Source organism: Mercurialis annua, linkage group LG6, assembly GCF_937616625.2.
Source record: "Mercurialis annua linkage group LG6, ddMerAnnu1.2, whole genome shotgun sequence".
Lineage (NCBI taxonomy): Eukaryota > Viridiplantae > Streptophyta > Magnoliopsida > Malpighiales > Euphorbiaceae > Mercurialis > Mercurialis annua.
Window position 1 is genome coordinate 38,914,645 of NC_065575.1, and position 131,555 is coordinate 39,046,199.

Here is a 131,555-nt window from a genome sequence, read left to right on the forward strand (position 1 = left end):
TGGTTAGTTTTTAAAAATAAAAGACTTCTTTGTACTTTTTTGAATAAAAAATAATTTAATTTCATCTTTAGACTTAGTTAATTGAATGATTTCATCATTTAAGTAAAACAATTAACTAAAATTAAATTATTGGGGTACAATTGAAAACGGAAAATTTAAAAGTGGGTAAAATTGACAACTTTTCAACATCGGGGTGGAATTGAAAAAAAAAACGTGAGGGTTTTTGAGTGATTACGACTTTTTTAAATGAAATTGTATACAAGATTTTAATAAATTGAAAAATCGTAAAAATATTTCATTAGTAATAATTTTATAATAAAAATTAACATAATTGGAAATTCTCAATTTATATAAATCAGAAACTAATGAGAATTTTTATAATAGAAAAATATATTATCAATATTTTATTGACTTTAAATATTCGTGAGGATGATAAATGAAAATAAAAAATATTCATTAATAATTATTTTTATACTAAATTTTTACAAAAAATAGATAAATTACATAACTTATATAAATTAAAATTAAAAAAAAACATCTAGTAATAATTAAAGGATGCAAACCAGCTGAAAAATCGAACATAATCGAATTTCTGACATTCGTTCGGGTTTTTTTTTGTTAATACGAAATGGTCCGATTTCTATGAGCATAGAAATTTGATATTCAGTTTATAATTCGGTTTTAGCATTTTAAAAACAAATTTTACCGAAAAATCGAATAACAAATTTAAAGAATTATTTTTAAATAAAATAAAAATATATTAATTTATATTGTTTTAGTCGTTCTTTTTTAATTATACCTAATATATAGATTAATTAGTTTTTTATAATAGAAAATATACCATAAACATATATAAAAAAATAATTAATTAATCAGTAAATTTTTAATTGTCTAAAATAATAAAAAGTAGGTTTTTAATCAATAGTAAAAAAATTCGTTCTGACAATGGGGGTGAGTATATGTCTCATTAATTTTAAAAATATTTACAAACTAATGGTGTAATATCTCAACGGTTTTGGCCTTCAACCCCCTCTCGTTTTTTGTTTGAATCTTTTTTAACCGATGTCCACCTTATAAATAGATTGCCCTCTCCCTCATTAAATTATGTATCTCCTTTTACTTGATTATCTGGTCATTCTCCAAAATATTCTAACCTCCGTACCTTTGGTTGTGTATGCGTTGAAACGATCAAAATTCACAGTTCAATCAGTTCAATGTGTTTTTTTTTGTATTTAGCACATCATAAATGTTTTTATTTGCTATGATTCTAATCTACGTGATATTCGGATTTCTAGAAATGTGATTTTTTTTAAAAACCAATATTTTTTTGGGTTAATTCCTAAAAAAATCACGAACTTTACACGAAGTTTCATTTTAATCATGAACTTTAAAAGTTGTCATTTAAAGGCACGAACTTTCATTTTGTTTCAAATCTATCGCCAAAGTAAAATCCGGTGTATTTTATCGAACCAAAAATTCCTAATCCTATATACTATAACTAAAAGATAATAAGATTTAATGTCGATTTATAATTTGGGTCTTTCATTAATAGTTTATTGAAGAATTTAGTCAACAAAAATACATTGAAATGATAGATTTGAAACAAAATGAAAGTTCGTGCCTTTAAATGACAACTTTTAAAGGTCATGATTAAAATGAAATTTCGTGTAAAGTTCGTGATTTTTTTAGGAATTAACCCTATTTTTTTTCTACTCACCTTTACTCCTTCATTTTCTGTTTTTCGATCATTTATTAACCCTTCTACAGATATTGTATCTTCTAAATCGCTCTTGGTTTATCAACGAGATGCATCCAGAACATTATAGTAGAATTTTGCACCTCTCGAGCCCTCACAAACTCATTCCTTGGCTGCTGAACATGTTTGAGCTGCACATGTTCCTCTTAAACGCAATACACGCATTAGTAAACCACCATATAGGTATGGTTTCACTCCTCCTTTATCATTAGCAGACACATTTTCTTTTATTCCTATTCCTAAATTTTATAAACAAGCCATGGAGTATGAATGTTGGCGGAAAGCTAGTGACGCATAGTTTTTAGCGCTTGCGCAAAATCAGACTTGGGATGTTGTTTGTGTTCGTCATGCATGACGTGTGTTATTCGCGAAAAATTATTTATGTTTTTAGGCTTACTACGGGTTTCGGAACTACCACTCTCATTCTCTAGCGCCGGTCTCGACCCATGAAATTGGGTCGTGACAAAAGCCTATGACCACCAAATTATCACCCTCCTACATATCTCTACGACACTTCAAATTGCGGATATTTTCCCAAAATCAATGACACGTTAGTGCCATAATTTTCTTGCAGGCAAATTGATGCTTGTAGATTTACCAGCATCAATTTGAGGGGGGGGGGGGGGAATTAGCTGGTCATTTAATGCCTTAAAGAATTATCTTACAATTTAAACCAATGGATTTTATACCTTGTAGAGCTATCTTTCATCTTTGTAAATCTTTTATTTTTTTCTAAATAGGTTATGCTAGCTATTGAATATATTTTGTACATGATTATTTAACTAATTTAGCGCTGAAAATCATATTGTATTATTGATATAAATAACAAGAATTATCCTACTTCTGAGGATACTTTTTACTCAAAACTTTCTAAGTTGACACAAGAACCCACAATAATGGTGAAACAGTAAATACTCACTCTATCCCATTTATGAAGTCCCATATTGATAGGAGTATTTTACTCCTATAATTAGGGTCGACTTTATTCGGTTTGTATCACATTTAGTGTTAATTTTATACATTATTTGGCATTTTTATGTTTGATAGTGTTTGTTAGTGTTTCAGTGGAAATTAGGTAAAAATTGAGTATTTGGAGCTAATTAATGGTGGATTGAGCGTTGGAGTAAAAGCGTAGCTTGCGGACGAAGGAATTAACGTCGTAAAAAAGATCAAGAAGTTTCGAACGAAACTTGTGCAGTAAAGAGCTGTTCCCGTTCGAAAAACACAATTCTCGAACGGGAACTATGAGGAAAAAGCTTGAGTCTCGAACGAGAAAGCCATTCTCGAACGAGACTCAAGAGAAAATGTGAAGGTTGCGTTCGAAACCAAGGATGGGCAAACGAGAATTTTCTCTCGGTCAAAACTTTTTCGAACGGGAAAGTGAGGTACGAACGAGAACCATGAAGAATTTGGGCATGTCTCGAACGAGAATGAAGGGTACGAACGAGAAAGAGGTGAAATTTGCCTAATCGGAATTGGACTTGGACTTAATCTCCTTTTACGACTACAACTGAAACTCCTATTTCAAATTCGATTCGTAAATCGACTTAGAAGATTCCAGAGCCTCCTCCACTATATAAAGACCTTGTAATAGACTAGTTTTAATAATTAGAATACATTAGTTTTATTTTCGTTCTCTTAAAATAGCGTTTTAGCTTATGTTTCTCAGCAGTTTATAAGTAGTTTATTATTAGTTTCTGCAAAGAACGATTGTGAAGATTTCAAGTTTAATCTAGACGATTCTTCCGAAATTGACAACTCCGGTATTTATTGTTCTAATTATATTTAATTCTTCATCTTCTTCTTTGTTTAATTTAAACTTAAACATGCGTAACTAAATCCTTTGTTCGGGGATTGATATGAACACTTAGATTAGTTTTCGAATTGGATTAGGATTTATTAAGTGAGTAAAATTGTGTTTTAATTACTAAGATTAATGCTTGAATTAATTTGATCACTTAGTTCATGATTTTGTGTTTAATTAACTAATTGAGAGATTGTTAATTAAATAGACATAGGTAATTAAAAACTTAGAGGAAAACGCCGTGAGAGCGGGTTGGAATTTAGGTAGTCGTTGAGTTTGCTTCATAATTTCATTTGGAATGTTCTATTTTTAAAATCTCATTTCCATTTATTTTTACATTGAACTTCTCTTTTTACCCTTCTTTTAGTTATCTTAAAAGAATTTTATGAAAAAATTCACTATCGTTAATGAGTAAAAAATATTAAAAACATGAAAATACAAAGATAATAAATATTTTTTTAATTTGTGTATAAAAACAAATGGAAATTCTAAAATACGACGGAGGGAGTAATTACCAATATTAAAATAAAGCAATCAGTGTAATAATTAATGCATAATTAATTAAAAAAATAAAAATTGAATGCTTAAAAGTTGTAAGGTGAATGATTTTTGAACCTGACATAATGGTAGTTGAGGTCAATTTAACCTCCCTACCCACAACTCTTCTCTAAGTCATCTTTTTGATGATAATTTTTTTACTGGCAGGATGCATGTCACACCTCCGACATATATATTTTACGGTCTTTTGACGTATGGAAGTCGTCCATTAAAGTATGCAAATAGATCCTTTAGACCTTCAACGTCATGTGTGTCGCCCCGTAAAAAAAAATTAGGTAGCCTCTACGATATCCAAGCTAAAAATAAGAATACTGAAAAATTTTAGGTCGTACCCGTAAACAGTTTTGTCGCGCCCATAAAATATGTATCGCGCCCACTGACGAATGTAAAGCCTGGGCCGTACCTCACATAAAAAAGAGAAAACCACAAAATATTACTATTTAAATAAGAGTTTACAAAAATACACACAAAATCAAAAAATTACATTCATGACAAAATAAGGAAAAACTTTACCTTTTCTACCCAACCACTAAATAAGAGACACTTGGCACACTCAAAACCAAAAAAAAGTCAAAACGTGTTAAAAATAGTCAGAAACGCGTCTGACGTGCGTCAGCCATGCGTCAGTCACACGTCAGCGCGTGTCAGCATGTAAAAAATAAAAAATGTATCATATATGTATCTGATATGTATCTGAAATGTGTTACTGATTCATTTTTTCATATTTTTAAAGGCTTAAACAAATATATAAATAAATACATGTGTGTGTATATATACACACACATATTATTTTATGTACTATTTATGTGTATCTGAGGTGTATGTAAAATATATTTTAAATTCAAAGATATATGTATCACATGCTTAAAAATGCATAAATTACGTTACAAAAAAGTATATATATTATATATTATGTATTAAAAATATATGTATTATCATGTATAAATTATTTTTAATATGTATTCGATATATGCATTTGAAAAATGTGTCGTCCTATTAAATATTTGATGCTTGCTTTGTCCTTTAATTTTTTAATGTTACACGAGGTTTTGCTTTTTAGCTCAATTTATTGTTTATATTTATAATGTATTTATGATGTATCGGCCATGTATTTACAGCGTATGGTAAGATATAGATGATACATCGGTAATGTATTAAAATTTGATTATTAATTTTTCACTTCTATATTTATGATGTATCGATGGTGTATTTATAATGTATCAATGATGTATTGGTCATTTCAAAATTTATTTTGTTAAAATAATCCAAAAAAATTAAACATGTATGATCTATGCATCTGCTATGTACTGAAAATATATCACTTATGTATCACTAATACACACATGTATCGGTCATTTTGAAATTTATTTTGTTGAAAATAAACCTTTTGAGTTGGAGATAGATTCTAAAAATTGTAATCAATGCTATATCAAAGAAATTCATTTCGTTGAAATAATAATAAAAAAGAACTTGTATCTACAATGTACTAGTGGTGTGTTTTTGTCACGACCCAAATTATTGAGCCGAGACCGGCGCTAGGGAATGGGAGTGGTAGCTCCGAAACCCGTAGCAAGCCTAAAACCACTCTAACTTTTTTCGCGGAAACGCAAACACAACTATCCTATAGACATATAATAAGAAAGACACGTTTACAATCATAACATAACATCATATATAAACACATCGTCGATACAATCATAGTGGGCATTTCACTTCCGTAACTGGTACGTACTAGCCCATCTATCGATCAATACAAAAACTGACAACCAAAAGATGTCACATCAAACAAACATTAAACACGTACACAACCTATAAGACCTAACTATACTAGGCTAAGACTCGTCACACGTATACTACTGCAGCACCAAGGGGTCTTGTACCCAGCATACCAAAGACGGTTTGTCTGATCCGACTCTATACACCTGGAAAACATCAATGTGAGGGGTCAGTATTTGGGGAAATACTGAGTGAGAAAACACATTACTAGGGTATTATAGAAAATAACATCGCATTTAAAACAAAACACATATATACAAACATATTATACTTCAAGCATTTGATCCGATCGAAACCCTAATATCTTAGTATGCATATTGAACATTATCACAACATCTAACGATCGATCGATATGAGTCCAGGATAATTCAACCAGCCGACTCGCAGATACAGGCCCCGGGATAGTTCAACCAGATAGGCTCTGTATCGCATGCACAAACAAGTATGATAGACGACCCATGAAATCTCTATCTATGACTTACCCGGACGCTGATGATCACACAGCCTATTGACACCCAATAGGTAGCTTGTTTCCCACGGATCATATACTAGTTTTAAAAACTATAGTAATTCGATAAACTATTTAACGATCGATAAAAACAATGCGATAAGCGATATTTCAAACTATATATTAAACGATGCGTTTTAAGTAATAATACACAAAAGTAAAGTGCCACTCACAACGATCGCTATTCCTTATATCCAAACGTAAGCTTCACACGTCATTCACTCTTTTAACTATTCCAGCTCGTCGATCTCGTACCTCGTCGATGTATCCACTTCCTATTCAAATCATGCGTACGTTTAATTCATAAACGTAGGCTTAATATCAAAACTCTAAGTTATAAACTTAGGTTAATACTATCGTATTCCAAATACGATTCTTAGCTTTGGTCGTGTTCTGACACTTAGTCGAGATACTTGTTATATCTCTTTTTAATTAATCGGAGTCCTTAATCGTTTTTAGGATCTAATATTGAAAATATCAAAATCCCATTTCTTTATGGCTAAAAGTCCATTTTAGCCCCTCGGGGACTCATTGCACTCCCGCACAGGGTGGTGTGCGTCCGCACACCATGGGTGTGCGTTCGCACACCAACACAGGTGTGAGTCCGCACACCGCTGGTGTGCGATCGCACACCACGTGCGACCTGAACGCAGCTCCCGGAAACGTCGTTTCCGGGCTTCCCGTCATGCTATCTTCCGCCATACACGTATAAAACCTCATTTCCTTCAAAACCCGTAACTTCGTTTTTCCAAAAACGTTAAAAACGATCCAAAATCATTAAATTCCTAATTATAATCAAAACGGATATATACTCGAATTTTCCACCAAATTCTTAGATTATTACCTTAAAACGATGCTTGATATCGATAGAGAATTCGATTCTGAAGAAATTGCCGCTTGAATCACTTGAATCGGACGTCGAACGTCGAACGGCGAAACGGCGGCGAAACGACGGTGATCGTTATTTTCTCTCTTCTCTGGATCATTCCTTCTGATCCTTTCCTCATTTCCTTATGCTTAAGGAATTCTTATATATATCTTGGTTAATGTACTCTTTTAATCCTTCATTTCTTTAACTTAAACCAATTCTCTTTTAAACTTTCTAATTTAACCAAACGGTTAAATTATCCTTTTAACTCGATTATCTACGTATTATTTATATCCCAATAAATAATACTACTCCAAAAATAATTATTTCCGTCGATAATCTTCCAATTTCTATTCTCGAGGCTAAATTGGCTAATTTGCACTTTGGTCCTTGAACTCTTCAAAATTGACAATTTAGCCCAAAATGAATCCGCGTCCAAATTTTAAAAGGTCTCCGATTGACCTGAAACTTTTACCACCAATACTATAAAACATTTCGCGGACCTTGGCGAAATAATTCTATTTTCGGACTTAACTGGTTAAATTACCACTTTAGTCCCTGATCTAAAGTTTGTGACTTTTCTTGATATTTTTCCTTATTTTCTTATTCCAATCCATAAACAATTACGTCCTACTCCATGTTATCCTTTTCTTTAATATCCAATATATTTATTTCTGTAACTCCGGTCCTTCTCTACCGGACACGTTGTACTAAACGGCACCTGAACTTACGGGGTATTACAGTTTTATAATGTGTCGACAATTTATCTACAATGTATCATTGATGTATATATATGATGTATACATCATGAATATATCTAATATGTATAATAATATATACATAATAAATTAAACCAATAACTATATAATGATTTCACTAAATTTATCACCAGTTTAAGTTAATCTCAAAAACAGTCTGGATACGTCTCAAAACAACAGTAGCCGACATGAAATGTATTAAAAATTCAAAATATATAAGCAAAATTACAATTTTTATTTTGCATAAAATCAGATTTTAAAAATTGTTTCTCAAAAACATATCACATACATCTCTGATACATTTCAGATACATCTCTGATAACAGTTAAAGATAAATTTCTAAAACAACCTAGATACAGAACTAAGCAGTCTCACTCATCGATTCCGAATTCCAATCTTAACTACTCAACAATAGCATATCACATTACTAAAATTGACAAAACACGAGCTAAAACTAACTATTTGAAGGAACAATTAGATGTCTATTAATTGTCTATTGTCTAAAATGAGAGAATTACGATGTATCAGATATGTATTTACAATGTATCGATCATTTTAAAACAATTTAGATACATCTTCCAAAAAAAATTATAATGTATCCAATAAGTATATACGTGATATATACACGAAAAAAATGAAAACAATAGCAATATAATACATTCATAAAAAATAAAAATAAAAACAATAGCAATATGATACATAGATGATACATCAGTAATATATTAAAATTTTAGTATTGATTTTTCTCCTCTATATGTATGTTTTATAAGTGATGTATTTATAATATATCGGTAATGTATCGACGATGTATTAGTCGTTTTTTTTAAAAGAATCATGAGTGATTCTATAAATTTTAATCAATGGTGTATCTACAAAATTTATTTCGTTAAATTAATAAAAAGAACTAAAAATATGTATCTACGATTTATCAGTGACGTAACTATAATATATCTGATATGTATATACGTGATATATACACGAACAAACTGAAACAATAATATATTTTTTTACATAAAAATAAAATTTTAGAAATAAATTAGTTATATTTCAAAAACATGTCAGATACATCTTAAATATATTTCAATACATCTCATAAATAGCTAAGATACATCTCAAAAACAATTCATATACATCTCAAAACCATCTTAAAAACATATCAGATACATCTTTAAAAATTTCAGGCAGATCTCAAATAGCCCATATACTTAATTATTCAAGAACTACATATTATTACAGGTTACATATATAACATAATCCATCAATAATAATTCTACCTAAAAAACATGCAAAATTCATCAATACCCACCAAAAAAAATTGGAGTTGGTCTTTAGCCACTAACAAATCCTAGTTCATCATCGTTTTCACCACCAATTTATTCACTATTTTATGTATTTTTGAACAAAGTTGAGCTCTTGTTTCTTCAAGTAATGGATAAAAAATGAACTAAAAAAGTCACCCACTTCTTGGAAGGTTTTAAGAATCTTCTCAACCTATGAACATGCATGCAAAAAAGGGCTAGCAAGAAAAACTTAAAATTTCCCATTTTTACACAGAAATTAAACATATTGAATAACAGTAGTAGAACATGTTGCTTTCAATATGTGTTCTTAGAAAAAATGAAAACTAGAATTAAAGTTGGTAAAAGTAAAAGTCAATTAATGGTAAAATTTTCTAAATTTACATTATAGATCTCAAAATTCAGTATATGTATATGATAGGCTTACCTTCGCACAATAAAGGAGAAATTCAAAAACCCATTAACACATATCAACCAAATTACAAACTCAAAACACATAATTATAAATCAATGACCAAAATTTAAAATTTCACAATAAAATCCCAAATAAAAATTTCAAGCTTTGAAATCTTCTCGACCAATCCAATCTCACATCCACCATCTTATACAGTTACCGCATGAAATAGGAAAATTCAAAATTAATGGCATGAATTGAGTGGGTGACTGATCTCCGGTTTTTAGGGTTTGGGGAGGTTATTTAATTGCTTAATTTTTCTAATATGGAGTGTAGAAGAGAAATGATATGGTTCGTTAATGGCGGACATAGTTTCTTCAAATGGCAATAGCTAGGAGTAAACGAGAGAAAAGAAATAATTTAGTAAATGGGTATAAAATGTAAAAATTTCATGAATTCAACTATATTATGTAAAAGCCAATTGGTACAAGAGAAAAGATAGAAAAGGGTTGACATTTGAGAAAAATTTTACCATTTATGTGATTATTGTGTAATTTTCTCCATAAAAAATGAAATTATCTAGATATCCAAGTTATTGGATTACCTTAAAAATTTGCAACACATATTAACATATTATAGCAATGTCCAATTTAATCTCATAAAAACAATTCATGACGTAAAGCATAACGTACAATTTTTGATAGTCTTGATAGTATTAAGATTAGGAGTGTACAACAAAACCTAATTATTTTAAAGAGAAATTTACAGAAATATTTCAAAATATCTCCTAAATTTCGCGCGGTATTTTTTCCTCAAGAAAATTGCTTTTATTACCAGAAAATGAAAAAAATTTGCGTGGACCACGTGCATGTGCATGAGCACGCGTCAGGCCTACACGTTGACGCGGGAAACATGTGCATCTGTTTCACTAATTGACATATTTTTTTATTTTTTTGACACATTTTTGATTAAAAACAATATATAGCACACAATGATAAAAAAAATAGTATATAATTGCATGTTTACTTTTTTTCAATTAATATTACTTCTCATTTACCATATTTAAGTAAATATAATTCACATTTACTTTTTTGTTTTATTTTTTTAAAGCACAAATAACTTATTATATACATTATTAAAAATATATTAAAATTTTTTATCTATGATATATAAATTTAAAAATATAAAATTACATAAATGATATAATTCTAATAAATATAATTTTATGAATTACTTATCGGATACATTGTTGATACATATCGAACACGGGACTAATGCATAAATAATATATCTATAATGTATCATAAATATATCTATTAAGTACATTATTAAAGTGTATATATCATTGTATAAATTATATATCAATGATTTATATTAAGTACAGTTATGTATCCATCATGTATAAATTATGTATATGTGATGTATTATTAAGTATATATTTTTAAAATTTATCTATCATGTATAAATTATGTAATACAAATGTATTTATCAACTATAAATTATGTATCAGAGATGTATTAAATATGTATCAAAAATGTAACAAATGTGTAAAAAATAATATGTATTAAAACTAAAGTAGGACTAATAAAAAACAAGAAAAAAGATTTGAACGATCGAATATGTATCAAATATGTATCAGAGATGTATCCATTATTTAGCTACGCGATTTGAATTACATTTAAAAAATCGGAGATAATTATTAGCTACAAATTATGTATTAAATATGTATTTGAAATGTATTAAATATGTACAAAACAAATATAAAAATATATAAAATATTCCTAAAAATATGGAGACGTACAAAACACAAGAAAAATGTTCGAACAATCGAATATGTATAAAAGATGTATCAAATATGTATTGAATATGTATCTAATATGTATCGGAAATATATCAAGTCAAACGCGTTGTTCTTTTAAAAAAAATGCGTCGGAGATATCAAATATGTATCATTAATGTATAAAATATGTATCGAAGATTATCAAATATGTATCGGTTAATTTTCTCTCCAATTTACCACGTCAAATTCATTTTCTCAGTCCATGATTTTGGAAAAAAATAAAATTAATCCACATAAGCATCGTTTAACTATTTTTTTTTAAATAATAAATCTACAATTATCTAATATATCAATGTATCCAAAATGTATTAGAAAATATCAAATATATATCTCGAAAATGTATCAAATATGTATCGAAATTATTTTTAAAATGCTTTTTGTATGTTTTAATTATTTCTTAATCAAATGGTTTAACCGTATTTGAACCTAGTCTTTTTTACTTCTACAAATATAAAATGCATTGCCAGTATAATACAATAACTAGGTCACGTTATCCTAATTATATCACATTCAACAAAGTCGGATCAAAGTTTTCATGGCCAATCAATAAGACTAACAATTCAAAAAGATTGTTTAATGAACAATATGAAGCATTCCACCCCATTTTTGACTTGAAACTTATATAAGACGATGGATTTCAGCAAACTACATCAACAACTTTATTAGCAATTATAATAATATAGCTCATATGAATGTGCCTTTGTGATTGCTATCGAGTGTCAACTAGTAACCATAATGAAAATTTGCTCACCTCTTCATTAACAAATTTGCGCAAGGTATTATAGTACAAAAAGCGTCCTTGCCTTGAAAACTAGAACCGAACACACAAGATCTTAGGCTTACAATTTAAAAGTTCTATCACAATAGACAATTAATTTGTGGAACATACTTTTAAACAGCACAAATCCAAAACCATTAGCAACGCCAATCACACAAGATATTTTCATGACAATTAATTGTTTATTGAACAACCTTTTTAATGGTTAGTCTTGGATATTGTTGGAGATAATTTTAAAATTTTCATGGCCGATCAATAACAATAAATATGAAAATAGAACGTTATCGCTAATTTGGAGTGACGACTCCTCGGCCGCCGCAGCGAAGGAAACGTCGCCTACATCGGCACTGACATAGTTTTGAAGGAAAGTCATGAGCTGCGATTTTGTTTGCACAGTAGCTCTTCATCCTAAGAGGTTGACAACAACTTGTAGGTTGTGGCGAGCACCTGCGCTGAGTGTGAGAGTGGAGAAAGCGTGGTGGCGGCGGTGAGAACAGTGGTGGAGGATTGGCGGTGGAGAGAAGGCTTTCATGTTGTTTTTTTGTCAAAGCTTTCATGCGTCCTCTGAGGAGAATTTCGGAGATGGTGATGATGTTCGTGCTGGAAGATAAGTACGTGCTGGTGAAATAAATATAAAAAAAACGGTAAAAAGGAAATAATTGCTTTATAAATGTAAACAATTTGATTTAAAAACCAGCGCATGAAATTTGGGCTCAATATTGGCATTTTCTTGTAATTTTCTCTATTTTAAATAGAGAAAATTAGGAAAAATATTCTATTTTTGAAAATAATATGATTTCATACTTCAATAAGAAAAAGATAAAGAAAATACCTCATCCTTTTAATATAATTATTTTTTTATTTTAATACATGTTTATATTATAAATATACCTATTTTTTATTATTATTTTACTCTAATTATATTTCTTTTACTCTAATCATATTCTACTATATCACCTGTCACTTTCTTTTCTCTATTTCTCTTTCTTCTTTCTCTTCTCTGCTTTCTTTTTTATTTCATCATTTTTCTTTTTCTTCTTCTTCTTTATTCTTCTTCTTTTCTTCTTTAGTTTTAGTATTTTTTTTCGTCGTTGTTCCTTCATCGCATCGCCGTCGCTCCGCCATCGTTTCGCTGTCGCTCCGCCATAATTTCGCTTTCGCTCCGACGTTCTTTTATATTTGATTTTAGCGATTTTTTCTTAAATTCGTGGTGATAAATACGATTTATTTTAACTTTCAGATCTAAATAAATTACTCTTGATTTTTTGAACTTTAGATCTAAAAATATGCATAAAAAACGATGTTATGATTAAAAAATATTTGTCTACACAAAAAACAATTTTCTGCAAAAAAACAGCATCTGATTATCATATTATTATCACCGCATTATCATATCATTATCATAAAACTGAAGAGAAAAATAATTTTTTATAAAAAAAATCTGATTATCATATGATTATCACTGCATTATCATGTAGTTATCACAACACTGCAGAAAAAAATTATGCAGAAAATAATGTTTGATTATCATATCGTTATCATAACATTACCATGTCGTTATCATAACATTATTATATGATATCGAGATGATAATATTTACGGTACCTATATGATAATGTAATGATAATATCTATGATATTGTATAATAAAATAGTGTCCGATTATCATATTAATATCACTACATTATCATGTCGTTATCATAACACTGTAATATGATAACTAGATGATAATGAAGTATGATAAGATTTTGATAATTGGATGATAACGTATGTGAAAATATAATTGTAAAAAAATTCATGATACCAGTGATAACTAGATGATAATAAAAATATGATAATAGTATGATAATTTGATATCTATATGGAAAAAATTACATGAAAATTATGATAACGAGATGATAATGTGGAGATAATAGTATGATAAGGTTTTATGATAATAAAATGATAATAATATGATAATATGATACCTGCATGAACAAAAAATTACAGAAAAATTATGACAACGAGATGATAATGTGAAGATAATATTATGATAAAGTTTCATGATAATAAAATGATAATAGTATGATAATATGATAGCTGTAGGAAAAAAAATTATGAAAAAAAATTACGATAACGAGTTGATAATGTGAAGATAATAGTATGATAAGATTTTATAATAATAAAAGTGGATTACTATTTACCGCCTTAAATTACTACCTACCGCCCAACTTTTTACCAAAATACCCCTATGCCATTTTCAATTTTTTTAAAAAAAAATCAATTCTCTCAATTCAATTAAAACCCCAACGAATACCCGAGCGAATTTATAATAAAAATATCAAAATCGACTAAAAATAAAAGACGGAACATCCGGTAAATAATCGGTTTTTATTTATTTAATATTTTATTTTTTTTATTTTTTTTTTATTTTTTTTAATGGACCATCACCCTCAGATGGCGATGGCCCATAGGGGTCATCGCCTCAATTTGGCGATGGACCCATAGGTCCATCGCCAAATGATGGCAATGGCCCCATAGGGCCATCGCCATCTCAGGCAGATGGCCCAAAGGGCCATCTTCTTGAGATGGCAATGGCCCTATGGGGCCATCGCCAAATCAAGGCGATGACCCCTATGGGCCATCGCCATTTGAGGGCGATAGCCCATTAAAAAAATTTTAAAAAAAATTAAAAATTTAAAAAACGAAAAAATTAAAAATCGATTAATTATTAGAGGTTACCGTCCTCTAATTTTAGGTGATTTTGATATTTTTATTATAAATTTGCTCGGTTATTTGTAGGGTTTTTAGTTGAGTTGAGAGGATTGAGTTTTTTTTTTAGCTGAAAATGGCTTAGGGATTTTTTGGTAAAAAGTTGGGCGGTAGGTAGTAATTTGGGGCGGCGAATAGTAATACCCTAATAAAATGATAATAGTATGATAATATGATACACGCATGAAAAACAAATTACAGATATAGTTATCAAATAAAAAATTTAAATATTTTTATACTAAATATATTCAAATATTTTATAAAAAATTATTTTTTATTATTAACATCCCTTTTAAGTAACTTAATTTTTTTAAAATAAACTATGTTAATGTTTATAAAAATATTATGATAATATTATTATAAAAATAAAATATTATTTTGAAAAGTTAAAAACATAAAGGAAAAAAAGACATCAGATAATTGAAAAAATATTTATAATTAATTTAAAGAATGAATATAAAATAAAAGAAATAAAAAAATTGTAGATAAAAAAAATATCAACAAATAATTTAAAGAAGAAAAGAAATGCCAACAGGTAACTAATTTAAAGAAGAGCAAAAGAATTGGTAATTAAGACGAACAAAAAAATATGGTCTGCATGTGTAAAACTGCTGCACAGAGAGAGAGAGAGAGAGAAGAGAGATATAACCTACATATATTAAAGAGTATAATTACAAATATTTGAAACACGGATAGTAAAATTAAAATAAAGTTAAAATTGTGATGTATTTGTCATGACTTTTCCGCATTGAGGTATTTTTTTCTATTTTTTTAAGGTAAATTTTTAAATCTCTCTTTTAAATATCACTTTAAAAATATTCTTAGTTTTGCATAATTTCTATTTAAATTACTTCGAACTCTGAAGTTGTCAGCATTTTTCTATTTAATAAAATACTCTAATTTCCTAGTATTTTATGAATACCGTGAATTTAATTTATATAAATACACAAAATGTACATTAACAGATCAATAATTTAATTAATTCTCTCATTAGTTAGTTTTTTTAAATCCTCTTTTGTTAGTCTAAAAAGTTCAACGCCGCTCACCGGGGCTCACCAGATTTTTATTTAAAGGTAAGCTTTTGAATATAAATTTATAATTTTAATTTGAAATTAATTTAAGTTGATTTATATAATGATTTAATAAGTAACAAACTATTATTAAAAAATCGGTCAATATTTTAAAAGAAAAATTAAACATAATTTTAAAATAAATAAAAAGTTTTATAGTAAACTCTATTTTATAATGCATTTTTTAACATTTCATTTTATTTTAGGGTTTATATCGTAAAAATTCACCAATTTTACATGTTTTCTCATTTTAATCACGCAGTTTAAATTTTCTCATTTTTATGCACGAACTACCACTTTTTCTCAAATTCATGCACGGTGCTGAGGTGTCACGACTCTATTGGTGTAATTTGCTGAGGTGGAGATCATTTTACACCAATAAATGAGTGCCACCTCAGCACCGTGCATGAATTTGAGAAAAAATGGTAGTTCGTGCATGAAAATGAGAAAATTTAAACTACGTGATTAAAATGAGAACGTGTAAAGTTCGTGAATTTTTTTGACATTAATCATTTATCTTATATAATTTTTTTAATAATTATACATTTAAAATATATTTTTTATGGTATGGTATTTTGACTTTTTTAATGTTAAATCTATGCCAGGTCTCAATTTTACGGCTGGCTTCGTAACTGATCGCGCCCGCAACTATTCTTGCCGCTAGCGCGAGAAACCAACTGTCCTGCTAAACAGTAGACTACCTTCGACTGCGCTAGGTGTCTTTCTGCCAAATCAACTCAACAACCAAAGTGTATTTGTAAGCGCTAAAAGTCCACCCACGACGCAAGCATAGTTATTTACAAAGCACTGATGATTTCGATAAAAAAAAAAACCAAGCACTGATGATTCGAGATTAAAAGTGGATTAATCTTCTAGTACACTTACCAAAAACTTGAAAATCGTACAAGTACAACCTTTTTATGGAACAAATTAAAAGTTCGTACAAAACTCTTATCCTTTAAAGGTTATGGTTCGTACAAAAATGCCCCACGTCTGTCACCTCAAATCAGCACTAACTAACAGGTAACAACTATTATAAAGCTGAAGTTGGTCAAAATAGGAGGCACCTTGTAACTATTCCTCATTCAATTTTCTTCTACACACTTCAATTTACATTGTGTTGTTTGAAACTTTCATTTTATGCTTTTGTAGTGAGTTTTCATTATTAGACGACATCTTTACACTATACACATTTAAATTAATCTTCACTCCAATCAACTAAATTTCTTGTAGAAAACAAAGTTTTGGTTTCAAATTTTAAAATTTAAACGGCTGCATTATATAAATATAATCTAAACTCACGATCACATTGAAATTTGAAGAGTGTTTTATCGACTCATCTACATCTTGTGATTAATCTGCATTTTATTTAAAAGTAAATCATACCATATATTTTAAAAGTTCATTTTTTTTATTAATAAAACTAATAGAAGGGTGTTATGTTACCGATTGCGAGTAATGGATTTATAGTTTATTGCCAGTAAAAAAGAAAAAAAAATAGAGGCAAAGAATCTATTCTTCTACACAAATATATATAGAGAGTACAAATCTGAAAAATAATTAAAATTTACTTTGTCTTTATTTTAAATTAATCAAAAGTCAAGCACGAATTTATTCCACAAGCTAGCAGATTCAGCCAAGTAATGCAGACCAAAATCGACACCAAATAACAGCTACAGCAAGGAAACTTCTCCTCCTCCTTCACAATGGTTCCCGGCAGACTCCACCTGGTAATACTGGTTTTGGGCTCCGTTTTAATCGGGTGGGCCAGCTCACACCAGGAGTCGGGTGAGTGGAGCTGCGAGTCGGACTCAACGATCCAACTACAAGCCGAGTTCAGACCGGGACTCATCACCGTCGACGGTCGCGCCGATGATTGGAAGGACATTGATGGCTCTGCGTTTTCTCTCCTTCCCGCCCTTGACCCCGATGAGGATAAAGAATACCCAGGTGGAAAAATGACAGTTAAGGTTAGTTAATCATTTTCATGTGATTATACAACTGTTTTCTTTTTTATAATTGAGGATAAGAGCGCTAGTGGGAGGAATAGAATCCACGAGTTTGGCAGAATGCTGGCTAGCGTTTATACGATTTGAGCTATAAGTCGATCCCCATTCCCCAGAATTAAGTTTTTCTTTAATTTCTTTTATTTTTCTTGTAAATAGACTTTGCATGATGGGAGAGATGTGTTTTTCTTGTTGCAAGTTGATGGAGCCTATGCTTACACAAAAGGGTAAGTTCCTTTTCCTTAAAATAAGCAAAATTTGAATATTGTCTTGTTTAGGATTTATTGTGCTTGCTTTAATTTGTTACTTTTGATCCATTATTTACCATTTTCAAATTTCTGTAGCTAGTGGTGGAGCATAATTCTGTCTGAAATGAAATTGCTATCTTATCATGTCTTTAATAAATAAAGCTGATTTGTTATCAATAGTATGCCTATTTGCTTTATCATATGTTGTTTATGTCTGTTTGCTTCCCACTATATCACTCAGCATTTGATTTACCATGGCTAGCACCGAGGAGGTAAATCCTGAGTGCACATATTGAGCCGGGGCTTCCTTCTTGAACTCGTCAGCATAGGCGTGTTAGTTTAGAATGCGTAAAGCTAGATAGATGGCCTTTTTAAAAGAAAGTATAATAAGAATAGTGGTTAAGATGATATCTGGCTCTTGCCTGAAACTGAATGAATTCGTTAAGACTAATTGAGGAATTGCGGAATCGGAAAGATGAATATCAAATTGCTTTTGATTTGACTTATTTCTTGAGAGTAAATAATTGGGTTCAACTTCTTTTTACACTGCAGCACTAATAATAAATGCCCGTCTGTAGCCCTCATGTTCCAAATAGGCGAGCTTGCGACCTATCACAATGTAAGAAGCTCCTCTGTTTTCCATGCTATTTTGTTGTTGCAACTGTAGGTTTAAAGTTACTATGTTTTAATATATCCAAGAAATGTGTTCATGGTTAGATGGGTGGTTGTCCGGAAGAACCTGATGCTTGCACAAGAAAAACTTGCAAAGGCCATGAAGTCGACATTATGCACTTCTCAATTGGAAATGCTATACCTGGACGGCTTTATGGTGGAAACCCGCTAGACAATAGAGATGGAAATGGTGGTGACAGGTAGTACAAGTTTTAACTCCTTGACCATTTATTAGTACAATGGAGTACAAATAGAGTGGAATGTTTATGATGGTGGATGCTTTCATATTTGGTCACTTTTTTGTTTTTTTTTTCTCTTTATGGACAGGTTTGGCCATTTGGTTGATCTTTATGCATGGAATCCACACTGTAGATACCTTGATGGAATTGCTCCTTTAGGTATTTTTAGCATTAAGTTATTCTAGTGCACCTTTTTTTGTTAATTTGAAATAAACGCGTTATATGCCATGAAAGGGATGTTACTGCATTTAAAGGACAAAAATAAAAATGGGATAATGCACTAAATAAAGTGTTAAAGGGCATCATGAAGGTGGCATAAGATCTACTTGAAAGTCAAACCTTTCTTTCTCTGATATTGTCTAGTTTTTTTTTTTTTTTGCCGGAAGATGTTGTCTAGTTCATGCTTTACAAATATTGACAAAAAAATCTAAGCACTTCTGAAAGATATTGACTTCATCATTTCATCCTTAATATTAAATATTCTCTAATGTTACCTGGAATGCTTAAACTGTTTCGGAAAGTTCACTGTTAATTTAAGATTTTTTTAGAATATCATTCTTCTCTTTGATTATTAGGAATAGGTCTTACTCAAACCTTTAGTTTGTACTCAAACCTTTAGTTTGTACTAAACCTTTTTTAATTCTTCTTGCTGCTTTTGCTCGTTTTCCAGCATTTGTAGTTTCCTCTTAGTTCTTTAGGGTGTTTAATAACTATTCGCATCCTCCGATAAAAGTCCACTTTCATTGTGGTTATATTATCAGTATTAATTACTTTACCGCTCCTTAATAATACTTTTTTCTCTTCCTAATGGTAGCAAGGATGTAATCAAGTCAGGTCAAGTCAACATCGTGCAGTGCTCAAACTTGACCTACTTAATTTGAATACTTGAAACTTGACATTGGGCTTGAACTCAGTGCAGCATCATGGCACTATAAATGCTTAATAATCGTTAAAATTTGTGGTTGGATTTCTAACTGGTCTTGCATTAAAGCTCAAATTGGTATTTTATTGTTTATATGTTTAGGATAAAAAGTAAATACCGTAATAATAAAAAACGTGATTGAATTTATATCAAAACTTATATATAACTGGGTGGTTATCTTTCTGAGTTGCATATCATAATAATGCTTCTGTCTCTTTACTTGAACTACCGAAATTTGAGCTTGAATGCACTTTAGTCTAGTCAAATTCCAACTTTTGCGAGTCAAAAATCCAAGCGGCTAGATGCAGGCAAGAAAGACTTAAATTATAAAAACAAATCCTTTTCCCTGTCAGGAAATGATTCTAGTGCACAAAATAACTGGAAAGGAGCATGGTGGCACTCTACCTTTAAAGTTCCGTCAGGTAACTCACTCTCTTTCTCTATGTTTGTGTGTGTCGATGCATACACCTCTCACCTATCAAAATTGGAAAATGCTTGTTTTATTTAATGATGAATAGCTGATATGAGCAAGTGCTCTCCAAATAGACACTTGTATAAATTATAAAAAATGCTGTTCGTTAGTTATTTTTCACTAATAACATCCTTTCACTATATGCTCTTAACAATACTGATGTTTCTATTCTCAAAAAAAAATATATATAAAAAAAATACTGATGTTTCCATGTGTTAGAAGTGTAATGGTTTATGGTAGGGCATTTAAAGCACAAGAAGCATGGATTTAAGTTGGCTTCATTGCTTTAAAAATCACGGACTTTAGCATATTTATCAAATTTAACACGAACTTTTAGTTTTTGCATTGTTAGACACCAACTTTTGAATTTTTATAACGGAAATTGCTTAGTATTTCGAATTACAAAAAAAATAATGATAGTTCCATATTTGAAATTGCCAAAACTGAAAGTTCGTGTTAAAATTGCTGAAGACGCTAAAGTTCGTGATTTTTAAAGTAATTAAGTCATTGAAGTTTTATGAATTTTCATGAACAACAATTTTGACCTTGGGAAATGGAAGTTCACTTTGATATCTATATCACCATTTCATATTCAGTATGTTTTCAGATATTTGTATGTTATTTTATTGGTGGACTACTGTATGCCTTTATTTACATTTCTTGTTATTATCTCCATCATTGTGTATAAAATCTGTATTTACTTTGTTGATAAGCTATTTTATATATTTCATTGATAGGTTTTATAGAGGAAGACAGTCCTTATGCTTCAGATGGTGAAAAGGGAACATATTCTTTTGAGTTCTCCCGGCCTCTAAGAACTACGGATCGTATCCAACAGGTTAGTAACTTATCAGTTGTATTAGTAAATTCTGCTTACTTTGTCTATATGCAGCCGATACGTGAATTTATCTTTAGAAATTGCCTGCACCATTTGTAGCCTGTATGGTTGCTCATTGAGGAGAATTTATGATGGCCTTGTACTTAACCATCCGTTCTTCTAGCAAGGAGAAGTCTGCTTTGTAATTTGTGGTTGTAACTTCTAAATACATATATTTTTTTGGTAGCTAAGAGAATTTCTCTGCAATTTTTTTTTTTTTTTCATGCAGTCATTATCAAGCTTTCTAGTTCCATTATGTTTATTACTGGAATCTCATACGAACGCATATAACATTAGAACTCATACTCCATGATGTTGTTATTGGATTATTTAGGCAACTCTGTAGTTGAAAATATTACCTTGTAGCAGCTGCATAGCTTGAATCCGTTGTTTTCTCGAACTTGTGCAGGATATTCAGTTTACAATCGGCGAAGCAAGCAAGATGTCCGTCGCATTCTGGTATCCAGTCGACAAGACTCCATGGCACGGTTCAGGTCATTATTCTGTAAACTGTGATTGGATACCTTTAGATATCTCTGCTGGCAGTTCAACCTCGAGCTCATCATTAAGCGGCGGCTCAGGAGACATTGCCAGTGCGTTTTCCCTTTTGTTTTCAGTAGTTGCTATATGCCTCTCCGTATTTGTGGTATACAGACTTGGTAGACTTAAAAATATCCATTTTACACCAGTGGGAGATAATCTGTAGAATATTAGTAGTATATTGGTGTGAAGAGTGTACTGTTGAGAGTTGTACTGCTTAGTTTTGTACTTCCATCACTACCACAGCATTACATTTTTTTATTAGAATTTCATTGATAGTTTAATGCCAATTCTGTAATGAGTTTCTTATACTTTTAACGTAGTTGATCCAGTGTCACGTGCTTTTGCCCTCGGGGCATTTGTAATAAACATGCCTATTTATTTGTGAAGATCGATTGAAGTATAATATTGCAAGAGAATGTATTAATCATTATGCTAATATTTTTGGATAATTTTAAATTTTCTACAATTGTTTTAAATTAAATTTTAAATAAAACATATAAATACTGTTACATTATTAATATAAGAATGCTATACTCAAAATATTAATTTAATAATTATACAAAATATTTACCGACATTAATATATAAATTATGAACTTTACGTTTTGAATTAAAAAAAATTCAGCAACAATATTAATTTATACAGCCTAAAAAATTACTAGCAAAATTTAGACCAACTAAAACCCATTTATTATTAAAAATTCAAATAAATTTTAAAACTAAAAAATAATTTCTTTTTTAACTTATTTATCGAATCGGTCTGGTTGAATCGATCCCACCGGTTAAATCATAAACCAATAATCCATATAGTTTGGTGTTTAAAACGATGAATGACTGGATCATAGGTTTTCCTTAACATTTATTCTCTCAAACGACATATCGATTTGACCAGTATATTGTCGTCGTCGTCATCATTATATTCAATATTCTAATATTTTGTCTTTCTAGACCTAGTACTGGTCAAATAGAAAACAAATCAGCAAATCTCAGAAACCAGAATTGACATTTCAAGAACCGGCCTATTGAACCTAGAAAATTGGACTCTAACCCGGCCCAATAAATTACAAAATCAACCGCTAAATTCTTTGAAAATTAAGAACAGCCAGATTAAGAAATCGAAAATAAAATAAAAGAGCAAAACCCGAATTTTAAACCCGAAAACTCACCACCAAACAAATATAAATTAAAAAATATCAAATCAAATCGTCAATTTACAGTAATTTCTCTACTGAATCAAGATCAAAGCACTGCTTGGTAACCGTTCAGGTACCTTCGATTCACTAACTTTTTTTTGATAAAATCAGTTGTTTATGAATTTATTATTAATAATTAGATCTTGAATCTCAATTCCAAATCGGAGAGTGTGGAATTTGCGTTTAATTGTATTGGTGTTGTCGTTTTAGCAGATGGCGAGGATCAAACCGCAAGCGCTTTTGTTACAGAGCAAAAAGAAGAAAGCACCGAGTCGATTGAGTCCTGTTACTGTTATTTTATGCTCCTTAATTATTTTATTGTCTGTTTTTTTCTTGTATTCTACCTACAGACACTGGTCTATAAGGTTTGTTCATTTTTTAATTTTTAAAATTTTGCTGTAATTTTACTTGATTTAAGTAATAAAATGTCGTTTGAACTTGTTTTCAGGTCGAAAATGCAGTCTGAAAGTGGCAATTCAAGCTTTGAGGTCACTTCAACTTTTTAATTTTTTTTTATATTTTCAAGGATTAATATTTTACTTTGTTTTATTTCTACTTGTGCGTACATTTTTCATCTGGCTCATTTTTTTAAAATATTTTTGGTGATGTAGGGGTATAATACTATTGCGAATTCAAAGAAATCTGATCTCCCTGGATATGCAGTATGTTTCTCTTTTATATGTTACTTTATATTCTGTTGAAAGGGTTATACTACTATGAGCATTATTATTATTGTGTTATTGTGGTGTTTGCATAAAGAAATTAGGAAGATGTTAATGTGAATTATTGAATTACATATCTGTAATGTTTTAGTAGGAAATGTGATTGGAATATTTTGTAAAGTCTGCAATGCATTTTATCTAGTTTTAGATAGGGATAGTGAATGACACGTCGACATGAATTGTTTGTTTACTAACTAGATTGGATTAGGTTGACAATTTAGCATGCTTCTCAAACATTTTTTGATTTTTATCAAAAGATTTGGAGAGAAGAAAGTCTTGCAAGTACACATTTCTCTTAGCCGATTACCCCTGTTAGCTCCTGATTTTTATAGAAAGAAATTGTATTGGTAAGGGTTTTTCTAGCTGGAGGTTGGTTATAGAACTGTTCCCACATTTTCATTGTTAAAAAATTCTATTTCATAATGATCCATTAGTTGGAAGTTGTTAGCTTTAGAATCATTGCATTGGTATGAAAATTCAGTTGAGATCACCATTTCTATTTTTTGGCATTGTTACATGTCTATCTCTATATTTCATTTGAGATTGTGTTCTACGTGTGATTTTAACATGGCTTTGCTGTACTTGTTTTTTCTAGGTTTTAAAAACATCAAAAGGCTCTATAATAGTGGAACTGTTCAAGGATGGCTCTTTTGATGTAGTTGACAAGTTCATCGACTTATGGTGAGTAATAAATATCCATTTGTTCTCAGCTTCAGGAAACATGTTCATAGACAAAATACCCTATGTGGTTAAACATTGTCATATTTTCTATAGACCATCTATTTTAGGGTCCGCAAGGTATAAATGTATAGTGTGAATTGGCGTAATCATGAGCATTTACTTTTGATAGATTTATTGCAGGGCTATTTTTTTCTACGCATGCATGTTTCTCATTATCATACATGCCTAATTTATGCTAAACCCATGGAAGCTCAGACTTCATAGGTTTATGAATTGACTTCTTTGTTTGAGTGCTTATCTTATGCATATTATGGTTATTTTGTTTCTTTTATCCCCGTCCCTTTATCGGCATGTAAATTTGGATCAATTCTCTTGCTGCCATTATTGACGGGAGATGGGATGTTGTCCTGACAATGCATACTGTTCTTACCAAAACTAATTGTTCAGGGGTCTTTTTGAACTTTCCCTTTCTTTAACTGCTAAGAGGGTTGTTTTTAAGCTCATTTAGCAAGCCTGCAGCATTAGATTACTCCTTGTTTGGTTTGCTTATACTTTCTACTTGGTGTAGCTGTAATTGATACACTATTGAAAGGCTTTCCTTTTGAGTTTTGATATTTATTAGTACGCTAGAATCTATCCATTTGGTGTATACCTCTATGTAAAAGATCAATCATCTAACAATTACAGAAAGGGAGAACATTATGAAAAATGTTTAGAACGTTATGGAAAATGTTAATGTTGCCCATCTTCCTAGATTAACATTGCAATTGGTTTTGCAGCAAAAGAGGACACTTCAAAGGCATGCGTTTTCGTCATGTAATAAAGAATTATGTTATTCAAGCAGGGGATGCTGATGATCACGGTGCTGCAGAAGATTGGACGTTGAGGGGGAAGCGTTACAGTCAACTTGATACGAGGTTTGTAGCGTTTTTTTGTATTACTATTATTATACTTATACACATTCTATATTTTATTCATGATTCATTTTATGAGTTTCTAGTGATGAATGAATTTTAATGTTACTCAACCAGTTTGAAACATGAAGCATTTATGCTTGGAACTTCTAAGGCAAAGCATGATGAGAAAGGATTTGAGCTCTTCATTACAACTGCACCTATTCCAGATCTGACTGAAAAGTTGATTGTTTTTGGACGGGTCATTAAGGGAGAAGATGTTGTTCAGGTGAGACTACTTTTTTTTTCTTTCTTGTTGTTGTTACAATGTGGAATTCAAGTTAAACCATTTTCATGTATCATGTCATATTGTTGCTGATTATGTTCTCGAATAATGTGATACCCAGGAAATTGAAGAGGTGGATACAGATGAATACTTTCAGCCTAAATCTCATATAGGGATCATCAGTGTGACTTTAAAAGAAGAAATTTGAAGGCTATCCTGATGAGTAGAAGATTTTTTTTCTCGCATTCCACTTTCTACAAGCGATATGTCCTGCCAAAGTTGTAATATTGAAAGTGTTAATTGCGGGGACCCTTGCAGTGAAGGGCATTTATCCCAGGATGGAGATTAATGCGAGCTGAAGCGACTTTTAAGTTAGCCTTGCGTGAACTGATACCAGTCATCTTTGGCATTCTTTTTTCCTCTTTCAGGCTGGGTTATACACTAAAATTTATACTGTATAACAAGTTGATGCAAATTTACTAGGAATTATCTACAAAAAGGGAAAGAAAAGGGTACATGATTTTGTTAATTATTATTGTGATTGGAGCTTTTCCCATTTTTTCAATTTGTAAGCTGTTTGTTTTTTACCTCCATTTTCCCTTTTCTTCAAACATGGTTTTTTTTGGCTTCTTTGGTGAATCTGCTGAAGTGAAAAAACTACATTTGAACTTAACATTTTAATCGCGAAACAATCGTTGTATATGTGGTAGGGTCAATTCTTAGAATCAATAACTTGTAACAAAAGCAAGACAGTGCAAAATGTTGCTCAAGATCTGAAAATTTATAACCTATTTGTCAGAGACTCTTTCAAGCAAGTTCTCAAGCTCATTGCTAACATCAATATTATCTTCTTTGAGCCTGGCGCGCATATCAGGAGCCGGTTTACCAGCAGCTGTGTAAGTCTTAAGGAGCAAACTATACGCATTAGCGTCAAGACGATTAATATGCTTCAAGATATTGCAGAACTTCTCAGCACCATTAACATCTTTCTCTTTGCAAAAATAATCAAAAAATGCATTCACTGTGCTTTCAAGTGGTGCCCACTCATACTCTTTAGATTCCGCAAAAGCTGCTTTCATATGCTTCAAAGCCAAATCCAGCTGATGAATCTTCAAGAAGAAAACCATGAACCTCTCCCGCGACTTAAAGAACGGTCCTCTATTTCTCGCAAGTGCCTCCTCAAAGATCACTTCAGCTTCTTCATACATGTCATGCTCTAAATACACTCGTATAGCGACATTTGCCAACCTCGTATCATAACTCGTACAGCCAGCTTTCCATTCCGCAAACAGTTTAGCAACTGCGTCAACATCATTCAGTTTCGCATACGCCTGAAGAATGACAAGGTAACTCAAATTCGGAACCGAATAGAAACTCAACTTCAACGACTCCCATATCCGATTCACCTCACTAGCATTACCTGTACCAGCATACAAGCTGATCAAAAAATGATACGCTTCCCGATTACGAAATCCCATCCTCTTCTCCAACATTTTAAGAGCCGATTCAGCTTTCTCTAAATCTCCCGCTTTCAAATAAACAGCGGCGAGATTACTATAAGCCGTCCACCCCATATTATCTTCCCCTAAATCTTTAACCATCTCATTAAGAACCCTCTCCGCTCCCTCGACATCATCCAAACAACTATAACTCTGCATCCAAATGTTATAAGTAAAAGAACATGGAGAAATCTTCCTCTTCTTCATATCATCAACTAAACCAGGCACTTTCTCAGGTTGACCTAATCTCATATACAATGACATGAGATTATTGAAAGGTAAAGAGGAAGTAATAAATTTCCTCTTATCCATTTCTTCAAAATGAGCTAATGCCTTATCAGTCATTAGCTCCTTACAGTATGAATTCAACAGAGAACCATATGAGCCGTGGTGATTTTGCGCCAATGGCGGCAGTCCGGTGAAGTAATCCTCCGCGGCCGGTACGCCTTTAGCTTTCGCTATAAGATCTATTCGTATCGCATAGTCCGCATTCGAAAAATTCATTTTTCGCTTCTCCATCCATTCCATTATCTGCGAAATTAATAAATTACAATCAACATCAATAAATAAACTATAAATTACGAACAAATTTCAACAAATTTTTATGGTTTGGTTTAGATTAATGACCTCAAGAGCGTGATCAAATCTTCGATATTTGCGAAGCTCTTTGATGCAACGAGTGAGTTCTACTTTTGCTACATTTTTGCCTTCCATTATATACTCATTTAATGTCTTTGACACGCTGCCTCCGGTCGCTCCTAGAGCCGATAACTTCCGGTACAGCCTTTCCGGATTTTTCGAGGAAGTCGCAGCTCGAGGAGCCGCCTCTGCTGTGGCCTCCGCCGCCTCAGCTGTGGCATCTGCCGCCGTGAAAAGCTGCCTTGTTAACCATGATATTAGTCGGCGTGGGTTCTTCGCCATGACCTGTGGGATTTTCCGATGAACGAAGAATTAGGGGTTTTGCTAGGGTTTTATTTCAGGTTTTGGCTACATTTTTCGCTATATTAAACGTTGTCGTTTGGATGAAATTATACGCGCTGTTTCGGCTCGGCGTTACCGTTACTTGTCGTTACTTTACCAGTTTTCCAGTTATTATTAAACTTCGACCAAAGAGTCAATCTGACCCTTAAACTTATATTTATCGGTTAAATAAGCCACTTTCAACTTTATTTAATCAACTAAATCCTTAAAGTTATGTTTTTGAATTAAGCAAGTCATTTTTAACTTTTTTTTTAATCAATTAGATCCCAAATTTTCTTAATTTAGATCAAGTTATCAATTTGTATTGCTCATAGATTATTTGACCCTTAGATATAAGTTTAGAGATACAGTTGACTATATATTTGAATCCAAAATACAAGTTTGAGGATTTAATTGACAAAAACCATTAAAAATGACTTATCTAATCCCGCTCATATAAGTACAAGGGCCAATTTATTCCTTTGTTTTTGTTCATTAAACTTTTTCAGAAAAAATCTAAAGATTGTTCTGAAATGAGATAGAGGTGAAAATGAAGTCAATGGCTACTCTCCGACCAGTCTTCATCTCCTCTGTTTCGTCACCAGCAAAACCTCTACTCCACAATCGGAGCTTTCGCGTCGTCTCGTGTTCTTCTTCTTCTCAATCCAAGCCGGTTAGTTTTTTTTTTTCATTTTCTGATAATTATGAACTTCAATTTAGAAATCTAATTTTACTTAAATCAATTGAAAAACAAAAAAATTGCAGTCAATAAGAGAAGAAGGAAGCACAAGATCAGTTTACAAGGCAGGACTCTTCGATGACTTGTTCCTCACTCTATTCCGGAACAAAATGGTCAAGGTGAGTACTATTATTATTGTTTCTATTGCTATAAATTTGGAAATACTGATTGCATTATTATTAGTAAATAGAAAATGAATTGGATTGATTTTTTTTGCGGTTATTTGTTTCGTTCAAGGATGATAACAGGAGGTTGGATGGGATTCAGAGAAGCCTGGATTTGATGGATTAATTGAAGTAGCAAATCGCCTCATGTCGACCGGGACAAGTAATACTGATACTAGAGATGCAGCAGTAAGTTTAAACATTCAGCTTTTATTTTAAATATAATCAAATCCGTTTAATTGAATTTGATTTTTTTTTTAAAAAAAACAGGTTCGAATTCTAAGGTCACTGTTTCCTCCTCTTCTATTGCATCTTTTTAAATTGCTTGTATCTCCTTTAGCACAAGGAAAAGTAGCTGCAGTGATGAATGGTGAGTGAAGTTCTCTTCAGTTATTTCTGTTCTAAATAAACTTTGGTTTAATATCGGGTCATTGAGTGAGCCTCGTAAAATTGTATGTTGTACAGCGAGAGTGACTGCTATTACTTGTCAATGGCTAATGGGCACATGTATGGTTAATTCCATAGACCTTCCTGATGGAAGCTCGTTGGAAAGTGGGGTAATTTGTCTAAGATTGTAATTTTTCGGGTGTAATTCGCAATGTTACAACTTGGTATTCGATTGATTGGTGTTTTTTCCTTTTTCGGAACGAAGGTTTTTGTAGAAAGATGCAAGTATTTAGAAGAGAGCAAATGTGTAGGGATTTGTGTCAATACATGTAAACTTCCAACACAGGTAACAAATCCCTTCAAGTTTCTCTTGAATTTAGTGTTCTGCTAAATAGTTATAGTTAACATGCAAATTTGTTTTCGTAGACTTTCTTCAAGGATTATATGGGAGTTGCGTTGCTGATGGAGCCAAACTTAGCCGATTATAGTTGCCAGGTATCATACCGAAAATCCTTTCTGTCAATAGAAGAGAGTTTTTGATGAACGACCGAGAGATGTTAAGATGTCATACTATATGGCAACCCACTACATGGATGCGTAGTCTAACAAATGAAGGCTATTGTTTGATTCATGAAATAAAATAGTATGAAATGGACAGCGATTCCATAAGGAGGTACTATTTTCCACAAAATCATGAAGTAGTAATTATATAGAATTGTTGTTCCTTGAACCAAAATGAGGAATAACTATTTTATACGGAATATCTATTCTATTCCGGACCTATCTCAAGCAAATATAGCTTTCATCCTTCTTTTAGTGTTGCACCAAATGTGGCGTGATACGGTAGCAATTCACATTTTAGCATGACAAAATAGTGTTATGTAGGAGAAACCAGTAACGCTAAAATGATAATTGATGACAGCATAAGTCAGCAAGTCATACGCAAGTAATGCTAAAAAAGTAAATTGTATTAGGTATAGATTGTAACTTGAGCAGTATTTGTAGCAAACAAAGTAAATCTAACTGCTATATGTCTGCTCTGATCTGGATGTTATTGTGGCAGTTTAAATTTGGGGTGCTTCCTCCACTACCTGAAGATGATAGCATGCTCAAGGAACCTTGCCTTGAAGCATGTCCCATTGCAAGTCGAAGAAGACGAGGATTTCAGAACATAGGCCAGTGTCCAAAAGCATAATATTTCATTGTTTGATTTTGAACTGATTGAGAGTTACCCTGCTCATGATTAGGGATGTACAAAAACCGATTATAACTGATTATACAGACCGAACTGAACCGATTTAGCCAATTCAGTCCAGTTTGTATATTGGTTTCAATTTTTAAACACTAAAAATCAATATTTTCGGTTTAGTTCGATTTGAAAGGAAAACCGGCCAAATTAACCTAATCTCCTACTTTCCTGAATACACATCTCTGGAAATGCGGCCTCTCTACTACTAAATCCTACATCTGCATTTTTGATATCAGTAATTTTGATCCAACGTAGACTAGACAATAATATACAGCCTCAATCAAGTGAATTCAAGATAGTCTGCTAATATCATCTCTGAATATGATGCCAACTGTAGCACAATCCAAGTGACCCCTAGAACGAAAAATAAGCTCCGCCAGTTTTAAGGATTCTAGAGAAAAAATAAATGAAACAATGATTTTTTAATAATTTACAAACTGATTGTATGACTATCTACCAAAGGAATTCTAACAAAGCATCTAAATTTCACATAATAATATATATAACTTTTCTAAGAACTGATAAAAATCAGAAATTATACACAATTACAGTTACAGAAGAAGCAAGTGATCAAACTCATAAAGCATTAATAATCATACACCTCATGCTAGGAATAGCTCTCATCCATGGTGTAGGGAAATCACTGATCCCAACCAGATCGCCTCCGTCTTTCTCTACCCTTCTCGCTAGAACTGCAAAAAGAAAAACAGCAATTATAAATAAACTACTCCGTATTGAATGAGCAATTGATCGTAAATATTAATAGAAGTATAGAATATGCCAATCGAAATGGAAAACTCAACCTTTCTGTGTTCTGATTAGGATTTACTCTAGAGTTCTGATTGGTTTGAGTATTGTTCGCAAATCCACCAATTGAACCACCGGAGACAAAACCAGAAAGCGAGCTGGTTGTCCGTGTTCTATTTGCATCTCCACCGACTGAACCACCGGAAACAAAACCAGGTAGTGAGCTGGTTGTCTGAGTTCTATTTGCATCCCCACCGATTGAACCACCAGAGACGAAACCAGATAGGGAGCTGGTTATCTGAGTTCCCCTCATGTCTCCACCAATAGAGCCACCTGAGACAAATCCGGATAATGCTGGTCTCTTATTGGCATAAGCAGTCGAACCTTGAGTGTTTGATGTTGCAGCAACAAAACTATTCTTAAATTGCGCCATCATCCCTTTCTTTGCCGAGTTAACTGGAGTAGCTCGACTTGGAACAGCCTGAGATGGAGTACTATTCGATTCTGGGTTATAGCCAATACCAAGACCAAAATCCACTCCACGGACACCTCGCCCATTTCCAGCCCTTCCTTTACCCTTTTTCCCACCTGCACATCCAACGGAGTGGAAGGTTCAATAATCCATAAAAGGTTAGCTTGAAAAGTTTCCGTGCAACTGTATGTATGCTCGACCACTTGGCACTTTCTTTCCAGTAATGGAAGCTCAGTATGAAATTGCAAGACAGAGTTTAGGTCACACATTTATTCAAGGCAAAAACGATAAGAACCCCTTAATACATTTATGTTAAATAAGATAAAAACAATTTAATTAGAAACCCATTATAAACAAAACAATTGCAAGAACATCAGATATTCATTCTCTCGCGTGTAAAATACAAAATAGAAAAAGGCTTACCTCCTTTTCTTGCATCACGTTTAGACCTGAACCTCCCATCCTAAAGATTATAAATGGTAAACGTCACTCGATAATATTAAGCATGTTACAAATATGATAGACACAGATGACAATAAGCATGAACTGTTGCCACTCTAAACATTGTATATATTTAATAAAGTGCCAATTAAAAAGAACTGAAAATCCACACCAAGAAATAAGAGCAGAAAACCACAATCTTCATGAATGTGAGAACACTTGTAACGAAAACTTAGAAGTTAATACTAGTGCTAGAAGCTCTACAAATCAATCCATCCAGAATTTTACTACTGCTATTGAGCCTCTCACTGCTACTAAAGTTCTTTGCCCTAATGTGTGCACACAATTGACAAATGACGTGTAGGGATCTACTGGCTTGTATATTTTTATGATATGAAGCTTAAGAAAAAGCCTTGTCAATAGGAAACCAGCAAGCTACATCAAGAAGATCAATAGATTGATGGAATTTTGCATAGATCATAAAGCCCTTATAAATTGTTGTTGTCAACTTATTTGTCATTTTTGTTTGTTGGATTAAAGAAATATAGTGAGGGGAAGATGTCTATCCTATTCAATTTTTACTTTTCAGAAATAATGCAAGCACTTTTCTTTTACTTCATATATAGAGTAAAAAGTAAATATAGAGCAGAAAATTAAATATAGAGCAACCCAGTTGTCTGATACATGGCTATGCATACAGTCATCAGTTCAACAATATTATGCATGTAATCAACTAATTATGCAACAGTAATCCTATTTCTAACAAGCTGGACTACGATTAGAACTACCTCTACTGGGTTCAATAAGATGAAAAGGACTACAGAGACATCAGTAATGCATCTAACCATGAATGTAAAAATACTCAAAAAGTGTCATTAGGCAAAAAGATATTAAAAAATACCTTCATAGCAAGATCCATAAGTTCCGCGGAGACATTCTGACCTGCAGCAATCAGGTTGTTAACCAGTTCAGCAGCAAACCGGGCTTCTTTCTGAGTAATAAGAGTGTATGCAGTCCCATCTTTGTCACCAGCACGACCAGTTCGACCAATACGATGCACATGCATGTCCATGTCTTTAGCAATATCATAATTCACAACTGACTTCAGTGACTTGATGTCAAGTCCCCGAGCAGCAACATCAGTTGCAATAAGAACATGATATACGCCAGATTTAAATTTTTGCAAAATCTCCATTCGTGAAGACTGATCTTTATCACCATGAAGAGCTGCAACTTTGAATCCCTTCTGAGCTAGTTGCGATTCAACTTCGTCAACTGTAGCTTTTTTAGAAGCAAAAACAAGAACGTCGCCGTTATCAATCATACCAGGAAGCTTCTCAAGAAGCCAGGGCAATTTCTCTGCATCAGAAGGAATCACTTCAACAACTTGAGTTATATCTTCATTGGCCATTCCCACCTCCCCTACTGTAACTCTTATGGGCTCAGTAAGGATCTCCCTAGCTAACTTTTCAACCTTTCGGGGCATTGTAGCTGAAAAGAGTAAGGTCTGGCGATCAGGCCTGATCTGACCAACAATGGATTTTATTTGTGGCTCAAATCCTAAGTCAAACATTCGATCAGCCTCGTCCAGTACCAAATAAGTTGCCTTCGACATATTTAGGGCCTTCATCTTTAACATGTCTATTAATCTCCCAGGAGTAGCAACAACAATATCGCAACCTGCCTTGAGTTCTTTAACCTGTTCCAGCTTAGACATGCCACCATACACAGCAGAAACACGTATCCCTTGTGATTTAGAAAACTTCTTTGCTTCCAAATATATTTGATGGGCTAACTCCCTAGTGGGTGCACAAATTACCCCAATTGGACCCTCTTCTTTCTGAAGTTCAGGCTGATCCATAATATGCACAATCATAGGAAGAACAAACGCAGCAGTCTTACCAGAACCAGTTTTTGCTATACCAATAATATCTCTCCCAGAAAGCACGATAGGCAACGCTTGACACTGTATTGAAGTAGGTTTTTCATAGCCTTGTTTCGCAATAGCATTCGTCAGTTGTGTTGAAAAACTACAGTCTTCAAACGTCTTAATTGGCCGAGGTACATCAAAACCTGAAACACGGATAGCTAAACTCTTGCGGTATTCAGCAACATCCTCCTCACTCATCCCTGAATCAATTCAAACAGTAAGTTCACGCTCAGAATTACACAAGCATTAATTAAGTTCCGGACTGTATAACAGTTACCCCCTTCTTCGGAAAGACTTAGGTAGCACAGACACTTCATTCAATCACCGTGTCCTGTTTCGGACACTTTACGCTTCGGACGCGAAAGTTCATTTTTTACATAGAAAAGATAAACTGTTTCGCCGAGTCCATGTTCAAGTGTCCTGTGTCCGTGACCGTGCCTGTGCTACCTAACTTAAACGCAAATATATATTCATTTGAATTATATGTAGTCAATTCCTCATGTTCGGAATTCAATTAAAACATTCCAAACAAATCCTAAACAAAGACTTCTCCTATGGAACAGATTATTAAACATATAACCATAAATGACAAAATAGTAAGTTTTAATACCTGAAATTGAGGGTTTCTCCTCATAAAAATCCTTATTAAACGGTTCATAATCAATCAAACTATGATCAAGAGCCGGAATCGGCTCAATCTTCTTCCTATCAATAACAATAGGATTATCATCTGAATCATACTCCAGCATTCCAGCATCCACAGCTTTCGCGGCCGCATAAACCTCCTCATCAGAATCATAACCAGCACGCAACGCATCCGCCGCCAACGTTAACCCTACATCCTTCTTCGACCTTAAAAAACTCACCATCGGATCATCATCATCCTCAACATCGTCTCTATACTTATCCGCCTTCTCCTTCGCCTTAGGAGGCGGCGCCGCCTTCATCTCCTCCTGTATACTCTCCATAAACGCATCGAGAGGGTCAACTTCGTCAATTTCTTCCGCTCCGTTGGTTTCCTTAGCGTTCTCATTCTCGTCGTAATCTATATTGTCGAGGTCTGTGTCTTCGTAGTTGTCGTGGCCATGGCGCGTTGACGGAGGTACGTAGAGGCGCTGTGGCGGCTGAGATTGCTCGAAGTTGTAGGTTTTTTGCCGGTTTATTCCGAATCCTTCGAATCCGAACTTCCGCTTTGACATTGCTGATCGGTCCGGTATGAGAATTTACGTGAAAATTGAATTCAATTATTAAATTGATAAATATTTAAAACCCTAATTAGAGTTTTTTCAGTGAGTGGTTTTAGCTTGGATTTTTGTTGATAGAGCTGGCCGAGTTCTTATTCATTACAGAGACGGAGAAGGTAAATGATGCGATAGGGTACTGTCTGTAATTCTTTGTTTCGGTTTGCCCCGACCCATTCGATATTTGGGTGCTGGACTCGGACGGGTCTGTTTTCAGCTAAAACTAAGGAGGAAATAACACTCCTTACCCTGTTTTATTTATTTTTTGCAAACTTACTCTCTTGAAACCTATGTATGCAAGCGTGCGCCATTTAACTTTTTGTTTTTCAATATTACGCTTTTTTTTTTCTGAACATACAATACAGCTCCACTTTTTTGTTTGTTTATTAATTGTGAAATGTTATTTCTTATTGTATCATACACACATCCACTTAAATTTATTTTGTCTCACTACTTTATATTTTGTCTTATTCATGTTAAATTATATCAAACCAATGTTTTTGTTTTGTTTTTCTTTTCTGTGCTATTTTTATATTTATTACAAATATTTATAATTCTTACTTATTATATTTGTCAATTAATATTGTTATTTATTATATTCATTTTCTCTTTATATGCACTTTTGTTTGTTAATAATTTTTTTATATTTATTACAAATATTTATAATTCTTACTTATTATATTTATCAATTAATATTGTTATTTATTATATTCATTTTCTCTTTATATGCATTTTTGTTTGTTAATAATTCTTTTCCAATCTCCTTTATTTTGATCTTTATTTTGATTTCCTTTATTTTGATCTCTAGTAGTGGAAGTTGATAACAGAACAATTGTTGATAAGCTGAATAGTAACAATTTTCATGGCTTTCATGCTAATATCGCAGATGCTATCCGAGCTTTAATGAGCAATGAAGTTTTAATCACTCACGTTGACAGAGAAGCTAACTTTACAGCGAACCACCTCGCATCTCTGAGTAATGATCATATAGCTGGAGTTATTTTTCATGATAACACTCGAAGAAATCTTTCGCAATGGTTGATGCATGATGAACATGGAGTAGCCTACTGTAGAAGGATTATTATAGATTAGTTTCAGGCTTATGCTTCTCATTTTTGTAATAAAAAGAAAGTGTTTGGTTTATAAAAATTGCATGCACAAAATTATTACAAATTAAACTACGTAAACTATTTGTATATATTTATTAATTGCTATTTAACTGGTTGAACTTCTCCTGCATCCCAAAAATTTAAATAAGATGGACGTCATTTAAAAAAAGGATAAAAGAAATCAAATACATAAGACATATGTCTATATTTAGACGATAAATTCCTATATGGGAAGAATAAATAATGAATAACTAATAATCAACTAACGAGCAAACAAAAATCAACCAACGAGCAACCAAAAAGCAAACAAAAGAGCAACTAACGAGCAATAAAAAAAATCAACGAATAAAAAAATAACCAATGAATAATTAAAATTGAAATCAAATAAAAATATATGTCTAAGTTTAGATGATAAATTTCTATATGTGAAGAATAAATAATGAGTAACCAACAATCAACTAACGAGCAGCCAACGAGCAATCAAAAAGCAACCAACGAGCAATAAAAAAAAGGGCCAAATGACAAAAAAAAGCCAAACATTTGAAGAAAATTTCACAAAAATTTAACCTTTCAATTTTATCCAATTTGTCCTGAAACGCATGATTTCGTTTCAATTATATCTGAACTATATAGCCAAGAGAAAGCATGAACCAGAATAAAAGAGCTTGCCCTACCCATGATTAAATATTTCATACTCTAAATTGGCATTTTTTTTTATGTTGCACCTAAGTGGCGCTGACATGACATAACACACATATATCACTATGGCAAACATTAGGTAAAAAGCGCAAATTAGTTCTTAAAAAGTGCAAAAAGTGTCAAACCTCTAAGGGTGTAATATTCTTTTAAAAAAATTTAAAAAATTTATTTGCAATTTGTACCTAAAATTTGCCATAGTGGCATATGTGCGGCATGCCACGTCAGTTCCACATAAGTAAAATCACGTGCCATTTTTATTTGGACATTATTAAAACGAAAATCATGTGTTTCATGACAAATTGGATAAAATTGAAATATTTAGATTTTTTGTAGAACTTTCATAAAAGGTTTAGTTTTTTTATTATTTGGCCTAAAAAAATCAACGAGCAATAAAACCAATAAATAATTAAAATTAAAATTAAAACAAATTTAATATTCACACATATCTTCCTTTTTTATTTTATTTTTAATTTACAAATATATTTATAATTTTTATTTATTAATTTGCTTAATTTTTTTTATTTAAATCATTATGGTAAAAGAAATATTAAATGAGAAAATTTTGTTCTAAGATGAAAAACATAATATATTTGGTTGATGCTAACCCTCCTAATACTAATAAAAAATTAAGTAACCAATTAAAATAGATTAATGTCAGAGTTTGATTTATAAAGTTTTTGCAAGAGAGTAATATAATATGCATGATAGAATATGAGTGGGTTTCTTACACAATTAATGAATAAGAGAGCACGTGTTAAGATGAGTTAAAAAACAAATAAAAAAAGAATGTACATGTGCAAACTAAAAGAAAGAAAAAGCGTATAAGTGCAAATGTTTTATGTCTAGCGTATAATTGCTATATAAACTATTTATTCAAGCATTTTTGTACAAAGCCCAAAACTAAGTTTTGGGGCCGCGTCTATGAAAATGGGCTTGCAGCTTGGATGTTGATGGCTTGTCCAAAGACAAAAAGAAGCGGGCTTTTGTCGAAAATACTCGAATTAGGGGTTCATATAGCAAAGATACGCCTGCTATAAAAAGATAGCACTTATACGCTTTTTTTCTCTTTTAGTTTACAAAGGTACTCTTTATTTTTGTTTGTCTTTTGTGCCCTACCAAACACGTGCTCTTTTATTTATGTAACAAACCTATCCTATTTTATTATACATCCTATATTACTCTTTAGAAAAATTATCAATCACACTCTGACAGTGACCTACTTTGGTTGGTCACTTTTTGAATTTTTTTAATAAAAAAATTTCGTTTTTATCTCAGATAAAATGTTTTCTCTATAAAAAATTTAAACAAATTGAAAAATAAAATTTATAAATATATTTTAAAGTTAACAATTTATAAAATATAAACAAAATGAATAAAAAGAGATATGTATAAAAATTAAATTTTATTTGATTTTAGTTTAAATTGTTTGTTAGTTGTTTTTTATTGCTCGTTGATTGTTTTTTTTATTGCTCGTCAGTTGCTGATTGGTTGCTCTTTTGGTGCTTATTGGTTGTTCTTGGTTGCTCGTTAGTTGATCATTGGTTGTTCGATATTTATTTTTCACATATAAAAATTTCTCATCTAATTTTAGACATATATCTTATGTATTTGATCTCTTTTTAAAAAAAAATGATATCTATATTATTTAAATTTTAAAAACTGAGACAAGTTGATCACTGTATCTTCAGAGTTGTTTTTCATACTTGAACATAATAACTAGCGTCGCTGCATTTATAAAAAGAAAAAGATAATGCACTTTTTTTCTAGCGATTGCTTTTAGAATAAATTTGTACTATTATAGAACAAGAAGGTTGACAGAATTAATGACCACAAGTAGCTGAGATAAATTAAAATTTCCAAAATAAAAAAATCAAACCAGATTTTTCAAGCTAACTCTTTGCCTTCAGAAGAAGAAAAAGACCCAAAAATATTTACTTCTTTATCTTCTTTGTTTGACATTTCTTTATCACCATACTACTCATTTCTGGATATTGAAAGAGAGAAAAAAAATTGTAATCTCATCTTTCTAACATTTTTAAGATCTATTTTAAAATCTCATAGATCTTCTTTTCACTTTTGCTCTCTACTTTTAACTCCCATTTGCACCGGCGGTTCATCGTCCTTCTCATCATCATCATCTTCATCGTTGGTGGCATCTTCGTCGGCGCGGCATTTTCGTCGGCGGCGGCATCTTAATCGTTTTTCACGTCCTCCACAGCTCGTTCATCTTCGTTTTTAAAGTGTTTATGGGTCCTTGCTTCTCCGAGAGAATGGATCTGCTCAATTATTTATGGGTTAAAGAGGAAGCACCAAACAATATATTAAAAAGGCTATCATTTGGAGAAGAAGATAGAAAATGAAAAATAGCGTATAAATGAAAGAAAAAAAACTAAAAAGGAGCACGCTTGAAATTAGAGTTTTGGAGTGAGTATTTATGCAAACTTTTGAAAAAAGAGAGTATATTGTGTCATTTCCTCAAAAGAAGCATGGACTCAATACTATATTTTCATATATATATATATATACTAGTACGACACCCTCGCGATGCTTCGGGAAAAAATTATTTAACTAAAGAATAACCAACAGAAAAACACAGACATAAAATAAAATTAATTTAATTATACATAAAAATACTCCAAACGGTAAATATTTTATTTCAGCCCTTGCATTCGCTTCGAAATTAAACATATTTAATTTAAAGTAGAATTTATATTAAATTTCAGAATACGATTAATTGTTCATTGTAATGTCATAACTTCCAAAACATAAAAAAGATCAAATCATTTTAAATATTTTTGGAAGGACGCATAATTAATCATACATTAATTATATAGCAGATTAAAAATTACATTTAATTCAAAACTAAAGTACTCGTATGAAGAAGTTTTGAGTATTCTATAAACAAATCATAGTTTAACAATAAAAATATTTAAAATTAATCTCATTTATGAAACCAAACATGTCTAGCTGTTTCAGTTAAAAATGATCGGCTACAAACATATTTGTTGCATTTAGTTACTGTAAAAATACACAAATGAGTTCAGATTAATTGATGTTGCTGCTTTTTCGAAGAGTCTAGATGCTACATCTCCTTTATAGGTGATACCATAATTCAGTAACCCAAGTAGCGCCAGGGAAATTTGAAGACAATACAAAGCATGCAACATGGACCCTATTGGATTATTTCAAGGATTTATTTTTGTGTAGAATGGATATATAAGTACCTTTTCACCAAGAAACTATAATCTCATCTTAATTATGATGCTACACCATGGCTCAAAGTCTAATTACAATGCAATTCCTGCTATATCTTGATTTAAATTTATCTCTTTCTAAACCATTGTTCTTTTATATTCTCGAGCTACAGTACATAAACAAAGTAAGAAAGAAATAGGAACATAAAATTACAGAGAATACATTTTTCTGAAAATAAACATGTTAAGGCAATCTGTAATAGGAATTAAGTTTGAAATTATTTTCAAGAAACTTTCATGAGTTTCCACTACCTACATTGAAAAATAGCACAAGTATGCATTATGCATGGTGATTAAGCTTACTTATTTATGTGAACTATGACAGATACTTAATTGTGTGGTGCCTGGATCACCTTCATGTCCAAGGATTGCAGCATTAATCAAAGCATCCATCTACATGATTCTCGCTATTAGACAGACCTATGTGTACTCACCATTTATTTCTCGAAATCTGAATGAAAAGGCCAAAAAAATCTTGCATAATAACTTTTGAAAGCTCATTTTACGATTCTTAGGTCACATTTCATTGATTTATTATTAATTATTATGCGAACTCTAGCAATGCAATATCGCAACACAAATACATCAAGTGGAATAGCACGGACCAGCCAGAATGAAAATCATAATGGGAATAGCAGGAAAGGAAAGTAATATCAAATTCACATCGCTAAAGTGTCTATTTCTTATACTCCTGCATTTTATTTCACAAAGCTTCAGTTCCTTCTGCCCACAAATTAAAAACTGATAGTCCTATAAATGAAATGAAATACTGTAATTAGTAAGTATTGAACATAAATTGTCTATATTTCAAATTATGATATAATGATAACTGAAACATTTCAAATTCTAATATCATCAAACTGTAGCCTACACATTCAAAATCGATTATCAATCAATAAAATAAAAGTACACCTTCATATGAAAAATTAATACAGTTATTCGAAAACAAAAAATTAATAAACATAGAAACTAAAAATATTAGGGTTTACAGCAAAACACCTCAAGGGGGTCGATTGACATTTATGATCAGCTGGCAAGTCACTAAAAAAACAAAAGAAAAAAAAGAAAATAGTAAGACAGATTTTTAAACTTGTAAAAATTATAACAATCAGGCAAAAGAAATCAATTGAAATGTTGCACTGAAATTGACCCAAGTAAGTAGTAAATAACTAAAACCTCTAAACATCGTCATATTCACGAAATCGAGCAAAATAGGGTTAAGACGTGAATATCAGGTGCAGGAAACAGTGATAAAAAGAAGAAGTAGCGAGAAAAAATAGAGGCGATGAGAGAGTCGGTGATAAACCAGGGAAAACAAAGAAGATCAAGCCAAAGATTGAAAATATGGGAGGAATTAAATCTTACAATAAAACAGAGGCAAAGCACACAGTAACAAAGTATGGAGGAGAAAGGAAAAAAAAACAGATAAGAACCAAGGATATAGACGGAATTTTTGAATTATTCAAGGGTAATTCATAGAGATAATGGCATGATTGTAATAAAGCTTAAGAAAGTAAAATAAGTTGGAACCCAAAAACACTGTTCAATGTACAGTGTTTTTGGGTTCTACTTTATACTATACGAGGTCGTCGTCGGGGTAGAGCCAGACCTCAGAAGGAGACACGCGAGATGGCAGAGAACCCTATGCCACCCCCGGTACGTTTTAATCTAAATTTTCTTTTATTTAATATTAAATTAATAATTCTAATAAACAATTTGTTTTTTTAGGTCGACTTTCACGGGGATACCGAAGATTTCGTCCGACAGTATTACGGGTCTACGACGTATTATGGGAGTACCTCAGCGCAGACACAGTGCCCACCAGCTGCATCCTTTTCGGTACCACCTACGGACCCTCTCCCGGCACAGGTACGTTTCAATCTCAATTTAAATATTTTCCATTACAATATCAATTATAATAAATACTACTTTCTTTTCTTTCAGGATGATTTCTTTGGGGATATCGAGGACTTCATTCGCCGGTATCCAGCTTCGTCTTTTACGGTATCGCCTTCGTCTGTACCCTATGTAGGCCCGTCATTTGGGCAGGCAGATTACATTACGCCGCTGGCCACTCCTCTTCCACAGTTCTCACAGCATCCGGCTTCTGCTTTTACCCCGTTCCAGGCGACTCAGACGGCGCAAACACCTCCTCCTCAGACACCTACATATTTGCCGACTGTTCCTGTATTTGACGATTCTTGGAACTTTAGCTCCCTGACCACTCCTCCCTCACAGCGGTCCCGACTTATGGAGGGCTACATTCCGATGCCGCCAGGTCAAGATCCGGGCTCCTCTTCTCGCCCGATTTAGAGTCCCTCCCAGATGCATTTTTCTCTTGATGACCCTTGGATCTACAATTTGGTTCAGGACCCACAGCCGTTTAGTGACTTTCAAGGAATGCAGGCTCCTTCTTTTTCTCTGGGATTAAGGTTAGACCCCTCCTCACAGGCTCCTGCTCCTGATGTGCATGATGATGACGAGATTGAGGATGTGGCCAGTCCAGTCGCCGATAGTGGAGAGAGAAGCTCCGGACCCGATGGAAGACGTTACCGCCGATTAACTGATAGTCAGATGAGTCGACGTGTCAACAAGGGTTACGACATGAGGACACGCTTACGGAGTCCTGATAGAGACTTTACTGAGTAGTTTTATTATTTTTGTACAATTTTTTATTTTTGCATTATTAATTTATTTACGGTTACTTTTAATTGTGTATAATTTCATTATTAATTTATCTTTATCGCTTGCATATTAGTCGGAAAGACGCTCGATTCTTTTTAAATATCGAAATTGTAGATAATTTTTATTTATAATATTTTAATTTTTATTTGTTAAGTTTTTTTAAAAAATTAATAACAAAATAATTTATATTTTTTTTAAATAATTATTATATCTGCTGCCAATGATTGGGGAGAGAATCTCCCCAATCATTGGCTTCTTAAGCAGCCCGCAAAGAGCCATTGCGGGCTGTTTAAGAATTAATCCAGCTGTTAATCAGCTGGATTAACTGGTCCGCAATGGCTCTTTGCGGGCTAGATTTCTGCCTGTAAAGAGCCATTGCGGGCAGCGTGGGCCCCAGGTACAAAAACGTAAATTCTGTATTTTGGGGCACAAATTCATAATTTTTATATTGGGGAGGCACTTTTTTGTCAAAAACCTATTTTATATTCATCCCCATAACTTACTAAAGTAATTAAAATTATTACCAAAATGAAATTGTTGGAAACCTAGGGACCAATATATTAAGCCACGTGGAATTTGAAATAGCATGACATGTGGGACTCATACAATTATGGTTAATTTTCAGAGAGTAATCATATACTGACAAAAAATTTCAAATCGATATTATAAAAGCAGTGGCAACATTGTAATAAGAGATGAAATAACATAATAAATTGGAACCAAAAACACTGTTCCTGCTACAGTGATTTGGGTCCAATTTTAATGTTATGTAATAGATAATATTGATTGGTGCTTTTTTTTTTAAAATATCAAAAAATATATATAAAAAAGTGTGTATTGTTTTTTATATTTTGTGAAATACTCTCCGGCAAAAGCATGCAATTTTTTTTAAAAGGTAAAACTAATTGTAAAAATATCTCACCATAAAGAACCTTCAACCAAAATTACCAATCCAAACCAATTGTTGAGTGTCTTGAAGGGATTCTTCTAAGATTCAACAATATATACTTGTTGATCAATAAATTATTGAATAATGTAGGTTGTTTGTTCTAAAAAAAATTCAACATTTAATCCTTTGTTATCAAATTTAGCTTCAGCTAGCTATTATTGTATCACTTGTAACTACAACTGTGCAATCGGTTGGTTCAGTTGCGAAATCGAATAAATCGAAAATTAAAATTTAAAATCGAAGCAGATCACATTTTAAATTCAGATTGCACCAAACCGAACCAAAAACTTTGGAGGAAATTACATAGAGTACCCTCTTTTCTTTAAACTTTGTGAAAATACTCCCCCACAAATTTTGATATCAAGCGTACGCTTTTTTTAATTTTCTCTTTCCACTTATACGCTCTTTTCTTATACGCTCTTTTCTAAGCCTTCAAATCATTATCTCCTTTAACTATCTTCTTCTCCGAATAATTGTCTTTCTAACATCATTTTACTATATTTCCTTTTTAACCTAGAAGTAATTGGGCAGATCTTTCTCTTGAAGAAGTAATAATCCAAAACACCATAAGAGGATGAACCTGTTGTGGAGGACGTGAAAGACGATGAATATGCCGACAAGGAGGATGATACCTTCGGTGTAAATGGGAGTCGAAAACAGAGAAGAATTGAAAAGAAAATCTATGTGATTCTGAAGTAGTTGATCTTAAAAAAACATAAAGAAGATGAGATTGCAAAAGTTAGCAATAATTTAGATCTCTCCCTCTTCTATAAAAGAACAGGTATATCACTATTTTTTTCATTTTTAATTTATGGATCTGATGGTTCAGCTTTGCTGATTTGTACGACTTATTGATGTTTTTCATATTTGGTTATTAATTAGCAAAATTAGTACGATTTATTGGTGCACATGGCTACTAATTATAAATAATCTCCATTTATTTATTTATTTTTGCTCCTGTACCAAATAGTTTTTATGATTTTTTTGGTCCCTTTTGTTATTGATATTGTTCCATTATTTAGCAAAAGGAGGTTGCTTGATTGCTACTATACTATGTATTAATTAATCTTTTTTGTTTCAGTTTGATCAGTATTATATCCATTGGCTAATATTCATCAAAATTAAATGTTTAATTATGTTTAGCTAAAATGTTTGGTTGTGTTTAATTAAAGTGTTTGGTTTATGGCTTTGGTGTAATTGCTTTGTTTTTGAAAGTCGATGGATCAAATTATTTGAGGTATTAAGAGGCAAGTTGATTATATTAATAGAGCCTTAAATGATCAGGCCTTAAACAACTTAATTAGACGAGCTGATCATGAAGTGCAGATTGGTTGGAAGCGGCCTCGACAAAACTGGATGAAAGTGAATACTAATGGAGCTTTCAATCTAATTTCAGGGGTTGCCAAGGTTGGTGGAATTGCTAGACACGATAATGGTTGCTTGCTGGTTAGGTAGTTTTGCTGCTAATCTTGGAAAGGGTTCGGTCCATGGTGCTGAATTGCAGGGAGTTTATTTCAGTTTGCAAATGGCTTGGAAGTTGTGGAATTTGATAACAGAATAGTTGTTGATAAGCTGAATGGTAACAGTTTTCATGGCTTTCATGCTAATATCGCAGCTGCTATCTGAGCTTTAATGAATAGAAATTGGGAAATTTTAATCACTCACGTTAACAGAGAAGCTAACTTTACAGCGGCATCTTCGAGTGATGATGATATAGCTGGTTTTATTTTTCATGATAACCCTCCAAGAAGTCTTTTGCAATGGTTGATGCATGATGAACATGGAGTAGCTTACTGCAGAAGGATTGCTATAGATTAGTTTTCAGGCTTATGCTTCTAATTCTTGTAACAAAAAAAAGTGTTTGGTTTATAAAAATTGCATGCACAAAATTATTAAAAATCAAACTATGTAAAATATCTGTATATTATTATTAATTTGTATTTAATTGGTTGAACTTTTTCTGTATCCCTAAAATTTAAATAATATAGACGTCATTTTTTTTAAAAGAGTTTAAATACATAAGATATTTGTCTAAATTTAGATATAAATTCTTATATGTGAAGAATAAATAATGAGTAACCAATAATCAACTAACGAGCAACCAACGATCAACTAATGATCAACCACGAGCAACCAAAAGAGCAACTAACGAGCAATAAAATAATAATTAATATATAATAAAAAAATAACCATGAGTAATTAAAATTGAAATAAAATTAAGATATATGTCTAAATTTGGATGATAACCAATGAATAATTAAAATATAATTTAAATTGAGATATATGTCTAAATTTAGATGATAAAAGAATAAAAAATGAGTAACCAACAATCAACTAAGGAGCAACCAACGAGCAGCCAAAAGAGCAACTAACGAGCAATAAAAAAAGTTCAAATGATGAAAAAAGGCCAAACATTTGAAGAAAATTTTACAAAAGTCTAACCTTTCAATTTTATCCAATTTGTCATGAAACGCAGGATTTCGTTTCAATTATATCCAACTTTATTATATTATTGATAAGTGTAAACTTAGATAAGAGGTATCAATAGATAACGATTTTAAAATAATAATAATAAAATATTAAATAAACAAAAATAAAAAAATTAGACAAGAAAGAGTTTTAATACAAAAAAACAAGTGTTCACATATCAAAATAAATAAATATTTAAAGATAGATAAATGTCTTACCATGTAAGTAAATTTATTCAATATTTGACTTAAAATTTAATATTTTCACTCTAATAACAACAATAAAAATAATAAAAATTTAAATGTTTTTAATGATTATTTTTAAATTATTCATTTGTTTTTGATTTTTATATAGTTATTGTTCAAATTGAAAAATTAATTTGGAGTAGTTAGATTTTTAAAAATGGAGAGAAAATATGAGAAATTAGAAAAAAAAATGATTGAATCACAAATTTTTCACATATAAAGTTTAAAGACGGAGAATATAAAATTTAAAATAAATCAAATTTGCAGTTAATCGAAAAAGAAAATTAACATAATATAAACATATATATTTTCAATGATAGTAAAACAATGACAGTTGTTTATTTCTTTTATGGATGTAACATGTGAAGTATTGGCTCTAAATTGACAAGTGTTATGTAGCTTCTCTTTAAAAAGAGTGCAAATGCAAACAAAAAGGAAAAAAAAGCTTACTTTTGCTATCTTTTTAATGGTGGAGTAGTTTTGAAAAGGTCCAGCCCAAATCGGGCATATATGTACTTAGCCCTTTTTTTTTGAGGAAATGACGCTGTGTACATCATTTTCAAAATTTATTTTAAAAATACTCTTTTAACTATTAAGTTATCAAGCGTGCTCCTTTTTAAAGTTTCTCTTCTCACTTTTACGCCTTTTTTTCCCTGCCGTCATTGTGCTCATTTCTGCAAATCGTTTTCTCCGCCTGACTAGTCTTTCGCTCGCTATCGCGTTTATTCCTGATAACCCTTTTCTTCTTCTTCTTTGTTCGTTTAAAGTTTTGATTGATTCTCTCCTATAAAGGTAAAAATTATGATTTAGGTATTTGAATTTATCTTTTCTAATTTTTGTTTTCGATTAGTTTTTTTTTTAAATTGGGTATTTCAATTTATGGGTTCTTTTTAATTTCTTAATTAATCTATAAAATCACAAAAAAAAGACTAATTCTAATCAGTTTTCTATGTTCATAATTACTAGAAATAATTATTTTTCCTTTTTGGTTTCTAGGTTTTTTTTTAATATGAGTTTTTAATTTTATGTGTTATTTTTCATCGTTGTTAACAATCTGTTTTTAATTTTGTAGACACAGATGGATAGGTAGATATGAAGCGCATATAAGGGATAACAGGTAGATTTCTTAAAGTTCATAATGCATATCTGCATATGCATTATGAAGAACAATAAACTTATACTTGCTTATGTAAAACCTAAATTTGTAATGGCTGAAGCTTATTTGACTCTAGGATTGACCATTTGTTCATCCAACTGTCAACTTTTATTTTATGATATATATATCTTCTTTTTGATTATAAGTTTATAGAAAATTTTATTCAGACTGATAGTATAATTTGCAGAGATAATTCTTTTTTAGTTTGAACATTGTTGCTTATTTCTTTTATTTTCACTATGCGTTTGATTAGAATACACTTTCATTTTGTTCACATTTGATGCTTGTTATTAAAGGGCGTACAACACGTATTTTTCTCTTAATTTTATTGTTAAATGAAGTTATTTGCATTGATTTATTTGTTGGCTATAGAATATTTTGGTTGTAAATTTGTACTTTCTTCTTAATGTCATATTTTTGAATATAGAGATTCGCAACAGGGTATTTTATGATTTGGAATTAAATAACGAGAATGAATTGTATCTGATTCCATAGTATCGTATATATTTACAATCTTATATGACACTATATGCTGGTAGCTATAAATTAACTTAAACTGTCTATAAGAAGACGAATGTATCTTAGTTGATGCATCTAATCTCAATATTAAACTATGAGCATAAAGGTATTAACCTACTTTGGCATACATTTTTACAGTATCTTGATAGTAGCTTGACTGTATTTTGACAGTAGATTGATAGTAACTTGACAACATATAAGCATGTTATTTTCAGAATATTCCTATGTATATTTAAATGAATGCATTTTATCATAGATAGTTTGCGTCTTTAGCGGGTTTATTAATTAAGATCAATCGTTTTTTTTTTCGTATGCGTTGACATTCCCCTTTTTTACATGGAATGTGCTTTGTTTACGTTGTGGTTATGTTTTTGTAACTGTAATATCTTCTGTTTCTTTTTGTGACACAATTTGGTGATTATATCATGTTTTTACTTCTTACATAGCGATTGTCGCTGCATTTGCCGAGTACATCATAGAAGGGAGGAAGGTGCCTTATCAACTTTTTATTGAAAATATAAAATCTAGATATTGTATATTGTTGTATTTTCATGCAAAGTCAAAGAAACCACCAATGGCGATAACCGATTTTCAAGCTACACCAAATATAGAAGAAGGTAAAGGAGAAAAAAAGAAGATTAAAGCAAAGATTAAAGACATTGAAGCTGCACCAACGGTAGAAGCATGCAAAAAGAAAAGAAAAATTATTATTATAGAGAAAACGTAGTGATGTTATATAATTATAATACTTTTATATTTTCATGTCTAAAAATTTGAAGTTTGTTGGATTATTTTTTCTATTATATGTTATCAAATGATGATGCTTTAATTCCTTAGATTTTACATTTCATAAATGTGTGTTATTTTAGTGCATTGATGATATAAGTATTCAGATGAGTTTTTAGCTACTCATAAGCTACCAAAAAACTGCTTAAATTTTATAATAATTGAACAAAAAATTTATTTTCTAATTAAATGTGAATGATTTAATCATATTTTGTTTAATAAAATTTAAATTTAGACACATATTTATCAAAAGAATCAATTTATGTAACATAAAAAGTACCATAAAGCAACTCCAAAGTTTTCTAAAGTTGCTTTTACTCTGCATTTGATTCAATACATTATTCTTGTCTCATCTTACTTCACAACAATTTTAATTTTCAGTACACAAAACATACTAACAAAAATTAATATAAAGATGGAAGGACGCAAGCTATGCAACTTTTTGATGAGAATCTACATTGAATCAGAGGATGCAAGTCTATGCTATAGGTGTGAATTGTAAAGTTCATGGAGCCATTTTCTGGTGCCAAGACACATTCATATTCTACTTTGCAAGACCTGTAGCTAATGAGCTACTCATGAGCTAACTAAAAGCTACTTAAATAATACATATAGCCAATTTTCCTCAAATATAAACAAATGAAATAAAAATAGAAAGAATAATGAGATTACGACATATAAAAAAATAATATTATCTTGTATCTTAAAAGGTGGATAACCGTCTTTCAATTGATACTTGACTTCTATTTCAGTTGCTCTCTGATTACTTTTCAGTTGATTATTCAGTTTTCGTAGTAAACTGATGTAGTCAACTTCATTCGTCAAAACCATTCCATTAACATCAAAATAGATGTAGTTCATGCTGTGATTCCACTGTCCATTATAATGAATAAATATGAGATCATTTTTCATCTATTCAAGAGACAAACAAAAACAAAAAGTATCAAAATGGATTTATTTAACAAATTAATGATCATACTGTGATTGTAAAACTCCATGAACTTAATTTCTACACATACACACATAACTATACATAAATATATTTGACAGCACTCGAAAAGATAATGGATCAAAGTAGTAAAAAATTTAAAATTATATGGTATATTTAAGAAAGTAGAGATAGTTGATTTTGAAATTATTAAAAGAATGAATACCATAGATATTGGTTGTCTATTTATATTGGAAGAAAAACAGGTGTTACTATAAAACATAAATATACTAATGCATTATAATTAAATTGTGTAAGATGAAATCATAAAGGCATAGTGGGTGAGAATGATAGGTGAGGATTTTGGTTTATATGGTGGTGGTACGGTTGATGAAAGTATCATTGGGTATGAACATACATTTTTACAAATGGAATATAGAGTGTATTATGAAGAAAACATGGTTATGAGTATCAACACAGTTTCTAGGACTCACCATCAGATGACAAGCGGGAGATTACATTCATGCTCAGCAAACTAATAAACTTCACACTGAAGGAGTCGTTCGTTATTCATTGACATTGACACTGTGAAATTGAATACTTCAAATCAAATCAATGGTTCAAACCAAATCAAGAAGAAATTGAATACTTCAAACCAGATCAATAGTCCAACAATCAAATTTATTAGATATCTAATCAATTATTGAATTAATGTAGAATTTAAATAAAAATTCAGCAGAAATTAAAAAATAACAAGTTTTAAAATACAAAATTAAAAAGCTAAATTCAAAATAATAAAGATAACAACTTACCCAGATTGTTGTACAATAAATTCTTTAAAAACAATTCTATTAGACAATTAAGCTCCATTTTTTCTTATTCGGATCTAGCCTTTTTCTACAAATTAATATATAATAAAATTCGCATTTTTAATTTTTTCCAACAAATCTGCTATTTGATTCTATAAATTTATTCTAATTTTGATTTTTGTACTGAATTTGAAAAAGAAATTGAAAAGAAGATCAGAGAAAGAAAGTTCGGAACGGTAGGTTGTGTATTAACATTGTTAATTATGTTAATAGAGAAGGGAAAGTAAGTTTGGAAACATACAATTAAAAAAAGCGTATATCTGCTAACTTTTTAATGCTGGAGTATGTTTGAAAAGCCCTAATCAAAATCAAGCATATATGTAAGAAGCCCAAAACTTTGGTTCGGTTAAAAGCCCAAAATATTTACTTTTTTAATTTTAAAATTAATTCAAATATTAAATAATAAGTATCGAATAATTTTCTCTATATATTTATTAGCAAATTTATAATGTTGTGTGGGATTTACTAACCTATATATTAACTATAATAAAGAAATAAAAACTAAAAAATATAAATTTGTGTTATTTTTTATTTCATTGTTAGGTTTTTCAGTTTTTTCGGTTTTCAAAACGTCCAAATCAAAAATCAAACGCCAAACTTTTACCTAATCACATATCGAATCAAACCATATTCAACAAATAACTGAACTGTAGTTGCGATTTCATTTCGGTTTGATTTTTGCAAACTCCTAATTGGAGCTCATGAGTCATATATATTTGTAGTAATTCAAATATTTTAAAAAAATGAAAGCATCAATGTTGCAAGACTATTAGAATAATAAGAAGAAGAAAGCTTAGATGCAATTAGCTCAGATTCAATATACACATATTCAATTTATTAAAAGCAATGTACAAAAAAATGTACATTTTAGGACAAATAATTCACTGGATTAATTAAAAAATACAACTCTTACATAAATGCTGTCATATTTGATGGAATTCGTAAATTTATTTGACTTAAATGCTCCAAAAATTACCAACTTTCGCGTGTTTTTGGTATTTGACACGAATTTTTAATTTTGACATATAAATTTATAAACTATCAATTTTTTACATATATAACACGGGTACCTTTTTGACATAAAACGTTACCGTTGTTGACCTAAAACGGCAATGTTTTTTACCTAAAAAGGCACTGTTTTTTGACCTAAAACGGAAATATTGATCATATATGCAAAAAAATTAATAGTTCGTATATTTATATTAAAATTAAAAATTTCTGTCAAATATTAAAAACACGCGAAAGTTTGTGATTTTTTTTATGCATCGAGCCAATTTAGTTTAGCAAATTAGTAGTATTTGTTTTGGCATTTCTGCAATTATTATTATATGGTAACTATTAACTAGTATGGTGACAGACCGTCATTGAGACCTGGAGTGGCCATGGCCCCCTCAAGAAACATAAATAAATGGACCAAATCACTTATGAGGTATTTGAGTTCTATAGATTAAAATTGATATTGTACTAAATCTGCTTTTCTTTCTGTATACAAATAAGAAACATAAATAAATGGACTAAATCTGCTTTTTTTTTTCTGTATACAAATAAGAAACATAAATAAATGGACTAAATCTGCTTTTTTTTCTGATATTGTACAAGTGTTTATTTATAATTTTTTTATAATAATACAAAAATTATAGTTACATGGAATTTATTATATTTATTTTGACTATTTAACATATATTTATGAACCTCATTTTTTTATTTAAATTTCTTATATATATATATATATATATATTTCCCGACTTAATAATTATTATTTTTTATCCTAAAGCGTATATTGATTTCTATTCTAGTTTTATATATAATGCTGACGTGGTGTTATGAATTTTTATTTTTAAACAATATTAATATTAATATATACAATTTAATTATATGTTGGCCTCTTTCAAAATTTTATATCTAGGTCCGTTATAGGGTTTCTCCAAGAACAATCTATTAATTAAGTCATCTAAAAAAGTATTTCGACCCACTTTGGATTATAGTTATCTAATTTTTGGAAAAGTACATTTTATAAGAAAATAATTACTCACAAATTAATTACTAAATTTAATATATTAACAATATCAAGTCTAATTGAAAAACCCCAATTAAAAGACTTACTTTAAATAAAAATAAAAGTGTAGTAATTCAATTGAAAAAATAAATTTAAAAAATAAATAAAAAATTTATTCCATTCACACTAACGACACGTGAAGTACACATACTTTCTTTTTTGTGACAGAGGAACTTAACATCTATAAAATAAAAAATATAGGTATTCAATTTTAATAAATAAAATGGAGGGGGTCAATTAAAACAATATGGTAGTACATTAACTAAATATATATTTTATTTTTTGAATTTTTTACTACTTATGAAGGTTTCTTGTTTATGGTATTACTTCCAATCCAACAAGTCTTTCCTTTCTGGTTCAACTTCAACTATAAAGTTGATGCCGAGTAAAGAAGAAAGCGCACGAGGAAGTGTTAGGAACGTGCAGAGTGTTGGGTGATACTGTTGCCCATCATGCATTTGGCGCCTGACAGACACCATCATATCCATTCAACTGTTGCAAAGGGCCCATCCAGCGGACCATATTTTTTTTAATTCCTCGCAATTCATTGGTTTGTGACAGATCAAAACTATTTAAAAGAAGAGTTCACTTAATTCATAAAAAAATCAATTAAATTATGGTTAAAAGCTTTGATTGATTAAATTAAGGCCTAATGTTTTAAAAAACCCCGACCTTTTAGCCCCTTTTCAATCATACCCTGACGCTGAAAATTTGTCAATTTTACCCTATTTTGCATTTTTGTGTTTCAATTGTACCCCAAAAAATTAAATTAACGTCTTTTGCGTTTGGAAATTTGTTTAAAACATTCTCCATGTCTCGCATATATTGATTGTATATTTTTAAAATTTATTTAAATTTAGTTAAATTAATTAAGAATTTAAATTAGTGTCAATTTGATTATGGTTTTTAGTTAGTTTTTAAAAATAAAGGACTTATTTATACTTTTTTGAATAAAAAATAATTTAATTTCATGTTTAGACTTAATTAATTGAATGATTTCATCATTTAAGTAAAAAAATAAACAAAAATTAAAATATTGGGGTACAATTGAAAACGAAAAATTCAAAAGTGGGTAAAATTGACAAATTTTCAACGTCGGGGTGGAATTGAAAAAAAATTAAAGGTGAGGGGTTTTTGAGTGATTAGACCTTAAATTAACTAAATATTTTGTTTTCAATTATTTTCAATAATAACTATTTATTGATTTAATTGAATCAACCACTAATTCTTTTGATTCGATTTTATAATTTAAATTAATATAATTTTAACTGATTTAGTTTATAATAATCATTTTTATTAAGCGAGAAATAAAAAATAAATCAATGAATTTTTAATCGAAACTATCTAGTTAAATTTCAACCATTTAATTATCCTTCAATCGAAAGTAAGTAATTTTAGAAGAAAATACATTAAAATAGAATAATAATTTATTTATTTTAACATTTATTTTACAATTTTAATTTTAGTCGAATTTGACTCGCATTATATCCGTATATTGTACGGCTTTACCATATAAAAGCTATAAATTAGAAAATTTCAAAGTTAATGTTTTTGAATTAATCAAAAGTATAAAGGATATAGATTTGGATATAGTGGAAACAAAGACAATAAATAACAAGTGTGAAAGGCTCCACGTAAATAAAATTCGCTGTCCCAAATTAATGGTAGGTGCTGTCACAATTCAATCGTCACCATAGCCTAGTTTGCAAATGCATGTCTTGTATGCAAATTTAAATCATACCGTATTTTGCCAACAAATTACGCTTCTCATTCAACGGCTCTCTACAATGTCACCATCGATAGATTGGATTGGAGACTCTTTTTTATCTTATATTATGGGATTAAAGGTAACAGACCTCGCCACATCACTAAATGGTCAATTCAGTTAAAACTTATCAATTCAAATTAATTAAAATAATTTATTCCATTAATTTAACCGATCAAATTATTAATTTAACCAATATCAATTTTTCCAAATTAATTAAAATATTTAAAAACATAAAATCATACAGACTGAATTAGTCATTTAATTCTATCTAATAAATTAATTAAAATTGAATAAACTATAATTAATGATTTATCAATTTTTTATAAAAAAAAACCTTGTAATCGAACCAATTCTTTTACCAAACCGAATTCAATTTAACCGAACCGACCCTATCCAACTGAGAGGACAAGTCTAGGGAAGAAAAGTAGACGAGCAGCGCAGAGAAATCTAATTACAACTGCTCCCACATTTTTCTTAATTATTTTTACCGTTAGTCTGTGTTTTTCCGTTAACGGCGGACATAAAGAAATAAATGAAAAAGCAGGGTCAGTTGGCCATCACTTCTTTTCAGACCCTCAATTAAATCAAAAATCTAAAAAGCATAAACCCAAAAATTATTAAATTAAATTAAAACAAAACAAAATTAACAGCAAAAGCTTCTCTAGTACTACTACTAATGACAGAGTAAAACCAACGATATCTCCACCAACACTCATAATAATAATAATAACAATATCACAGCAAATAACTGATTCATTAATTAATTCATTTTATTCCTTTTTTTGTTTCTTTAATTTGATTTCTTTCGATTTAGTTAGAAATGGAGGGTTTTGCTCGGAGTTGTGAGCTTGGAGTTACTGTTTTTGTGGTGAAATCCCCACCGTTGGATCCTCCGTCATTTGCTGTAACTCAGGAGTCTTCCTCCTGCTTGTAGTGCTCCTGTTTAACACTGTGATTTTGCTGTTCATTTTGCTTGAAGTTTCGCAGATCTAACGGCTGTTTTTGTATTTAGTCGACGGGTCTGTGATGTCGGTGCTTCCAGTCGCTATTACTACAGGTAATTTTTGTTTGTTTAGGTTACTGTTAGGGCTTAGCTTGTTATATCTTAGAAAGCTGAATTTTACTGTGAATTTGAGTGAAATTGTAAAATGCAGGAGCGTTTTAGCTGTATAAAGTTACAGATTGTGTAAATTGATTAAATTTTACTGTGAATTTACGTCAATTTGTGTTCGAATTGAGATTTCTATTTTGTGGAATGTACTAGGTGCAGAAGTATCAAGAAAATTGTGCTATTTATTGCTGGTTTTATGTTGTGTAATTCACATCACTTGTGCTGATGGCAATGATCGACTTTCTAAAGCACGGATAATACCGCCAAGTAGGGCGCCAGCTATTCCCAATTTACCTTTGCCAGCTAACCTGCCATCGTATCATAAACCACGAAGAAAGCAATTTGCTCCGCTTGGTACACCAGGAGTTGGAATTGCACCAGCTCAGCCTCCTAATTATGGCCCGTTGATAACTTCTAGTCACCCTCCTACTAGTTCTCGTTTGTCAAAACCGTCGATGAAGAAGGGTGGACTAGTGCCACCTAGTGTTGGACTGGTAGACATTGCACCTATACAGTCTAGTGAGGGTGCGAATGCTACTGGTTTAGCTCAACCTCCATTGTCTCCTCACATTTCTGGTAAGACGGAGACAAATTCTGCTAAATTTTATCAATTAGTTTACTGTTTTATATGCTTTAATAAATTTTCGCATCCAGTATGTCACTATCAAAAGCTAACTGAAAAGCATCTATCATAAATTTGTAATTGTTACTGCCTATGTGACTGCTAACAAAAAGATTGATTTCATGTTCTATTAGATTGTTGCAAACCCGACATGGTGTTGAAACGAGGGAGTAATGACTGTCATTGTGTGTATCCAATAAAGCTTGACCTTCTCCTTGTGAATGTGTCGCAAAATCCTCCTTGGGACAAATTTCTGCAAGAATTAGCTTCCCAGCTTGGTTTGCGAGTTTCTCAAATTGAGCTGATCAACTTTTATGTGCTCAGCTTGTCAAGATTAAATATCTCAATGGATGTTACTCCTCACACGGGAATCAGTTTCTCTTCCAATGATGCATCTCTTATAAACTCTTCGCTAGCATCACATAAGGTTCACTTTGACTCTACTGTTGTGGGTGATTACAGACTTCTTAACCTTACTTGGTTTGAACCTCCTGCACCTTCTCAAGGTAAATTTTCCTTGCTCCATTGCTTAATATTTTTTCACTTTGCTTTCAAAGCAATAGTGCGTCCATTGTTTGTACGAGTGTGGTTTTCTTTGATGTGATAAAAGGTGCAACCTTGCTATACAAAATAATGGCGAAGATAATAACAAAGCAATAATATGGGAAAAAAGTAATTCTAATGTTTAATAACTATATGAACAAATTGAGTTTCAAGATTTACATAAATAGAAGTGCAATGGCACACTTTCTGATTGAGATTTAATTCTTTCTTTTTTGTGCTATTATTGATTACAGTTACAAATTGACATAGTTTTGCCAAGTTATTGCCTTTTATGGTAAAAACATGGTTTTGGAGTGTACATTCTTGCAGCTTTACTTAGATTTCATCTCTTATTTAAATCCAGCTCCAGTCGCTGCTTTAACCCCTGTGGAAGCACCGGCACATCAATCTACAACCTCCTCACCAGTCAGCACTTCAGACCAAGGCAAACATTCGAATCTGATTCTTTTTCTCTGTATTGGTGCTGGAATTATAATCATCGCTATTGTAACAATGTTTGTGATCTGCTCATGTGCATTCCGTGGACGGAAGTCTAAAGGATCTCCTAAAGAACCTGGTATGTATCTTAAACAATTGAAGGATCTCTAGAAATGAGCAGCACAAACTATTAGCTTAAATGACATCTTTGAAGCTTATCTGTGAATTTATGCATTGATAGAAATTATTCAGAGTACCATTATTACTGGTCGTATATATTCCCTCGTATATTAAGCATTTAAGCATGATTCCATTTTTTTTGTAGAATTTTAAAAAGAAAATGTTCTGCTCTTGCTTGTCTGTTTAGCTATTTAAAAACTTGAATTGCAAGCTTGGGCTATAATCACAATTCTTTGGACCTTTTCAGACACTTCGTTAACAGTTGACTACTCAAAGAATTTTCGGTTACCACATTCAAAGAATTTTTGGTTACCACATGAAACGAGATGTTCCTTAAACTCTTTGTTTTTTCATGATGAATTCATATTGCAGAACTTTGTAGGTTCTCTTTTAGTTCCTTCTTACATTTTCTTATTATAATATTTTCCCCTTTTCTCAGTGAAACCTAGGACACTGGATGCAATTCCAGCGGGAGGATCTCTCCCACATCCTAGCAGTACACGTTTTCTAGCCTATGAAGAACTTAAAGAAGCAACAAACAACTTTGAGCCTGCAAGCATTCTCGGAGAGGGTGGGTTTGGTAAAGTTTTCAAGGGTGTTCTAAGCGATGGTACAGCTGTAGCAATTAAGAGGCTAACTTGTGGAGGGCAGCAAGGAGATAAAGAATTTCTAGTTGAGGTTGAGATGCTTAGTAGGTTGCATCATCGTAATCTTGTCAAACTTGTGGGGTACTTCACTAACCGTGATTCCTCGCAAAATTTACTGTGTTATGAGCTTGTTCCAAATGGAAGCTTAGAGGCCTGGCTACATGGTAATTTCTGAATTTAAACGAAAGACCCTCCTAGCATGAATTGAATGATTTCCTTTAAATTTTAGTACTTATCATGAAAACAGAACTTTCATTGCCATAGAAATATTAGGAAGAAACATTTCTTTAGCCTAGTATCATCCATAGAATTTTTTGCCTTTAGAACAATTTTTTGAGCTATTGATAGTGACACATTAGCAGTGATGGAGAGAGATTATTAAAGTGTCCACCTATGCTTTGCAACTTTTTTTGGGCACTGATGCATTTGTTGTACTCAGATAAGATTAGTGGGCATAGTGTACTTTTAGTAGTATAATAAGTAAATTACTCAAAATTAGTTAGCAAAGAACATAATTTTAAAATTATTCACTATACTTTATGATCTGAACTGTGAGAAGTTCAATTCTTAATGTGCATTTGGGACTGGTAATTCTATCGAGCTCGTGCATTATACAGTATTTCTTTGCATGTGAAGAACATTAATAATTGCATTCTGCAACGTAGGATATTTCACTATTTGTGAAGAACACAACTCTATTGGTTCTTCTGTTTTGTTTCAGGTCCTTTGGGAGTAAACTGCCCTTTAGATTGGGACTCTAGAATGAAGATTGCACTTGATGCTGCAAGAGGACTTACGTACCTGCATGAGGACTCGCAACCCTGTGTTATCCACAGAGATTTCAAGGCATCAAATATATTGCTTGAAAATGATTTTCATGCTAAAGTTGCCGATTTTGGACTTGCGAAACAGGCACCAGAAGGCAGAGCAAATTACCTTTCCACTCGTGTCATGGGAACTTTTGGGTTAGTCTCGCTCATGATTTTAATTTATTTTTTGTTTGTTATTACTCGTACTTTCTCTTTGATGATCTTATTATTACTCATATGGCATCATTGATAGAGAACAATGTTAATTTTCAGGTATGTCGCTCCTGAATATGCCATGACAGGACATCTACTAGTAAAAAGTGATGTTTATAGCTATGGAGTTGTTCTTCTTGAGTTGCTGACTGGAAGGAAACCAGTGGATATGTCACAACCATCCGGGCAGGAAAATCTTGTCACTTGGGTTAGTAGGCTGGATAGATCTTTTTCATATTTTCTCTTCCAAAAATTTCAGAAGTATTTCCTTTTAACTTTTAAAAAGTATACCGAGACAGTTGAAACCACTTGATGTTTTACGTTTTAAGTTTTGATTATTCATGCATGGTATTGATTTCAGGCCAGACCAATTCTAAGAGACAAAGATCGGCTAGAAGAGCTCGCTGATCCAAAGCTCGGGGGAAAATATCCAAAAGAAGATTTTATACGGGTTTGCACCATAGCAGCAGCTTGTGTTGCCCCTGAGGCAAACCAGCGACCCACCATGGGTGAAGTAGTACAGTCACTTAAAATGGTACAACGTGTCACAGAATATCAAGATTCCATGTCAGCCGCCAATGCCCGACCAAACATGAGACAGTCGTCTACTACATATGAGTCTGATGGAACATCTTCAATATTCTCCTCAGGTCCATACTCTGGTCTGAGTGGCTTTGACAACGACAACATCTCTCGAACAGCCATTTTCTCCGAAGATCTCCATGAAGGACGATGAATGGTTCTCCTCTCTAAAGTAGTCAACACTTAGTAAAAGTGTTGTTTTTGTTGCCCGGAACTTTGATTCGAGGAATTCGACAAATTGAAGAGGTCAAAGCAACTATAGGGATTCTTTCAGGAAGTCTCATTGATCAGCGGAGACGGTAAGTGCTGAAATTTTGTACATATAGCTATGTAGTTGGTTCCATTGGATTGTTCTTCGGGTTTTATTTTTTTGGCTTAATCTTCTTTTCATTTATTATCATATTAAGTTATAATCAAATTTCTGTGGAATGCAAAATTAAGATCAATAGAAAGTAGCAAGTCATTGATTAAGTTGTTTTTCTGTTGTTGCCTATAACCTAATTGAACCCTTTTTTGTTTTCGCAACTAACTAAATTCTACTAAGCCATCAGTAATTTAATAGTGTCTATTTCAGTTGCACCTAATTTTGAACATGACATTATTTTCAATGGAAAACCTATTTTCCCTCGTAACCATTAAACCTTCTAAACCCACATTTTGTTTATAAATTTAGCACAATATGTTCTCCCTCTTGTTTTCTCTACTTCAAAAATTAATTATTTTTTAAGGAATTAATAATAATAAAAAAAGATGATGCAGCTCAAAAAAAAATTCATATTGTTCATTTTTTCTTCTCTCATCTCAATCATTGCAGACTGCCAAGACCTCTCTCCTTCTTCTTCACCTTCTCCTTCTCCTTTGCCAATTTCTACTATAGCTGATCCTCCTACGCAGTTTTATTCAACAACGGACTCACCTGCGGAATCTCCGTTATCAGATTCACCTGCGGAATCTCCATTTTCAAATTCACCTGCTGAATCTCCATCGTCATTATATCCACCTGACACTGACTCACCTGCATCATCATCGTCGTTATTTCCACCTGACTCTGACTCACCTGCATCATCATCGTCGTTATTTCCACCTGACTCTGACTCACCTGCACCATCATCGTCATTATTTGCACCCGATGCTGACTCATCTGCACCATCATCGTCATTATTTGCACCCGACTCTGACTCACCCGACGTTGACTCACCTGCATCATCATCGTCATCCCCCGCCTCTGATTCTACCGCCCAACCACCGAGTGTATTGCCAATACTATTCAACCAAATGCCAGCTCCGGCGCACAATCCCGTACTGCTGAAAGTTTGCGGAACAACCGATCATCCATTAGAATGTCTCACCTCAATCTCTATGTTCCAGACTGGAGAATCCGATCCTATATCCGTCTTGAAAATGGAAATGCAAGCTCTGCATAAAGGATTCGAAAAAGCATTAGCACACGCAAGAAAAATGTGCGCGAATCCCGCTACACCGAAATCTACTAAAGCCTGTTTGGATACATGCGCAGAAATGTATGATTCAGGACTAACTGATATTGAAGATGCAATTACTGCACTTTCAAATCATGATATTGATAAGCTTAAAACTGTACTCAGTGCCACTGTATCAGATATTGATACATGTGATGAAGCATTTCTTGAAGAATCTGATATGAACTCTCCAATGAAGGAGTTTGATAATGAACTCAGTATGATTGCTAGCAACAATTTGGCTATTACTGAAGCTTTGCTTAAATAGATATTTAACAACGGCTAATTTAATAATTACAAATTATTATACTTGTTTATAGTATAGTAATGCTATATAAACCATCTATTTTAACCCATTTTCTTGTACGACGTGACAATTAGAGAGTGGATGGTTTTTGGGATATACATTTTTGAAAGAAAATTGAATATATTATCACGTAAGGAGAGTTACAGAAGATGGATTAAAAAAGTGGGTTATAAAGCATTTTTCTTTATAGTGTGTAGTATGTACTTGTTCTTGTAGCTTTTGACGAATCGGAGCTCAAAATTACGTGCAATGCCCTTTTCTTTTTAAACATAAGAATTGTCATGATCTTTATTTCTCCTTCTGATGAGATGTGCTCAAATCTCAACATAATAAACATTTTATAATTGATTAGTAAAAAATTAATAGTATCTATTATTTAAAATTCAATTACTGTAATGTAGTGGACTTAAATAAATATTATGTGAATCATCATAATATTTTTTTAACATAAAGTTTCTATGAGAGACAATATTTGTCGATGGTTATAACGATTCATCAATGTACAATTTATTATTATCTAAATCGAGTTATCATAACCCATTTCGTATAAATAAAACTCAGTAAAATTTATATAAAAAAAATTATAAAAAAAGACTTGATCACCAAAAAAGTAATATTTTTAATTTTTTTAATGGTTTTATTTTTCAAAATCCTCGATTTTAGCCAATTTTTCAATTTTCATTTTTAATTGTAGTAATGTTCAAATTAAAGTGAAAAATTTAAATAAACCTTTTATATCGCTTCATATTGTTCTAATTAGCATTTTTATCATAGATAGTTTAAATATGAAGCAATACGAAGGGTATATTTGAATTTCAATTTAAACGAATTGCTATGGTTGAAATTGAAAAATAAGCTAAAATTATGGATTTTGAAGATAAGGTCCTAAACAAAAAAGTCAAAAAGTGGAGTATTTTTAAATAACTAAACCTAAATATAATATAGATAAACTAAAAGTTTATGCTGATTGTATCACCCTTCAATCAAAAAGGTATATTATTCTGTAAATGTGTATCGAAAAACTCCTAATAAGTTAACTAAAAAGCGAGAAAATATTTTTTTTATCTAGTACTGAAATCTTATAAAATTAGGTCAAATTAATTATGTTATTCTTACTTAATAAAAAAATTTCCTGATATTTGATTAAATTTAGTAATACACCCTCCTTCAATTATAATATTAGTTGATTTGGTTAAAAAAAATTGATTATAAATAATACAAAGTATTTTGATTCCTTAATTTATTTATTTTTTATAAAAATTCATTTTTTTAATAAATTAGACATATTTTAAAAAGTAAATTAAAATATTCATCAATAATTAATTATATATGAAAAAAAATCCTAATAAATAAAAGGCGTATGAGTATATTTCATTTATACCTCTTGAACCAGAAACAATACTAAATGATGTTGATCTATCAAACAAATGTTTGCGGTCCTCTATTAAAATTGGATTTTTTAATGTATTTATACCACGTAATAAGTTATTAATAAATAGTTTATACTGCAAGGTGGTGAAATAAGTTAACCTATTTTTTTCTTTCAAATTGGATATATTATTTCAAAATGGTAAAGCATGAGAAGATGATGAAGGATAGCTTTAGATTTTACAGAATTTCAATGTGCAAAATGAAGTAGTTTTAATCGAGTCGAGACATTTTAGAGTGTAATACAGATAATTTTGATGATCTATGGTACATTTTCGGCATCCAATTCAGAAATAATATTATTTAAAAATAGTTCAAATGGTTTAAAAATTAGACAATAGATTATTCAGTTGCGTTAATTAAACTTTCTATAAATGCTCTTTCTTTCCAATTATTATTAAAAGAAATTATCTCAAAAGTAATATTAATAATTCAATTTGTCAGAAATTATAATGGGCATTGCGTATTGTTAAAATTCAAATATATTAATATTTATGCTGTAATTTATATTTAATTCGAATTTATAGTAGAAAAAAATAATTGTTTGTATTTATATTTTTAATCAAAATAATAAATATATCTTTAAAAATAATTTATGGTGATAAAACTATTCATTTTATAGTTCATGACAAATATATACAATTTTTATTTTAAATTTATTTTCGAATACATATCGTCATTTTAAACTCAAATCATCCTTTCTAAATTAAAATAAAAAAAAATTCAAAAAAAAAATTAAAATTAAAAATATTAATTTTATAAAATTAAAATTAAATTAATTATGAAAATAAAATAAATTTATTATAAATAAAAATTGACAGATTAAATTATTATAATTATTTAAAAAATATATTTATTGTTTTGATTAAAAACACGTAGCATATTTTTGCCTATATATTAACTAAAATAATTTTCACATAAACTATATTATAGGAAGAGTTCAAATAAAAATTTCCCTTGAATTAAATGTTAAATGCTGCGCAGGCATAAGACACGTGTGAAAAACTAATAGACAAACCACAAACTAACGTAAACGGAGGGTGCGTAGAATCTTAACGTCCACACATCCTCGCAGTTTCAAAGACGAGAAAGGAAACAGAAAGGAAAAAATTTAAACAATTTCTTAAATATTTTAACAAAAGAATGGAAGCAATGAAAAAGAAGGAAAGAGAAAGGTTTGGGTTCAGTGAGTTAAGAAACGAGTTGAGTCGGCATATATTGCACTCGACCAAATTAAAAATCCTAGCCCAAGAAGGAAGACAAAAAAAAAAAAAAACAGAGTAAGTGTAATTTGTAGGTGTGGCAATAGCCAAAAAATGGAGAACAAGGAGGAGATAATAAGTCCCTTTACCTCTCTTATTCTCATTCCCATCATTCTTCTTCTTCTCATTCTTTTCCTAACCCTAATTTTATACCGTGACCAAATAAACCTAAGAAAAAACTTAGTTATATCTCAATTATTGTCCTTCTCTTCTATATTCTCGTTATTTCTCTTCTCTTTGCTCTCTGGTTCCTTGGGTTTTCTCGTTTTCTCGAGGTAACGCATCTCTCTCTATTTTTTGCAGCGTTTTCAGAAAATTTTGTGTTTTGGTTTGGTTTTATGTGTTCTTCTTCGTTGTTATGATTGATCAATTATTGGGTTTGTGTTCAATTTTTGATTGCTATGGTGTTTTTTCTCTTCTTGTTCTTCAATTGATGTTTTGATGCTTACATGTTTTGTTCGATTATGTTGATTTTTTCAATTTTTGTTCATACGGGTGTGATTATTACTTTATTAGGGCAAATTATTCAATTAGACTCTAGTTTTCATCTGCTGGATTGATATTTGCTGCAATGTGGGTTGATTTGATTCCATGTAAGCTGCTTATGGCTGCCGTTTGTTTGTTAATTCTTTTCATGATGTTGTTAACTTGTTTTCGTGGTCAACAAGTATTTTGTATTGTTTTGTTGTATTTTATGGCAATGTAATGTTTGTTGAGCTCTTTGTTTGGTTTAAGTGCTCATTGGTTTTATCTTTGATGCAGTAGTTTTAGAGGACTTTGGACGGCATATGATTTTATATGGTTAACAAAGTTTCATCGATGGAAGAGTGTGATGTTCGTTTGGGTCAATGTCATTTTGACAATGGTGGAACTGCTGTAAAAAGGAAAAGAACGCAAACGTCTCGTCGGCCTAAACCTGATTCACAACCAGCTAGTCTTGATCATTCACCATCGTCGACCACACCGCCTTCGGATGAGTTCGATAGTAGTTCTGGCAGGCAAGAGTTTAATATTAATGCGTGCACGTCAAGGGTTTCTTCTGCTACTGTAGCTGCACATGAAAAGAACCATTTGAAGCGCAACGAGAGTGGAAGATTCTGCAGTAATGAGTCAGGGAGAAGTACAAATGGTAGTAGACGCTTCAGCGAAGGTGTGCTTGCCCCTGCTAATAGGAAAAACACAAGCAAGTTGAAGGACTTTTGCGACTCAGAGTCAGTAAATGCAACTAATTGCCCTGGAAAAAATGGTGAAAGGAAAAATTTAGAGCAGCCAGAAGTACTTTTAGATGCTTTAGTTAATGAAAACAAGGTAAAAAAGGTTAAGCTCAAAGTTGGTGGTATCACACGAACAATTCATTCCAACTTGACAGCTAATGGTTCGACACAGAACTCTCAGTTATCAGAAACTTCCAGAGTTAAGCATAAGCCTCAGGTACGTTTGTACGCTTAACTCGCGTTGGTGTAGCATGCATGTGTGCCCATGTTTTATACACGTTTTGTGTGCGCATTTGTGCGCACATGCATTGTATGTCCCTTATATTAAATTGTCTAATATCTGAAATCATGAATAGTTTACGTTAGGTGTTTGGCGATCATCTACTAATATCTAATACTTTATTTTCTTAAAGTAATTCACGTATTTCAATATGTAAGTGTGCATAGAGCACATTACCATATCTTTTAGAGCTAGGTATCTTTTATTTTGTCTTACCTTGTTATGCCTTATGATTTTTAATCTCAGTTGTCAACACTGATTTCTGGCTGCGCTCATAGATTTATGTTCTTTGATTTCTTTCCCTTTTTAGCTAATTTTACACGTTACTTAACTTTTTTGGAGAAACATTATTCTTTTATATGAATGTGCATATCTCACCTAATTACTGTTCTCATTATTTAGTAACCTCAGAATCCCTTGTGATCTCGTCATTTCTTATACTTATTGCAGGAGAATTTAGACGAAAATCATGCTGTTTTAAAAAATAAGATTGCTTTGCGAGGAGTTCCTTGGAAGGATTTTTCAACTGGTAGCTTTTGTCTTGGGAAAGAGAGCACTTTCATGGGGAAAGTTTCTGGAAAGAATGCATCGGGAAAACAAGGAGAAAAATCTGAAACAGTTCGTAAGAGTAAGCGGCCCCTCAAGAGACGCCTGTTGGATGAGGAAATTGGTGAAGACTCTGAGGATGATGAGATACGATACCTTGAGAAGCTGAAAAATCCAAAATTTACTGGTGGATTTAAAGATGATGAAGAATCAAGCAGGAAACAGCGGAGGCTGTCTAGCATGTCTGATATTGGTGCTTCAAAATTGGTAAAAGATGGAAAGAAGAACTCATCGGATAGGGCGTCAGAGGAAATAGATGTTGAAGAAGAAGATCTGGGTTCTGAAGGTGAGCTTGAAGGTAATAAGAAGAAACAGAAAAAAGAATCTGTTGAGGCATTGATGGATGATAAGAGAGAGATGACTCTGACCACACGTCAACGGGCTCTTCAATCAAGCAGAGATGGCTCTGCATCTGGTGCGAACTTAATTGAGTTTCCAAATGGATTGCCACCTGCTCCGTCAAGAAGTGAGCATTAATTACTGTGATTACACTTCTTACTTTTTTTGAGAATAACAATGTAATTTTTAATTGTATATTTACTCCTTTATTCTCTTTGTGTTATGCAGAACAAAAGGAGAAACTTACAGAAACGGAGCAGCAGTTGAGGAAGGCTGAGGCTGCTCAAAAACGGAGAATTCAAGTTGAGAATGCTGCAAGGGTATCTCAGGTTTATTTCTCTCTTCAATATAAACTACAGTTGTCTTCCATTTGTATATTTTAGGTTTTCTAAAGTTTAAAAATAAATTTTGTAGGCTGAAGCTATAAAAAAAATACTGTGTCAAGAATCCAGCAGGAAGAAGCGAGAAGAGAAAAATAAAAAGCGCCTGGAAGAAATAGCACAGGTAGGGGAGACTGACCGGTAAACTAATTTAATCATTAGTAAATGAAGCACATTGTTTAGTTTTCTCGGTTGTTTTCTGCAGGAGAGGGCTGCTAATGCCCTGACTCTTCCACCAAATACCATCAGATGCGTCACGGGTGCTACTGGGACGGTCGTGACATTCTCTAATGACATGGGACTCCCTAGTCTATTCTCTAAACCCTGCAGGTATATTCAAAAGCTGAGATTATGCATATGAATAGGAGTCAACTCTCTATGTTTGTTTCCAGGATTCTAATGATTTGCCCTTGTTCTGTGCATTGATTCGCAGCTACCCTCCTCCGCGTGAGAATTGCGCAGGTCCTTCCTGTACCAACCCATACAAATATAGGGATTCCAAGTCGAAGCTTCCGCTTTGCAGTCTACAGTGCTACAAGGCAGTTCAGGAACAAACGAAAGCTGAAGCTAGCTGCTGATGGATAAGTGCTCCACCAGCAAGTATATGCTTAAAGATATTTTTGCACCAATAGTCTAATAGTACAATAAGATAGGGTAGTGAAATAGCATTTTTTAAGGGAGTGTAGATAGTAGATGGGTTATACAAGAGGATGCCAGGTTTTTTGATGTTACTATATATAGCTTAAATATCCATAAATGAAATTTCTTCTTAAATTTAGCTAAAAAAGGTAATGGCATTGTGCTGTACTTATTGCTCTTTTATTTTTTCCTAACATTGTTCATGCTTTAGATGATAATTTCGGTAGCAGAAACTCACACTGAAAATTGAAAAATCATGGAAATTGTAAAAGGATATTTCATTTTTAACTTTATTTTTTCGGTATTGAAAATCTGTTTTTATACTCTTTTAGTTTAATATTTTTGTTTGTAATCTTTAAATATTAAGATTAATCTATTTAATTTATTTTTTAGAAACTATTTGAAACTGTTATAACTATTTTTAAAAATTGGAACAGACGCTCTTTGGAGTAAGACTTTCAAATAACAATTTTGTAGTTCAATATTGTAAATATTTTATTTTTTAAGTATGTTTTATAAAAGATTGAAAAACCGTTGCATTCTATGTTGGGCTATGAAGATGGCCCCGAAAACAAAAAGCCCAATAACAATATGATCAGTCGGAAACGGGTGATGGGTTAAACAACACCCGAATCGCTAGATATTAAGGAAGTCACAGTTAAACATCTCAATTTTTCTTTCTTGTTCGAATACTCTTCTACTGCCTTATCATCGCTGAATCACCAGATTGAGCGCGCCGTTGCTAATTCTTTTCCCAGGATAAAGCCCCATTTCTTCTCAACTCCAAAAATCCGTAACCAATCAGCTCTGTTAAAGCATTAATTAGTACTAAAAAAATGGCTCATTCCTTAGTATCTTCATCGGCTTCCTCTCTCAGATTCAGCTCTCTCGTCTTCTCCCCAAACCCTAGCTCCACTCCCGATGCTCATAAGCTCCCCATTCTCTTTGAGCCCTTCCACTCTAGGTTTTTATTATTTTCTTCTTCATTTTATTATATAGTTTTTGTTTCATTAATTTTTTTCCTGATTGTTCTAAACCAAATTTAATTGCAGGAAATTCAGAAATTTAAGTAGCAGCAGAAAGAATCTTAAACCTTCAGCAGCAAAGGCTGTTTACTCCGGTCAATCTTGGTCTCCTCAGAACACTTCTCGCCAAGGGTTTTGGTCCATTCGGTAATTTTACTTCTTAGTGATAATATTCTATTCTATTCTGTTCTGTTAATTTTTACTTAGCTAAGTCATAATTATAGAAATTGAGGTCAAATTGGTGCTTGTATTTTTGTTTTTGTAGAGATGATTTGGAGGTTCCTTCCTCACCTTACTTCCCGGCATATGCGAATCAAGGGCAAGCACAAGGTCCGCCTCCTATGGTTCATGAGAGATTCCAAAGTGTTATTAGCCAACTTTTTCAATATGTGAGTCACTGGTTTTGATTATGTTTGTTTGCTTGTTTGCTTGCTCTGTGAGTTGGTTTAGCTAGCTTATAATGTTCTTCCGCGTTTTTTCATCGTTAACAGAGAATTATACGTTGTGGTGGAGCTGTTGATGATGACATGGCTAATATTATTGTTGCTCAGCTCCTTTATCTTGATGCAATTGATCCTAACAAGGTCTGTATTCTTCTTTTTCTTCTTTATAGTCTACAGGGATACAGATGTACACAACTAAATTAAATCACATAAACCAATATTAGCTGACAGTATTTATGTTCTTACTGTCTAAATTAACTGTTCTTCTTCAAGACTCACTAGCTGGTGCATTCTTTGTGCTTTAAACAGGATATCGTAATGTATGTAAATTCTCCAGGAGGATCAGTTACAGCTGGTAATGCTTTTTTATCTGCTTATCTAGTGTATTGTCAGTTTGTCACTACTTTGTTTATTTTCTTTTTCTGAAAAGTTATTTTTTCTTCTTCTTAGGTATGGCAATATTTGACACGATGAGGCATATCCGACCAGATGTATCTACTGTTTGTGTTGGACTTGCAGCTAGGTATAAGATTCACTGGGTTAAACCCTTTTGTTATTTGTCATTCATATACCCTGGGACATTAGGTAGACATTAGGTATGATGCATTGCCCTTTTTATTCTTGAAGAAATGATCACAAACATTCTGATGTTAATTTTGATATTGTGGAGATATTTTTTCAGCTATTTGTTTGAGCTAATGGAACTATAGCCTTATTGTTTTCTCAGATAAAGAATAATTCTTTATAATATTAAAGAAATTTATTGTACCCTAACCCTGCACATGCACACACGCACACATACACTCATAGGAAGAGCTATAACTTTGCCTCTATATACTAGGAGATCAATAAAATCTGAATAATCGTCTGAAAAGAACAACCCCATGGTCAATGGAATTGATAGATGATATGCTAAATATTATGTAGTCCTCAGCGTTGAGGATCACGCAATGGGGTGTATGTGCGATTTCAGAAACAATGTTGATGTTCATATTTTGTTTACTTCCATTCTTTTGTGGAGTGATGGTTTAGGAAATTTCTCACCAAGCTAGTGCTTAGAATTTGTGTCAAGTCATCTCAAACTCGCTTGATGTCAATTTAGTTGGAGCTGGTGATTCATTTCTAAGACCACTATTCGTCGTATAACTTTTTCCAATCACTAGTTTCTTCATGCAACTTTTACTATTGACAATTTTAAAGGGCGGAAAAGCCACTCAAGCGCCTAGTACTATCAACTGTGGGGCGATAAGGCTTTCTTTCTACCACAACTGAGAGAATACCTTATAATTTTGGCTTTTGTGGTGTGAAACTGTTGTTAACTTATAAAGTTAATTTATCAATAATGTAGGCAAGGGGTGAAACATTGTTTCTGATAATATTAATTTGCTTGACACACTTCATGTTCGTTCTTAATAATGGGTTGTGTGTTCTGTTCTTTTTCCATTTAACAGTATGGGCGCCTTCCTGCTTAGTGCTGGGACCAAAGGTAAATTTTTCTTTTGATCTTTTGAATTTTCCAAATATGTTTGCTGCCTACAAAGTACAAACTTAATGAGTGACTTCTCTTTACCATTGAATAAAGGGAAAAGATACAGCTTGCCTAACTCAAGAATAATGATCCATCAGCCCCTTGGTGGAGCTCAAGGTGGGCAATCTGACATAGATATTCAGGTACACCATCCTGTTTCTCTCTATTTTATATGTAATTATGACCAGTCCTCATCTCTCTTGATACCGAACATTGGCTCTGCTATAAACTTTAAAGTTACACACATGCCTGGAAAGGAGTTCATGTTTTGTATCATACAATTCCTCATGAATTGCTAATAGTGCATTTAGAGCAGTTTCAGCCAGACAATCATCTCCTCTTCCTCGGCAGTTATTCGAAACAACTTCGGCATTAATCATGCACCTCAAAACACATACATCAATCATATAACGTCAACTGCTGTTTGATTCTGAGCATGATCATTGACAGGCAAATGAAATGTTACATCACAAGGCAAATCTTAATGGGTATCTTGCCTACCACACTGGTCAAAGTCTGGAGAAGATCAATCAGGATACAGACCGTGATTACTTCATGAGTGCAAAAGAAGCTGCAGGCTATGGGCTTATTGACGGTGTTATAACGAATCCTCTCAAAGCTCTCCAGCCACTGGCAGCTGCAGCAGATCAACAATGACCATTTTCAATGTAAACTTTCTGCAGTAATTGTGCTTTATCCACTGTAGAGTTAGATCAGAAAGATCACATAAACTGTTACTAATTTTGTTTGAATGCTCTATACTTTGCGATCGAGGATCAAGAGTCATTTCATTGTAAGCCTTTCTGAATATTTCGGTCAACCTTCCGTTTTTGATTTCCTGGATAAACTTCTGGTGGAATCAAAAGTTTAAAAGAAAAAAAGTACTGAAATTTGTAGATGATGCATCTATTTTTAAAAATAATCATTAATAGAGAATTAGATGTACGACTTCATAACTCATTAAAGAGGTATAAAAAGGAAAATTTTAACTAAATAATAAAAACTCATTTATATTTTTCAATCACATTGATAGATTTTTTTGAATTTAATATTCGGCTATTCGTTTGTCCCACTTAACAAATATTTCTTCCATTTTTATTTGTTTCACTTTATGTATATTTTGATGGCCTATAAGGAATGTCATTTTTGCATTATTAGCACACGTTTTCCTTACATTAATGAGTTTAATATATCTATACTTCTATACTTACTATATATATATATATATATATAAAAGCACAGGGGACAGACAAATTTACTGAATAATCCCTTTCAGTTTACCATTAAATAAAGGTTTCATAGTCATTAACTAATTAGTTATTTAATTAATCACTATTGTAATTAAAGTTCTAATTAAAATAGGTAGCTAAATTATCTTCAATTTAGTTTTTAGTATGTAAGAAATAACTAAATTGTCTCCAAATTAGTAGGAATACCTATCTTTTAGTTTGATTGAACTACAAAATTAAAATATTGTATTTGGTCAATATAATATTATTTAAATTTCTATCTTATTATTTTTAAAAATATTATTAATAAAATTAAGTTAATTATTTAATTATGGTTATTATCTATCTATCTATAATCTATAATTATCTTATATGTGAGAAGGGGGGGGGGGGGGGACCGGCAAAATTACGATATTAGAGTCAATACATATTAATAATTTCAATAAGAGTAAATTAACTAATATATTCAATAAAAGTAAATTAATTAGGAGTTTTAACTTTAGTAGGAAATAAAGTTTAAATTAAACGGAAAATAAAAAATTACTTTTAGTAAGAATAAGTAACTAAGAGTTTAACTTTGATAGGGAAAGGAGTTTAGCTATACAATACAATTGGTTAAGAAATTAAACAATATAAACGATGCTTAGGCAAATAAAAGAAAAGCTCCTGCGCAGTAAATTATGAGTTAGGCAAAATAATGGCTGCCCCTAAGCTAACTTTAATACTCAGCTAACATAATTTTTATGTATTCACACCAATAATAATTGAATTCTTATAAAAAAATTTGTTTAAAATATAATAATTTATAATGGGCCATATAAATATTAATTACATGCTATAATTTTAATTTTAATAAAAAATATTTTATAATATTTGATTTATATTTTTTTATAAATAGAAGCTTTATTAAGAGTCACAAGATGTGACAAAAATCCTCAACTCAAAGCTTACGCCACGTAAGGTTACGATTCCGATGGAGAAAAAAGTTACAATAAAATAGAATCTAAATTTTGAAACAAGTCTAAAGCCGAATAAACAAAGGATGTTTACATTTGTAAAAGAAAACCGCACAAATAATTTATTTATAGCTAATATATTATATTAAATAATTTGATTAATGTTAAGATTAAATAACGGGTCATATAATAATCATTTACGTGCATAGCACGTACCATAAAAAATTATTCATAACAAGTTATTTTATCTTAAACTATTTCATTAAATATTTTAATTATTATTAAATATAACAGGTCATATAAATATTGCTCACGTAAAATAATTAAAGAGTTTTATTTAAATAAAAAAATAAAATATAAAACTAAGTTCAAGTTTAATACCTCTGCCTAAACAGATGCTAAATTAGAGCATATCAATAAAGATGAAAACAAAAGAATTAATGTCATAAAAATTCACTAATTTTACACGTTTTTTTTCATTTTAATCACTCCGTTTAAAAATCGTCATTTTCATATACCAACAACTAATTCTTCTCAAATTCATAAGTCGTTTAAAAATCCGGCAAAAATTGCTAACGTGTTACTATCTGGTTCGTTGTGACATGTCACTCTCCAATTGCGAGCTCAACAATTTTCACTGAAATTTTGATCGGTGTATGAATTTGAAAAAAATTGATAGTTCGTTTATGAAAATGACGATTTTTAAACGGCGTAATTAAATAAAAAAACTTGTAAAATTGGTAGATATTTATGACATTAACCCAAAACCCCCAAAAAAAGCTTAATTTAAGAATGGAAAAGACAAATAATTAATAATTAATTTAATTACTTCACCAAATAATTAGCATTTTAATTATGAAACTTATATCATCTTTTATAATTGAATTAATAAATAATACATACAACGGGTCATATAATGTCACTCACGTGCATAGCACGTGGCGAAACGCTAAATACAAAACTAACATAAACACTTATTCTGATGCTAAGCACACAACACAAAGGAACAATAATACTAAAAAATTATATACTACATGATATATTACCCAAACATGAAAACATGTTTCTATATCTTTATAAGAGTCCTATACGTGGTGAGTTTTTAATTGAAGCATTTTTTTATATTTAAATTTTTAATTCTGTGTTATTTGGTTTTAAGAGTCCATTTTCTATACTAACATAACCGTACAACAACTCTATAATAATTTATATTAACCTAAACATACAACAACTCTTTTTAATTATTATTTTTTATTTTATTTTTATATCCAAAATTACGATAATAGTGTTCATTAATAGTTCAAATTACAATAAATATTCAAAGAGTTTAACTATATGCAAATTTAATAGTTTATTAAAAATAAATATTAAAAGCTAAAATAAAAATTAATCCGAACAAGATTTGTGAAGATGGAGTTTGAAGTTGAGTAGGACTAAATTTAACAGATTAAAAAGATCGAAATAGAGTTTTAACAAAATCAAAAGTCTAATCTCTCTTATTAGTCCACCGATTACAGTTTAGGCTAAATTCTCTAATAAGTTCACTGTTTATAGTTTAGGCAACTAAGACACGGTAAAAATAAAACTAATCCATGTTTTTATACTTTATGGAAAACTGGAAATATATACCAAAACTCTCCAAATGGTTATTTTATGATGATTGCTATTTGCTAACAAACAAGCACAAATTAAATATAGTCTCAGCATATTATTTAAACAAATTGAGATGTTATCGTTTTATATATTTTAAAAATGTTTCTAAATTTGTTAATAGGTTATTCGATGATGACAATTTTAAATTAGTAGGTTAAAAGTAATAGGTTCTTCCATGATGATCTTACTAATTAAACTAAGCTTAATCACTAAAAAAACCACGACCTTTTAGTTAATATTTAAATCAGAACGAGTTACATAATTATCACTCACAAGAGTAAACGTGCCAATAACAAATAATTTATAACAATTTTTCAACAACTAAACTATTTTAATTAACTTTTTACTTATTATTAATATATCATGGGTCATATAGAGTTCATTAAGGGTAATAATTATTATCAAAAAGAAAAATTAGTTGTATAAAAAATTTAATATTAGTTGTATTAAAAATATTAGATGTTGTCTTTACTGAAAAGGTGTGTACGATAATTTTTTTTTTGCAAATTAAAATATTTAATTTATTAATTATAACATATACAACGGGTCATATAAATATCAATCACGTGCTACAATTATAATATAAACAAGAATATTGTATTTAGAACTTAAGTAGTATATTTAATAATCTAATATTTAATATACGCAACGGGTCATGTAAATGTTGCTCACGTGCGTAGCACGTGGCGAAACGCTAGTACTATATATAAAAGCACGGATGGGGGGGGGGGACAGACAAATTTACTGAATAATCCTTTCGGTTTACTACTAAATAAAGGTTTTATAGTCATTAACTGATTAGTTATTTAATTAATCACTATTGTAATTAAAGTACTAATTAGAATATGTAGCTAAATTATCTCCAATTTCGTTTTTAGTATTTAAAAAATAACTAAATTGTCTCCAAATTAGTAGGAATACCTATCTTTTAATTTGATTGAACTACAAAATTAAAATATTGTATATGGTCAATATATTATTATTTAAATTTCTATCTTATTATTTTTAAAGATATTATTAAAAAAATTAAGTTAATTATTTAATTATGGTTATTATAAAACCAAAAGAAAAATAAATTCAGTATGGAAAAAAATTTAATAACCGAATATATTATATTTATTTTTATAAAAATTCTTAACTAATTTAATATTAATTATAAATAAAAAATTGATATAATTATAATAAATTTACTAATATATTCATTGACGAGTTACGTTACGAGCCACGTAATGCGAAACTAGTAAAACTAAAAGAAGAATAAATTCAGTATGGAAAAAATATTAATAACTGAATATATTATATTTATTTTTATAAAAATTCTTAACTAATTTAATATTAATTATAAATAAAAAATTGATATAATTATAATAAATTTACTAATATGTTCATATACGAGTTACGTTACGAGCCACGTGCACAGCACGTAATGTGAAACTAATATAGATAAAATTAATAATGTGGTTGACTATATTATATTTATAAGAGAGATTTAGAAATTTACCTAAAATATAAAAATAATAGGACTTTATACTTCAATAAGGAAAAGTTTGTACAAATACATCACTGTCTTAACATTTTTATGATTTTACTCTCCTTATTTGATTGTTTATAATTTTACTCTGACACATATCACACATTGCACATGCTCTCTCTCTCTCTCTCTCTCTCTCTCTCTCTCTCTCTCTCTCTCTCTCTCTCTCTCTCTCTCTCTCTCTCTCTCTCTCTCTCTCTCTCTCTCTCTCTCTCTCTCTCTCTCTCTTTCTCTTTTGTGACGTGACGTACCTTACTTATGCCAATTACAAATTATTCACAGGTTTAAGCTTTCTTTTGTTTATTTCTTTTATTTATTTCTTTTTTATTCTTCATTTTCTTTTTTCTTTTTTCTTTTTTCTTCATTGATTAAATTAATAAAATTCCAGATTACATATTATTAAATAAATTAAATATTTTTTTTTATTTATTTCAATATCAAATATTTTCTAATTTAAAAATATATGCTAATATTTAAATATTTTATTATATTAATAGCATATTCAAAAACTATATGAACTACATAAAAAATCACAGTATCACATTATCATATGATTATCACAGCTTCACCTTAACATATAATTATCAGTGTGTGATATTGCATTGTCATCTTATTATCATGTCATTACCAGAATCGTATATAACTGATTATTATATGATAATGTGATGATAATGCTGCATAATATAAGACAAAATCACATTATCACATTATCATATGATTATCACTGTATCAGATTATCACAGCTTCATCTTAGCATGTAATTATGAGTGTATCATATTGCATTGCCATCTTATTATCATGTTATTATCAGTACAATATGTAGCAGATTATTATATGATAATGTGATGATACTGTTGGATAATATTATACAAAATCACAGCATCATATTATCATATGATTATCACAGTATTACATTATCATATGATTATCACAGTTTCATCTTATCATATAATTATCAATGTATCATATTGCATTATCATCTTATTATCATGCCATTATTAGTATCGTATGTAGTAGATTATTATCATCTCGTTATCATATCACTACTAGAAATCTTCACATTTGCGACGGAAATTTGCGACGGATTGAGAATCCGTCGTTAATTCTATATTTTAGCGACGGATTCTGCAACGGAACGCTTATCCGTCGCAAATTTCCTTGAAATGAATGGCGGGAAAGCTCCCGCCAAATTTGCGACGGACTGTCCGTCGCAAAGCCGTCGCATTTTTGGCGGGAGCTTTCCCGCCTTGTGTTTCGTTTAAGATGTTTGCGACGGACGAATTTATCCGTCGCGAATATTTCTGTTGAATGAAACGAATCGTTTCATTCAACAGTTTTGCGACGGATAAAACCTGCTGTCGCAAAATGTTTGCGACGGATGTACGTGTCCGTCGCAAAATGTGCATCAATGAAACAGTTCGTTTCATTAAAGCACATTTTGCGACGGAATAGTCAGTCCGTCGCAAAACGTTTACCCTAATAAAAACCCGATTAGAACAAACCCTCTCCATTTTTATAAAACAAAAGAAAAAACTGCTGTTCACTGCCGCCGACCACGCCGTTCACTGCCGCCGACCGTTCCCTTTCTCAGCCATTCACTGTCGCCACCGTTCCCTCCTCGCCACCATGCTGCCGACCGTTCCCTCCTCGCCACCACGCCGCCGTTCCCTCCTCTTCTCCGCCATTTTCTTCCATTTTCCGGCGGCATCCTCCCCTTTCTCCGGTGCCATTCCTTCCCTTCCTCTCCGGCGTCCACCTACTGCTTTAGGTAAGTTTTTTTTATTAAATCAGTTAATTAATTTATATAGATTAATTAATTAAGTTAAGTTTAATTAGGTTAATTTATGTTAAATTTGATTATGTTAGTTTAAATTAGGTTAGTTTAGATTAAATTATAGTATATTTTTTATTTAATTTTCTGTTTTTATATTATTTAATAATTAATTTATATTTCTGTTTTTAAATTATTTTCTAATTAGGTTAATTTAATGCAAATTATGTTGAATTCATTTTTATTATTATTAAACTATTAAGTTAATTATTATATTAAAATTTAAGAAAATTAAGTTAAAAATGTTTAAGTTAATTATTATATTAATTATAAGTTATTTTAGTTTTAGGGTTAATTTTGTGTTTTAGGTTAATATGGTTAATTTTATGTTTTAAAAATTATATTAGAATTAAGTTGAATTGTTATAATAAAATATATTAATTTTAATAAAATTATGGTTTTTTAAAAAAGTTGTTTAATATTTGTTAGGTTAAATTAGATTACAATTGTTAGCTAGATATTTCTAGGTTTAATTGTTTAATTAGTTTAATAAAGTTGCGTGTTAATATTTTTATTACTATTGGTTGATTAAATTAGGTTAATTTGATGATTATATTATAAGTTTTTTAATTGTTAACAATTTATTAGTTTGTTGTTTAATTCAATTATTAGTTAATTGGATTAGATAATAATTTAAGCTAATCAATTACGCTTTCAATTATTTGCGATAAACGTGGTGATTTTGTGTATTGTTATTTGCTTGCAGAACTTCCCTGAAAAATGGGTGATGCTCATTTTTAGGGGAAGTGCTGCCGATTTTTTATTAGAATTTTTTTTATTAATACGTGTTTTTTTATAGCCCTCGCCGGTTCCGGACCAGTACGCCATACAGGGGGATCCCGTTCTGCCATCCGACATATGGATGTGTTGGTTTGTTTCTAGAATTCTTTTTTATTTACAACTATCTTTTATTTTCAGATTTTCTGATGAACTAACAAATTGTTTATTTTTCTTTTAGGCTGAAGAGCTCGGCCGCAAGCCTACCGCAACGGAGCTGTATACTCGGATGCACTCCACGAAAGCTGATAAGGGTGTCATGGTAGACAAGAGGGCCCAGGACATGAGTGTAAGTAATGAACCTATATAATTTTAGTAGTTGTTTTACTGTACTCAAGTGTTAGATTAAATTAGTGTAAAATGTGTTTTAATTTAAATTGTAAATGTTAGATTAGGTGTGTTAACAGCCGGTGGGTTGTATATGAAATCTATATATGTTTGCAGGATGTCCCTGAAAAATGGGTGTTGATCAAATTATAGAGGAAATGCTGCCGAATTTTCGTTAGGAATTATACTTACATTTCATATGTTATACGTTTTTAGCCGTTATGTGATATGTTTTTCATTCTTTTTGTAGGATGCAATTGCTCAGAGACTTGCTGCTGCATCGCAGCCGCCGACCGGAGATGGTGGTTCTTCTAGCACAGCGGAAGTCGACGAGACCCAGCTATTTCTGGATATCGAGGGCGTCAACAAAAAGCGACGTGTCTACGGGTTGGGTTCAGCGACTAGTGCGTACGTGGATACGACGACGTCTAGTAGGGCGAGGACCAGGTCCACGCAGTCACATCGAACTGAGGAGGAGATCGAGCGGCGTGTGCAGGCAGGGATCCAGGATGGACTGCGCCAGATTACCACTGAGGTCCTTCAGACGATGACAACACTCCGACTTTGTAGTGTCATGTTTGTATTTCTGATATTTTGTGTTTTATCACTTTGAACATTTTGTATTTTCTTGCTTTATACATTTTGTTACGATATGTAAAATATAACATGTTTTTATATGAAAGCGTTCTTTTTCGGAAATTGAGTTTTACTGAAAATTGCAAATAGTAGATTTTACAGGTTATAATCGTCGTGAATAGAATAGGAAAACAGACAAAAAAAAGAAAATTTCCGACGGAATTGTGACGGATTTTGCGACGGACATTCCGTCGCAAATAGTGCCAGTTTTGCGACGGAAACAGATCCGTCGCCAAGTGATGTAATTTTGCGACGGAAATATTTTCGTTGCAAAATATATTTGTTTTGCGACGGAAACATTTCCGTCGCAAAATATATTTAATCCGTCGCCAATTCGTCTCCCTTTTCATTTTTTGGGAGACGAAATTGGCGACGGTGCTTTTTGATATGGCGACGGACTGTCCGTCGCCATATTTGCAACCCTCTGGTCGCTAATCTTTTAGCGACCAGGCCTTTTGCGACGGATGAATTCCGTTGCAATTCCGTCGCAAATGAGGTTTTGCGACGGAATATGATTGTTTTGCGACGGAATTGTCCGTCTCAAAACGACTGATATACAGTAGTGTATGTTTTCGTAAATTTTTTTCATGCAGGTATCTATATTATCATACTATTTTCATTTTAGTATCAATAAGAACCTTATCATACTATTATCTTCACATTATCATCTCGTTATCATAATTGTTATGATTTTTTCTCATATAGGTATCATATTATCATACTATTATCATAATTGTATTATTCAGTTATCATCTGGTTATCACTGGTATCATGAATTTTTTTGTAATTATATTTTCACGTACGTTATCATCCAATTATCATAACCTTATCATACTTCATTATCATCTAGTTATCATACTGCAGTGTTATATAATAATGTTATGATAACGACATGATAATGTAGTGATAACCATATGATAATCAGATTTTTTTTATAAGAAAAAATTATTTTTCTTTTTAGTTTTATGATAATGATATGATAATGCAGTGATAATTATATGATAATCAGATGCTGTTTTTTTTATTGAAAATCATTTTTTTGTGCAGAAAATTATTTTTTTCATCATAACATCGTTTTTATGCAGATTTTTAGATCTAAAGTTGATAAAATTCAAGAATAATTTATTTAGATCTGAAAAGTTAAAATAAATGGTATTTATTACCACAAATTAAGAAAATATCGCTCAAATCAAATATGAAAGGACGGTGAAACGACGGCGGTGCGATGGAGGAGCGATAGAGGAACGGCGAAAAAGAAAAAAATAAAATTAGAGAAGAAAAAAAAAATTAAAAAAAAAATGGCGAAGAAGAAAGAACCAGAGAAGAAGAAGAAAGAGAGGAGAAAGAGAGAAGAAAGAAAGAAAGAGAGAGAAAAGAAGAGAAAAATGACAAGTGTCACTTAGAGTAAAATAAGTATGATTAGAGTAAAATAATAATTAGGAATAGGCAGTGACGAAGCCAGCCCCAAAATCCAGATAGGGCACAAATCCAAATATCATACAACTAAAAATATAATCAATATGTATAATTATTAAATTAATGTAAAATAAAATAAAAATTTAAACATCACATTATATAAAATATATCAATTTTTTCATTTATTTTAAAAACCTGTTTAATTTTCCTTTTATATTATGGACGATTTTTTAAATATAGTTTATTACATACAATAATTAATCATTATATAATCAACTTAAATTAGTTCTGAATTAAAATTATAAATTTAAAATCAAAAGTTTAAGTACCTTCAAATCGAAAATTGATTAGTGGTGTTAAATTTTTCAGATAAGCAGAAGAGGATTTAAAAAAAATGAGAAAATTAGTCAAATTGTTGAGTTGCTAACGCATATCATGAGTGCTATTAGAATTAAATTTATCATATTTGAAAATAGTTAGAAAATTAAGAGTATGTTTTTGAATAGAAGTATGTTTTTAAATAGAAAATGTTGAAAAATTAATAGTTAGAATTTAACTTGAATAGAGATTATACAATCTAAGAGAAATTTTAAATTGATTTATGTAAATATTAAAATTATTATATATTTTAATTTGCCACACACTCCTCATCTTAGTAGTATCTTAGGCTAACCCAAATAAATACACTGGGCTTTGCTATAAAATAAAAATTTACATCATTATTTTTTAATCAGGTGAAATTATACATACCTAATACAATTTAACTCTAATCCAGAAAATTGATATCAACTTAGATAAAAAAAAACTAATTATGTGAGGTAGGGCCCAGGCCATGCCTGGGCCCTACCTCACATCCGTCCCTGGGAATAGGTATAAGTATAATATAAATATGTTTTAGAGTAAAAAAATAAATATATTAAAAGGGTGAGGTATTTTATTTATCTTTTTCTTAATGAGCTAGAAAATCATATTATTTTCAAAATGAGAATATTTTTCCTAATTTTCTCTATTTTTAAAGTAAAAATGAGAGGTATAAAAGGAATTTTTTTTATAATATATTGAATATATTTTAATATGTATGAAAAGAAAAAGTGGACAAACTAATAAGACGGAATGAGTATTAAATTGATAAAAGAAATAGACCAATAATGTCAAAGTAAAACAATCGGCGATGGCCGAACTAAATTTTTTTAAAAAGGAGAGAGGTGCAACTAAATTAGAGGATGCATCACTTGTCATATTAAAAAGAAGCTTTCTATTCTTTTACACAGTGGCGAAACTAAAATTTCAAATTAGAAGATCAAAATTTTCACGTTCGACTATAGAGGAAAATCAAGAACATGTCGTTTGGCTATTTTTAGAACTTTTATTAGTTTAAACAAGGTATTATTTAACTATTTCAAAAAAATTATAGGTTAAACGCAACTAGCACTTATAGGGACCCCTACTAAAAAAAAGCCTTTATTTCTATATTTTACTGCAGTGTAGTGTTAAAAAAAGGAAAAAAAAACTACAAGGTCCCTATATTTTAATTATAATGAGGAAGAAGACGGTGAAATAAAATAAAAAAATTATAATTATAAAGTTAGTAAATGTTTAAAAAGTAAGGGTATTTTTGAACCTTTTATTTGTGCTAAAAATAAGTTTAGGGTTGTCTTATCCTTTTGCGAAAACTTGAAAAGTATTTTTGTACCTTTTATCTTTTTTTTTTTGAAAACAAAATTGACAGTTGACTAAAAAAGACGACGCCAGACATATTTTCGTTCATATAAGAACTGTGAATGAATGCCGCTATTAGTACAAGGGATTTACTAATACTTTTTGAAATAGGGGGTTTTACTGATAGAAAGGGTAAAATACACGGGTCATGGTTGATTATTAGCCGGAAGTATATGATCGCCAAATCAAATATCAAAGGGTTTTGTAATCGAAAATGAAATTTAGGAATTCTAATGATTGGAGGGCTTATGGTCAGGAACCTTAAATGATTCCAAGTTTTTGGATTTGTGTTTTTCTTTATTTTCTTTAAAAATTATCAGTTTTAATATTTTAAATATCAATTTTTTTTTCCCAAAAAATATCAAATTGAATCAACCCTATTCGAAGTCAAAACTCAAAATAGTACTACGTCTCAATAAAAAAGAAAAGAAAATAGTACTACGTCAATCGTCGATGAAAAAATGTTTGAGATGATATTGTAAGTTTTTAATTTGATGGGGGCAGCGGGACACCTGCAATTACTTTGCTGTAGCCCATGTCATGTGGGTCTATGGATAACCTGAGTTTCACTATTGCTGTGTTTTATGAGCTGCAGACTATAATTTAACTGCATACTACATACGGTTTATTAAATGAAATTGTTTGCCGACCCTCCATATCCTATCTATGTGATTTGCTTGAAGAAAAAAATTCCACTTTATCTGGAAGTTATCTTTTATCCTAATATGGCGAATGCCAAATCATTAAGTAACGAAATCAAAAAATTCAATCCATCATGCGGGTTGAAATGTCATTTAACCGAATGACAAAGGCTAAACCTCTGAAAAACCCCTTAACTTTCAACCACCTTTTGTTTGCGCCTTTATCTTTTAAAATCGTCAATTTTACCCTAATTACCACCTTTCAATTTCAATTCCACCCTCGAAATACTAAATTAGCCTCTTTTTAATAGAAAACACTCAAATCAATACTTTATATTTTAACAAATATTTTAAATAATACCCAATCTTAAACTTTAAACAAAAAAAACCATCTTCAATAATTTTAAAAAATACCACAAACCGACCGCCGGAAAAATCTTCCGGCGGTCTGAAGAACAACCAGAGCTGTTCTTCTTTGAGAAGAACAGCCGACTGTTCTTCTTCAAAGAAGAACAACCGACTGTGCTTCTTTGAGAAGAACAGCCAAAGCCGGAGCTGTTCTTCCCGGAGCTGTTCTTCCTTGAGAAGAACAGCTCCGACTGTTCTTCAGCCCAGATCTGGGCTGTTTGGACAGCCCAGATTTGGGCTAAAATTTTATTTTTTATTAAATTTTTTTATTAAAAAATTTAGTTTAATTAATTTTTTTTAAAGAAGATGGTTTTATTGTTGAGAATTTAACATTGAGGACTATTTAAATTATATATTAAAATATAAAGTATTGATTTGAACTTTTTCCGGTGAAAAGAGGTCAATTTAATACTTTAAGGGTGCAATTGAAATTAAAAGGTGATAATTAGGGTAAAGTTGACGATTTTGAAAGGTGAGGGTGCAAATGAAAGAGGGTTAAAAGGTGAGGGGTTTTTCAGAGGATTGGTCAATGACAAATAATTCGCTTTTTTTGTCCTCTAGTTTTTTCTTAACGGAGATGAAATTCATAGAAAAAGATTAAAGTACGTACATGAAAATTATATAACAAAAAATAATTATACGATCTTTCAAACTCTGATCTAATAAGTAAATGAAACAATAAAAGATACAAAACGATAATAATCGAGAAAAAAAATAAAAACTAAGCCAAAATCCCGCTAAAGTGCCATCTTGGCGCAACGAAGAACAAAACTCCGTTGTACGAGGGTCTTAACTTGAATCCCATTCTACTAGCCAAATAAACCGCTTGATCCTTTAGATCTTAGAAAAACCATCAACTACAATAAAATATTGAAGAAAAACTTCAATATTTTTTGGTTTATGGATCACAAACAAAACAGAATTTTTGAGGAATCGGAAAAATTTAGCTTGACACTGTCAAGGTAACTCGCCTACTCAATCAGTCTTTTGGTGCAATGCGGTTCCTTCAGACTTGGAAATCAGCTCAGCACATTCCCCTAAATTATTTTCTGGCAGTTATCACAGGTAGGTCACTTAACCTGCAATTTAAATGTTGCTATATTTCAAGAAAATCATCGTATTGGTATTGCCTGTGTGGAGCGAGATCATTATGGCAGATGCATAGAGATAAGGGTTTGTTAGATGCTAGAATTATAAGAATCTCTTTTGGCAGAAGCCATCAGTTTGAAAGAATCGTTGTCCTGAGTAAAGAAGTTGACTTTGCGTAATGTTTGTTTTGAAACAGATGCGCTACTTCTGGTTCAAGCTTTTTATATTTCATCAGAGAATCGTTCTTCTGTTAGTTTGCTTGTTGAAAAGTGCAAAAATTAATCTTTTTATGGACTACACTAATAGTTCTCAGCGAATATGGTGACCCATACTCTTACTAACACATCTAATTCTATATCTGATGTTTCTATTGGAGGATCGAATATTTTAGACTTTTTATCTTTCTCTTTGTATTCTCGGTAATTAATATAGTTTATTTAAAAAAAAAGCTGAACTGTATCTTTTGGTATTGATAAAAGTGATAGACATTTTTTTTTAAAAATTATTATATAAAGAAAATGAAACATAAATGACGCCATCTTTATGATAGACAATTAAGACAAGTGATGAAAGGTGTAGTATAGATAGATTCAATGAAAAGTTTCATATTCGATTTAATGAGATTTGATGATTTAAAAAAAAAAAAAAAAAGATAGATTCAGTGAACTTAGAGATATTGTTGATGACAAGATACATGCACGCCTAAGATGAATGTTGCCGAGAATTTGGTACGTTTAGGCGAACTTGGCAACTTGTCTTGGCATTTTCTACAACAAAAGAATCCATAAATAAACATGACCTAAAAACAAAACTACCCAAAAGGTTCTCAATCAATCCAACTTACGAATAGAATTTCAGTAATACTTCCAAAAAGGCCAAACATCTCTCAATTCCACCAAATCAACTGCTCAACAAAAATAAAGTGAAACAGAGAGCCTTTTTTAATTTCCACACAAATAGATTTTTGTGCAATCACTCTGCCCATTTTTCATTCCCAACATTACACAACATAAACCAAAACCTCAATTTCAAGAAATACAAATTAAAAAAAAAAAGAGATTGTAAATCTCTCCATTATAAACAAATAGGATATTTTGGATGATTATATCTTATTAGTATTTTAAGAGTTTCATAAGTATTTGCAAATAAGACAAAAAAGGATCAGAATGAAAACTTGGCAAGTATGTTGTTAGTGGCAATTTTTACATATATTATATATCAACATTGTTAAGTACATATTTCAAGGCTACAAGCCTCCAAAAAGAAGACTAAGATCAAGAAGGGACAACAGGAATCCTTTCATCGAAAAAATTACTTCTCATGAAGCTAGTGAAAAATGAATAAGTGGGCAGTTCTTCAAGCTCATCAAAGAAATCATTTTCTTCTGATTTTGGCGTTGCAAATGTCATCAATGTAGGACAAGAAATGGGCTCTTCTTCATCCAAGACAACACTCAGTGTGTTATGACTCTTCTGATCAGAAGGATTCTCTATGATAAAATGGTGGTGATCTTGATCAGAACAGTTTATTGGGGGTAAGTAGTGAAAATTGTGAGCTTGATCTTGATCTTTACAGATTGCTTCAGTGGGTTGTTGTTGATCTTGATTATTCTCAATTTCGTCATCTTCTTGATCTTGATCGTCAGAGCTTGGTTTTGGTTGGGACTCTTTTTCGGGTTGTTGGTTCGGGTTTTGGTTGTGAAGATCAAGATCAGGGCCGGGGTGATTATGGCTGCAAGTGTAAGTGATGATTAGCAGGGATGCATCTGTTCTGCATCTCTCTACTTGTTTTTTGGCTGAACAGCCTTTTGATGTGCTGCACCTGTAATATCCCCTGCACACGAATTGTATGAAACCATGTAGTGTTGATGAGAAATAAAAATTTAGGCAGAAATACAGTAGTACTTTGGAACAGAATCAGAATGCCGAAATCGTAGTGCATGACAAGTTTTCGTGATGTTATAGTAGCATTGGACAAGTTTTCATGAGGAAATTGTAAGACTCGATAAGTTTCCGTGGAAACTATAAAACTAGGCAAGTTTTCAAGACCAACCCATAGGTTTGGGCAAGTTTTCGTGACAAATTCCTAGAGTTAGGCAGAACAGAAGTTTTCGAGACAAAATTTTTGTGACGAAATTTTAGGACTCTGCAAGTTTTCAAAATGAAATCTAGGACTCAGCAAGTTTTTTTGACGAAATCTTAGGACTCGAAAAGCTTTATTAACGAAATCTTAGGACTCGACAAGCTTTCTTGACGAAATCTTAGGACACGACAAGCTTTCTTGACGAATTCTTAGGACACAGCAAGTTTTTGTGACGAAATATTAGGACTCGACATGTTTTTTGTGATGAAATCGTAGGACTCAGGAAGTTTCATGACAAAATTGTAAGACTCGATAAGCTTTTGTGGAATTGTAGTACTCAACAAGTTTTCGAGACGAAATTGTAGTACTGGATAAGTTTTTGCAATGAAATCGAAAGACTCAGACAAGTTTTTGTGACAAAATCATAATACTCTGACAAGTTTTCATGATAAATTAGTTTTATTTTGTTAGAATTGAAAGAGAGAAAATCCAAAAGAAACCTTGGATAAGGAGACCCTTTAATTGGTTTCTGTCCATATTTCCTCCAAGACCACAAATCAGAAGGTGGCCCATCATTCTTCAGCTTTCCACCACCATTCTCTTCAATCTTCACAGTCACAACACTCTTCTCAGCAACCTTCCTACAAAACAATCAACCAAAATTCAGACACAAATATACCCAACAAAACAATACCAACTTTTCATATAAAAACAAACCTTCTTTTAGAAGGCTGAGTTTCTGATTTAAGGTCAGAATCTTTAGAGTCCAGTGAAGAACCTTCCATGAAACTTGCAAAGCTCAAAGATTGGACAGAGATCAAGAAATTAAAAGCTGTACAAAAGTTTTTAACTGAAAAAGATAAAAAGAATTGATTGAGAGAGAGAAGGAGAAATGAAAGGGCAGATGAGAAACAAACAAGTGCTAGTTCAAGTTGCTTTCCAAAACATTAAATATAAAGAAAGAAGCAGCATATCAGCAGCACTACCCTGTAATAAAATAAACCCACCCACATACTTTCCCATAAATGTGCATGCTTGTGCTTTTATTACTTTTAGGTGCTACCAAAAATTTGATAATACTGAAATTAATGATCAATTTTGCTTATTTTAATTAAAAGTTTTTGATTCATTTAGTTAACTTTAGTCGGTTTGATTAGTAGTAAAAAGATTCAGCTTAAATAAGTTCTTTTTTTTAAAGTTCAACTAAACAAAATTATTTTTTATAATTTTAATAATTTTATTGGATTAATCGATTAATTCGATCGGTTATATTTTATATATGTAAGATTTTAATTGATTTAACTAGTTAAATAATAAAATAAATATTCTTAAATCTATTAGGTTTTGATTCTATAAATTAATTTTTAATTGAGCCGACATTTTTTCACCTTAAATTTAAGAGCAATTTACTCTAAAACTCTCCACATTTATCACAATTCATAGTTCAATATCCTTTATTAGAAAATCAAACAATTTGGTGCTTGCTTTGGTTTTGCAAACATTTACGATCTTATGTTAAATATAGGTGTTAAATCATTAACAAAATAAAATGTGAGGTACCAAATTGTTTGAAAATAAGGTATCAAATCGTTAATATAATTGAAAGTGAGATATCAAATCGTTAATATATTTGAAAGTGGGGTATCAAATCATTTGAAAATAAATATAAAATTATTAACGGAACTAACATAAGCCTCTAATTGTAATCAAAACTGAGACATCAAACAGTTTGATTTTTAAAACAAGAGATAGCAAATTGTGAATTATAATAAACGTGAAGAATTTTGTAGTAATTTGCTCTAAATTTAATTTTTTAATCTTTTGATGATTTGTCTGAACCACGTGATATTTTTATTGATAACTTTTATTTTATTTTTTTAATTATTTTAAAACTTATGTATTTAATTGTTATATATGCATCAAAACAGATTATAATTTAAATGTTACAAATGTTGAGTAGCAAATTGCTAAGATTTAGGGTTCATTTTTTCTCATGAATGTTTTTTTTAATTATTAAGAAAGCAGTGTGTTATATTTTTAAAATATTTTTCACAGCGTTTAACCTTTTTTTAATTTTATTTTCTATAACATTTTGAAGGGAAAACTATGCTGGCGGCTGGCCCCATGCATGCCTTAATTCCATGCTCAATTTTGGTGTTGCCATGTGTTAAATATGCCAAGCATCAAAAAATTTATAAGTTTGTGAGTGCAAAGTGCAGGATCTTCCATGCACAAAATGATGAAATTAATGTCTGGATTTGGTCATTCTTCATTATCGCTACAAGCTACCTTCCTCAAGGATAGACTGCCATGTGGTTTTTTTGGTCTATGTAAATTAGGTGATTTAGTGACATTAATTAATTAATTAATATAGATGTTGAGATAGGGATCTAACTAAATTGAAGTTTAGATACAGCAATTAAAAAAGCTGCACATTTTCAGCTTATAAAAATTTTCAGTTTTCACATTGGGTTATTGAATTATCGCTTAATTAAAGTAGTTAAATAGTCATTTAGCCCTCACCTGTTTGGGAATAAATTCATTAAAAAATTCTAACTTTTCGAAATATAGTATTTTTTCTTACATAGTTCAATTTTATCAATTTATTTCTCGGAAAATTCAGGGGTTGACTTCCCTTTAACTAGAAAAACGACTTTCCTAATAAAACCTAGGTAAGTTCTATTTTCCTATTTAAATTAATTAAAATACAATTATATTACTATATTTAATTAGTCAATGTAGTTATTAAGAATAATATTGTCTTTAAATTTGTCGGTTATAACCAAATCTTTCAGAATTTGTAAATATAACCCGTTTTTGTATATTATATTGCTTTTATAGCCATATTAAATCAATTTATTTTTTTATTGTAATTAAACTTTTTATTATGACACAAAACGCAAAGGTTTGATATTTTATTATGATTAATTTTTTTTTAATTTTATATACACGGTTATCATGTTGAAAAAAAACCGTTTTGATTCGAATTTGGCTATAAAAGGAACATAATTCGACAAAATGGATGATATTTACAAATTTGAAAGTATTGGTCATAACTGACAAAAATCGTAAATATTTGCTATTTCTTGAAAATTTGGCCAACATAGAACGCAAGTTCCAGAAAATTATTAAGTCAACCAAATAATAAAAAACTTTATTTTCTCTACACTAATTTTCTCAGTAATTAAATTTTTCGGAAAATATATATTTCCCTGAAAATATAAACTTTTAAATCAAGGGAGGCCTCATATTGCTTAGATAAAATTGCTAAAATATTTTTTTTTTTTTGAGGTATTAGGCCTAATTTTTAGTGGTAATTTTCTGAAATACATATTTTGGTAACTTATTTACACCATAACCTGCCAAGTTTTGATTTTTCTTTTTTATTTTTTTTTATTTATGAAAAATACCTTTTTGTTTTTTTAATTTCAAAAATACATTTTTTTTGGTTTTCAATTTCGGTTTTTGGTTTTTTCGATTTGACAGTTTTTTTATATAGTGTAAAATTAGTGTATATATAGTGTTAATTTTTATTTTTTATAGATTTTTTTCTGGAATTTTTATTTTTATTTTTTTATAGTAGAGCAGTAGTGTATATATAGTATTTTTATGGTGTTTATATAGTGTATAAGTAGTGTATATATAGTGTATAAGTAGTGTATATATAGTGTATAGGTAGTGTATTTATGGCATTTTGTAGTGTTTTCTGTGGTTTACACCATGAAACACTGCAAATACACCATAAACACTATAAATGCACCATAAATATACTAAAAAACGGCAGAAATACACTATAAATACACCTAAAATACACTAAAACGTAAATATGTTATAAAATTACTACAAATGCACCATAAATCATTTTTTTCTTTAAAAAATCAGTAGCAATAAACAAATATATGAATAAGAGAAGACAAAATAAATAATTATATGAATAATAGAATAATTTTATAAACAAAAAATTATAGATTTACAATAATTTATTTATAAAATATTTAAATCATTACAAAAAAATCTAAAAAATTACACAAATCTAAAAACGAGTCGAGAAATCCATAGCGCGAACGGAAGAAACGAACGGACTAGCGCGAACATAAAAGACGAACGGAAAAATAATCGGAGGAGATAAATTGAAAATCAAATGAAAAAGAAGAAGAAGAGAAGAAGAGAGGAAATAGAGAGAAGAAAAGGTGACTATATAAAAATTTAATTTAAAATGAGATAAGACTCCTTTATATAATGCGTATTTTTGATAAATAAGTTAACTTATTAGGTAATGTATGATAAGAATAAAAAATGAACCAAAATGGTATAAATATTTTACCCTAAACAGATATTTGGAAAATAACCTCTAACTTTTATTGAGTCGAATATGCAAGAATTAAAATTTCAAATGATTGTATACAATCTCTGATCCCACTTAAAAAAAAAAAATTTCACTTGCGCCATAAAATACCTAATTTAACCTTTTTTTTTTCATTACTGCCTTAGATTACCTAACTCCCTCAATAAGATGTAAAAATAATGCCTTAAGAAGAAGAAAACTTTGGTACAGTTGACTATAAGTTTTTTAATACAGTTGAAGAAATCAAAATACAACTTCACTAATACAAATTTAATTAATTACAAGATAGAAAATCAGTAATACATCATTACCCATTGACCAAAATATAATAAAATTGCAAATCATAGAAGAATATAGAAATTTAATTTCTTTAAAAAATAGTAATTCAGACCTTGTCATCAACCTCACAAAGACCAGAAGAATTATTATTATTATTCCTAACTCTTACCCTTTTACAAAGCAAAATCATCATCACCCACATTATTCCTTTAACAATTCTCACCATACCAATTGTTACCGTTAAATAATAAAGCCACCAACCAAGCAAATCCGCCATATCTACCTCCATCAACATCTCCCTCTTCATCTCTGCAACAATTACTAGAGATTCAACTTCATCTCTCAATCTCCACCACCATAAACCACCCAAACTCATAGCTATACACACCCTTTGAACCAGCTTTTCATCTCTAGTAAACCCGAAAATTGTATCGTCAACCACCGGTTTAACCACAGTTCTTGACCAGTAAAGCGTAGTCTCATGCAGACCCAAGAAAAATATAATCTTACTCAATAAACTTTTCTGAATATCAAAACTATGCCCACCAATTCCAGCTGCTATGCTTCCTTCAACACCTAACCCAACACAGACTTGTAGAGTGCATAGTAGAATCCATGCGCTGTATAAACGGTGTCGTTTAGATTCGCCACCGGGCGATGACTCGTAGTTTATTAGGTTAAATTTACCTGTCAAGCCATGAAGAAGAGCGGCTATACTAAAGATTGAAACAAGAAGATACAGAATTGCTGGGTTGCCGTGTAGCACAAGAAAGAAGAGAAAAGAAGAGCGTAATTCGGGCTCCGTAGGATCCGAGGTTAGTAGATAAGTGTAAGTAGAGAGTCGAGCCAAGAGAAGAAATGAAAGAGGAAGCAATATGCTTAAAAGGGTGATTGTTAGAACATGAAATGGCTGCGTAAACATTGCATAAACCTTTTGAAACCTAGCTGCTGATTTCTGTTGGGAAGTTTGAGACATGTCCATTAATTCTTTGTCTTGTATCCGAACAAAGATTTAAGGAAGAATTTGATAAGAGAACATGACATGAATGTATTTATGTGATGGAATTGAGTAGTTTTGGTAAGGGAACAATGCAATTTTAAAATGTGGTTGTCACGTCCATAGCTCAAGTTTATTAGTTAGTTGATAAAAGACATGGTCTTAGTCTTATGCTATGTTTCATGCAATTTTTATTTGTTGAGAAACATATTTAAATATCACATTTTTTGTGGTTGAAAACGCGCTATTATTGACATTGTCTTTTCTTATCCATTGATAATATTTGTTTTATAAATGTTGCATATATAAATAACATTGTTTAGGGATGGTATACATATTAGGTACATTTTATATTGCTATAGTCTATACTAGACCTAATCATTTTAAAAATTATACGAATTTAAACGAACTTTGAATTTTAAGGAAATAAATTCATTATATAAATCCATTTATAATATGATTAATTTAGGTCTAATTTTGAAATTAATTATTTTTATAAATTTTTTAATTATATTTATATTTTTACATATATTACATTACTATATTATTATATTAATTTTTTTTCAATAGATATTAACATTTTAGTATTATATTACATAAATTTTAGTATTATGTTAAATAGAATTAAATATACTATTTTAAATTGGTGAAGCTAGTAATATATTACGTTAAATGTATTTTATATGTATCATAACCCATAGCATAAACGTATTGAAAATTGTATATCAAATATAATTATTAATTCTGTCATTCATGTTCGTTTTTATATAATCGTATGTTATATTTATTCTAACGCAATCCGTTTATAATCCATGGAAAAGAGTTGATAGGTCGACCTACTCCCATGCTTAACAGTGGATGATCAGATAAACCTTAAAAATATAATAGGCATAATTGAGTCAAAAATCAAATATTTTCGCCTTTTTATAATTTTTCTAAAATTTTAAAAATCTATAAATTTATTCTAATTTGATAAATTATTGTAATTATATCTAATTGTTTTATCAATTTAATTGTGTCAATTTTTCATCTCGATAGAATGTACCTATCTTTTTTATTTGCTTTTTCTTCATTTTTGATTTCAAATGTTTCTTTTTTTGTTTAATCACCAAAAATTATAGAATTTTGAAATTAGATATTTATGTTATTTATTATTTTGATGAAGAGTTAAATTATGCAATTCTGAAAATGAATTTTGCGAATTAGGAAGTTAATATGAATATTCAACTGAAAACCCAGACAATTAGATAGATTAGAAAAATTTAATATAATTACAATGAAATTATTAAATTAGGATAGATTTACGAACTTTAAATTTTTTAAATAAATTTTTAGAAAGTAAAAAACACTTGGCTTCTCAGCAACATTTAACCTAAAATTTAAAGATGTGATCGCCGGGTGGATTAGACTTATAATATGAAGGGGGTAATTCATGACTAAATTATTGTACGATTTTTAATATATTTAATGAAATAAGAATTTTAAACAATTTAAAAATATTTATCCACCAATTTAAGAAATCTTATTATCACTTTTACAATGTTCTATTAAATAACATTTAAATATTTAGTATTTTAAATTTTAATTTATTTTTATATTTATATTTTTTTTCAGTTTCATGGCGGAACACAACTCACAAAATGATTAATGGTAAAATAAAATTTCAGATCAATCAATAAGCATAACAATAGATTTCTTTTATTATTTAAAGTGTATAAACTAAATAAACACCTTCATTAGAGTGAAGGAAGCAAGAATTTACAACACTGCATTAGTATTATATATAAATAAAATAAAAACTAATCTGAAAGCTAAAACAGAAAATTAATAACTAAGTTAATAGATATACTGAATGAAAAAGAGTATAATTTAAATAAAAAATGAAACTTATAAACATATAATTAAATTAATTTTTTTTGAAGACTCTGGCAAATCCTAAAAATGGTATGCGAATAGAGATATTTTTAGGTAGATTCAGTCCACTACGTCATTTGTGAACTGAGCCAACTTCACTATAAGTAGGGTTGTGCATTCGGTGATTTTGGTAGGTTTGGTTGACCGAACTGAATAAACCGAACACCGAATTCATCCAAGATCCAAAACCAATTGAATCGAACTTAAGATTCATAAAGTATCAAACCAAATCAAAAAAATTTGGTTCGGTTCGGTTGAAAATCAATTTATTTTTTTATTTTTTATTTTTCATTTTTCATTTTTTTATTTTAAAAAATAGAAAATTATTAACTAATATTTTTGTATATTTATTTATTAGTGTTTTTTTTCTATTATAAAATATTTATTAACCTATGTATTAAGTATAATTCAAAAATAAAGAGTAAAAGGATATAAAATAGTATATATATAATAAATATTTTGAAAAAAAATATATTTTTTAATTCGTTATTTGGTTTTTCGGTTAAATCGGTTTTTAAAAAGTTAAAACCAAATTAAAAACCGAATATTAAATTTCTATGTTTATAGAAACCGAATCAAACCATATTTGGCTAAAAAGCCGAACCAATATTAAAATTTTAGTTCGGTTCGGTAGGTTTGATTCGGTCAATTTGAATTTTAAACAGCTCTAATTATAACACCTTATTAAAATGAAGGTATTATTGTAATTTCGTTTATTATTCTTTTACACTTTTAAATAATGATTATAAAAATATCCTCAATTTAAATCAGGTGTTATAATATTATTAGCTCAGTCCACGGATGACGTGGTGTACTGAATGTGTCTAAATTTGTTTCCAGCCAATGGGTGTGCAGCTGAGCAGAGTCATATGAACCCATACAGCTAAGCTATTACTTCAACATCAGCTTAATTTCATCCAAATCTTTGACTTTTACAATTTTACCCCTAATGTCCGTAAATTTTAATTTTAATTTCTAAATGTTTTGAGTTTCGATCTAGAATTTAGTAATTTCCTTTTAATTTTTGGTTGACATTATTAATAGTCAGTGACATGACATCAGAAAAATAGTAAAATATTAAGGCACATTTTATATCACTTGACACATTATCAAAATGTACAACATATCCTAAAACCCACAAAACTCTAATACATGGTAAAACTAATTACTACAATGCCGCCACTCCTAATCCCATCCGCCGCCTCCCACATCTACCGCTGCCCACTTCTACGCTGACCACCGGCGTCATCCTCCTTCTCTTCAGCCCCTGCCGCTCTCTAAGATCAACAAATTGTTCGGCTGAGTTGTTTGAGAGGAACCGAGTTGAGACAAACGCAAACGAACACGAACTACTCAAACAAACAACTGAGTCTTCAAAGGGGAATCATCTCAGATAGAGACTTTAACTCATTTAGTAATTACTAGAGCTATTATATTTTATTCTTCTTTTCATCCGCAATTTCCATATTCCGGGAATGACATGTTTAGATGCTTAGATTGCTTTGTAAAGTCGGATTGATTGGTTTTGTTTGGCTTTCTTTTGCCATCCGCGCCTTGTGGATGTGCTAATAAATCAGCATTTATCAAAAAAAAAAAATAACTGAGTTCGTTTCAGACCAACAAACTATATTCATTTGTTCGAAACGAACATATATGTTCATCGACGGAGGCTGGAATGGAGGGAGGTAGACGGTGGCTGTCGGAGTGAAGGTGGATAACGACTGTTGGGGTTAAGGTTGGTGGCAGTTAGGTTATTAGTTTTTGAGTTTTTTGGATTGAGTGTATTTTGCGTGTTTTGTATATTTAGGTATTTTGATGACGTATTAAGACGTGGGTGTGTTTTATTTTTTTTAGATGCCACATCTCTAAACATTAATAATGTTAACTGAAAATTAAACGGAAAAAATTTACTGACAGGTTTATTCATCGAAAATGAAATTTTAAAATGTTAATGATAGGAGGGATAAAATTCAGAGACGACGGCTGAAATTAAACCCTTCTATATCAAATTCCGTTAATAGTCTTTTCTTAATGGCAATTTTTGGTCAAATAAATATGTATTCCAATCCGAAGAGACATAAAGGCACAAGCAGAAGTTCTAGAAGGGCAATTATAATAATTTATAATCAATAGTTTATCACATCATCACTTTATTTTATATATATATATATATATAATAAATTAGAGAAGTTCATGTGGAAAGATTATATATATCTATAATAATTTTATATTTTACAAATAGTTTAATATTTTAAATAATTTTAATATTTTCTTTAAATTATAATATCATTTTTTGTCAAAATTTTATAATATCATTTAAAAGAATAAGAATATAATATTATAAAAATAATATTTAGATTTATTGTAAATATAAATTTATAAATTACCCAACACCATTGAACACGTTGAAACTTACACCATAACACATGTTATTTTATTAAGAAAAAAATAGAGAACCCACTCAAACATTATTGAACTGTCTCATATCCAGAACACAATTGAATGGTGATGAACCTTACATTTTTTATTATTAAAGATGAAAGTATAAATTATAGTGGGGATAATAGAGAGCTATTTCACCTTTTATAATATGCAATAAATTGTCTGAACAAATTAAAATTTATTAATCATTATAACTTTTAAGTTTAATTTAATTTATTCAATTAAAAAAATATTTAAGTTTTCATCAAAAGAAAATATGTATTTAAGTTTACACATTATTTAAAATATAAATTTATAATTTTTTTATTATGATTGTATTAAGTTAAATTTAATCATATGATAAAAAATTAAAATTTGTATACTCTTTCCATTTTGAAAAAAATAGTTTTTACATGATCTAAGAAGACAATTATTAATATTATATTTTTTTTATTTTATCTCTATATATTAATAATACCCTTAAATGAAATTTAGAGTTATAATTATTAATTTTAAAATGAGAAAAGAGAATAATTTTATTTTTATATAAAATAACATTAAACATATAACATCAACTTTAAAAAAAAACATATAAAATAAAATTAACAGAGTAGAAGTTTTTTAAATAAAATATAAAAACTAATATTGAATTCTTTTAAGTGAGGCAATTAAAATTGAGAATGAGATAATATTTTTCAGTAATATAATTGCAATATGATCTTTTTTTGGTTGCTCATCCGGTTTTCAGGGCGAAGTTTTGATTAATCCGTATCCGACTCGCGTCGTGTATCTGACATGATGGGTGAATCTGTCAGCGGAGATTTTCTGCATTCATAAAACTCGAACCCTGAAATCTTTCTTAAATGATATTAAACCGCTTATCATTTGAAACAATTCCATAGGCGCGATATGATCTTTTTCCTTAGCTGACTAAATGCTAATATGAGCCCACAGATTTATATTTTCTGATAGGTTGTCAATCCCTTATTATTATTTTTCTTCTAAAGTTTATTATTGGCAATTTGCGTCATGGGAGGCAAGTACCTTAGGCCAAATTGTCACAAACAAAAATTTACTTTTCATCTTCTTTTAATTGCAAAAAAATTGTCAACTTAATTTTTTTTGAAGAGACTATTTATCAAAATCAAGTAATCACTATAAATAATTACTATTATCGAGTAAAATGTCAAATAGTAACAATTTTAAATATTAATTCAATATAACTATAGCTTAAACCAATTTCTTTTGTACAGAGAAGTTCATGCGTGTCGGCTTTCAAAATTGATTTGAAATACTTTAATTAATTTTGGCCAAGTATTTAATATACTGGATATTTACAACATATTAGCGAGTCCTTATTCTTGTAGAGTTATATAGTTCATAATTAAAATTTAAAAGAAATATATCCTATTATAAGGTGTCTGTATTTTTTATTTTTTTATTTTATCTTTAGATACTTTTATTTCTTTACTTGATTTCTATATTTCTAAAAATAATTTTATAAAGTTTTTTTTTAGTTTTCGACTTAGTTCATGTATTTGTTTCAAGGATTAATGTCTTAAAACCCCCCGACCTTTTAGCCCAATTTTGATCCTACCCTGATGTCGAAAAATCGCCAATTTTATCCTATTTCACAGTTTTGTGTTTCAATTGAACCTTGAAATATTAAATTGACGTCTTTTTCATTTGAAATAAATTCTAAAACATTCTCCATGTCTAGCATATATTAATTGTATGTTTTTAAAATTTATTTAAATTTAGTTAAATTAGTTAATAATTTAAATTAGTTTTAATTTAATTATAGTTTTTAGTTAGTTTTTTAAAAATAAAGGATTTATTTGTACTTTTTGAATGGAAATGAATTTAATGTTATCTTTAGACTTAATTAATTGAATGATTTCATCATTTATCTAAAAAAAATGACAAAAATTGAAAAAGTGGAGTACAATTGAAATGATAAAATGCCAAATAGGATAAAATTGACCAGTTTTTAACGTCAGCATAGGATTGAAAATGGGCTAAGAGGTAAGGATTTTTTTATAGGATGAGGCCTTTTTTTCAAAGATAATTTTACTTGTTTCATCACATTTGTGCCAAAATAAGCAAAAATAATTAAAAACGAAGTAAAAAAATATAAATACAAAGATTTTAGAATAAATTTTGCCAAAATAAAACTAATAGGCGATGTTAATGGGTGGGGTGGATATGATACATTTTAAATGTTTTTATCTAGTCGCCTATTAGATGGTATTGTAGGCTGATTTTGGTATGACGGGTAATTGATTTTGGAGGTTACTATACTTTTCAAAAATTACAAAATGGTAACCGAACTTTGAAACGTAACATTTTAGTTACTATACTATTTGGTTATGTTAAGATAGAAGAAATTTTGGTCACTGAAGAAAAATATTTCGAGTTGATTTTTTGTTGATTGTGTTTATATATGAAATATAAGGTATTGTTTGTCATAAATAATGAAAATTTTATTACAACCTATGTATAATTTGACCTTAAAACACTTAAAAACCTCCCAAAATAACATATTTAAAAGTTCAGTAACCATTTTGTTACGTTTTGAAGTTCGGTCACCATTTTGCAATTCTTGAAATGTATAGTAACCTCTAGAATCAATTACCCATGGTTATTGGTTACCAATGTTCCTAGCTAACTAAACTGAAGGATAAAGTCAGCAGCAAATAAAATTTGTTTGAAAATGTACTTCACTAAATTATTAAGCTTATCAAAATAAGCTGTCATCAGAAAAGAAAGGAAATGCCTTAACTATGCTTTACGTAGCCTGTGAGATATTACGATAAAATCTAATCAGTTTTTTAGCGTGTTCTTACCATGGTTGTCAAACCCGAACCGGACCGGCCGGTTCGACCGGAAAACCCTCGAACCGGCCATATCAACGGTTCGGGTTGCACTAAAAATCCTTATAATCACAAACCCGCGGTTTTTTAATCGAACCGGCCGGATAACCGCTGAATTGGACTAATTAACCGGTCAAATAACCGGAAAATTCGGTCCGGTTCGGTCAATCACTTAAAAACTCAAACCCTTATTAAAAAAAATAAGGAATTTAAATGTCGTTGCTGGGATTTGAGCCTTAATTGTTTAGTATTTCTAATGGAAACATTCAATACCACCAAAGTAACTTACTATTTATGTCTATGTTTCTTATTATATAATATATATATGATTATTAATAGTTATAATATTTTATTTTTTTATTTTTATAATACGGGTTGAACCCCGGTTGAACCTTTAACCCTTGACCCTCTAGTCTCACCGGTTTTATCACCGGGCCGGATTTGACAACCATGGTTCTTACTCTAAATTAATGTATGGTAACCTCTCAAAAGAAAAAAGAAAAAAGGAAATATATGGTATATATTTCGGTTAGTATGCTTAGTACGAATATCTATCAACTATCGAGAATCGTAGCAATTAACTTTTCAGTTTGGTCCGGTTTGAAATAGATCAATAGTCAACGAATATTTATCAAATCTAAATATTTCCAGTTTGATTTTTAATTTGGTTTGGATATACATATTAGAATGGAACACTGGGTTGTGAGCTAACTGTATTGCTGATTGATTATCACAAAATATCGAAGCAGGTTGCTCAGCACACAACTGCAAGTCTGAAATAACCACTGAAGTTCACATGTAAGAGATGCTAAAGCACGATACACTGCCTTTGAAGAAGACTTAGAAACTGTAGATTGTTTCTTGGATTTCAAGTATATTAGTGGATTACCAAGAAATATACAATAGCCTGAGATGGACTTTCTGCTATCTACACAAGTGGCTCAATCACTATTAGAGAAACTCTTAACCTCCATAGTTCTAGTTGCCGGATAAAATTATCTCGTGCTAGGTGACTCTTTCAAATATCTAAGGAGTCTTGAGCTGCAGCAAGGTGTTTCTCAATTAGTTTATCAATAACCTAACTTTCCAATCAATTGCCTATAGGAAGTGCAATCTGTGAGTAAAAGACTATTAGCAGCATAAAGTTTTGTTGAATTGATCATTGGGGTATTGACTGGAATTTATAAAACCAATTTTTTGAAGTAAATCAAAAATATATTTTCTTTGGCAGAGATTTATCCCATGAGAGCAACTGGCAACTTCTAAGCCAAGAAAGAATGTAAGTGGCCTCAAATCCTTGATACAAAATTGAGAATGAAGAAACTGCTTAACTGAGTTGACTTCCTCTATAGAATCGCTTGCTAATATCACATCATATGAGTAGAGCTATAAAGGATTGGGATGACCTTTTGATATAAAGAGAAGGATAAGATTAGTAAATCCTTGAGAATGAAGTGTTGTAGTCAGTTTAGCATGTCATTGCCTGCTGACTTGCTTAAGGCCATATAAAGACTTGTATAGTTTTTCATGACTATCTCTCACAAGAATTATACTACATGAATTGTATCGTTTGTTCATATAAGAGTGATTTATCATCAACCGAGTCTAGGTCAGAACTTTTCAACTCTAAAAATATCAAACAAGTGGCGGAGCCGCTCATAGACAGGCTCACGAGCCCGTCCTGGTCGGATTTAGCTAGAGACGGAAATTTTCTTAGAGAAAAATCATGATCCAAAGTTTTGCTTTGGGTAGTTTAAAAAAATCGTCCGTATATATATATATATATATATATATATATATATATATATATATATATATACTAGTTTCGCAGTACGTGCTACGCACGTGGCTCATAATGTGACTCGTCAATTTATATTAATTAAATTTATTATAATTATACCAATAGATTTATGTTAATGAATTCAAGGTTATCAGTTTTTCATTTTTAACCCGTGCCAATGGAGTTCCCAACCAAAAACCCTAACCCTAAAACCTCCATCAACAACCTCAAACCCAACCTTCCATCTCACTCTCCGGAAAACCATGTCGTGTATTTTGAAAACTTCCCTCGTTCTTGGAGCTATCGCAACCTTCAGAACGCCTTCGAAAGGTATAACCTATATGGCAGAATCTCTATTGCAAGAAGATTGAATTCAGCAAACCGATGCTTTGGATTCCTGCGGATCGACTCATCTATCAATATTGATTGGATTATATCTCAGATCAACATCATCTCAATCGGGAAATACAGGCTGCGTGCATTCAAAGCAAAATACCCAAATCCTTATCATTCGAATTATTCTCCTACAACACCACCGGTGGTCTTTAAAACCAATTCAGAACAGCATAAACAACCCACGGGCTCTTCAGTTCGGGATGAAAGGAGCTTCGTGGATGTCCTACGTAAATCTACAACCGCAAAAAAATCCCCCATGCAAAAACCTGGTTCCTTTTTTTATTCTGATAAGTCTAATATTACTCAATGGTTGTCAAGATCAATAGCAGTTCGTTTAAACTCGCCCGCCTCTCTTCTTACTGTCAATGACTACCTAGCAGATTCAAATATTGGGTTTGAGAAAACATCGATTCTTGGGGGATCAGACATTCTAATCACCTTCTCTTCAGTTGATGAGGCTGAACAGTTTTTGACTAACAGGCCAGGTCCGAGAGATGGTTATTTCCAGGCTTGTTGTAAATCAGAAGATTATCAGAAAACGGCTTATCGTTTGGCTTGGATCAATATCTCGGGAGTTCCACTTTCCTTATGGAGCGATGAATTCTTTTTGTTTGTTGGGAATTTAATTGGCGAATCTATTACGGTTCATGAGGAAATTGCTATGAAAGATCGTCTCGATGTGGGGGCAGTCTTAGTTTCTCTTATTGGTCCTCGTATTAATCAAAGTCTGCGTATTAACTTCATGGATAAGTCGTGCTTAGTTCATGTCATGGAAACAGATAGAGCTATTTCATTCTCATCAGATTCAGATGAATTGGATTTTGGTTCTGTTGAGGCACATAAGGAGGACCTGTATGCAGCCAACTTGCTTATTACTACTACTGATCCAGCTTCTTACAAATCTCCTTCTACTACAAACAGCAAGCAAATCCCTTCTCCTAGAAGGGATAACCTTTTTGACAGCAACAAGATCCTTTCATCCGGAAAGGATACCCAATCAGCCAATCATGATTTGAATTCAAGCAGCAATAGTCCCATTTCACCCCCAAATGTTAACTCTTCACATGAGGTTTGCGCAGAGACAATTTTACCTGCTTCTAATGTTATTTCTTCTGCTGGTCATGAACAGATGCAGGTTGTATGCAACAATCTTCCTTCGGAGTTCCCTTCTTCAAACTCTAATTGGATCACCACTCGTAAGAAAACACCAGGTAGACCTTTTAAGAAGGTTGATGTCACGGGTAATGTTGTATCCCTCTCAACTTCGATGAATGATATCGATATTGACATCTCAGATTCTAACTTCCAGTGCATGAACAACCTATTTTTAAAGACACAACATCATGATAGTGAAACTCCACTTGATGAAGCTACCTTAACATGGAATGTTGGAAAGGAAATTGGGATGTTTACTGATAAAGATAAAGATTCAACCATATCTCAGTTAGCTGCTAACATTACAAAAAGAAATGTGAATGACTCAAGCTGATCATCATTGTTCACTACCGAGGTTTTATTGTTGTTTTAATGTCGTTGCCTTTTAAATCCATTTCCTGGAATTGTAGAGGGGGTCTTCTAAGCTCCCGTAAACAATCTGATATTCGTAACTTGGTGTCCAAAAATAACATTGCTGTCTTGGGTTTAGTTGAAACCAAGAAAGATTCGATTGATAGTTTCCTTGTGCGCAAACTCTGGCCAGATTTGGACTTTGATTTTTCTTTCATTCCTTCGTTGGGATCTTCAGGAGGTCTTCTATTAATATGGAATTCTTCTTTATTGACTGATATTTCTTTATCGAAAGGAAACCGTTGGTTGTGTATGGATTTCTTGTGGTTTGGGACCCCTGTCAGACATGTTTTGATTTATGCAAGCAATTCAGCTGTCGAGCGTATTGTTTTCTGGGAGGAACTCAAACCCTTAGTTCTGTTTCAGGGTTTGGTTATTTTCAGCGGTGACTTCAATGATATTACCAATCCAGTAGAGAGATTAAATTGTTCAGGTTACACTCCGTCAATGCTGGCCCTCAATGATTTTATTAATGTCTCGGAATTGATGGATGTTCCCCTCCAAGGTAGATCCTTCACTTGGTATAACTCGGTTTCAAGATCTCGGATTGATAGATGCATTATCTCGAGTAACTCGGCAACTATTTGGCCCTTCTTATCCCTCTCAGCTTTACCTAGAAACCATTCTGATCACACCCCAATCCTATTTCAATCAGCAAACGATATAAATTGGGGTCCGAAGCCGTTTCGCTCTCTTGACGTTTGGTGGGATCATGTTGATTTTGATAGCTTTATTTCTGCTTCTTGGCAATCCTTTTCAGGCCCTGATAAGAACTACTCCCTAGTCCAAAAACTTAAAAGTTTGCGGCAGCTAATTAGAAGTTGGAATTCTGATGTTTTTGGCAACCAAAACAAACGGATTTCTCATCTATCTGATGCTATCAATACTCTGGAAACAGCAAACGATGTTAGAGAGTTATCTTTGTCAGAAGTTGATCAGCTAGCTACTTTCAAGCAGGACCTTTGGCTTGCTGAGAAACATTTGGATTCTATTTGGGCGCAGAAATCACGCCTTAATTGGTACATGAAAGGTGAAAGGAACACTAGATTTTATCATAGTGTAGCTTCGGTTCATTTTAGAAACAATCGCATTGCTGAAATTCAGTCAGGGAGTGATACGTATAATGAGCCTGAAGATATTAAACGTAATATTAGAATCTTTTTTGCGAGCCTCTATTCGAAACAGCAGACCTGCTCCTATGACCTTACTGCTCTTGATTTCAGTCAAGTTACATCTCAGCAATCAACGCACCTCATCAGACCCTTTTCAGAAGAAGAAATTTACAACGCTTTATCAGTGTGTGGTCCTTCTAAAGCCCCGGGACCGGACGGTTTCAATTTCTTTTTCTATCGAAAAGCTTGGGGTCATCTTAAGACGGATATTACAGCAATGTTTAATACCTTTCACAACTCTTCCCATTTGCCTAAAGGTATTAACACTTCATTTGTTGTTCTTATTCCGAAAGTGCCAGGTTCTTCTAATTTGAAGGATTACCGTCCTATTAGCCTTGTAAATGGTATTTACAAACTCATTTCGAAGACTCTCTCGCTTCGTTTAGCTCCTATCTTGCCTAATCTAATATCTGAAAATCAAAGTGCTTTCATCAAAAACCGAAGCATTTTAGATTGTTCTTTTATTGCAAATGAGCTTCTCCATTTGGCTAACAAGAGAAAGGATAAGCTGCTGATTTTAAAATTAGACTTCCACAAAGCATTTGATTCAATTGATTGGAATTATTTGGTGGGTGTTCTTCGTTCTATGCGATTCCCAGCTGTTTGGATTGCATGGATTAGTAGTTGTCTTACTTCGGGCTCAAGTTCAGTTTTGGTTAACGGAAGCCCGACGAAACCTTTTCCTTTACAACGTGGCGTTCGGCAAGGAGATCCAATCTCACCGTTTCTTTTCGTTTTGGCTTTAGAAGGTCTCAACAGCATTCTCAAAAGAGCTACCTCTATAGGTCTGGTTGAAGGTTACAGATATGATGCCGATTTGCCTGTCATCTCCCAACTCCAATTTGCGGATGATACGCTTCTAATCATGCCGTTTTCTGAAAATAATATTAGGAATATGACGCGCATTCTTCGCTGTTTTGAGATCGTCTCTGGGCTACAAATCAACTTCCATAAAAGTTCACTCTTGGGAATAAATGTTAATAACAACGACTTACAATGGGCTGCTGGAATTGTTGGTTGTAAAATAGGGGATTTTCCTACTAAATACCTTGGTCTTCCGTTAGCACGCAGATCGATCAACTCGGGTACTTGGAACTCCATTATTCTTCGTTTTGAACAGAAGCTCTCTCTCTGGAAAGGCTCCCTCCTATCTTCTGCAGGTAGATTAATCCTCATCAAATCTGTCCTGCAAAGCTTTCCCGTTTATTACATGTCTCTGTTTAAAATGCCGGTTTCTATTGAAAATAAACTCGAGAGCTACATGAAACGATTCTTATGGAAAGGTAATACTACCTCCAGAGCTCTTTGTAAAGTATCTTGGGCTAATATTTGTGCTGATTTCAAAGATGGTGGCTTAGGCATTTATAAGCTCCGCATTCGTAATCAAAGTTTACTTTACAATTGGATTTGGAAATTGCGATTTCACAACTCGGATTCCTTGTGGTCGAAGATTATGATTGCAGGTTCTAATGTTCATAATTGGGATTCTCTTACTTGTAATGATGCTACTCATTTATCCTTTATTTGGAAGGGCATTCGGAATAGCTGCTGCACTACTACTTCGCCATGGTCAGTATTCATTTCGAATATCAGATTCAAGGTAAATAACGGCCTCTCAATTTCCTTTTGGTCTGATCGCTGGCATGAAAATGGTATTATAAAGATTATTTTCCCACGTCTTTTTAATCTTTCAAGACAAAAAGAGGCTTGTATTTCAGAAGTAATTAATTCGACTTGGAGTTGGCGTCGTAGGTTGCGTTTGAATGAAAAAAGGGATCTGGATATTATGCTTTCGCAGCTAAGATTGATTAGTTTATCCGCTGAGCATGATAGGATCTGTTGGACTAAGAATAATGGAATGTATTCAGCAGCTACTTTCTGCACTTTAACCAGGTCTGTTACTAATCTTGTGCAGCTTCCCTCTCCTGCTACAACAGGGTACAACCCATCTTCTTTAGCCCCTTTGGTGAACACCAGTTCAGCAGGTCTATCTCAAGAGAATTCAACATCAGCTGCTGTCATATCTTCTTTCTCGATTGCTTGGTCCTCATTCTCTCCTCCAAGAATTCGCTTCTTCATTTGGTTAGCTTTACATGGCTGTGTCTCTTCTCTGGTTTTTCTTCACCACAGGAACATCGTCTCAGAAGCCAATAGCATTTGCTCCCTTTGTCAGCAACCGGAATCTCAGAATCACATACTCTTACATTGTTCTTTTGCTACCGCGGTTTGGAACAAAATTCTGCACAGAATTGGCCTTTCGTCAGTTATGCCAAACAACATTGACGAATTTCTTCTACAATGGAATTGTCTGATTCCGCGTTGTTCTAGACCGCAACTTTGGTTTTCTCTTTGGGACATCACCATTTGGGAATTATGGAAGAGCAGAAACCGAAGAATTTTCGAACAAAAATCAACAGATATTGATGACCTCGTTTTTAGAAGTTTTATCTCAGCGGGTTTTTATTTCAATTGCAATGTTTCTAGCTTCCCATATTCGGGATTGGACTTCTTTCGAAATCCAGATTGTATTCTTTTCCGATGATTGTTTCTCCTCTCTCGAGTCGTAGCCTCTAGTGTGCCTCGTGCCACTTTTTGTGCGAAAACTCTTGTAGTTTGGAGCGTTTGCCACTTCTTGTGGCTTTTATAAAAATTTACATTCATCAAAAAAAGATTTATTTATAATTATTATAAAATTAGTTAGAACTTTTATTATTAACAGATATAATAATTTAATTTATTAATTTTTAAAATTAATCGACATTGATAGTATTTATTTATAATTTATTATATTTATTATATTTTTCAATATATTTTATATGTAAAAAATCAAATTAATTAGAATTTTTGTTTGCTTATTATAATTGATAATATTTTTAACAATGATTATTATATTATAAGTAATTCAATAAGCAATACTAATTTAGTAATGTTACTCTGTTATTAGTATTATATATAAAATTCACATTCTATGCTATGTACTTAGCTCCTAATGCGACTCGACCCAACAAATCGCATATTAATTAGGTCAGTCAGTTCTCATCAAATCCAGTTAAAATAAACCCAACTTGTCTCTCAGGTAAACAATTTAATCATGAAAATAATGCCAAAATTACTAATTAAAATAAAAAAAAAAACAAAGCCCTGCTTCAAGCTTTACCATCATCCACGCATGTTAGTTAGAAAAATTTAGAGTTTTGATTATTAAGGGCTACTATATTATAGGAAAGTTAGTATTTCATTTGTATTAGGAATTATATCAGGAGTTAAATTAGAATGATTATTAAATTGTATTAGTGTAAAACATTAAGATAAAAGGACATTATCGTAAATGTGCCTGTCCCCCCCCTCCGTGCTTTTATATATAGTATAGATTATTAAGGGCTACTATATTATAGGAAAGTTAGTATTTCATTTGTATTAGGAATTATATCAGGAGTTAAATTAGAATGATTATTAAGTTGTATTAGTGTAAAACATTAAGATAAAAGGACATTATCGTAAATGTGTCTGTCCCCCCCCATCCGTGCTTTTATATATAGTATAGATATAGATATAGATATATATAATTTGATTCAGAAAGTCAATGCTAAGTTGCCTAATGTGATCAAACAAGAGATATGAATTGTTGACAACTTGTGTCGAAGTTTGTCTTTAAGAGTTGTATTTATGTCCGAGTCCCTTTCATCGAATTGAGTTTGTCTAATCTTGCTTAGCCATCTAATACTAATTCTACACAAAATAACAGTAACCAGTTTTGTTATCATCATCCCTTTGTAATTTTGGCCTTGTTTTAACAATAATGACAATCTTAAAACATATTCTATACCACAGATTGTTTAATCCAAGCAGGCCATTCTGACTATATTGAAATGTCATAATCCTTGCAATAATATGTTATTTGTCGGACTTTTCGATGATTTATATCATCATTTTCTACTATCTGTGTTTATGCTAATTTACATAACTTGATCGTCTTAGCTAATTCTGTGTGAACTCGCTGATTGACTTTTTTGAGATGGCTAATGGTTTGGATTCTTTCACTCCATTTGACTTCAGTAGAATCCAAGGTATTTATAGCCCCCTGGATCAAGATTATGAGGAAGAAGAAGAAGCTGCAATGAAAGGAAAACAACAAGAATATGTACCGTCCTTCTCAATGGAAGAATGGGGCGAGCAGATTTATCCTTCATCTTTTGGATATGGTACTTACAATAAATATAAAGATCAAGAACAGCCTCCGATTTCAAATTGTTCGACACTCGACGAATTCTTCAGTTCTTGTTCTCCTGCACCAGCAAAACCGATGCAAGAAGTTAAAGAATCCGAGAATATTGCGAAATTTAAAGATTTGTCGTCTTCTTTAGAGCTACTCAACAATTACAGTATCAAGAAATTGAACGTTAATCAATTCAACAACGTAAGCAGCGGACCGAAAAAATTGTCGACAGAAGAGATTATGAGGATAGCTGGCGCGAGATACATACAGTTTTCGGATCAGAGGTTCGATGATTTCTCAACGCTTATGCATCCTTACGGCTATGCTCTTTCGGGCCTCTCGGGAGAAGAAACGAAAAATGTGGAGCTCGCTCATCTTCTTTTCGCGGCGGCTGAGAAAGTTGGCTATCAGCAATTTGATCGAGCGAGCAGATTACTTTCGCGCTGCGAATGGATTGCGTCCGAGGGAGCTAATCCTGTTCAAAGAGTTGTTCATTGCTTCGCTGAAGCTCTTCGAGAAAGAATTGATAAGGCTACAGGAAGATTGTTCGTACCGAATGTAAGAAAAGAAAGTTATGCTGTAAATTCAAATCTTGCTTGTATTAGTGTTCATCAAAATGTTCCGATTAATCAAGTTATGCAGCTCGCGTCAATCCAAACCATAATGGAAAACATCGGATCAGCGCGAAAGCTCCACGTGATTGATCTTGAAATCAGAAGTGGAGTTCAGTGGACCGCAATGATGCAAGCTCTTGCAGATCGCAAACACCGTCCGATTGAACATCTTAAAGTGACTGCAGTTGGATTGACAAGCGAACACAAGAACATAGAGGAAACGGGAAGAAGCCTGGAAAATTTCGCAAAGTCTATGAACATTTCTTTCATTTTCAAGGCCGTATGCGTCCAACACATGATCGATATCAAACAGGAACTATTCGAAACTGCGTCCGACGAATCATTAGTTGTTGTTTCGAACATGTTTCTGAAGACTCTGCTCTCGAGTCCCGAGTGCTTGGAAAATTTAATGACAGTGATAAAAAGTCTCAATCCGTCGATAATGGTGGTAACCGAAGTTGAAGCGAAACACAATTCGCCAAATTTCGTCAACCGTTTTATAGAAGCGTTATTCTTCTATAGTGCATACTTCGATTGTCTCGAAACCTGCTTGGATCAGAATACGGAGCACAGATCCACAATTGAAGCAATATTTTGTAGCGGAATTCGAGAAATCGTGGCGGCGGATGACAATGGAAGGAGTGTTAGAAATGTACAAATTGATGTGTGGAGAGCATATTTTTCAAGATTTAGAATGGTGGAAATAGGATTGAGTGAGTCATCATTTTATCAAGCTAATTTAGTAGCTAAGCAATTTGTTTATGGAAGTAGTTGTAATCTTGATAAGAATGGAAAATGTTTGATTGTTGGTTGGAAGGGAGTGCCATTGCATTCTCTTTCAGCTTGGAAATTCTGTAGAGATAGATTAGGGAGGTTCCTTTCAAATTATAGATTCTGAAAATGCCTTTGCATTTGTAATTATTGCCTTTTTATTTCTCAATTTGTTAATTTGTAGTCTGAAATGAATAGAAAAAAAATTAAATAAAATGTTCAGACTTGTATTAAGAGAATTGAAGGGAGAGAATTCCCACTGGCAGACTCACCCACCATGTCAGGTGCGCGACGCGGGTCGGATCCGGATTAGTTAGGGCGAATCTTGAAAACCGGATGAACTTACCAAAAAAAAAAGAGAATTGAAGGGATAAAAAAGGCTGAAACTTTTGACTATTTAGCGATTCAGATTGATAATCTACAGCCAAAACCTCAATTTAGTGCGGAGCTTTATATTAGTGACGGAAGTTTATATTAGTGACCGACTCTGTTGGTAATTAGCAACGAAATGTTTAGCAATGGCGTCATTTAGATGGAAGATTTCTAGCAAATATATGTGCTGCTTTCTGAAGGAAAATTCCAGTTTAAATCAAATTTCTAGCAGATTTGGTAGAGGTGTGGATTTTTTTTATGAACTGCTATGGAATTGATTTTTTTAAATATTTTAAGCTAACTTGGAGGACTGAATAAATCTTTTTTTTTTGAAATACAAATAAAAATTATATTTTTCATACATTTAATATTTGTATTTTTTATTTGTATTTTATTTATTTTTTAATTAAAAATTCAAAAAGTTTAATATTTAAAATAAATGGAAGACATAAAATCATAAAGTTTGTAATGATATAATAATTTTCATGTATTATATATCAAAATTATAATTTTAACGATTAAATTGAATTTTGATTTTTTTGTTTAAATTTTTTAATTTAATTGACTAACATTACAATATAACAAAAAATACTAAAATATTGGTAGAAATAAAAATGTAAAATCATACTGTTTAATTTTTAAATAAAAAGAACTGAGCGTGTGAATTACGATATATACGCTTAATTTATTATTTTAATTATTTTAAGTATCTTGGTGAAGAAATGTTACCTTTTATAAAAAGAATAAAAGGTCAATGCGCCCTCTAAATTTGTGACACGGAGTCATCTAACTTAATTTATACTTTTTTGAGCAGTTAACCATACAACTCTTCATTTTTGGGTAACCCTATAATTATATTTTTAAAACGCGTAAAATACAAATCGTAGGTGAGAGATGCAAAATAATAATTAGATATTTCCTCAATTTTTGCGATATAATTATTCTAAACCTATTTTTTAAAATAAAAATATAAATTATAGATCCAAACATATAGAGTTTTGGGGTTATTGGCTCAAAAAAAGTATAAATTGATTTAGATGATTTCATATCACAAGTTTAAGGGGAGAGTTAACCCTTTATTCTTTATAAAAGTGAAGCATTTACAGGACACGTGTCCCAATCAAAATGGTAATGCCCTTGCAACCTTGTTGTCTCCTTGCTTCCGTGATTGACGAGAGCAGAATCATAGTGCAGTAAAGCTATGGAGTCGAAATCCGCCGACTCCCCCTCTGAAATCATAGTTAGTTTCATCATCATCTGCTGTACTAGATTTCCCTTTCTACCTGAACACTTTCTTAGTAAAAAAATGGACTCGTTTAACTGAATTATCAATATTTCACTGCTGTAGCTGCCAAAATTTAACGTATATTAGCTGAATTACTGAATAGTTCGTGTTAATTTTCCGTCTAGGATACATATTTCATGTCTGGGGTTTAAAATTCGCAGAATTAATCTGTTGGCTTGCATCTTTCATCCTGTTTGGCAGCTGTTACAGTTACATGAAAAAAGAGAAAAAAAAATTATTGATCGTAATTTCGTAGGTTAGGTTTTTTTTTTATTGACAATTTTGTGTATACAAAATTGAAAATTTAAATTGATTCATGATCAATTATGTTTTCCTGTCAAAATTTTTTGTTTTTTTTGTTCTTGATCAAGTGCATAGGTTATTATGATTGATCTTAATTTCAATTTGTTACATGATTGGCAGGAATTTGATGGTGAACAGTCAAATGAGGATACTGGAAACCTTTTGGACAAGATGAATCAGCTTAAGAAGCAAATACAAGCAGAGAGAGTTGTTTCAATTAGGGTAATTCGATCTTTCTTTTTTTAATTTTTTATTGTTATGATCTATTGAATTTGTTTTGTGATAATTCTCATATATTATGTTCTTCAATTTCATTTTCATGGATGTCTCTATCTTATAGTAATACGCATCTTCTTTGTTCTCTTGAAATAGATTTTTATCAGATTGCACTCATATTTGATAAGTCGTTTGCTTAATTCATTCGGTACTGGTTATAACATTTATATGTGATAAATAGCTCTAAACTTTACTTTTGCTTAGGAAAAAGTTGAGAAGAACAGGGAGAAATTGGAAAATGATGTTGCTCAGATTTTATTGGCTGCGTCAAGGAAGAATACATTAATTACAGGGCAGAGTGGAGTAGCAAATATGAATTTTTCAAGAATCGGAAGCCCTCTCTGCAAATATGGTGGATTTGTGCAAGGATTGGGAGACAAAGATTATGTTAATTGTCATGATGGTACACCGTTATCGAGCACAAAGATCCCTTTTGTTGAGAGGATACCCCCATATACTACCTGGATATTTTTGGATAGGTATGGTAGTGATATTATACATCTTGTTTAGCAGTTATCTTAAATTTTAATGAATAGACCATTGTATGTGCACATCGAAAATATTTTTTATTTCATATAAAGATCTTGTTTTGCTGTTATATTTTAATTATACCTTACAAAGCACAGAAATCAGAGAATGGCTGAAGATCAGTCAGTTGTTGGGAGAAGACGCATATACTATGATCAACATGGCAGCGAAGCACTTATTTGTAGTGACAGTGAGGAAGATATTGCAGATCCTGAGGATGAGAGACATGACTTCTCTGAGGGTGAAGACCGCATTCTATGGTAACTTAGACACTCAGTGAGATATCTAGACATAGATTCTGCTATTCACAAAATTATGAATCATGTTCAGAGCATTGAATTCAATAACTTTTTGGTATATCTTTCTCTTGTTCTTTTCCGACTTCCGACTCCCATTTCTTCCATAAGTTAGTTACAGAAGCATAGGTCATGATATTGCACTTCTCACTAAAATCTGTTCGGTAAAAAAAGGAGATTGACTTGAGAAATGAGATTGAGGAACTTATCGTAGCTAATAGGGTTGTTAGATTCATTTCCTACGTCCATAATTTATTTGCTGGACATCACTTGAAAGTTGGAACACACACAAACTTTCTGCAGGATGGTTTTCCAGGAGCATGATTTGACTGAGGAAGTAGCAAACCTTGTTAGCCAGTTTATTGGAGTTTCCACTTCAGATGTTCAGGTATTTCAAATGAATGGCTTGAAGTTCTGTTTCTAAACTTTTTCTTTATTGGACACTTCTATATTTCTTTGTTGAAATGCCATTCATGTGTTTGAGAGATGTATTCTGTTTATAATTTAAAGGAGAGATGCAGCATACTCAGGGAAAAGTTTGACGAGGATCAAAATGGAGAAGACTCCAGTGTTTGTGCATTTGAGAAGGGCCTATCTCTGGGAAAAAGCCTAACTGCTGCCTTAGATTCTTTTGATAACTTATTTTGTCGTCGTTGTTTGGTACGCCACTGTACCAGTTCTGTTTTCCCGGCATTAATTATTAAGAAAAATTGTGAAAAATAAGTGTTTATATAATCCTTAATCTCTTCAACATGATTATGTGCTTGTATTTTATCTAACAGCTATTTGACTGCCGCCTACACGGTTGTTCTCAAACTTTAATCAATCCTGTAAGTAGAAATATATCTTATACACTTTTAACTCAAATTTCTAGTTGTATTGTTTGTCTAATAAGTGTCCTCGGCTGACAGAGTGAGAAGCAACCATATTGGTCTGAATATGAGGATGACAGAAAACCTTGCGGCGATCTGTGTTTCCTTCAGGTACTTTGTGATCTATGCGATCTTTTAGATGGTGTTTGTTTTAAATTCGAAATATTTTGTGAACCTAAACCGTGTACAGTTAGTATTTCAGTTTTCTGAATCTCTCTAACTAGATTGAAACTTAATCAAATCAAAAGCAGCAGGCTAAATAAGGTTTTGTAAATGTCTTTCGGATTATTTCATGCTTCAGGCCATGGCTATAAAAATGAAGAATTTGTATGCTACTGCAATCTCCATATTCTGCTTCCTATGACTATTTGTTGTAATCCGTACTTGTGAAGCTAGCTTGTGTTTCAAGTTATGGTGAATCGCATCCACTTTTGGTTTTAATCAATAATTTCTCTTCACATTATGTGTATGGTTTCGCTTTAATCTATAATAATGCTAGTTGTATGTAGTTGTTTCACCTTTGGAGCTTGGTGAATGAACTGAAAAGATTGATTAGATATACTTCGTTTCAAAATCTGCTTCTATTTATTTTTCTGGAAGTTTGCTATAGCTCCTTCCAAATTGAGATTAATGTTTTTCTGAATGCCTTCCAGCTTAGAGCTGTCAAAGACTTGCCTGAAGGTTCAGTTAATAATGCTTTGAATAGGATGAAAACAGAAAATCTCGGAATGCGGACAAAGTCTGCAGGGGCCTCTAATGCTGAAACACCAAGTGATGCTGATGGAAGTGCAGATCTAACTATTGAAGCTTCTGAAGCTTCCAATCTAGATGCACCTGCCATGGTGATAGAAAGTCGAGAACATGTGCGAAAGCGCAAAGCATTGGAGCTAACAAATTTAGACTTAGATCGGTCCACACTGGTTCCCTGTGAACTCCAGGATTCTTCAAGTAAGAAACAGAAAAAATTACTGGATTCAGATGCAATATGTGAAGTTGTTGAAGAAATCTCAAGTTTTGATGACAGACCTGGCACAAAAAGGACAGCTGACAAAAGTGCACTTCAGATGACTATCGAAAACACACTGAATGATCCCTGTGACCATGCATCAACAAAAATTGCTTCTGCTGGTATCGAGAAAATTACATGTGACAGTAATGATACCGCAGAATTACCTGAATTGAATCTGTCACTCTCAACACAGAGGCAACTAGAAGTGATTTTACACAAGTCTGAGTGGCAACCTTTTGAAAAAGAATTGTATCTGAAAGGAGTGGAGATATTTGGAAAAAATAGGTATGGACTTTCCAATATTTGTTATATTTTTTTATTGCATTGGATGCGGATACTTAAGGAATACCTATAAGTGATAGATGACCTTGTTTGTCATAGCCAGGCCCACCAAGATGTATTCTAGGTTTCTTAAGTTACTGGGGCGCCTGGATGTAACAGATATTCATGTGTTTTGCTCATTGTTCTTTAGATTTGAAATCATAGTTTGATATTATGCTGGATAATTTGCAAGAATTTGTTTGCTTCCTTGAATAAGCTGAACTTCTAACACCAAGCTTAGAGAATTGAGTCACTCTGCAAAAAGTGATTTAGGGCGTGTAAAAGTTTTAACAAAGCTCATAAGTTCATCGTGGTCACTAGATTTTGTGCACGAAACATTAGTATCTGGATATGTATGCTGTTCGATGTCCTAAAGTAGCAATAGACTACCCAAATAATTTTAAATTTTTTATCTTCTCATTTTTCTCCCTTAACTTGTAAGTTTGTGCCATGCAGTTGCCTTATTGCTAGGAATTTACTTTCTGGCTTGAAGACTTGTATAGAAGTGTCAAATTACATGTGTGACATAGGAACAACAATGCCTCATAAATCTATTGCCCCAAGTTTGCTTCTGGATGATAATGGAAAAACAGATATAGATTACACGGTATGTATTATATATTCCAACAAAAAATTCCTTGACTACATTATTAAGATTGCATGCAAAAGGAAGAGCAATCTACTTCAACCACCTAATATAGCTCTCTTCCTGGGTAATTACACTTCATAGTTCATTGTCTGGTCTTTAGGATTAGTGTTCAGCAAAAGAAGTTTGCTGACTAGGGTAGCAGACAATAATGCTGATACAACTGTCAAAAGCAACTTTTTGCTGTAATACTATATTGCATTTGCTTTTTTCAAGTTAATTATCACAGATAGCATCTTTGCACGCAGAAACCCCACCCCTCCAGAAAGAAAAAAGGAAACAGATTCTTGTGAGGCTTTTCCCTTTAATATCTAACAGTTTGGTTCTTCATTTTGGAAACTGATTGATATTATATCTATAGGAGCAAGAGATGCCAACAAGATCACGGCTGCTTCGTAGGAGAGGCAGGACGCGGAAACTTAAATACTCTTGGAAGTCTGCTGGCCATCCAGCTAGTTGGAAAAAAATTGCCGATGGCAAAACTCAGTCTTGTAAGCAATATACACCCTGTGGATGCCAGCCAATGTGTGGAAAACAGTGCCCCTGTCTACACAATGGAAATTGCTGTGAAAAGTATTGCGGGTATGTCGAAATGCACAATATGTGTAGCTTGCAATACACTTGTTGGGATCTTCAGTGTTCATATTAAAAGTAGTTGAATCAAGGTTGCAAAGTGGATTACGGACAGTAACTGATAATTTTTTTTCTTCAGGTGTTCAAAGAGTTGCAAAAATCGTTTCAGGGGATGCCATTGTGCCAAAAGCCAATGCAGAAGCCGGCAATGCCCGTGCTTTGCTGCTGGACGTGAATGTGATCCCGATGTTTGTCGAAATTGCTGGGTTAGGTGATTAATTCATAAGCTTATTCTCAATCATTAATAATTTTCATACACGCTCTTATAAAGTATCAACATTAATTCAGTATTATATCATTGCAATATCAAATGGATAAGTTCCTATGTGTTCTGGCGCCCATATAAGAGGTGCCCTTCACCTTGAAATCTCAAGCATTAATTCTTTTAGGATTGGCATAAACTGAAAGTTCAAGGTTTATTCAATGCTTGGGTTGCTGATTTATGAGCTGGTATATATAGATATTTTAGTAGAAGAAAGTTGTGCGTATCTCAAAATTTCCTGTAATTTCTGCAGTTGTGGAGATGGTTCTTTAGGTGAACCACCGAGACGAGGAGATGGCCAATGTGGAAATATGAGACTTCTTTTAAGGCAACAGCAGAGAGTAAGAACTTGAGAGAATAACATGATAACATCAACATCATGATTTTCAAGGAAAATTGATCTATATTTTTTAATATTTTCCCACTTCAGATCCTCTTGGCGAATTCTGATATTGCTGGGTGGGGTGCCTTCTTAAAGGTAGTACTTGTGGTAAACATTAAATGATCTTTTTTTGTTATTGTTTTTGTTTCTTTCTTCAATAGTCATCAGTTATTTTTTACCAGTATATATTGGATGATTTAATTCAGAACTCGGTCAACAAAAATGACTATCTTGGGGAATATACCGGCGAATTGATCTCCCACAGAGAGGCTGACAAGCGGGGGAAAATTTATGATCGAGCCAATTCATCATTCCTTTTTGACTTGAATGAGCAGGCAAGTGTTAGTTGCTCCTCTCTGGCTCTCTCTGTCTAACCTTCTGTAGGAGGCTTACTAGGATTGACCATTCATGTGTTGGATAGTAATATAACATTGTCATTCGGCGATATCAGATTGATGTTATGTTGAAAATTCCTATTGCATTTACATTTAATAGCTTTAGGTTACATGTTCTTCTATTAGTGTGTTCTTAATCGGATATATGTTTAGTAGCCATCATCTTCATGGTTTAACACGGTATGCCTCTTCTTGTACAGTATGTTCTTGATGCTTACCGCAAGGGAGATAAGCTGAAATTTGCTAACCATTCATCAAATCCTAATTGCTACGCAAAGGCATGTTTGTTAAGGAGTGTTCCTTTAATTTTATATTTTTGTTGATTATTTTAATATTTTGCACGAGCTTATTTGTTTGGTTGCTCAGGTAATGCTGGTGGCAGGAGACCACCGAGTAGGCATATTTGCCAAGGAACATATTGAAGCTAGAGAGGAGCTATTCTATGATTATCGGTATGGTCCAGATCAGGCACCTGCATGGGCTCGGAAACCCGAGGGTTCAGAAAGAGATGATTCAACAGTCTCGCAAGGTAGAGCAAAGAAACATCAATCTCATTGATGGTTAGTCTCTCAGGTATGAATATGCATTTCTGAAGCTGATCGCTTAACGATCACTTATAAAATTATACCTTAAGTTACGGCAGGGATTGCTTGTATATATATTAGCTCAAGTGTGCTTACAGGGTAATTGAATGTAAAATAATTAGAGAGGGAATAAGATCACGCACATTATGAAGAGGGGAATAAGAAGATCATCCCACACATTATGATTGCAAATAAGGTTGAGACTGGTTTAGCAATTTCCTTCACCAGCTATATAGTTAATAGATTCTATAGGATTTAGATTGATGTTGCTACATGTATCATCTTCATAAATTATAATGGAAAGTGTCTACTTTTAAAAGATTTTCCTTTGTATTTTAAATATATACCGTATGTATCATCTTCAGCCACCAATTTTTGGTGGCACAAAACCTGGTATTTACACAATTAGCAGAGAAATTATGTGGTTTCTGAATTTTGATACTTCCATTATAAATAAGATTGGAAGATGGAACTACAAAATTGAGAAGTGGAAAGATTGAAAGACTGTACAAAGTGAAGAAGCAGAGACAAGTTTATTGAATACTGTCTCTCTGTCGATTTTGTAAGTAAGAATACAATAACTCATTCCATGTGTCAGGGACTCCAGGAAGACACCAATGGCTGCAATCTTGACCGCTTGAAGTGTACCGTTTTATAGATGTTTTTCCATATATAGATGGATGGCCATCAATCCGAAATTCCGACAAACTAGTAACATTGAAGAATCTAACAGGAGTTTTCATACGCTTGATAACATCTTCCATGATTGTGTTTTTCTCAGGAATTGCCACACCATAATAAGTTTCATTCAAGGGTTGTGTAGCTTCCCTACAATGCCCTCCTGAATTCCATTGTCCGCCCCTGTAATATAGATCATGAAATTGTCAGCGAATTGATAATTGGAGATTAAATATAGTTTTGCTATGTGGCGGCACTAACCTAAAATGAGAAGGCGATGAACTTCTAAAGAAAACTTGGGTCTTTCTCGGATTAACGTGTCGATCAACCCATGATGCCCAAGTCGTTAAAGCTCGTCGGAAAGCTGTGGAAACGTCAAGCTTAGGATGAACTAAATTTCCTTCCTGGTAATAGTTAATCCTGTTGCAATGGTGGTCAATAGATATCGTAAGTGATGATAACAAATATGTAAAACGGAATAAACAATAATATATGTATAGAACCCTTTTCAAAGCAGTATCATTAGCCAAAGGTGCTATTGCTTGCTTAAGCTTTTGGCAAGCAAAGGTCTTCCAGTTGCTTGTTTAGCCTTAAAACTTAAAAGTGAGTAATGCCAGGGTGGAATTGTGCTTTCTTAATAAGCCTCAATCTTACAAGAATCTCACAGGTGACATCAGAATAATAAATTATATTAGAATTATGCCGTGGAAGAAAAGAATCCACATATTCGGCTCTAGGAGTGTAATCTAGTCGAATCAAAACAGCGTCAAGCTCCAGATCAACTCTATTCTAAAAGTCAAAGCTCAAAAGTGGATTTGAGTTCGAACAGATTTAACTTTAGGACCTCAAGCTCGCACTCAGGAGAATATTTGAGACACGTGCTCGATTCAATTATTTGTCTATTTAAAAATTAAAGTAAAGCATAAAAATAAAATATTACTGTAAATATATATAATTAATAAAAGTATAGCATAACCCATATTTGACCACCCCTAGGCTTAGTTGAGTTAAGTTGTATTAGAATTAAGCAGGACCAAGAGCATTAAATTAGGTTCTGAACTCTGAAGCCTAATAATCTGAGTAGAACACTAACCCAGATTTTGTTTTAGAGTGAGACCACCAATGTGCAGAATTGAAAATCAGAAAATCAGCTCCTTTCCATCTCGAAGATCCACGATCGATGGCATCAATCCGCAACGTCTGCACCCGCTTCTGCCCTACTCTTGCTTTACCCTCATGCACCAAGTAATGTGACACATAGTACTCAACCGTGCACTTATAATCCTGCAAAACCAATCTCAACAAAATCAACAACCAATAATCCCAACACAAACAACACATCGAAAACAACTAAACTCGAGCACAACTATTGACATTACCACAAATTTGAAGCTATAATTCCCTTTCTCCTTTGTAATTTTTCTACCATGAGTTTCATAAACCTTCTTAGGATCTCTAACAGCTCCAAATAACATACACAGCATCGACTCCCATTGATTCCTATTAATCGAATCCCCAACAAAAACCAGTCTTTTCCCTCTCATCAATTCCAGCATTTTGCTTCCATTAAACCTAACAAAAATCCCATTTAATCATCTGACATTGAATTTTACTTAAAACAACAATAAATTTGCCTGTCTAAATATGGACATAAAAAGGAAAACATAACAGATTGTGACTTGTAATTAATACCTTGGGATGTCACAATCTTGAGGTTGCCATCTCCACTTCATATAATCTTTATCCAATCTTCCATTACCAACACAATCAAATCCTTCATCTATAAAGGGACATGATTTATTTGTATATAAAGGGTAGCCTTCATCATAAACCCACTTACCTTTTGTAAAATCACAGTCTATGATTCGCTTCTCTTTAATCTTGCCTCCATTTTTAGCTTTAATATTTGCAACTGAAACTTCAATCTTTCTTGTTGAATTTGCATTTATTTTCTTCTCTTCTGGTACTATTACACTCCCCTGTACTGCAGTAAAATTTCCAATTCCGCCATTTTTGTCCCCTTCAGCCTTGAGAATTTCAGATTCAACTTTGTTTCTTGAAATTGAAATACTTGCAAACCCGGATGTATTTTCAGGTTTTGAAAAATGGGTATGTGTTAAATTTGAATCTTTCAAGCTATTTGATGAGAAATTTGTGGTAAAAGACTGTACAGAAATGGGTTTTAAACCCAGAACAAATGAGGTTCCATTGAGCTCAAATCTTGCATCTTCGAATACAGAAGGGCTGGATTTGAAAACCCAGATGGTAAAAATTACAAGAAAGATTATAGAAGACGAGAGTGTGAAAGAAAATACCAGAAATTTAGTTGATTTAACTGAGAAACTTCTCTGCCTATCCATCTTATGAACTTTGTTTTTTCCAGTGATGGATGTGAAGTTCAGATTGGAAAAGAAAAATAATTAGGAAGTCAAAGGTGTTTAGATTTAGCAATGCAGAAAAAACTATGCATGTGCATTATCTGAGGGGAAAATAGAAAATATTTGAAAAATGGGTTGGCAATGTTTGAAAGTGAAATCTACCGGATAAAGTGGAGTTGGTGATGGTTTTTCAGGGGAGATGAGATGAGAGGGAGTGTGGCTCTATATTTACTAAGAAGCCCCTGACAAGCAACATAACTGTAAACTTGGCATTTTCCTTTCTTTTATTTTATGTATGGTTATGCATAATGGAAAAGAAAAATTAATAATGAGCTCTTTTTCTTCAAAACCACATGTAAAGTTTGAGTACGAGATTAAAAGAGACTGTTAAAGAAAGCAAGAAAATTGAAAAAAGAAAGGGCAATCTTGATGCCCTTTTGCTTCACTTGCAAGTGTTTGAAGAGAAACATGGAGCAGCATATGATTAGGGTGTTTAAATAATTGAACCGGACCGTAAAGTTGAACTGAATCGAATTGAAATTGTAGTTATGGTTTGATTATTTAATAAATATGGTTTGATTTAATTTGTAGTAATTGTATAAAAGTTTGGTTTTGATTTTTGGTTTGGTTTGACTATTTTAAAAATTAAAATAACCGTAAACAGAAACAAAAAATAAAATTTTAAACTATTTTTTTGAATAGGTGAATCAATTCAAATATTTATAAGTATAATTACAACATTACTATTTATAGAGATATAATCTTAAATATTTAAAATTCGATTAAGGGGGCGTTTGGTTCAGCTATTTGGTGGAACTTTTAGTTTTTGCTTTTCAAAAAACTCCACCAAAGTATTTAGTGAGAATTTTTTTAGAATTTTTTGGAATTTTTTTAAATCTCCAATGGCTGCTGTTTGAAAAATTCCATTTTATAATTTTTTGCCAACAGCTGATAGCTTTTTTAATATTTTTAATTATTTAGATAGAACTAACCCTACTAGAATATATCGTTTTTTAATATATTAAATTATTTTAAATACTCTAATTATTTATAAATTATATAAAATTATTTAATTTATATTAAAACTACTATAATTTAATAATTTTTTGAAAAATTTATTATAAATTTATTAAAAAAATATATATATAAGTTTAAACTAAATATTATTTCTTATAAGAAAATTGTTAATATTTTTATCGAATAATATATGATATAATATATCTATACTTTAATAAATAAAACTAAAAATTATGCCCTTTTGGTCATTTTATATATAAACAGCTACAGCTAATTAAATTTCAACAAACATTTATGGTCTATCAGCTATCAACCAACAGCTAACAGCTATCAGCAACAGCTAACAGCACCAGCTATAAGAAGCAGCTGAACCAAACAAGCTCTAAGTAGTAATATTTAATTAAGAAAAATAATGCTCTTTCAAATATTTATGTATAGAATTATTATTTATAAACCGGTTAATTAGTTACCTGCGGATGTTAAAATTCAAATCCTAAACCTAAGCTATAAATCATAAAAAAATTAAATTTAAACCTAAACTCGTGAACCAATTAACCACATTTTCTAGTTCGGTTATTTGATTTTGATTCGATTAATCGGTTTTACCAGGATTTTCCCCACCCATACAAAAAATTGGCATCTGAACTTTTAAATATTTATGAAATATCAGCATTTCATTAATTAATTTTCAAAATACGTATAAAATTCCAAGATTTTATTTTTATGAAAAAAAAATGATGTGTACATTACAAGCTCAAACACAAGCAAAATGAAACAAGCTAATTAACTAACTTTGTTCATGAAGAAAAAACAGCCTCAACAAGAACATGCTTCTTCTTAGGATATCCCATACCCACCAAATGGTTAAGATAAACCTTCCCATCCTTCACAGTTGCCGCAGTAGCCAGCCGGTGCGCAGGGCCTTTAAACTTACCCGCAACAGAAGCAGTCTCCCAACCATCGGAGCTCTCTACTAATCTAGCTGAAGGGTTTCCAGCAACCACCAGTTTAGTCGGAGACAGCAGCTCAAGACCATCACCAAATGACAGGGAACCATCCACCTTAATTAACTTAACTTCTTCTCCTTTGGCTAGGTCAATTTTGTATAAGTTTCCGGTGACCGTATGAATGACTATCAAGAACCCGTCTGGGTGGTAAACAATGCCGTTGAGTGCGATTAGATTTTTGTACCACGGAGTTTGAGTGAAGAGTGGGTTTCTGATGATTGATAATAACTCTCCGTCCTTTCCGACCTTCCAGATTTTGCTTGCTTTTACGTCGGTCACATATGCATTGCCTTCTGCATCCACCGCAACATCGTCGGCGAACGCTTTCTCATCACCTACAAGTTTTCAAACCAACAAGTTACCAAATGAGCAGCGTGTGTAATCAAGTTGAGTCGAGTTGAAATTCATAAAAGAGACATTTGACCGGGACTAAAAAGAGGTCTCAAAACCCCCAATTCTTAAAATTCTACTTAATTCATTGCTTCTAAATTCTGAACTTTCAAATTGTATTACTATAAATAAATTTAAAAAAAAACTTCAATTTGTTTATATTTACAGTTAAATAATTGAGTTATTTAGAACTTTTTTTAGTTCGATGAAATTAAATTGGTCACATTTATATATTTTTTTGAGAGGTGATTACATTTAACTTAAACTCTAGTAAAAGTAATAGAATTTTTAAATTAGATTCTAATTAAATTAATTTTATTTTAAATATATAGGATATATTTATAAATAAAAATTTAGAGTAAAATTTAATCAAAATAGAACAAATATATTTTCACAAAGTTAGATAGACAAACTTTATCATACAAAATAATTAAAAAATGGTTAAATTAGTTATTTTTAAAACATTAATTAATTTAATAATCTATCAATCCCATAAAAATACAAAAAAAACAGCTAATCTTTTTGTCTCACAAAAATAAATTAAGCACAAAATAAAAACTTGCAAGTCTTATCATGTCAATTTTAATTAAGCTATAGTTTCAATAATTGACTTTAATGCATATAAAATTTTATTAGTCAATATTTAGTATGTAGTGGCTTTATATTTTAGAATATTACTTTATAATAATTTATTTTCAAATTTAAAAAAAAATTAGTAATGTTATCACAAATTAACTGTAACTTTTAAGTTTCTATAAGAGTTTAATTTTTTCTATTAGCATTATAAAAATATTAAATTCTTTTTGACTTTTAATAGTACCATGAAAAGTCTTACTAGTATAAAGGAAATAAAGAGTTAAAAGGAAACAACCAATAGTACTTTTTGGCATTAAAAGCTGAGCCGACTATTAAATGCTTTTAATAAACAAAGTAGTTATCAGTTGTTATTAATAAATTGTGGGCATAAATGCTTCCACAAATGCTTTCCCTTTTTAATTATTAATAAAAAAAATACTAAGTTTTAATTTAATTATTGAAATTAATATAATAAAGTTATTTATATTTTGAAATGCATAAAATAAATAATTTTTTCTTAATTTTATGGAACAGAGGTATTATAAATACTTCATTATCTTGATTCAATGGTTGAATTGAGGGTTTTTCCCATATTTTTAAAATTAATCATAAGAGTGTATTTAAAGACGGACTTAGAAAGAGTTTATGGTGAGTAATTAATTATTTTATTAATATATTTTTAGAAAAAATATAAAAATATAAATTAATATTAGCCATCTTAAAATTTGAAAAACTGTTCACCTTAAAATTATATTTTATCCATTTTATAAATTTTTGTAAAATTTTATCCATCTTATAATTATAAAATATTTCTGATTCACCACTAAATGCATTGCATGTAATAAAATATGCAAACTCCATATGAAAGGATTCCCTTTTGCACTATAATGATTGTCGCCACATACCAACTTCAGATTCTACAAACTTTGACGTATTCAAAACCTTAATATGCTTTTAATAAAAATAAAAAAATAATGACCAATAAATTACAATTCAAATAAAAAATGAACTACACTTTAAATGATAGTCTGATAGGTTGTAGGTTTGTTTTAATATAAAATTAACTTAATGAAAATGTATACAAATTAAAACATATTAAATGTTTTCTTAATTTTTATGTTAAAATAAAATGCGGTATATATTACGAACCGACAAAAATACTTATATTAATAAAAATAAAAACAAACAAAACACCAATGTAGCTGAAAAACTTACAAATATATATCAAAATAATTATTTGTTGATCTCAAGTTATATATCAACATTTAAAGAACGATCAACCGAATTAAAAAAAATATTAAAATAAATTTTATAGTAAATTTCTTCCATAGCCACTATCCCTTCCCGATTATAAAAAAAAACAAATTTTATAGTAAATGCTAAATATTTAATTAGTGATTCCCTAAGGAACATAATAGAATAACTGACTGACATTAGTTTGGAAATTACTCTTTACTTGATAATTTCAGATAAAACTAAAATTTCCAAGAAAATTTAGATCCATTTATGTTTGAATATAGCTGAAAAAAATAACCAGTAAAATTTACCAAATAAATTTTAATATAGCTGAACAAAATTTATCAACAAATTACCTAAATGATTCCAAACTATTTTATCCACTCTCAAATCTATACTCATAGTTTAGGCTTTAGCTACTAATTTAGAGTAATTCTCTGTTTATTTTTCTATAATATTTTTACAGACTATAATTCTCTATTCATAAAATTTTTAAGTAGTAGTAATTTATTTTCTCTCTGTTCATAAAATTTCGATCTAAACTAAACATTTTCCGATCAAACATTTACTGACCGTCTAACTTTTATCACTGAACCAATAAATTAACAGTACGTAAATTCAAAGAGTAATTAGTAAAACTTACTTGGGCCACTGAGTTGGGTAAGAAAAACCCGTTTCCAAGTGGTCAAATCATAAGCAGACAGCGCACTGTACTTATTCCCAATTACATCGGCGCTGACTACAACCAGCCGATTCCTCGGCCGGTCAACGACGAAACCGACGGTGGAGTTGCCAGCCAAGTCAACGTCTTTAACAACAGTAATTTCCTCTAAAACAGTATCGGAACTGTAATCATCCGGCACGCGAATCTCGCCGATTCCGCCTTCTAAAAAGGAGACAATGAATCGACGGTTGAGATCGTCCCACTTGGCGCACTCCCGGAGGAAGCCGGAGCTGTGGTATTGGAAGACGTGGGTGGGTACTGCCGGCGGGGAAATCTCCAGATAGTAGATGTAGGCTATGGGAAGGGCTGAGAAAATGAAAATGGCGAGCAAGAAATTTTTTGAGCAAATTGAAACCGCCATTTTTTTGAGAGCAGAGGGAAGAGAAGGAGCGGAAAGATTTAGGCAAGGAGGTGATACTTTCAATAAGATTAATTTATTTTAATCGTGAAATGTTGTGACTTTTTTTTTATTTCGTTGTTCAACTTTCTTACCAATAATTCCCCTAAAAAGACTTTTTACCAACACTTTTTTTCAAATATGTACATTTATTTATTTTTATATTAAGAGAAATTAGATAATTATTTATCTTATGTAGTGTTGTGTGAAAACCGAACCGATCAAAAGACCGAAATTCTAATTTTAGTTTGGTTATTTTGGTTAATATGATTTGATTCGATTTTTATGAGCATAAAAATTTGATATTAAGTTTTGATTCGGTTTTAGCTTTTTAAAAATTGATTTAGCCAAAAAAAAAAAACAAATTTTTAAAAATAATTTTTAAAAAATACATATAAATTTACTTTTTGTACCTAAGATATAAGTTAATAATTGTTTTTTTATAATAGATAAAATATATTAATAAGTATATATAGAGCATTATTAGTCCATAATTTTTAAATTTTTTAAAATTTTAAAATAAAAAAATTCGGTTTTTAACCAAATTGAATAGAACCAAACCAAAAAATTTTGATTAAATTTTCAAATGCTTTGAACCTAAAATTTGGTTCAATTCGGTTTTAATATTTTACCAAATTTCGATTTTCGGTTTGTTTCAGTCCGGTTTAAAAAACTGACAGGAACCAATTGAATGCACAACCCTGATGCACTCATTTACTTAATATTTTTCATTTAAATTAAATTTTAAAATATTTATATTAATTTATTTTACAAGTCCGTATAGAAAATTTGTATTTATGTACTCATTATGGAATGGAAATGTTTGGCCAGTTTTATTAAGTTTTACTTACCTAATTTGTCCTTGTGAACTTGATAGTTGACAATAATGATGCATTTTCTATATTTGCTGATTATGCATATGCAGCATATCTAGAAAGAAATTAGATTAAAAGTTATCTGAATCACAAATTTAATTATGTGAACAAGATCTTGATGAAGTACTTTTATCGAGAATTTGTTTCTAATTTCTAAAAATTTAGAAGGGAATGAGTTGCGGATGGAGATTGAAACACGACTTTTTTCGCAAGAAAGTTGATCACCATCGTCGATTGAACAAAATTATTGCGTTGAGAAATTACGAGAGTTATATTGTTGACGATAAAGTTATTTTATAGCAAATGGACACGATTACTTTTCCAATTTATTCTCGAAAAACTATGAGCATGATAAGTTGTTTTCTATTTGAGGTTTATTTCCTGCAATTGATTCTTCCATGATGATTTTCTTATCGGCTAATATTAGTTCGGATAAGATTCGTAAAGGTTTTCGAAATATGAAACCTTTTAAAGCTTTTGTATGAGACGGTTTTCATGCTCTATTATATCAAAGTCACTGGAAGATTATTGGTTATTTTTTATGTATCTTTATGAGAAGCGTCTTTGAAGGTGCTCCTCTTTTTAATGCGTTAAATCGAGCTTTAATATTCTTATTTTGAAGTGTGCTAATCCCGACTCTCTTAAAAGATTATAAGTCCCGTTAGTTTATGTGATGTCTCATATAAAATAATCACTAAACTAATAACTAATATATTAAAGAGAAAATTACACATATGGGCTAAACAAGGGCTTTTATTACAAAAATGCTAAGCCTCTTAAATTCTTTCATCAATGCTAACTTTTTCTTTACATCTATGAGCTAAACACGGTAAATTATTACATCTCATACATAGTTAATCCTAGCCTTCCACTTATTATATCTTTGGTTCATTTTTTTCATAAAACAATACATGTTGCTTTTTTTTTCTTTTTCTTTTTACTCTTTATATTTTCTTATTTATTCCAGCCATATTAACCTTTTCATCAATTTTTTTTATTCTTTTTAGTTCTCCATTTATTTATTTATTTTATTCTTTTTGATTCCTCATTCCTTAAATCAAACCCTCATTTTTTTTATTATTCTATATAAACACCTGTCATGGCTAATAACCTAGAAGAATTTAGTTTTGTGTTGTTTTAGTAGTGAGAATTGAAGATTGAGTGATTAAAGAGAGTTGCAGAAATGGTGTTTATGTAGAAGAATTTGATGGAGTGATATGTGTGTGTAAACATAGGCACGTTATGAGCCAAAGAGGGTGATGGATGGCAGTATTAGTAGGTGGTGTTGTTAATACTGTTGTAACAAACACATAATTTTGTTATTAATTATAGAATTTGCTATTGGTTATTAACAGGTGTTGGACCCTCTTTATTTAATGCTTTTGCCTACATTTCTATGTTATATATACCCTCTTCTACTAATTGAGATCAGATATTAATTTATTACCGAAATATAAAGTTGGTTAATTAACTTCCGATAAGTTGTTTCCATCAACAACAAAAATGTAGTTTCCAAAAGACCTTTTTTGATTTTTTTTATTGTAAATTTTGAGAAAAATTACACTATGCATCTTTCTTTTTAATTTTTTTATATGAATACGCTTTAACTGCTATAAAAATACTCTTTTTTAATTATTAGTTTTATAAAATACCTCATTTTATTAATAAGCTATTAGTAATCTACCAAAATGGTTTTTTTGCAAAAAAAAAAGTTAGAACGTATTTTTGTAAACATTTAGTTGAATCGACTTCATCTTGAGTATTTTTGTAAAAAGCCCAAAATTTTGTCGGTGAATCAACTTCATCTTGAGTTCTTAATTTAATAGCATTAGAGGCTAATTGAGAACTATAAGAGCTGTACTCAAACAAATGGGGGATAATTTTGGAGATTTCCAGTCTGAATTGCCCATAATAAATATATTATTAAAATTATATTTGATATGTATTATTTATGTATTTGAGATGTATTATTTATATATTTTTATGTGAGTATATCATTTTTTATATTTCTTCTTTAAATAATTATAAGATTATGTATTAGATTTGTTTCATATATGTATTTGAGATATATTTTTTCAATACGTTTCATTAATATTATTTGACTATATTCGAGATACATATCAGATATATATGTTATATATTTCAGATACATGTCAGAAACATCTCAATTACATTTATTTTGAAATACATATTAATTCATCAAATGTGTTTGACATGTTTCTTAAATGTATTTATTAGACAAATTGATAATATATAATTTATACATGATAAATATATCTTTGGTATGCGTTTTCTCGTTAATGGTGGTACCTCAATGCCTACGAGATACATTTTCGGTACATCTCATATACATTTTCGATACATCTCGAATACATCATCAATACATATCAGAAACAGTTCAAAGAATATTTAAATATATATTATATATATATGCGTCGTTTAGATGTATTTTTAGATACATCTTTCATATAATGATAAATATATCTTTAATACGTATCATTGATAAATAATTTATACAATTTACAGAGCATGTGACATATTTTTTATTTTAATATATGTTATAGATAAATTTTAACTACTCGTAAGTTATATATTCAATGCTTTAAATATATAACTCAAATACAAATACTATACATATTTGACACTTTTTTGTACATATCAAAAATAGTTTCGACGTATATTTTTTATTTTAATATATGTATTATGTGTGTATTTTGAGATGTAGTATTATCGATATATCTCTGATAAATTATCGATAAATATATGATACATCGTGGATAAGTGTTTGTAATTCAAGTGAGAATGTTTTGTTTGATAAAAGTTGAGCTAAAAAAAAATCACAACTTATTATTTGTATGCTTCAATTTATTGTGAATAGTAACATATTAAAATGTTATTGATATTATTTGATGCGTGAATTTTAATTAAAGCACGTGATACATATATCTTTTAATTTAAAATATATTATACATACACCTTAGAGACACATAAATAATACATATTAATAATATATTATTTATTTTTATTTTTATTTTAGAAATATGAAAAAATAATAATCAGATATGTCCTTGATACATATATGATACATAACAGATACATAAACGATACATGTTTGAATAGTTCGACAAAATGACGCGTGACTGACGCACGCATCTGACGCGCGTGTCA

The 131,555-nt window shown here is 31.3% G+C and overlaps 16 protein-coding genes and 4 long non-coding RNA genes across 25 annotated transcripts; 12 read left to right on the plus strand and 8 right to left on the minus strand.

The window, feature by feature from the left end:
* Positions 1 to 17,708: 17,708 nt before the first annotated feature.
* Positions 17,709 to 22,044, minus strand: LOC130015665 (uncharacterized). Its single transcript, XR_008790991.1, has 2 exons — positions 21,954 to 22,044; positions 17,709 to 20,720 (listed from the first exon to the last, which is right to left on the minus strand). It is a non-coding gene; the product is annotated as an uncharacterized LOC130015665 (long non-coding RNA).
* Positions 17,865 to 22,424, plus strand: LOC126653450 (uncharacterized). Its single transcript, XM_050347347.2, has 8 exons — positions 17,865 to 18,128; positions 18,324 to 18,391; positions 18,965 to 19,031; positions 19,130 to 19,284; positions 19,412 to 19,482; positions 20,599 to 20,667; positions 21,455 to 21,555; positions 22,004 to 22,424. Exons 1-8 carry the CDS (start codon positions 17,865 to 17,867, stop codon positions 22,298 to 22,300), a joined length of 1,092 nt encoding a protein of 363 aa, XP_050203304.1. The 3' UTR covers positions 22,301 to 22,424.
* An 819-nt stretch (positions 22,425 to 23,243) lies between these two features.
* LOC126687412 (peptidyl-prolyl cis-trans isomerase CYP21-4) lies at positions 23,244 to 26,498 on the plus strand. Of its 2 annotated transcripts, none has more exons than XM_050381972.2 (8): positions 23,244 to 23,402; positions 23,540 to 23,694; positions 23,778 to 23,817; positions 23,941 to 23,991; positions 24,647 to 24,732; positions 25,512 to 25,649; positions 25,764 to 25,914; positions 26,033 to 26,498. In XM_050381972.2, the coding sequence occupies exons 2-8, from the start codon at positions 23,543 to 23,545 to the stop codon at positions 26,117 to 26,119; spliced, it is 705 nt and encodes a 234-aa protein (XP_050237929.1). In that variant the 5' UTR covers positions 23,244 to 23,402; positions 23,540 to 23,542; the 3' UTR covers positions 26,120 to 26,498. The 2 variants fall into 2 exon arrangements, with proteins under 2 accessions (XP_050237929.1, XP_050237928.1); XM_050381971.2 differs by having other exon boundaries at positions 23,245 to 23,402; positions 23,543 to 23,694.
* Positions 26,499 to 26,671: 173 nt separating this feature from the next.
* LOC126687410 (pentatricopeptide repeat-containing protein At1g02370, mitochondrial) lies at positions 26,672 to 28,425 on the minus strand. Of its 2 annotated transcripts, XM_050381970.2 has the most exons (3): positions 28,273 to 28,425; positions 28,038 to 28,218; positions 26,672 to 27,941 (listed from the first exon to the last, which is right to left on the minus strand). In XM_050381970.2, exons 1-3 carry the CDS (start codon positions 28,329 to 28,331, stop codon positions 26,700 to 26,702), a joined length of 1,482 nt encoding a protein of 493 aa, XP_050237927.1. In that variant the 5' UTR covers positions 28,332 to 28,425; the 3' UTR covers positions 26,672 to 26,699. The 2 variants fall into 2 exon arrangements, with proteins under 2 accessions (XP_050237927.1, XP_055962212.1); XM_056106237.1 differs by having other exon boundaries at positions 28,038 to 28,425.
* Positions 28,426 to 28,867: 442 nt separating this feature from the next.
* Positions 28,868 to 31,065, plus strand: LOC126686510 (beta-carotene isomerase D27, chloroplastic). The gene is made up of 8 exons (XM_050380576.2): positions 28,868 to 29,043; positions 29,136 to 29,228; positions 29,358 to 29,462; positions 29,544 to 29,643; positions 29,739 to 29,830; positions 29,926 to 30,006; positions 30,087 to 30,155; positions 30,724 to 31,065. Exons 1-8 carry the CDS (start codon positions 28,921 to 28,923, stop codon positions 30,853 to 30,855), a joined length of 795 nt encoding a protein of 264 aa, XP_050236533.1. The 5' UTR covers positions 28,868 to 28,920; the 3' UTR covers positions 30,856 to 31,065.
* A 224-nt stretch (positions 31,066 to 31,289) lies between these two features.
* Positions 31,290 to 35,933, minus strand: LOC126686509 (DEAD-box ATP-dependent RNA helicase 24). Of its 2 annotated transcripts, XM_050380574.2 has the most exons (5): positions 35,110 to 35,929; positions 33,471 to 34,699; positions 32,552 to 32,591; positions 31,713 to 32,244; positions 31,290 to 31,601 (listed from the first exon to the last, which is right to left on the minus strand). In XM_050380574.2, the coding sequence occupies exons 1-5, from the start codon at positions 35,696 to 35,698 to the stop codon at positions 31,550 to 31,552; spliced, it is 2,442 nt and encodes an 813-aa protein (XP_050236531.1). In that variant the 5' UTR covers positions 35,699 to 35,929; the 3' UTR covers positions 31,290 to 31,549. The 2 variants fall into 2 exon arrangements, with proteins under 2 accessions (XP_050236531.1, XP_050236532.1); XM_050380575.2 differs by lacking the exons at positions 31,290 to 31,601; positions 32,552 to 32,591 and having other exon boundaries at positions 31,947 to 32,244; positions 35,110 to 35,933.
* A 5,438-nt stretch (positions 35,934 to 41,371) lies between these two features.
* LOC126686367 (uncharacterized) lies at positions 41,372 to 42,341 on the minus strand. Its single transcript, XR_007643925.2, has 3 exons — positions 41,979 to 42,341; positions 41,802 to 41,843; positions 41,372 to 41,552 (listed from the first exon to the last, which is right to left on the minus strand). It is a non-coding gene; the product is annotated as an uncharacterized LOC126686367 (long non-coding RNA).
* Positions 42,342 to 44,756: 2,415 nt separating this feature from the next.
* LOC126653507 (uncharacterized) lies at positions 44,757 to 46,390 on the plus strand. Its single transcript, XR_007632248.2, has 2 exons — positions 44,757 to 45,217; positions 45,833 to 46,390. It is a non-coding gene; the product is annotated as an uncharacterized LOC126653507 (long non-coding RNA).
* A 1,381-nt stretch (positions 46,391 to 47,771) lies between these two features.
* On the plus strand, positions 47,772 to 49,571 carry LOC126685690 (uncharacterized). The gene is made up of 3 exons (XR_007643713.2): positions 47,772 to 47,942; positions 48,223 to 48,267; positions 49,272 to 49,571. It is a non-coding gene; the product is annotated as an uncharacterized LOC126685690 (long non-coding RNA).
* A 6,235-nt stretch (positions 49,572 to 55,806) lies between these two features.
* On the plus strand, positions 55,807 to 60,848 carry LOC126687089 (proline-rich receptor-like protein kinase PERK3). Of its 2 annotated transcripts, none has more exons than XM_050381453.2 (8): positions 55,807 to 56,289; positions 56,497 to 56,919; positions 57,100 to 57,471; positions 57,873 to 58,085; positions 58,566 to 58,937; positions 59,495 to 59,738; positions 59,856 to 60,003; positions 60,157 to 60,848. In XM_050381453.2, the coding sequence occupies exons 1-8, from the start codon at positions 56,259 to 56,261 to the stop codon at positions 60,529 to 60,531; spliced, it is 2,178 nt and encodes a 725-aa protein (XP_050237410.1). In that variant the 5' UTR covers positions 55,807 to 56,258; the 3' UTR covers positions 60,532 to 60,848. The 2 variants fall into 2 exon arrangements, with proteins under 2 accessions (XP_050237410.1, XP_050237411.1); XM_050381454.2 differs by having other exon boundaries at positions 56,503 to 56,919.
* Positions 60,849 to 61,070: 222 nt separating this feature from the next.
* On the plus strand, positions 61,071 to 62,449 carry LOC126687090 (cell wall protein RBR3-like). Its single transcript, XM_050381455.2, has one exon. The coding sequence runs from the start codon at positions 61,128 to 61,130 to the stop codon at positions 62,121 to 62,123; it is 996 nt and encodes a 331-aa protein (XP_050237412.1). The 5' UTR covers positions 61,071 to 61,127; the 3' UTR covers positions 62,124 to 62,449.
* A 2,237-nt stretch (positions 62,450 to 64,686) lies between these two features.
* LOC126653751 (uncharacterized) lies at positions 64,687 to 68,488 on the plus strand. The gene is made up of 7 exons (XM_050347688.2): positions 64,687 to 65,127; positions 65,615 to 66,283; positions 66,797 to 67,418; positions 67,520 to 67,620; positions 67,706 to 67,795; positions 67,877 to 68,001; positions 68,105 to 68,488. The coding sequence occupies exons 2-7, from the start codon at positions 65,651 to 65,653 to the stop codon at positions 68,247 to 68,249; spliced, it is 1,716 nt and encodes a 571-aa protein (XP_050203645.1). The 5' UTR covers positions 64,687 to 65,127; positions 65,615 to 65,650; the 3' UTR covers positions 68,250 to 68,488.
* A 485-nt stretch (positions 68,489 to 68,973) lies between these two features.
* On the plus strand, positions 68,974 to 72,204 carry LOC126688262 (ATP-dependent Clp protease proteolytic subunit 5, chloroplastic). Its single transcript, XM_050382895.2, has 9 exons — positions 68,974 to 69,274; positions 69,363 to 69,482; positions 69,601 to 69,724; positions 69,827 to 69,919; positions 70,088 to 70,133; positions 70,229 to 70,301; positions 71,230 to 71,264; positions 71,361 to 71,449; positions 71,757 to 72,204. Exons 1-9 carry the CDS (start codon positions 69,147 to 69,149, stop codon positions 71,961 to 71,963), a joined length of 915 nt encoding a protein of 304 aa, XP_050238852.1. The 5' UTR covers positions 68,974 to 69,146; the 3' UTR covers positions 71,964 to 72,204.
* Positions 72,205 to 79,418: 7,214 nt separating this feature from the next.
* Positions 79,419 to 85,844, plus strand: LOC130015700 (uncharacterized). The gene is made up of 6 exons (XM_056106365.1): positions 79,419 to 79,572; positions 79,861 to 80,145; positions 85,244 to 85,392; positions 85,487 to 85,495; positions 85,588 to 85,603; positions 85,755 to 85,844. Exons 1-6 carry the CDS (start codon positions 79,513 to 79,515, stop codon positions 85,842 to 85,844), a joined length of 609 nt encoding a protein of 202 aa, XP_055962340.1. The 5' UTR covers positions 79,419 to 79,512.
* An 838-nt stretch (positions 85,845 to 86,682) lies between these two features.
* Positions 86,683 to 88,536, minus strand: LOC126654108 (probable WRKY transcription factor 65). The gene is made up of 3 exons (XM_050348175.2): positions 88,319 to 88,536; positions 88,102 to 88,242; positions 86,683 to 87,352 (listed from the first exon to the last, which is right to left on the minus strand). The coding sequence occupies exons 1-3, from the start codon at positions 88,384 to 88,386 to the stop codon at positions 86,794 to 86,796; spliced, it is 768 nt and encodes a 255-aa protein (XP_050204132.1). The 5' UTR covers positions 88,387 to 88,536; the 3' UTR covers positions 86,683 to 86,793.
* A 3,594-nt stretch (positions 88,537 to 92,130) lies between these two features.
* LOC126688104 (uncharacterized) lies at positions 92,131 to 93,333 on the minus strand. The gene has a single exon (XM_050382681.2). The coding sequence runs from the start codon at positions 93,205 to 93,207 to the stop codon at positions 92,332 to 92,334; it is 876 nt and encodes a 291-aa protein (XP_050238638.1). The 5' UTR covers positions 93,208 to 93,333; the 3' UTR covers positions 92,131 to 92,331.
* A 15,610-nt stretch (positions 93,334 to 108,943) lies between these two features.
* LOC126686292 (DELLA protein RGL1-like) lies at positions 108,944 to 111,122 on the plus strand. Its single transcript, XM_050380331.1, has one exon. It carries the CDS (start codon positions 109,360 to 109,362, stop codon positions 111,070 to 111,072), a length of 1,713 nt encoding a protein of 570 aa, XP_050236288.1. The 5' UTR covers positions 108,944 to 109,359; the 3' UTR covers positions 111,073 to 111,122.
* A 1,322-nt stretch (positions 111,123 to 112,444) lies between these two features.
* On the plus strand, positions 112,445 to 119,373 carry LOC126686806 (histone-lysine N-methyltransferase EZA1). Of its 2 annotated transcripts, XM_050381051.2 has the most exons (17): positions 112,445 to 112,557; positions 113,026 to 113,127; positions 113,386 to 113,660; positions 113,808 to 113,969; positions 114,309 to 114,393; positions 114,516 to 114,665; positions 114,788 to 114,835; positions 114,917 to 114,988; positions 115,531 to 116,171; positions 116,664 to 116,814; positions 117,215 to 117,435; positions 117,566 to 117,697; positions 118,002 to 118,089; positions 118,179 to 118,226; positions 118,337 to 118,465; positions 118,726 to 118,803; positions 118,892 to 119,373. In XM_050381051.2, exons 1-17 carry the CDS (start codon positions 112,519 to 112,521, stop codon positions 119,081 to 119,083), a joined length of 2,613 nt encoding a protein of 870 aa, XP_050237008.1. In that variant the 5' UTR covers positions 112,445 to 112,518; the 3' UTR covers positions 119,084 to 119,373. The 2 variants fall into 2 exon arrangements, with proteins under 2 accessions (XP_050237008.1, XP_050237009.1); XM_050381052.2 differs by lacking the exons at positions 112,445 to 112,557; positions 113,026 to 113,127 and having other exon boundaries at positions 113,569 to 113,660; positions 113,803 to 113,969.
* Positions 119,374 to 119,514: 141 nt separating this feature from the next.
* LOC126686807 (protein trichome birefringence-like 6) lies at positions 119,515 to 122,441 on the minus strand. Its single transcript, XM_050381053.2, has 5 exons — positions 121,480 to 122,441; positions 121,167 to 121,359; positions 120,881 to 121,071; positions 120,049 to 120,207; positions 119,515 to 119,970 (listed from the first exon to the last, which is right to left on the minus strand). The coding sequence occupies exons 1-5, from the start codon at positions 122,145 to 122,147 to the stop codon at positions 119,643 to 119,645; spliced, it is 1,539 nt and encodes a 512-aa protein (XP_050237010.1). The 5' UTR covers positions 122,148 to 122,441; the 3' UTR covers positions 119,515 to 119,642.
* Positions 122,442 to 123,883: 1,442 nt separating this feature from the next.
* LOC126654014 (uncharacterized) lies at positions 123,884 to 127,579 on the minus strand. The gene is made up of 2 exons (XM_050348048.2): positions 127,035 to 127,579; positions 123,884 to 124,524 (listed from the first exon to the last, which is right to left on the minus strand). Exons 1-2 carry the CDS (start codon positions 127,474 to 127,476, stop codon positions 123,980 to 123,982), a joined length of 987 nt encoding a protein of 328 aa, XP_050204005.1. The 5' UTR covers positions 127,477 to 127,579; the 3' UTR covers positions 123,884 to 123,979.
* Between the last annotated feature and the right edge of the window lie 3,976 nt (positions 127,580 to 131,555).

Coding starts and splice junctions, on each gene's coding strand:
- LOC126653450 (XM_050347347.2), top strand. CDS start 17,865: ATGGTTCCCGGCAGACTCCACCTGGTAATACTGGTTTTGGGCTCCGTT. Junction 18,392..18,964: donor GCCTATGCTTACACAAAAGG/GTAAGTTCCTTT, acceptor TTTACACTGCAG/CACTAATAATAAATGCCCGT. Junction 19,483..20,598: donor TGATGGAATTGCTCCTTTAG/GTATTTTTAGCA, acceptor TTTCCCTGTCAG/GAAATGATTCTAGTGCACAA.
- LOC126687412 (XM_050381972.2), top strand. CDS start 23,543: ATGGCGAGGATCAAACCGCAAGCGCTTTTGTTACAGAGCAAAAAGAAG. Junction 23,818..23,940: donor GTGGCAATTCAAGCTTTGAG/GTCACTTCAACT, acceptor TTGGTGATGTAG/GGGTATAATACTATTGCGAA. Junction 23,992..24,646: donor CTGATCTCCCTGGATATGCA/GTATGTTTCTCT, acceptor TGTTTTTTCTAG/GTTTTAAAAACATCAAAAGG.
- LOC126687410 (XM_056106237.1), bottom strand. CDS start 28,331: ATGGCGAAGAACCCACGCCGACTAATATCATGGTTAACAAGGCAGCTT. Junction 27,942..28,037: donor GATTTGATCACGCTCTTGAG/GTCATTAATCTA, acceptor TTAATTTCGCAG/ATAATGGAATGGATGGAGAA.
- LOC126686510 (XM_050380576.2), top strand. CDS start 28,921: ATGAAGTCAATGGCTACTCTCCGACCAGTCTTCATCTCCTCTGTTTCG. Junction 29,463..29,543: donor CTGATACTAGAGATGCAGCA/GTAAGTTTAAAC, acceptor TAAAAAAAACAG/GTTCGAATTCTAAGGTCACT. Junction 30,156..30,723: donor TAGCCGATTATAGTTGCCAG/GTATCATACCGA, acceptor TTATTGTGGCAG/TTTAAATTTGGGGTGCTTCC.
- LOC126686509 (XM_050380574.2), bottom strand. CDS start 35,698: ATGTCAAAGCGGAAGTTCGGATTCGAAGGATTCGGAATAAACCGGCAA. Junction 34,700..35,109: donor GGAGAAACCCTCAATTTCAG/GTATTAAAACTT, acceptor GAATTGATTCAG/GGATGAGTGAGGAGGATGTT. Junction 32,592..33,470: donor TTATGGATCTTGCTATGAAG/GTATTTTTTAAT, acceptor TATAATCTTTAG/GATGGGAGGTTCAGGTCTAA.
- LOC126687089 (XM_050381453.2), top strand. CDS start 56,259: ATGTCGGTGCTTCCAGTCGCTATTACTACAG. Junction 56,290..56,496: donor TCCAGTCGCTATTACTACAG/GTAATTTTTGTT, acceptor GGAATGTACTAG/GTGCAGAAGTATCAAGAAAA. Junction 56,920..57,099: donor ATTGTCTCCTCACATTTCTG/GTAAGACGGAGA, acceptor ATGTTCTATTAG/ATTGTTGCAAACCCGACATG.
- LOC126687090 (XM_050381455.2), top strand. CDS start 61,128: ATGATGCAGCTCAAAAAAAAATTCATATTGTTCATTTTTTCTTCTCTC.
- LOC126653751 (XM_050347688.2), top strand. CDS start 65,651: ATGGTTAACAAAGTTTCATCGATGGAAGAGTGTGATGTTCGTTTGGGT. Junction 67,419..67,519: donor GCCACCTGCTCCGTCAAGAA/GTGAGCATTAAT, acceptor TGTGTTATGCAG/AACAAAAGGAGAAACTTACA. Junction 67,796..67,876: donor GCCTGGAAGAAATAGCACAG/GTAGGGGAGACT, acceptor TGTTTTCTGCAG/GAGAGGGCTGCTAATGCCCT.
- LOC126688262 (XM_050382895.2), top strand. CDS start 69,147: ATGGCTCATTCCTTAGTATCTTCATCGGCTTCCTCTCTCAGATTCAGC. Junction 69,275..69,362: donor TTTGAGCCCTTCCACTCTAG/GTTTTTATTATT, acceptor ATTTAATTGCAG/GAAATTCAGAAATTTAAGTA. Junction 71,265..71,360: donor GCTTAGTGCTGGGACCAAAG/GTAAATTTTTCT, acceptor CATTGAATAAAG/GGAAAAGATACAGCTTGCCT.
- LOC130015700 (XM_056106365.1), top strand. CDS start 79,513: ATGCACTCCACGAAAGCTGATAAGGGTGTCATGGTAGACAAGAGGGCC. Junction 79,573..79,860: donor AGAGGGCCCAGGACATGAGT/GTAAGTAATGAA, acceptor TTCTTTTTGTAG/GATGCAATTGCTCAGAGACT. Junction 80,146..85,243: donor TGCGCCAGATTACCACTGAG/GTCCTTCAGACG, acceptor CCATTCTACTAG/CCAAATAAACCGCTTGATCC.
- LOC126654108 (XM_050348175.2), bottom strand. CDS start 88,386: ATGGAAGGTTCTTCACTGGACTCTAAAGATTCTGACCTTAAATCAGAA. Junction 88,243..88,318: donor ACTCAGCCTTCTAAAAGAAG/GTTTGTTTTTAT, acceptor ATTGTTTTGTAG/GAAGGTTGCTGAGAAGAGTG. Junction 87,353..88,101: donor AAAGGGTCTCCTTATCCAAG/GTTTCTTTTGGA, acceptor ATTCGTGTGCAG/GGGATATTACAGGTGCAGCA.
- LOC126688104 (XM_050382681.2), bottom strand. CDS start 93,207: ATGGACATGTCTCAAACTTCCCAACAGAAATCAGCAGCTAGGTTTCAA.
- LOC126686292 (XM_050380331.1), top strand. CDS start 109,360: ATGGCTAATGGTTTGGATTCTTTCACTCCATTTGACTTCAGTAGAATC.
- LOC126686806 (XM_050381051.2), top strand. CDS start 112,519: ATGGAGTCGAAATCCGCCGACTCCCCCTCTGAAATCATA. Junction 114,989..115,530: donor GCGATCTGTGTTTCCTTCAG/GTACTTTGTGAT, acceptor AATGCCTTCCAG/CTTAGAGCTGTCAAAGACTT. Junction 117,436..117,565: donor TGCTGTGAAAAGTATTGCGG/GTATGTCGAAAT, acceptor TTTTTTCTTCAG/GTGTTCAAAGAGTTGCAAAA.
- LOC126686807 (XM_050381053.2), bottom strand. CDS start 122,147: ATGGATAGGCAGAGAAGTTTCTCAGTTAAATCAACTAAATTTCTGGTA. Junction 121,360..121,479: donor CAAGATTGTGACATCCCAAG/GTATTAATTACA, acceptor GATTTTTGTTAG/GTTTAATGGAAGCAAAATGC. Junction 120,208..120,880: donor CACTCTAAAACAAAATCTGG/GTTAGTGTTCTA, acceptor CCATTGCAACAG/GATTAACTATTACCAGGAAG.
- LOC126654014 (XM_050348048.2), bottom strand. CDS start 127,476: ATGGCGGTTTCAATTTGCTCAAAAAATTTCTTGCTCGCCATTTTCATT. Junction 124,525..127,034: donor TACCCAACTCAGTGGCCCAA/GTAAGTTTTACT, acceptor GAAAACTTGTAG/GTGATGAGAAAGCGTTCGCC.